Consider the following 142707-nt stretch of genomic DNA (forward strand, 5'->3'; position numbering starts at 1 on the left):
CTATAGCTCTTAGAGCCGTCACAGGTCAAGGGAGGAAACAGATTTCCAGCAAATTGAAGTAACTTTTCTTAAAGATACACTTTCAACCTGAATCCGTTGGCCTCCATATCCGAGTTCTTTCCAGTATATATGCTAGCACTTTTATTATGGCCTCATAAGCCAATAGTGTACTTCCTTCAAATTAAAAAAATGTCCCTCACAGGTGATTGGTGTTTTATCAGACACAACAAGAAGCCTTTACATGGCTATTGGATTCTAATGTCAATTTATAGAAGGGGGCTGGAGGCGTCAAATCAGAATAGACTCAGTGTCTCTCGGGCCAGACCTTTAGGTGTTGAGGATGTGGGTGGGCTAAGCATAACTTGGTGAAAGGAGAAAAGAACCCTTAGGTATCAATCGACCACGAAGAACCACTAAGTTCATTCACCTTAAGTTTGTAACTGGTCTGGCAGAAGTGAGGGTAATCTAAGGAGACACCTGTGTCTCTTCGTTTATCAGGCCAATGAAGCAACGGATCCCAAAGAGATGGGAATCTGCCCAGAAAGAGAAATAGTATGGATGAGACTAAAGATGGCTCAGTGCTAGGCAGGACCACATCTTGACCAGGACTGCTTAGATGTGTACATCCTTAGTCCTCTGTTTAGACTTTAATCTCACTTCAGGCCCCCAAGACAGACTTGAGGCGTTCACTGTATCTCTTTGTCCCTTTCCCAGTGTGGCTACATTAAATAATTCTCCTTTTTTTTTTTTCTTTTCTGTTTTAATTGTCTTGCTGAGGACCTGACTCGAGGCACAAGGTGCAACCCCCAAATTCAATACAAGTTCACGCACAGGTTTACAGTGTTGTCGGTGACATGAAATGTGTTGGTAAGACATGTGTACGCACAATGGTACCTCAGTGTCAGGCAGATCATATAGATCACAAGAGCACCATCACGAGCTTGGAAGCCAGAAAGAGCCTTGTGGTAGATAGTCACCGAACACGTACCAGGGAGACAGCAGATAAATTGTGCCCTTTGTACTCAAGGTGACAACCAAAGATCAGAGGCATCATCGGGCCTCACCTGAGGGCCCTGAGCAATGTGGAGTGCTGTCCCAGGCCTCCTGAGTGACAGCTTGCATTCCAACAAGCTCTCTGAGCCTGTTAAAAGACTTCCAAAGGCCAAGTGTGTGCATTTGTAAGCATCCTTAAAATATACTAACACTTTAATTTCATTTTAAATGTTCATTTTGGATTTTGTCTTGCTTTTGAAGGAGTTGTACCTGTGTGCTCTGGGCCCCTGAACCTCATAGACACTTTTTAAAAAAAGATTTATTTATTTATCATATATGCACGGTGTTTTGCCTGCATGTACACCAGAAGAGGGCGCCAAATCTCACTATAAATGGTTGTGAGCCACCATGTGGTTGCTAGGAATTGAACTCAGGGCCTTTGGAAGAGAGCAGCCAGTGCTCTTAACCTCTGAGCCATCCCTCCAGCCCCCTCATAGACACTTTTAATGGCTAAATTTTCTACGGGCTGGTAAATTATTAACTAGAAGGAAAGTTCTTACCCTGAAGTATTTTTGTAGACATTTATTTGAATTTGAATATTTATGTGAAAAAGTTTCAGGAAACTAGGGTTTGGAAAAAATACAAAAGATTAACTTTTTAATCACTAAAGAGACGTTTACATACTTATTTTAACTGTGGAATACTGTAATTCTTTGGAGATAAATGGTTTATATATGTTACATATATCAGGACTCCTCAGGCCACTCCCTAGTGCCTTACACTGTCCTCTTAATTCATTATCTGAATTCATGAAATTGAAACTTGGAGTCCATGTTTATTGTGATGGAGCAAGATCTCTTCAGGAATGAACACATTCAATGATCTAATGTCTTAGTGAAAAGTGGCACTGTCCTATGTCTCCCGTGTTTCATTCCTCCTTATCTACTCACGAACATCGTGGGAGCCCATTTGGGTAGACGGTGTGGTCTAAAATTTAAGACACCCTAAAAAATCTCTAAACAGAGGAACATGGTCCCTGAGCCAACAGGTCCTTGTGCGGTGTCACTTCTGTGAGATTCCGTTCCCTGTGTCTAAGTAGGTGGATTAGATGGTTGCTAAGGTCGCTTCCCAGGTCTAGTATTATATGCGCCTGGTTACTTAGGAGTAGGAGCAGGCAAATTGTTACTCATTAAGCCCAGAATATATGTTCCCAAGTAGAAATGGCCTACGCTATCCTCACTCCCAGATAGAAAGGTTGCGGCTGCTGGTTACCATAGCAACTCACCTTCCCGGAGTCTGTCAGAAATTCAGTTCTGTAAAGTGACAATATTATGTACCAGCACCTGCAAAGCTCCATAATACTTCCTTTCCTTCCCTTCTTGCCCTGGGCTATGGTGCCAAGAATTGTCATAATCTGGAGAAGCAATCAGATTCCTCCAACTGCCTTTTGGGGCTACCGAAACAGAAGGTGCCGGGGGTGGGAGTGAGGGAAGGCCTCAGTTTGGTTCACTAATTCTGTAGCCGCCCCTACACAAACTCCAGCAAATATTTGGTGATGCTGCAAGGTGTTACGAGGAGTGAAAAGCAAGCTGTGACTCAGCGGGGTTGAAGGCTTTGCAAACACGAAAGGCTGATGTGTTGCGAGGCAGGGTTGCTCTGAACGTGGGAAACAGAAGGCTTAAAGAACGGCTTCTGCCAGACACTGCCAACATCACCCTGGATCTTAGGCACAAGCCTGTTTGAAATCATTTGGTCTAGTAGGTCTCACCTTATGGACCCTGAGCCCTTGGGAGCCCTGGGGTTGCTGCACGGAATCTGTAGAGCCTGTGTGCCTGAGCCCTTGGGAGCCCTGGGGCTGCTGCACGGAATCTGTAGAGCCTGTGTGTATTCTTTTTTGCAGAGGGACCGAAAAATGTGTATGAGTATTAGGATGTCCAAGATGCGTAAATTAAACGTAATTAATCGGTGACGTTACTTACTATGGATTTTTAATCAACTGATCCTAAAAGCAAGGTCACTCTTGAGCGTGAGGAAAAGAGGTTGTTCTGGATGGAGTTGGTTGCTGAAACGGCCTCAATTTTCAGATCACATCTAGGTTCTGAGGGCTTACGGTTAGAAGGCGACCCCGTCCTCAGTTTATGTAGTACCTCGGCTTGCGGAACATCAGCACCTCTTGGGAGGCCCTTAGTGGACAGCTGAGCAGCATTTCTCCATGGGGGATGTCCTAAGCGGTGCAAGGGATGCAATCCTTAGTCCACACATCTTTACAGCTCGTATACCGGAGTGACTAGGAAGCAGACACACGCCCCGTGAGGCCGACAGAGGCAGAAGGGCCACGGCTAGGAGTCTAGTAGACTAGTAGTCTGGACTACTCTGAGTCTAGGGTAAAATAACAATTTTATTTTTCTTTTATGACTTCTTCCTCCTAACCTGATCTTACCTTAAAGCAAAGACAGTGGCCTTTTCTTCTGCCATCAAGCCGCCTGCTGCTGAGCTGGCTCAGGTTCAAGCACAGCTCAATCAGGACAAGTAATAGAACAGCTGTAGGCCAAGCAGCCATCATGTCGTTCTTCAAACTGACCACCTGAACTGGAGGAGGAAGACTCTTCAAAGACTTAAAAACAATAACAACAACAACAACAACAAACCAAAACCCTCAGGAAGAAGCTGGCTTGGGCTTCCAGGGTGTCGCCTCTGCTTTGTGGAGGCCTTTTTTCTGTGTGCACCTGGTATGTGTCTTCTCATTCCTAATAAAAGCTGATTTTGCCTGTTGTTGTTCGCTTGTTCAATAATTTCCTGGCTGCTACCTGCTGTGCTTGAGATTTCTCCTGCCTCTTAATTCTTTAGCTGTCAGAAAAACCTAATCAGGACCCCTAGCCAGTGTGGATCCCCGAAATTTGAGGAGAGCATGGACCCAAGTCATCATGGCCAAATGAATTAAAGCAAGCCCCCCCATATTCTCCCTCCCTCCCCCCTTTCTCCCTCTGTGTGTGTGTGTGTGTGTGTGTGTGTATTGTGTGTGTACATGGGCTATATAGAGCTGTATATCTCCTATGGCAGTATTTGAAAGGTCAGCATCGGATGTGATGAAGACAAGGTTTTTTGTTGTTGTTGTTGTTGTTGTTTTTTTTTTTAGCTCAGGAGTAGTTTCCAAATGGTGGATATGGTGGGGGGAAATGAGGGGTAGGACTTAACAAGGTGGTTATAACAAGGTAGTCATGAGAACAGGTGGCTATAATAACCTTTTGAAACAAAGTTAGGGTTGCAAGATGGCCATACAACTTTCTTTTCTTTCTTTCTTTTTAATATTTATTTATTTATTTAGTATACAGTGTTCTGTCTGCATGTAACACCTTCAGGCCAGAAGGGGGCACCAGATTTCATTGTAGATGCTTGTGAGCCATCATGTGGTTGCTGGGAATTGAACTCAGCACCTTTGGAACAGCAGGCCGTGCTCTTAACCTCTGAGCCATCTCCAACTTCCTAAAACAAAGACATGGTTGCTGCTTCCTGGAATCCGCAGTGCAGATCCATTTGTAGTTAAGGCCATGGGTGGGGCACAGCCCAGTCCTTGAGGAATACAGGTTTAGTCATAAACGGGAATGATCCTAGCTTGCCTTTACTATGGGAGGTGTCAAGCCTAAGGTGGAGGCAGACTGGTTCAGCGGCAGTAACATAACTACTTACCTTCACACCTCCGTAGCTTTGCATTGTCAAAACTGGAATTTCAAGCTGGGCATGGTGGCGCACTCCTTTAATACCAGTACTCGGGATGCAGAGGCAGGCAGATCGCTATGAGTTTGAGGCCAGCCTGGTCTACAAAGTGAGTCCGGGATAGCCAAGGCTAACCCAGAGAGACCCTGTCTCGAAAATTAAAACAAAACAAAAGGAATTTCAGTAAATGTATGGCTTTCAACTTTCCTTTTCCTTGGGCCCTGGCTAGAGGAAAGGCGGGGCTGAGATGTCAGGAGTTCAGTGAGTGAGGGTGGTGGGGACACAGGGCTTGGGGAGTGCCCTGACGTGTATCCCGCCATGCCATTATGAGACATTCGTCACCGTTTGCATGGCCTACTTAAAGTTCAGGGTGCCTTCCATTTCTCTGTCACTCTCTTGGGTCCCAGGATATGCTGCAGTTTCAATGAAAACCTGCATAGCTGCAAATGACAGAAAAAGATGGCGTGCCATGCGGCAGATAGTCGGAGCCCCTGGACTGGGATCCTGAAAGAAAGACTTCTGCAAAAATTTCTGTTGGGTATTGTACTGGGCACGGTTCTGTAAACTTGACACAGACTAGTCGCCTGGGAAGAGGGAAGCTCCAGGAATTGCCTCCAAGCGCTTGGCCTGTGGGCGTGTCTGTGGCAATTTCCTTGATTAATGATTGATGTGGGAGGGCCCAGTCTCCAGCAGGTGGCGCCACCTACAGGCAAGAGGGTTTTCAAAGAAAGCAAACTGAGCAAATCATGGGAGTAAGCCAGCAAGCAGTGTTTTCCTGCATGGCTCTGTGCCACTAGTTGTTTGTTTTGTTTTGTTTTGTTTTGTTTTTCCTATCTCAAGGGAGTTTCTGAAAACAAAAGCAAGGAAGACATTTTGTTGTTGTTTCTCTGTTTCTTGCTCTTCTGTCTTCTCTGGGCTCAGAGAACAATCTAGGCTACCTGTGGGAGGAGAAGAACCCGGGAGGAACATGGCCAACCACCATCTGTCATGTGGCCACATATACATTGGCAGAAATTTCCTGGATCCAGGGCTTGCAGGAGACCAAAGCACCTTCAGATGAAATCAGCTATTGAGCCAAAAGTGGTATTTTGGGGCGTAGTTAAAATAGGAGCCCTCTCCCACAACATCTGACATTTTTGATAAAGGGAGTAGGCATCCATAACTCGGTGCCTGGGCTTTTGGACACAACAGTAAAATATGAGTATTTTCTCAGGAGTGGTGAGCGACGGAAGTGTTGTTTATGGCAGCCCCTCATCTAAGTCTTGGCAGGAAATGGAAGAAGAAGCAACTCTTCACTGCCCCTTGAGACTTTGCTCTGTTCAAGAGCTACCCACCCACCCCTCTGGAAACTCCCTGACCCTCAGACTCTTGGAAACACAGCTGCCTCTGACTTAGGGGCCTTAACCAGAGCCAAAATATTGTTAGTCATTAATTTATTTGAAACTTCACCAAAAAACCACCAAATGATTTCCACAAGCTATGAATTGGGAACAGGAAGTCCAGTCTTAATCTCGGTGACTTTATTTACAGGGCTTGTTGAACAAATATATATATATATATGCATATATATATTTATATTTGGATATGTGAGTCTTATAGTTTAGTTGGGGAGATGGACGAGCTCATGTAAACGTAAGTGGAGTGACCTCAATATTCCAATGGGGGAAATGCAGGCTACAAGGCACAGAGACAGGGTGAGCAAGGCCTCTGGGAGTCAAAGAAGGCTTTCTGGGTGGGCTAAGAAGGAAGGAGATTTAAGAGAAAGCCCCAGGCTCTGAGTGCAGGGCAAGTTCCAACAGGCCAGCTGTAGGTAGACTGCCTCTTAAGGAAGAGAGGAGCAGCGAACAGCTGGTATGGCTCTGACTCAGCCCCAGATTTCTAGGAGCAGTGACAGGCTGTATGTTTCAAGGTTGGTGGCCACAAACACACTTTTTCTTCCACTCCAAAGAGCAAGCTGCGGCATGCCTGGGCAGGAGGGGTCCATCCCCTGCTTATCAGCACATGCTGAGGGAATCAGGAGCCTTGGAGGGGACTTCCAAATGCAAAAGCCACGGGCTCTCTACCCCTTTCCCCCTAGAGAGGAAGAAGCAATGTCTTACCAGGTCTATCTCCAGGCAAAGGAGTTTGTAAGCACATGTGAGGTGTTAGAGTGCTGGACAGACCTTTGGTGAGTGATGCATTTGTCCGGGCCCGTCGGACAATCAGCTGAGACCCTTGGACCCCTAGGGAGAGAATGGGGGACAAGAGATGCAAAGAGCGAACAGCAAGTCAAGGAGTCTGATCACCTGACAAAATTTTATTTTCTCAGGCTGCTTATATACTTTAAAAGCAGGATGTAGGGAGCGGGGTGAGGAGGTGAGAAGCGATTGATCTTGGCTGCAGCTGTGTAGGATATCAATTATATCAATTAGGGAGAAGGGGAGGGAGGTAGGGGGATTGAGCTCATAGCTAGCCACATTCTGAGAAACCACGTCAGGAACCTGGCTGACTGAGAGAGCCAGGCCAGGTGGGTGTCTAGGCGACCATGACCATAGATCCATATCTGGTTCATGAGAAGCCGAGAGCAATAAGGTTCCAGGGTGATTGTGGAGAAGTCTTTGTGAAGAGGGAGGAAGTGAAGGAAGAAGGCCTGAGAGGACCTAAGTTTGTGGAGCCAAAGCAGTTTGAGCTGAGCAGAAGTACAAAGCCGCCCCTGGCAGCATTTTTATCATTAAACCTGTGGGTAAAGCTTATTGTTTTCCAAATTGGCTGCCTCAGCTGAGTGTGCTTATCTGCATGTGGCGGGGAAAACTCCTTAAAGCACAGGCTGGTTTCGAATAATCCACAGAGAAACTGAGTTAGAGTCTATTTTATAAAACAAAGAGTGCCGGAGCTGCAGGAGGTTCTTTGGCCCACTGAGTCATGAGAAGGGATTATGTTTCTGCAGCTGTGAACAAGGAAGTGTCATCCTGTCTCGGGAACCCCAACCACATCACCCAAAGGCCAAGTTTATAGCATGGAAGCAAATCAGAGGGCTGACTTGGGAGAAAGTCCATAAATTAGCTAGATCACACAGGAAATAATTACATACTACTACTCCCACTGAGTGAATGTACAAAGAAATTACGATCCTTGAGCAAATAACCAGAAAAGCCTGAGTACACTTGTGCTAAGCTGCAAATAGTCATGTGGATCAAATTACTGATAGTTTACTTCATGAATGCATGATAATATGTGTTTTAACTCATGCCAGGAAGAAAATCTGTAGAGATGTCTGTGACTTCTGGCCCTAACGTTAATACACAAGCTCATTAAGGAATTAAAAAAAAAAAAAAAAAAAAAAAAAAAGAATAGTCTGGGAAAATGTCGAGTCCCTGCTAGGCAGCCATCAACTCAATTTCCCAAATACACTCATCATTTCTAACTAGGATAGGGGTCAGGGCAGCAAATGTATCTTAAGGAACAAGTAGGAAATAGTTTAGGCTCTGAAATTCTGTCCTCTTCCAGGAAAGCAGTCAGTGAGGGTCCTAGTGCCATGTCCACACTGGGAAATGTTGGTGACTATGTTTCCAACATGACTTGATCTGTCAAAACAGTGAACTTGTCCCTGGGCTTTAACAGCCTTAGGCCTGACCCTGGACAGCTGTATCAATGCAGAAAGATGATAAATTTTTTGAGAAAAATTAGCAGCTCGTTTTGGAGGCCCATAGCAGACTTCAGTGAAACTGTGTTTTGAGGGTGGATTAGTCACTGGCTAATAGATGGTGTCTTTTAATGTTTATAAATACGGCATGAAGGGGCTACCTGCCATTGTCAGAGACGGGATGCCTCAGGAGGAAGCAGCAGCAGTGCTGGCCTCGGGAAGAATTGTTACCTTGAGGTGGAAAACACTTAGAAGAAAGGAATAAATGGACTAAGCATACTCTCTTACACGCATTCAACTTTAACCACATTAACCTATCTCATCCCCCTTTGCTTTGTCCCTCCCATTTCTCCCATTAAAGGACTGATTTTGTGGGTCAAAATCTAATTATTGGGTTGCTGGCCTGGCTAAGCAGTAGAGAACTTGCCTAACACTTGCGAGGGCCTCAGTTCAATCCCTCATACCACAAACTAGATAGATAGATAGATGGACATACATACATACATACATACAGACAGACAGACAGACAGCTGTGAGTGTAAATGTCTGGTGAACATTAGGAAGATGATGAAACTATAAAAATATATGAAATTGAAGTGTCTAGGAAATGTTAACAAAACCTACCTAATTTGGGTCCTCAACTCTTTCCCCTCTGAAATTACATTACCAGTATTTTGAGGGGAAATGGCATGAACCCCAAATATAGTGAAAAGAAGGTATCAAAGGACCCAACTTTGAGTGGGTGGAAAGGACCAAATGGCGACAGACCTGACACACGTTCTTGGAAAGCCAAACTGCAAATGACAGTAAGTGACTATCAGAATAGGTTCAGCACACGTGCGTGCCGACAGGCTCAGGACTTACGATGCCTCTGGAAGTGAGAGTCATGTGAACTCCTGAACTCCAAGCCACAAGCGTTCTACTGGTGGAGGAGTATTGTCCTTCCCACACTATGCCCAAAATCTAGAGGTGCAGGCTCCAGGCTGGGGGGAGTGGATAGAGATTTTCACCATGCACAGCTGATGGTGGGCATGGGACCTGAAAACAGGAAGAGCCACTGACTGAACACTGTCTACTCAAGCTCTTTTTCCTCCTCTTCATCTCCAGACAAGAGAGATGAGAGGGCTATTTACTCTCTTCCCAGTCAAAAGCACCGTTTAATAATACTGTTGGGGAAGCTGGCCTCCCAATACGTTGGGAAAGCTGTCCTCTCAATGTGTCGAGGAAGCTGGACCCCCAATAGAAGCAGAGTTGTGGAACCACAGACTCTCCACTGTTGAATCTTCACAGACTCAAGTCACTAGAAAGGTGAAGGAGGTAGAAATGAGAAAAGCACCTTGAAAAGGGCAGAATCTGTAGGGGAAAAACTTTAAGAAACTGTGCCAGACAATCCAGGCACGGGGGTGCACACCTCATTCATTCCAGCATTTGGGAGGCTGAGGCAGAATCAAGAATTCTAGGCCAGCCTGGGCTACAAAATGATACCCCCAGACCCCCCCCCCCACACAAATAAACCCATACAGATATTCCTCCGCATATGCTAGCTTGACTTGGGACCTTCTCAACTTGGGGCGGCAAGGAAGCCTTCTGCATCCAGAGGCTGTACTTGGATTTGGAATGTTGGGCTTTCCCCAGGCTGGTGAGCGGTGGTGCGATGCTTCGTCAAGACGCTGGGTGGCAGCATGGAGCGGCGGGTCTTAGCTAGTCCCACCGTCATGGGGTGTGAGGTAGGGGGAGGGTAACAACTGACACTTAAATGTGCTGTAGACTGTGGTGTTCGATCACTGCATGCATTAAGTGCACTTATAACATTTGCAGCCTATGGGTTTACTGTGATGGGAATCTTATCAAACGTCTTAGTTCATCTGCAATGGACTTCAGCTTGTGGCCATGACAAACTACCGGGGTCATATTTACCTTCCTGTTCTAGTTAATTTTTTAAAACTGGCCAAAATTTGGAAGGCTGGTTTTGGATACTGGAGGCTAGGCAGCACAGGGCTGTGACTCCTGGGAGGGTGCTATACCAAAGCGGACTGAGGAAAGAGACTAAAGTTAAAGCAGTGTCGGGAGTTAAAAGGAACAGAGTTCTATAAAGGATGAACTCCTCAAAAAAGTTGCAGACACCCTCCGTAGGCATCCTCTGGTGTCCTTGTTAAGTAGGAGAGTGCACACATCCATTGTGTGAGCCCACAAGGCTGGGAGGAAAACAAGAGTGGGATGGGGGCTGAACAGTTCCCAGATTTCACACAGGACGCACGACTCTCCAAAATACTAGCATACAGGGAGCCAGATGTGGTGGTTTATGCTTGTAAACCAGGCTGATGCGAGAGTAAGCTCGGGAACAACCCGTGTTACCTAGACCTTATACAAATACGAAGTGTGTAGCGCGGAGGCGCCCTCACTGACAGCTAGGCTGTAGATGCCATCCTGGAAGGGCCATACCTTCACACTGGGACTAGCCTGTCCTTACAGTGAGAGGCCCCCTACATCCTTCCTAACAGACTCAAGAGATCAAAGCCTTGCACATCCCTTCCAAATGCACTTGACTTTTGTTGTGGGCCTCTTGCTACCTTAGTAGCTAAGGAATTTGTTTCTATTTTAATTTTATAACAGCTTCCATTATAATTGATGTTTTAAAATATTTCATTATTTAGTATCTATTTGTGTGTATATGTGTGTGGGTGTACTCATCTATTTGCTCACGCAGAGGCCAGAGAGGGCATCAGGTGCCCTCCTTCATCAGTTTTCCTTGTTCCTCTGAGGCAGGGTCTCTCTTTGAACCTGGGGCTTGAGTCTCTGCTAGGTTGGAAGAATGCAAGCTGCGCAAACTTCCTGTCTTTGCTCTTCTCAGTCCTACGGTTATAGGCATTTGCAGGGGAACACCTAATATTTCGTGAGGGCTGGAATCTGATACATTTATATATATATATGTATGTATATATATATATATATATACATACATATATACATATGTATGTATATATATATATATATTTATATATAATTTATATAAATTGTAAAGCAACTGTTATAAACCACTGGGCCATCCCTTCAACCCCAAGCATTCAACTTTAATCAAACGATTTTCTTTATACTTTGAGATTGTCATGCAGCTTTTACTTTTCTAATGTGGGTGGGTACCTTTACTAGGTTTTAAAAATGTCAGCCAACCTTAAATTCCTACACTGGTAAAAAACAAACAAACAAACAAACAAACAAAATACTACATTGATCCCAAAACATTATTGTCTTGTGTTGCTGGATTCGTTTTCTAATATTTTCCATCTTTCTTAAGATTGCCTGTTTAATAACATTTAAATATATTTTCCAGAATTGAAGATTGTGTGTGTGTGTGTGTGTGTGTGTGTGTGTGTGTGTGTGTGTGTGTGTGTGTGTGTAAGCCTGCATGTGTGTGCAGGAGGTAAGGCGACCAGAGGCAAGGCTTGTGAGCCACGATGTAGATGCTGGGAACCAAAACCAGGCGCTGGGAAAGAGCAGTATGCACTCTTAACCACAAACCCCTCCCCAACTTCTTTTCAAAAGATAGTCTCATGTAGCAGAGGAACATTGAATGCTATTAATTATATTAAATTATATAATTTAATTCCTAGTTATATATAGCTCATGGCCTTAAACTTGTTATGTAGTCACAGGTAACCTTTAGCCTCTAACCTGGCCTCACTTCCCCAGTGCTAGATCAGTACACCCAGTGTATACAGTCTGGGAATCAAACCCAGGGCTTCATGCACCCAAGCAAGTATGTTATCAACCGCCCTGATTTTCTACATTTTAAATGTTTTATGATAAACGTATCTGGCTTATTCACAATATTATTGGGGACTTAAGTCTCCATATTTGACCTTTGGGTTGCTTTAACTAGGGACATTTTAGCACAGTGGTTGCAAATTAAAACCAAGAAGAGCGTGGTTGCCATCTGGTGGCACGCTGAGAAAGGTCCACCATGAGGCCAGCCTTTCCACTCCGCTCAGTCAGCCCTGCCAGTCTCACACTGGGACCTTCCAACTTGTTTTCCATTTACTCACCACTACTTAGTGCAGCTTCCAACTTCCTGAGATATAAGCATCCTACAGTGTTGCAGGGTAAGGACCTGCTGTACAAGTACAGAGGCACACCCACAGACCTGTGCCCAGCTGGTCCTATGATGACTTAAGATTTTGGCTTAAAAATCTCAATGCTCAGCTGGGCATGGTGGCACACGCCTTTAATCCCAGCACTCGGGAGGCAGAGGCAGGCGGATTGCTGTGAGTTCGAGGCCAGCCTGGTCTACAAAGTGAGTCCAGGATGGCCAAGGCTACACAGAGAAACCCTGTCTCGAAAAACAAAAAACAAAACAAAACAAAAAAACAAAACAAAACAAAATCTCAATGCTCCAAGGACAGCCAAGACTATGTACAGACCCTGTGTAGCCCTGGCTGTTCTGGAACTCACTCTGTGGACCAGGCTGGCTTTGAACTCACAGAGATGCACTTGCCTCTGCCTCCCAAATGCTGGGTGGGATTAAAGGAAGCGCCATGGTGCCTAGATGAGAGTTACTATTTGAATTCTGCATTATTCTTGTAATCTTTCTGATAAACACAATAACAAAGCTTCTTAGAAAAACACTGAAAAACCCTGCAGACAAAATGAAATTAAGACGTATTCGTCACAGTAATTTTAAAGCAATAATCACTGTCCTTTTTTATTGTTTATAGTAGCTCCCATATTACATAGTGAAATGCATTTAAGATCCTACAGATGGAAACAGAGACTATACTTCTGGTCTCCTTATAGCTGAGGGTTTTAAAGGCAGAAGGCCCAACCCTAAGAAGGCAAGAGAAAAAACCCTCCTTTGACTCCTCAATATAGTCTCCTAGCAGTCTACAGCAACAGCATCTAGACCACAGAGAGCCAGGATGTTTGCTTTATTTATTTCTTGGGAGGGGGAAGGGGGCGGGGTGGAAAGATTAAGAAAAGTTTGTTTCCTGCTTCCAAGAACATGCCCAGACAGAAGAAATGTACTCTCATTGCATATGGACAAGCACTGCTCTCCCAGGACAATCTGAATATAAGATAATGCCGACAGAATGCATCTCTCTGAAACGCAGTGCTCTCATCTGGACGCATGGGCACTCCAAGGGCCCTTGTTCAAGGTGACAGCAACTGTCACTTTAGCTTCAACAACAAATTTAAAGTAACAAATGCAACTTGTCTTAGCCCTGTGGCAGGACTGGTCACTAAGAAAGCGCTCAGCAGTGACGGCCTCAGACTCTAGCTCATGACGATGCTGCACTTAGTTAAGGGGCTGCTGACGCTAAGACCTGTGACGCGTGTGAACAAGGAAGGAATTCGAAGTCAGGGTGCCAAGTTAGAGTAAAGGATCAGTAATCCACACTTGCAGTATCTATAAATAAAATGCATGGTACGAGTTAAATAGAAAGTGCATACAGAACTCAGGCATATTGTTTCCACTAGCGTCACTTACTCTATTCAGTAAACCGCTCACAAGGAAAATAACCACTTAAGGCAGAAGATTGGTTAGATTATTGGTGTTGAGAACGTGGTGAGAGCAAACAAATGAATACTGATCAACTTCCCTGTTTTAGACTCAATCATTCATCTTGAAACAGGTTATTTTGTACAATGGAACGTCCATGTAATGCCTTGAAAAGTCACAGCAGAAAGTACAATCACAGAAAGCCGGAAACTCCATCAGCACATCTACACAGAAGTCTGCTTGTAGTTTTTGGTATCCAAAACCTTTTTGCCGCACATCGCACAGATGCCTGAAACAAAAGAAAACACGTGAGCAACCAAGTAGAATCAACTGCTTGGTTATATATGTTAATCTAAAGCTTAAAACTTCACTTAGTGGAAATGGAGAGATGGCTCAGTGCTTCAGAGCACTTGCTCTGCAATCTTGTACCCTAGCGTTTAGAGTTCAGCATTCACCTGTGTTCACAAATGCCCATAACTCCAGATGCAAGTGGAGAAAGAGGATCCTTTGGGTTTGCTGGCTTCCAGCCTGACTGAGAAACAAGAGCCTCAGATTCAGGGGGGACCCTGCCTCAAAAAGGAGTAGGCAGAGAATGACAGAGGAAGACACAGGATGCTCTCTTTTGGTCTCTGGGCACATTTGCCTAGGTGTGCTGTACACACCTATACACATACACAGTCACACACACTTATAAATATAAGAATAAATAGTATCTTTAAGAACTTCAAAGCCAAGGATACACAGAGAAACTCTGTCTCAAAACAAAACAAAAACAAAAACAAAAAAAAAGAACTTAATCGTAAAAGTGAAAAAGAACATCTTTTTGTCTCCAAACTTATTTTACATTCTATTTTAGTAAATTTAAAAGAAGAGTGTTTGACTAACAGTTTATGAAAAGCTACTCCTGTTATTTCAATCAATAATAAATGAAGAAGATTTGATGTAAATAGAAAAAATAAGTTAAAGAAACTTACCTTTTTTGTATGCACAGCCTTGACAGTAATGAGACCCTGGCTGGTGTACAGAACTTTTACAAATTCTGCAAGTGGAGAATTTATTTTTTCCATATGGATCAAACCTAGAGAGAGAAAGAAAGAAAGAGGAAAGGAAGGAAGACAGATATTCACACTAAAGGAGAAACTCCTGGGCCCTGGTGAGCAACACCCATGATTAATGACTGCATCATTTCCCATCAGATTCCTCACCTGACAGGCAGCTCTCCCCGGCTCCCTACTGCGTAGTATGCCTGTGTTCCCTGTCCTTCCACATAAGCTGTATAGTCATGAAGAGTCAGTTGTATTTATTTTCAGACCTGTTCCTATCACTTGTATGCGTCATTCTATTGTGTGACAAATATGAAAATTGATGAAATGTGAGTGCAAGCAATGACTGATTCTACAAAAAGCAAAAACCAATGTAAGCTATTGCTTTGGGATGGCTAAACACGAACCGTTGTAACTGCTATTGCATGAGATACAAGCAAGCCACTGAAAATAGGACTCCGTGTGTGTGTGTGTGTGTGTGTGTGTGTGTGTGTGTTTATTTGTATATGTGTACATGTTTGTCACATGTGTGTGCAGGTAGCTATGGAGGTCAGAGAGTTCAGATCCTTTAGAGATGGGGATACAGGTTTTGAGCTTATCTATCTATCTATCTATCTATCTATCTATCTATCTATCCATCCATCCATCCATCCATCCATCCATCCATCCACCCCCCCAGGCTGGCTGACCTTGGATTCCTGATTGCACTGGGATCCCAGGCACAGCCACGAGGCACAGAAAATGTGTTTTGGTGGTGGATTATGTGAGGAAACTAATAGAAATTTCTCATCAGTAGACTCAGACTGTAAAGGCTTTATCTCAATACCCAACAGTAGATGGATACATCTACAGCTTAGGCTTTAATATAAAATAAGATACATGTATGTCTCCTGGTGACTACTCATGTTGATAAGCATTTTCAACTGACTGGCCTAATCTCTTTGGATAATGGGTTTTCTACTATATATATACTTAGAATCCTATAGGAAACACTAGGCAAATAACTTTAGAATAGTTCTTTTAGAACTGGCAACAATGCTCTAGCTAATTTCTATTTTCTCTGTAGAGTACCACAGTCCTGGCACCCTGTCTGGTGTACAGAACAGCAGAGTCTTTTCTTTTTACTTTTTTCTTTAACCTTTCTTTCTCTTTTAGGTGTACAGGTGTCTTGCGTGCATATATGTCTGTGTGCCATGTGTGTTGTGCCTGTGGGAGGCAGAAAAGGGTACTGGATCTCCAGGGACTGGAGTTATAGACAGCTGTGAGCCACCATACAGGCGCTGGAAACTGAACCCAGGTCCTCTGAAAGAGCAGCCAGTGCTCTTAATCATGAATCCATCTCTCCAGCCCCATTATTTTCTAGAATAAACAAAACATACCTTCTGCTTGCTTTTTTTTTTCTCTGTAAGACAGAATTTATCTACATAACACAGACTATCTTCTTGCTCAGCTTCCCACACACTGGGATTACCAGCATGCACCACCACGAGCAGGTTTACAGATCACTTTTATTTTTATTTATTTTTTTTATTTTTTTAAAGATTTATTTATTTATTACTATGTATATAGTCCTCTGACTGCATGTGGTTCTGGGAATTGAACTCAGGACCTCTGGAAGAGCAGTCTGTGCTCTTAACCTCTGAGCCATCTCTCCAGCCCCATAGATCACTTTTAAAGGCTAACTTTTCTAAACTCAAGAGAACCAGCCCCTTTCTCCTATAAGACTAAGCACAGTTCATTTAGATTTGGATGTCTGGAGTCCTTTTCTCAAACCATACTTTATTGTTCATCTCTGAACTCTTACAACTAATTGGCTGGCCTTTTCTTTTCTTTCTAAAGATTCTATGATTTTTTAAAATTATGTGTGTGTGTGTGTTTGTATGGCAGTGGGGAATGTGCTGCAGAGGCCAGAAGATTGCATTGGATCCCTTGAAATTGGAGTTCCAGGCAGTCTGTGAGCCGTTTGATGCCCACCTGAACTCAGGTCCTCTGGAAAGGCAGTGTGGGCTTAACAACTGAGCCATCTCTCCAGCCTCCCAGAGATTCTTGCTTCTTATAAATAATGGCATAGAAAAGTCAATGTAATATAGTAGTACACTTTCTAAAATAAGCTAGAGTACTCAAAAATAATAGCTACACCTCAGAAATCAGAAAAAATTATGAGCATAGAGGAATTGAAAGTATATGAAGTTGCACAATTCGTATAAATAACTTGTACAAACCGAACGGTCCTAGAAAACAGCAAGCCAATCAACAACAAATAGTATGATGCTATACTGACCTTTAAGTCTATTGTGCTGTTTTCTTCAATTTTTTTAATATGCTCCTATTATGTGCTAGCCACCTTATAAAGTAAAAGCCTTTCCTATTACTTCTTTTAATCCTTGGGATGATACCACACAATTTAGGAAACCCAAGTACTGTTCTAAATGCCAAAGGTGAACACTACAAAGTCCCTGCCCTCACCAACCTCATACGATGGACAGAGAGAAAAGATAAAGACACCCCGACCCCCGATAAAACCCACACGTTTTCCAGATAACTAGTAAGTGTTTCAGAGGAAAATCCCAGCTGAAGGCTGTAGTGGCGAGGAGACAAACACTGGTTAAGGACCCCCCTCTGAGGGGTCACATCTCAGCCAACTTTCAAGTGACAAGGACTCAGGAGGACCCTGGGAGCCCGAGCAGGAGCTGCTTTAGGGGCAGTGGGATTGGCCAGTCTATTGAGAAAGCCACATGCCAGATGAGGAGGAGTGTGGTACAACGCGAAGTCAGCAGAGAAGATGTCGCCTCACGGAGGGCCTTGTACAGACGCGGTAGAGAGCTTAGGTTCTATTCTACAGGAAAAGGCAAACCAATGGAAGGCTTTAAGCAAAGGAATCACATGACCTTTCCAGATGGTCATTCTGGCTGATAAAACCCTTCACTGTGGTAAAAGGAAGCAAGGAAACAGGACAGCAGTGGGGAGGGTTTGTGAAAAAATTTAAATTGGATATAATGAACTGAGTCAAAATACTGTTTTTAAGATGAGAGGCATTTTGTCCTCATTCTCAGATAAAAAAAAGGTACTGTTTAGAAAGGGTAGGGTCACGTGACTACAAAGAGACAGAGTCTAGATTCAAATTCAGGTCCAACTCCAAAGCTTATGACTTTCCCATATTTCCTTAGTGCCTTTGGTTTGTAGGCAAATTCCATGTCTTCTAGTAACATAGTAGAAAGTAACACTAGTATCTTCACCTGCTGGGACAGGGCAGAGGAATAGCTTATAGCAAACAGCCTGACTTGATACGCCAACACAATGGAACAGGCAAAAGTTCACTCCAGTAGGGCGGCTACCTCAAAAGGGCGCTTTATGACTGCCCTAGGGAAGCGCTCACCTACCTTGCTTTTTTTGAAGTCAAAGCTTTATTTTCATTCAGCTTCCTTCCACCACTTTCTATATATTAAAAAAAAAAAAAAAAAAAAAAAAGTGCACACATGTCAGTAATTTACTTTTATGCATTTAACATATAATGAGCAATACCCAGGAATGAGTTTAAAAGTTTACTCTCTGACTTCCTATCAATAAGTTAACCTTTATCTAATTTTTAAAAATACTTATATAATAGTTCAATTCTTAAAACACTTGCATAAAATATAATTGCTTTATTATTCAGTCTCAATGGTGTGCTTTGGCAATGGCCTACATTTTCTTTGTATCCGTAACATCTCTCTACTTTGGTATCATAGACTGAATACAGAAAAAAGTTGGGTTTCCCCGACCTTTGGAGATAAACTTTATTTTATGTGATGGTTTTTTGGTTGGGTTTAGGTTTTTTTTTTGGGGGGGGGGGGGGGGAGGAGACAGGGTTTCTCTGTGAAGCCCCCAGCTATCCTGGAACACAATCAGGCTGCCTCTGCCTCCCAAGTGCTGGGATTAAGGGCGTGCATCACCACACCTGGCCTTGCTGTGTGTGTTTAATAAAAAAAAAGTGAAAACAGTTTAAGTTTGTTCAAGAACATAAAACTTAGATGTTGGAAGTTAATTTAAATACAGACTTTATTCAGCTGAATCGAACACACATACACTGAAATAACTGAATGATTTACCACGTCCTGACTGTGCGAGGATGCTACACATGTGATCCAGATGATGGAAAAGAGGTACGAGATCACGGGGGACCCAGCACTCTTCAGTGGTTAATACATGAGGTAAACACATTTAACATGCACTTCGCAAACAGTAAAGGAGCAGAGCAGCACCCACAAGCAGGCGATCCAGTTCCCGGTTCCTGAGAGCACACAATACCTGTGGTGTTCCGTGCTCCGTCTTTCCATGTATCTGGCGTGATAACTGTGCCAAGTTTCTTTTCACCTGGTACGTAAGATGGCAAAAGAGAAGTAGAATTATCATTTTGCTCTGTGTACTGGGTGGAAATAAAGCAATGAAACCCATTTCTTTGCTAATTTTAAAATAATAACTATACTATATCATGCGTGAGGGTCATAATGATTTCGAAAGTGAGATTACAAAAGTCTACCCCACTAACACTAGGGTAGAAACCAGTGAATGAAGATTTAGCATAGTAACTGTGGACAATGGATAACTGGTTCTAAACGAAATATATAGAACAATAAGATGTCGTAATAATATGCTTTCATTGTTTCTACTTTAAACAGTTCTGACAAACGCATTCATCCCTTTAGCATTTTCTAATTACCTAGTATGTGCAAACCACTATATAAAAAACAAAAACAAGCCACTACACAAAGCACTGACAAAAATAAAATCACAAATCTAGGTTTAGGGGGCTTTACACCCAAGTTCACTAGCTTCTGAAGAGCTTGTGGGCACATCACACAAGATACATCAACCAGGGGGAATTGCACACAAACCTAATCCGTGTGTTTATATATTTTTTTCTTGTAAAGAGTTCATCAGATTTTCAAAGCAATTAGAGACATTTTAAAAAAGTAAAACTATAAGCTGCACAATCAGGTATAATAGTTGTGAATTAATAGAGACAGAGTTTAAACATCTGGCAATGTACATGTGAAAAGGATGAAGTCAAACTACATTTATATGCACATAACCACATATACGACACACCCTGAGGAAAGGCAACAGAAGGTCAGCGTGTGCATCAGTACAGTACGGAATCTGGTAACTCAAGTATGAAAGGGGTAAATGTTGGTGAAAGTGAGGCTGAAAAGCAAAGTCAGGCCCTTCTCTACAGAGGGACTCAAACATCAAGCTCTGTAATGGGTAAGAGTTATTTATTCCTTACTGTTTAAGTAGGGAAAAGGTCAGAGTGGAGAAGTGAACTTGATACTCAATGGTACGGATGTGCTTCTGGGGCCAAACATCCCCTAAAGATCTAACGGAGTTGGAGAAATAAAATAAAAGAGTAAATGAAAACGCCCTGGGACTTAGTAAATGGAAGGCTATAGAGTGGTAACTGAGAGTTCTTTCAGTAGCATGAAAAGCCAGTCTGTATTTGAAAATTCTAAGCAGGAACTTTAAAAATTTGAAGACAAGCTAGACGTGGTGGCACAAGCCTGTAATCCCAGCATTTGGGAGGCAGAAGCAGGCGGAGGCCACCTGGTCTACAAAGTGATTCCAGGACAGCCAAGGCTGTACAGAGAAACCCTGTGTTGAAAAAAAAAAAAAAAAAAAAAAAAAAAATGGAGACAAACAACTTTTTTTTTTTTTTTTTTTTTTTGAAAAATTTATTACACAAGGAAAGACTGAACTAAGGTGGCTGCCTGGCATTATGGCTTCTGTACGAGCAAGATTTCAGTTTACTTATAAGGTGAGTGTAATAAACAGACAGTCAGACTAGAAGGTTGAAAATAATAAAACATTAGATTTTTTTCTGAAGAGCAGAGAAGTAAATAGTAATAGGAGGAAACGACACGCATTAAAGTCCACTGTATGTGCATTTACTGTACCACAATGGATCTTGAGTTCTCAACATTTGTATGTTCCTTGGAGACATTAATTCACAATTTTCTGCTATCCTCAATTTCTGTTGGGACAAAGCACTTAAAGTATAAAGAGAATTACAAACAAGTCAAAGTAGACAGAATTTTTGTCACCTATTATTAAATGTACAGAACTGACAAAAATTACCAAGATGACATATGTAAGAATTCATATACATGTGTAAGAATAACACTTTTTGCATTTAAAAAACAAAACCAAATATTTTCCAAAAATTTCAAGGGTTTCATTATAAGTACAGAGTGGTAACTAAAAGGGTTAAAGCCAGTGTGACCACACAGATTGTTTTTGTGTATGCTAATGAGCCTCTCCTGATTCAATGATGTATTAATGAAAAAAAAATGGACAAGAAGATACAAAATATCCAATTAAACTTAATTTCAGATAACCACTGAATTGGTTTTAAAGTAAAATCTGTAGTAAATGTTGCGTGGTTTTTTTGAGTATAGAGGAAGAAAAATAAAAATTCAAATACTACAGGGAACATATTAATAGTACTAGAAATAATTCATTGTATATAATCTTAAAATGTAATCCAGAGCCTGGAATTTCTACTTAGTTACACCTGGCAAATTTCGATGCTACCAGAGAGATTTTTTTTAAAAGATCCATTTTAAGCCTCTGGGATCCAGTCAAGAAATCTGAATTGAAGGGATCCAGGAAGGGCAGGAGGCGGGCGACAGAAACAAACACACAGAGGTGCAGAACCGAGACCTTTCTAAACAGAAAGCGTAGAGCTATATGGATCCAGGGGCAGGCAAGAATGACCGGAAGACAAAGGTTACACCAACTTGTAGGAGAAAAAGTAAAGCCCGAGAGTCCAAGAGAATGACGTCAGGTTCCTCCAGCCTCCACCTCCCACAGAAGCAGCCCCTTAACTTACATTTTTCGCACACCATCCTTCTACTAACTGTGGACTCAATCGGCGAGGCAGGACCAGCCGCCAAAAACCATCAACAACACAGCCCGAGGAAGCTTCCGCTTCCGTCTACGTCAGCTCGCTTCCGTTCTCACAACCCGCCCTCCTGCTCCCGCCTAGTCTACACCTGGAAAGCCGGGGGGAGGGGGTGGGGGCCCAGGCGAGCTAATGGGCGGGGCTTCCTTTATTGGCCCGCCTCTCCTCTTCAATGATTGGCCGTGTGCTGTGTAGGTCTGCGCCTGCGCGAGGGCCATGGAAGCCTGTCGCACCTGAGGGTGGGAGGCGGTGGTGTCCCCTTCCCTTCGGCGGGCGGCAGAGTTAGGTAAGCCGGCGGGGTACCCCGCACGCTCGCCCCGGGCAGGTGCGGGCGGCTCTGCCCACTGCGGAGTTGGGTTCCAGGGCGCCACGCTTCCGGCGGGCCAGAGGATGCCCAGCGGGACGGACCCCCGCCCCCCAGATCCCGGCTTCCGTCCGCGGGACCGACCCTCTGTCACTGTCTCTCAGGTCACCGGGGTGGACGCCCCTCAGTTGTCCACGCGCGCCGTCCGATGTCGGGGCAGTCTCGAGCCACCCTGGGTGGGGTTGGGCTGAGGTCCGCACCTGGGCAGAGGCTGCTTTAGGAGGGCTCAGAAGCAGCCATGCCTTCCGACCGGGTTCGCGTCCGATCGCGGCTCCGGAAGGCGGCTTCGCAGGTCTGGAGTGCAGAGGTGGGGGGGACAACTCGGGGCCGCCAGTGTCTGAGGATGGGATCCTCCATTCTACAAGCCTTTGCCATTGGGTACCGCTCGCTGGTCGATCGGGGTTTGCAGGCGGCCCAGGCGCGCTCTCAGAGGATGCGTTCCTCATCCCCATTACCTGCCCGACTCCGGAAGCGGAGGGAAGAATCAGAGAAACTTTCCCCAAGTCTGTTCTTGCTTTACGCTCTTCTCCCGACCCTGAGGGAGATCTTCCTGTTGAACACGCGGTGCATGAAAGGGCTTTAGCGTGTGTAACCTTGGCCATATCTGCTAAGTTGTTCATCCAGTTTGCTTAATCACTATCGTATTTGCCTTTCAAAACGATTACCAGAATTAACCGAGGACTGATAGAATAATGCCCAGACTTGCACTTTTACCTTTTATACCTGCCTCTTCCTTGCTGTGTGGATGTTTGGGCGGGATTTTTACTACATTGTAACGCGTATTATTTTTAAGTTCTTCGTAATTTTAGTCATATAACATATAAACTGTCTGTTTCTCCTCCGGATCATGTTCTGCTTTGAACTAGAATCTAGCATCTGACAGTGTTACTTTGTTTCCCAAGGGGCTTTGGGAACCCTTAGTTTAGCATAATGACCATCTATCTTTCTCACCCCCTATCCAAGTATATACTTGATTGACATTTGGAAACTACAGTGATTGCATCTTGCCGATTTTGGCAAAAAAAAAAAAAAAAAAAAAAAAAAAAATTGCCTAATTGTTTCTGATGCATGTCCCCTTTGCAGAATCCAGTCATGAATATTTACATTTTTGCTGAATTTTTCTTTTTAGGGCTTTGAAAGATATTTGCATCGTATTAGAGAAATCTGAAGTAACAGAATAGAAAGTCTACACGCCCATCGTCTGTGTTTTGAAACAAATATATTGCCCATAGAAAATTACATGGAAAAAAAATCATTATTACATGTTTTTCTTTTCCCAAATTGTTTTCTACTAGAAAGCCACCCAAGAAAACACCATGAAAGATACTGACATCAAGAGACTTCTATATACCAATCTTTTGTGCATATTTGCAATTTTCCTAAGCATTTTTATTCCATCGTTCTTCCTGGACAACTTCTCAATATTGGAAGCTCACTTGACCTGGCTGTGCACTTGCTCAGCTTTTGTGACTGCTGTCAACCTCCTGTTATATTTAGTAGTGAAACCGAATGTATCCGCTAAAAGAAGTTCATTGTCACACAAGGTAAGGATTACTTTTTCATGGCCAAGTTTCTAGATGGAGGTAGTAGTGGGAGCGTGAAGTGTTGGTGTATCCTGACTGAGTTATTTTCAGTATATAAAGGGAAGTAATCCTTCCCCCTCCCTCCCCCTCCCCCCTCCCCCTCCCCCTCCCTGCAGCAGGAGTCTCTTACTTGCCCTCAGTGTTGATAGGTCCTTGTTGTGCATTAACTGTGGAATTGTGGCTCCTTCAATGCATCACAATATAGATATCATGAACCTGTAGAGGCACCGTTCTTTATCATCACTGAAGATAACTTACAAGACGCCACAGTTTATTTTCATTTATCTTTGTGTGTGTGTGTGTGTGTGTGTGTGTGTGTGTGTGTGTGTGTTGAGGGGTGTTACACGATGTGCAAAAGCATGTGGAGGCAGGAGGACAGCTTGAAGCGGTACCTTTAGGAACACTGTTCACATGCTCTGGGCAGGGTCTTTCACTGGCCTTGAAGCTCACCAACTAGGCTAGACAAGCCCCAGAGACCCTCTGTCTGTTCCCAGGGCTGGGACTCAAGCATGCTCCATGGGTCTAGGAAGCGCCTTAGGGCTTGTTGCTCACTGACTGTGTCATCTCCTACCCATGTGTGTTTTAAAATATATATATTTATTCCTTGACAATTTCATCCATGTACACAATGTGCTTTGAACACATTCATTCCCTACTCCTACCTCTGCCCAACTTCACACCCTTTTTGTCATCATTGTTGTTGTTGTAACTTCCAGAGTCCTGTATCCACCGGAGCATGGCCAACCTCCCAGGGACCACACTCCTGAAGAAAACTCACTTTCTTTGTCTATTGACTGCTCTCAACTGCCAGTAGCTCCCTCAGCGAGGGGTGGAGGCCCAGCCCATATTTTGCACTCCTTAAATAAGGAGTGAGTTTTCAAAAATTAACTGCAAATTAAGTCATAGCAACTGTTATTTCACATGTGGCCTTCCTTGACTAAACTGTTAAAAAATTTCAGATATTAGAATCAATTGTTTTTTTCTGGAATAGTGCTATGATACTTGACAATTATGCTAAGTTTAAATCCTCACTAAATACTCAAAACCATGTTTAACTCCCTGTTATAACATTTTAAACACCTTAACTGACGTACAGTTTAAAGTGGTAATATGTAGCCCAGCTGTGATATTTGTCTTTTAAATCCAAAAAATTATTTATTTAGTGTGTGTACATACAGCACAGCAGGTAGTTCTTTACTTCGCCATGTGTGTCCCCATGATTGAACTCAGGTTGTCGGGTGTGCAGACCAGCCTTACCCTGCTGAGCCACCTTGATGGCCCTGCCTTTTAAGTTCTTTACAGCCAGTGTGGAGGGCTGTGCATGGGATAGCATGTGGTGTGATTTGAGGCCATCATCTTACAAAGAGTGTTCAGCTGTTTCAGACACTATGGGAACAAGTTATATTTGCGTGTAAGTGGCAGAATTTATGGATTTTTAAGGTATTTTCTTGAGTCTTCAGATTATTCATTTCTCTTTTAGGTAACAAGAGTTTTGAAATGCTGTGTCTACTTTCTTATGTCTTGTTTTTTCCTTCATATCATTTTTGTTCTATATGGAGCACCACTAATAGAGTGAGTTTTGAATATTTACTTTAAAATTATGTTTTACTATGTTAACATCTAAATGATTGCTAACTTTTAGCAGCTAGAGTGGAACCAGAGTGGGGTTTGATTAGTGGGTCGAGATAGGAAACAGTTGCCGTTGTTCTGTTTCTAGAACTGTTATTTTAAAACAGGAACACAACTTAACTCCTCCCATATTTCTGTAATTTAGCTTTCTGGTACCCAGCTGGACATCGTGAGCAGGGCAGGGCAACACCATGACTATATACTACAGTTAAAACCTAGCTGTTAAAAGCCTCTGGGTGCCCAGCCTTTCGACATTACAACACAATGTGCTCAGCTACAGATTTGTACTTAACAACCCTGTGATTACATTGCCAAAGGGGGAAATCTGGCAGTGCTGTAAGTTTATGATTTGGGATGCGTCCATAGCTCTGTGTGGCCGAGGGCTGTGGGCTAGAAACGCCTTGATTTCGCAGGCGACCAGCCTTTGTGATATGTGTAAGTTGGTTATAAATAGCATGTCAATGATTCATGAATGCGATTCTAGAGTAGCTGAGTTTATTTTCTTAAGGGACACAATTCCTTTATCAAATACCAATGTTTGTATTAGAATTTAACCGTTTTTAAAACTGGACCTCAGACAGCCAAGGCTACACAGAGTAGTCTGTCTCGAAAAACTAAAACAAAACAAAACAAAAAAGGCAAAAAAACAAAACCAAAACAAAACTGGACCAATTTCAAATTAGTGGAAATTAAATTCACAAGTGTTTCTTATATGAGACATTTCAGTTTAGTGTGATTAATGATCATTTTGAAATGAGTGATTATATATACATACATACATATAGCTACAGATGCAGATATATACATGTGTATGTATATATACACATTAAATTAACAGATTATTCAATTTTAGGCAGGTCAGGGAAGTCTTTTGTCATGGAAAATGGTTTCTGTCTAATCCAAGGGAATCAACAAATGGACAATGTGTTCCATAGTTCAAGATTTTATCAAAATGCAAATTGTGAGACCTCAGTCATAAACTCTTGAGGTGAAACTTGCTGATCTTTAGTCTAGTCTCTTTATGTGGCTTTAAAAAAAAAGGCAGTTCACTATTAAGATCTCTGGAGACTGATAAGGAAGAAAGCTAATTATCTAAAATTGATATATTTTTCTTCTTCTTTTTTTTCCCCAAGAAGTCCTCAGTATGGATCTTCAGACTTTGTTTGTGAGACAGGGTTTCTCTGTGTAGCCTTGACTGTCCTGGCCTTGAACTCACAGAGATCCAGCTGCCTCTGCCTGTAGAGTGCTCGGTTTAAAGGAGGAGTAAGTTAGTCCTTATTTAGAGGGCTGTATGCACTGTGTACACATGGGCCTTTAATACTTTTGAAAGTTAACACTTCTTTTTTATCCTAGGTTGGTGCTGGAAACATTTTTATTTGCAGTTATTTTGTCTACGTTTACTACAGTTCCTTGTTTATGTCTGTTAGGACCAAACCTCAAAGCATGGCTGAGGGTTTTCAGTAGAAATGGGTAAGTTTAAAACTTACATTTTAGTGACATTAGTAATCGAAAAGAATTAGAGATGTGTATTCTATTCATGTGGATATACTCGTCCTGAGTGGTTCTAGGCATCGTCTGCCTCTTAGGGATGTCAGAAGAGCCAGTGCTGGTGGAGAACAGGGACAGCAGGTGACAGTTCATGGAGAACACAGACAGCAGCAGACAGTGTGTGAGAACAGAGACAGCAGACAGTGTGAGAACAGAGACAGCAGCAGACAGTGTGAGAACAGAGACAGCAGACAGTGTGAGAACAGAGACAGCAGACAGTGTGAGAACAGAGACAGCAGCAGACAGTGTGTGAACAGAGACAGCAGCAGTGTGTGAGAACAGAGACAGCAGACAGTGTGAGAACAGAGACAGCAGACAGTGTGTGAAAACAGAGACAGCAGACAGTGTGAGGACAGAGACAACAGACAGTGTGAGGACAGAGATAACAGACAGTGTGAGGACAGAGACAGCAGCAGACAGTGTGAGAACAGAGACAGCAGCAGACAGTGTGAGAACAGAGACAGCAGCAGACAGTGTGAGAACAGAGACAGCAGACAGTGTGAGAACAGAGACAGCAGACAGTGTGAGAACAGAGACAGCAGACAGTGTGTGAGAACAGAGACAGCAGACAGTGTGTGAGAACAGAGACAGCAGCAGTGTGTGAGAACAGAGACAGCAGACAGTGTGAGAACAGAGACAGCAGCAGACAGTGTGAGAACAGAGACAGCAGCAGACAGTGTGAGAACAGAGACAGCAGCAGACAGTGTGTGAACAGAGACGGCAGCAGTGTGTGAGAACAGAGACAGCAGACAGTGTGAGGACAGAGACAGCAGACAGTGTGAGGACAGAGACAGCAGACAGTGTGAGAACAGAGACAGCAGACAGTGTGAGAACAGAGACAGCAGACAGTGTGAGAACAGAGACAGCAGACAGTGTGAGAACAGAGACAGCAGACAGTGTGAGAACAGAGACAGCAGACAGTGTGAGAACAGAGACAGCAGCAGACAGCGTGAGAACAGAGACAGCAGCAGACAGTGTGAGAACAGAGACAGCGGACAGTGTGAGAACAGAGACAGCAGACAGTGTGAGAACAGAGACAGCAGACAGTGTGAGGACAGAGACAGCAGACAGCAGTGTGAGAACAGAGACAGCAGCAGACAGCGTGAGAACAGAGACAGCAGCAGACAGTGTGTGAACAGAGACAGCAGACAGTGTGAGAACAGAGACAGCAGCAGACAGTGTGAGAACAGAGACAGCAGACAGTGTGAGAACAGAGACAGCAGACAGCAGTGTGAGAACAGAGACAGCAGACAGTGTGAGAACAGAGACAGCAGCAGACAGTGTGAGAACAGAGACAGCAGACAGTGTGAGAACAGAGACAGCAGACAGTGTGAGAACAGAGACAGCAGCAGACAGTGTGAGAACAGAGACAGCAGACAGTGTGAGAACAGAGACAGCAGACAGTGTGAGAACAGAGACAGCAGCAGACAGTGTGTGAACAGAGACAGCAGCAGACAGTGTGTGAACAGAGACAGCAGCAGACAGTGTGAGAACAGAGACAGCAGACAGTGTGAGAACAGAGACAGCAGACAGTGTGAGAACAGAGACAGCAGCAGACAGTGTGAGAACAGAGACAGCAGACAGTGTGAGAACAGAGACAGCAGACAGTATGTGAGGACAGAGACAGCAGACAGTGTGAGAACAGAGACAGCAGCAGACAGTGTGTGAGAACAGAGACAGCAGACAGTGTGAGGACAGAGACAACAGACAGTGTGAGGACAGAGACAGCAGACAGTGTGAGGACAGAGACAACAGACAGTGTGAGGACAGAGACAGCAGCAGACAGTGTGTGAACAGAGACAGCAGACAGTGTGAGAACAGAGACAGCAGACAGTGTGAGAACAGAGACAGCAGACAGTGTGAGGACAGAGACAGCAGACAGCAGTGTGAGAACAGAGACAGCAGCAGACAGCGTGAGAACAGAGACAGCAGCAGACAGTGTGTGAACAGAGACAGCAGACAGTGTGAGAACAGAGACAGCAGCAGACAGTGTGGGAACAGAGACAGCAGACAGTGTGAGAACAGAGACAGCAGACAGCAGTGTGAGAACAGAGACAGCAGACAGTGTGAGAACAGAGACAGCAGACAGTGTGAGAACAGAGACAGCAGACAGTGTGAGAACAGAGACAGCAGACAGTGTGAGAACAGAGACAGCAGACAGTGTGAGAACAGAGACAGCAGCAGACAGTGTGAGAACAGAGACAGCAGACAGTGTGAGAACAGAGACAGCAGACAGTGTGAGAACAGAGACAGCAGCAGACAGTGTGTGAACAGAGACAGCAGCAGACAGTGTGTGAACAGAGACAGCAGCAGACAGTGTGAGAACAGAGACAGCAGACAGTGTGAGAACAGAGACAGCAGACAGTGTGAGAACAGAGACAGCAGCAGACAGTGTGAGAACAGAGACAGCAGACAGTGTGAGAACAGAGACAGCAGACAGTGTGAGAACAGAGACAGCAGCAGACAGTGTGTGAGAACAGAGACAGCAGCAGACAGTGTGTGAGAACAGAGACAACAGACAGTGTGAGGACAGAGACAGCAGACAGTGTGAGGACAGAGACAACAGACAGTGTGAGGACAGAGACAGCAGCAGACAGTGTGAGAACAGAGACAGCAGCAGTGTGAGGACAGAGACAGCAGACAGTGTGAGAACAGAGACAGCAGCAGACAGTGTGAGAACAGAGACAGCAGCAGACAGTGTGTGAACAGAGACAGCAGCAGACAGTGTGAGGACAGAGACAGCAGACAGTGTGAGAACAGAGACAGCAGCAGACAGTGTGTGAGAACAGAGACAGCAGACAGTGTGAGAACAGAGACAGCAGACAGTGTGAGAACAGAGACAGCAGACAGTGTGAGAACAGAGACAGCAGACAGTGTGAGAACAGAGACAGCAGCAGACAGTGTGTGAACAGAGACAGCAGCAGACAGTGTGTGAACAGAGACAGCAGCAGACAGTGTGAGAACAGAGACAGCAGACAGTGTGAGAACAGAGACAGCAGACAGTGTGTGAACAGAGACAGCAGCAGTGTGTGAGAACAGAGACAGCAGACAGTGTGAGAACAGAGACAGCAGCAGACAGTGTGAGAACAGAGACAGCAGACAGTGTGAGAACAGAGACAGCAGACAGTATGTGAGGACAGAGACAGCAGACAGTGTGAGAACAGAGACAGCAGCAGACAGTGTGTGAGAACAGAGACAGCAGACAGTGTGAGGACAGAGACAACAGACAGTGTGAGGACAGAGACAGCAGACAGTGTGAGGACAGAGACAACAGACAGTGTGAGGACAGAGACAGCAGCAGACAGTGTGTGAACAGAGACAGCAGCAGTGTGAGGACAGAGACAGCAGACAGCAGTGTGAGAACAGAGACAGCAGCAGACAGTGTGAGAACAGAGACAGCAGCAGACAGTGTGTGAACAGAGACAGCAGACAGTGTGAGAACAGAGACAGCAGCAGACAGTGTGAGGACAGAGACAGCAGCAGACAGTGTGTGAGAACAGAGACAGCAGACAGTGTGAGAACAGAGACAGCAGACAGTGTGAGAACAGAGACAGCAGACAGTGTGTGAGAATCCCAGACAGAGAAAGTTGGCCCCGTCCTCCACATTAGCAAGATAGAGCACTACAACTATAATTGCTTCTGTGCACTTCATAGTGTGGAAAAAAGCGACTTAACAATCTCTTTTTTGGTCTTTTTCATGGTAAGATACGGGAGGGCAAGCTCTGCCAGATTTCGTTTCTCTAGCTATCATACATATTTTCAGTGTAGCTTCCTTAAAGCCCTTGAAATGATGCACACTAAAAATGGTTAATTTTTAACTAAGAAAAGCAGGCAGGTTAGTTCTCACAGCTTTGTGCTATTTGTGACCCAACAACCAAACTTCTAGAGGATTCACCCTGTGTTCCCCACCATGCCAGCTCCATGTGGATTCCAGAATGCTCACGATTCCCCCCAGGAGCTTGTGTGTTCAGGGGCTGAGAGTGAGATGGGCAGGCAGGAAGTGACTAGAGTGAACCTGCCCACAAATAGTGCTATAGGGACGGGAGCATCACAGAACGGGGCTGGGGAGGGACTCATCTGTGGTGGGTTAGGTCAGAAATACAAGATCTGATGAAACCAAAAACGGGGAAGAGGGCTTCTGCAGGGTCTGACGGGAGCACAGAAACTGAGATAAGCTTGGTATTGTTGTGTGATGTGGAAGTCAACACACAAGGAGATGGCTTCTGGGTAGCCGTCTCTATAGATTTCAGTTTTCTTTGGGAATGAATATTTTATGTGTGTTCGTATAGCTTCGGTCTTGCTGTGTTCTATTTTATTTTATTTTTTTTCTGGAATTGCTGTCTAGTCATAAAGTTTCTAGGAACAAAAGCAGAACCACAGATTTCCACCCTCCCTACTTTATTACTGCAGTATCTCCAATGGAATTTTATTTATTTAATTTGAAATTTTTAAATAGGAAACTGGCTGAAACATTAAAGGTTTATTTAGATTGGTAATTTAGTCAGCTTTGAATTTTGTGTCTAAGTTATTTATTTGGGGACGTATTGTTATCTGATTTTATAGATAGTTCTGACACTGTGTGTTCTGAAACTTACTGTACTTTGCAAAACTTAGGTAATAAATACCACTGAGATTTTGTATGGGAAAGGATGGACTTAGAGACATGTGCTTGGAGACTTTACGATGACACAAAAAGAGAAGGTAGAAACTTAGTAAAAATGTTAGCAGTTAGCAGTTTTACACTGAATGGCTCAAACCCATGAATAATACATTAAATAATATTTTTCCTAGGAAAAGCCTTGAAATTTGTTCCTTGGCAGTTATTGTAAAGTAGTGAAAGGTGGTTATTGCAAATCTGACCAAGAACTTACACCAGATGTGGGTGAATATGGCTCATGATACATTAAGTAAATGGATATACTTGGGAGATATATTTATATGTATTTTATTAATTTTTTTGTATGTATGTGCACATGTGTGCATATATGTGTGGGTGCTGTCATGCCATAGGGCATGTGTGGGCGTCACAGAACAACTTTTGGAAGTTGGTTCTTTCCTTTCACTAGTTTGGTAGGCGTGGCAGCAAACGTCTTCCCTGCTGCTGCCTTACTTAGATTTCTGCTGCGATAAAACACCAAGGCCAAAAGCAGTTTGGGGAGGAGAGAGCTTAGCTTACATGTTCCAGTCACAGTTTATCACTGAGGGAATGGGAGAATGCTGCTTCCTGGCTTTCTCCTCATGGCTTCTTCAGCTTGTGTTCTTATACACCCCCTTGCCTAGGGATGGCACCCCTCCCAAAGCATCAATCAGGAAAATGCCCATGGGTTTTGCTAATGGACCAGTCGGGTGGAGGCATTTTCTCAATTGAGGTTCCTTCTTTACGATGTAAGCTTGTGGCAAGTTGACAAAAAACTAACCAACACACCCCCTTAGCTACCTTGCCATTTCATGGGAGACACCTTTTTTTTTTTAAACAATATTGAGATAAGATTCACATACCATAAATGTCTCCTATTGAAAATGTATGATATAATGGCTTTTAGTATAGTCACAGTATACATACCCATCACCAGAATCAATTTTAGGATATTGTTATTATTTTAAATATAAGTATATTTTTATTAATTAATTAATTTATTATTATGTATACAATGCTCTGTTTGCAGGTACACCTGCAGGCCAGAAGAGGGCATCAGATCACATGATAGATGGTTGTGAGCCATCATGTGGTTGCTGGGAATTGAACTCAGGACCTCTAGAGGAGCAGTCAGTGCCTTTAGCCTCTGAGCCATCTCTCCAGCCCTAATAGAAGTATATTCTTGCGTCCTTATTGCTATCTCATTTCTGCTTCTAAGCAACCATATATTTTCTTACCTCAGTAGAGTTGCGTGTACGAGGCATGTCATATAAATAAGCCATACAACTTGTGATCTTTTGTAACTGATTTCTTTTACTTAGCATAATGTTTCAAGGTTCATACATGTTATAGCATGTATTGATCCTTGATTTCTTTGTGTAGTAGTGTTAGAGATTAAACCCTGGGCCTCGCATGTGGGAGCAATCAGTCTACCAGCCAAGCTTTATTCCTAGCACTGCTCAGGTTAGGCAGAAAAGACACTCCAAGGTTAAAGCTTGTGTACAGGATGCAGCACTTATGCTGGAAGCGTGGAAGGCGCAGACGCGTGCATCTCTGAGGGGTGGAAGGCGCAGACGCGTGCATCTCTGAGGGGCGGAAGGCGCAGACGCGTGCATCTCTGAGGGGCGGAAGGCGCAGACGCGTGCATCTCTGAGGGGCGGAAGGCGCAGACGCGTGCATCTCTGAGGGGCGGAAGGCGCAGACGCGTGCATCTCTGAGGGGCGGAAGGCGCAGACGCGTGCATCTCTGAGGGGTGGAAGGCGCAGACGCGTGCATCTCTGAGGGGCGGAAGGCGCAGACGCGTGGGCTCTGAAGGGTGCAGAAGTTGCTGAAGTATTGGTATCTCTGAGGAAGGCATCTGAGAAGCTAGCGGACAAGCTAGAGACTTTTCACTGGAACTTCTTAGCTAGCTTGTGAAATCTGAGCCCTTATTCAGAATGAGAACATGAGTTAGATATTGAATTGACTTCTTGGTTACTGACAGTTAGGGCTGTAATAGGAGCTGCCGGGTTTCTCAGATGCCTCCTAACTGTCACTAGACTATAAGAGCTACCCTTCCGAAATTTCCAACATGCAGTTAGTTGAAGAACAGTAAGCCGCTCAGGACTGTCACTAAAAAGTGTATGGGACATGGCATGAAATAATAATGAAGTAAAATCAAATAAGGAGCTGTTTTAATAACTGAAAGCATGTTCATTAACATTGTGCTTTTCCTCAGAGACATTTCACATGTTCCTCACAGAGATACTGGGCATCTGCCAGGATGAGTGTTTTCCTCAAGGTTCATAGTCAGTAGGCAGTGGAGCTGGAACTTGAATTCAGAAATGAGAAGGTGCTAGGGGTAGAAGGTCAGCGAGTGCACCTGTGCCCATCGCTACAGCCACACAGTGCTCGCCTCAGACAAGCTGCCTAGCTCCATGAGTTCTCATGTGTAATGTGATCAAATGAAAACGAAGGCGTGCTCTTCAGGGCTATTGCCAGAGCGAGGAAGGCAGGAAGTAAAATTAAATGGCAAGTGTTTGTCAAGTGGACTACCACATATCAGGAGCATGTATTTATCATATTTCCAACTCCGGCTGTGGTTTGTCTCAGTAGTTCTGTCTGCTTCGAAGTAACCAGACCCAGTGCAGTATATGGATACCACAGAGAAGGGTAAGGCCTTGCCAGTCAATTCAGTGTGGAGTACACATGGACCTGGTGGTGACAATGGGACACAAGTCCTTATGTCTCCATATCAAGCAATGAGATGAGCCTAAGATGTGGAGGGTAAACAGGCCTCTTTTGAATTGCCATGACATCCCACCCAGCTTCACATCAGTATGAACAATTTATCCTGTTTTTAAGTGAAATGACTGTTTTACTTTATTATTTATGTATATGGGTATTGTGCCTTCATATATATCTGTGTATGTAGCGCATGCATCCCTGGTGCATGATGGCCAGAAGAGGTAGCTGAGTCTCCTGGGACTGGACCACAGACACTGTGAGGTGGCATATGGGTGCTGGGAGCCAAAGTTGGATCCTTGGGAAGAACATCAGGTGCTCTCAGCCGCCAAGTCCTCACCAGCCCCCAGGTTTAATGAGTTTATGTGCAGGTTCAGGCAAATTCAGTGCTGAGCAGATGATAATTGTGATTGAAAACACAAAAATTTTGAGCTTGAAGATTGAGAATTGTAGCCTAAGAATAAAGGGTCATTTCTGATACTTTTGAGATTTAGACACTTAATTTCATTATTGTAGTAGTTCTCCCTAAAGTTATTCCAGAAAAGTAAAGGAAACCAACCCTAAGAGATTTTTTTTGTAAAGAAACAAGACAAAAAGTAATTTAGTTTCTTCTTATTGGTATGCATAATATTGGATATGCTTGATTTATAAGAGTTTAATTCAGTTTGTTGCCTTGTAATTATCACAAAGTGTGCCACTTGTGAACTTTTTTCATTTCATTTATTTATTTATATATTCTTTTTTAATGTGAATGTTTTATCTACATATACACCTGCAGAAAAAAGGCATCAGATCCATTTATAGGTGGTCATGAGCCACCATATGGGTGCTGGGAATTGAACTCAGGACCCCTGGAAGAGCAGCCAGTGCTCTTAACTGCTGAGCCATCTTGCCAGCCTATGTACTTTATTAAAAAGGAAAGTTATAACCAATCATAGACCTGTGTTTTGCATTGAAGTTGGTTTTCTGGTTTGTCAGTTCACTTACGCTGTTTCTTTTTTTTTCTTTCTTTCTTTTCTTTTCTTTTTTTTTTTAACTTACGCTGTTTCTTAACTGTCTTGAGTTAGAGCTTGGTCACTTGAGCTAAGTGTATTCCTGGGTTGGAGCCTCCCGTCAGTGCTCTTGTCAAGGTGAAAGCTCTCAGCACCACCTCCTCAGTAGATGAAGCAGCAGGTCGCCTTTTGTCATTTTTATGTTGATGCAGAGTTTTAAATGAGAAAACCACCATGGACATTAGGGTGAAAGGGTAGCAAATAGCCAAAGACTTACTCATATAAAAATAGGTAACTTAGTCTGAATGTAGTAAAAAAAAAATTAGTAGTAAAGAGGCAATGGTTTTTTAAAAAAAGATTTATTTATTTAATTATTGTAAGTGAGTGCTCTATCTGCAAAAGAGGACATCAGATCACATTGTAGATGATTGTGAACCACCATGTGGTTGCTGAGAATTAAACTCAGGACCTCTGAAAGAATATGTGGTGCTCTTAACCACTGAGCCATCTCTCCAGCCCCTGAAGCAATGACTTTAATATGCGTTCAGTGGGGAAAGGTCATACTGAAAATTGTGTAAAATGATCTTAGCCACCAGGAGGAGTTGCACACTCCCACCCCATTTTCCTTAGACCAAATCCTCGCACCTATTTGCTAAGAGCCTATCTAAACTTCACGTGCTCTCTGCTAATGGCATTCAAGTGGCTGGTACATCGACACACAGAAGGCACTCAACGTGGCATATTTCAGTTGGCGTTTGACATAGTGAGTTTCCGTGAAGTCAAATAGTATGGATGGTACTTAGGCCTTATTGTCATGAAGAGTGATCTGTAATATTTCTTTAGTTCCCTTAAAAGTTAATTCAAGTGGAATGACAGACCATTTGGTCTGTTCTCAGCCCTGTGCAAATGCAAATGTTCTATACACACACTTTAGACAAGTTCATTGTGGAAACCTATGATATGAGAATTGGCCAGTGCCACAGTCCTGTAAAAAGTTAGTTAATAGGAAGTTGCCTGTTTCAATATTTTTCTCATTTCTTTGTTACAAAAGAATGTATGTATGTATGTATGTGTGTGTTATGTAATTTTTTACTCAAAGCAGTAAAATTTTTAGATTTTGTAGTAAAAATCATATAATTTTAAATAGAGTTGGAGTTAAAAATTCAAGTAATTAACATAGAAACTGCCTAATAATACCATCGATGGGGCAATAATTAACTTTATGTACTTTAATTTTGTTTCTTCATATAGTGTTCAATTTTGAAACAAAAGTGGTTGCTCTAATTGCTGCCTTATTTACTTTTTTCCACTGATGTTATGAACATTTCTATCTGTGCATATGTACTTTTTGCATAGCACGCTCAATTACCATATCTTTAAGTGTTGTTTTACCATGAAGGAACATGGTTATGCTGTAGTACTGATGTCGGCTGTTTTTGGATACAGATAGGGCATGACTGTGCTTCTTAGGGATTCTTCTGGTCCTTGTCCTTGGTGGAGGAGGGAGAAGACAGCAGGTTCTGTTCCTTGTGCCTTCCTATCTCGAATATTGAGACTAGGTCACGATGATCCAATTAGTTTAATTATCATACCATTAAAACTGTTCTGTGATTAATTTACTATTAAATGTTGCTACCACATTTCCACACCTGTGAGTAAGGTAATGTATGTCTCGGTTTCCTCAAACTTGAGCAAGCGTTTCTGTGAACAGTTGTAAGTGATGTGACGTACTTAGGCAAGGGTTTCTGTGAACTAAACTTCTAGGGATCAGAGGTGGTGAATTGACACTGTCAAATTAACATTCTAATACAGAGACTGTGTATACTGCTACATGGATTTCCTCACCAGCACAGCAGCCGTTCCCTGACTCATTGTCAGGCCTCCTGCTTTTTATGAATCTACAGGGCTGCTTTTTACTGGGCCTCTGCCAAGGGCACAGACAGTAACATAATAGCTTCACCTGGTTTCTAAAAAGATGTATAAGCCCTGGCCAGGATTTTTTAAAGTTGGTCATGGAGCCCCCACTGACTCATTTCAGCTGAGTGTCACTCTTGAGTCATAGGAATGGCACCTACTGTTCCTCTTCATTCTTCCCTCACCTCATGACACCAGGGAGAAAATAGCATCCACTGTTCAGAGTGCAGACCCACGACAGGAGAAACTGGAGCCAGTTAAGACAGGGAGACAGCACCAAAGAGAATTCACAGCTTTCATAGCTAGCCTCACCAGCTTGCCCATGAGAAGTGTGTGCAAGAGAAACAGAGGTACAGCAACTGTGAAGGAAAGGTGGGGTACAGAGGAGGGGACGAGACAACCCACAGGCAGACATAGTGGGAGCTGAGAGAAAATCAGCCAAAATGAGGAAGCCCAGGCTTCAGAATCAGTGCCATAAGTAGGACCTAAACCACATGTATAAAACATGGCGCACGCCTTATTCCCCACACTTGGGAGGCAGAGGCAGGCAGATCTCTGAGTTTAAGGCCAGCCTGGTCTACATAGTTAGTTCCAGAACAGCCAGGGTTACACAGAGAAACCTGTCTCAAAAACAAAAAACAAAAAAACAAAAAAACCAAACCAAAACAAAACAAAAAAAAACCGAGAAATATCTAACTTGCATACAGCAAGTTAGAAAATGAAATTTTAGTATAAAGGAAAAGTTTGAGCTAATGAAAATGAATGAGAGGTAGGGAGGAGTTGGGGAGCATACGGTGATTAGAGAACATAGAGACACAGAGAAGAGACACAGGAGACGCAGACGTAGGGCTAATGTGTGCTTCTTTAGTAGAGAAGAGACGGCTGACAGTTCTCCTGACTGAAAGGATTATTCTGCGCTGGCATGAGTGAGTCACATCAAGAAAATACTTGAATGAATTAGGGTTGTGGAGCAGAAGATACTAGAAAAGTAACACAAATAGTTGAACAGTGGAAGAAGAGGAATGAGGGAAAAAAGCCATACCCTTCCTAGCCTCAGCTGCTTCAGCTGCCCCTAGCGTCAGCTTCTTCAGGGGCTAAAGCTTCAGCGAACTTCTACACACCAGTCAGTCTGCTCTCGCCTAGGATGCCCCACCCTCTGCCCCAGGAAGCTAGGCTTACACCATCTAACCTCAAACAAAATCTAGAAGCAAGAAGGGAAACACAAAGTACAACAAAGACAACAGGCAGTCAGAAGAGAAACACCCCCCAAATCTGTAAAACGCAGACAGATAGGCAAAAGGAACACTCAGGTATCAGTAAAGCTCTTAGGAAATGAAATATGGTAGGAAAACAAAACAGAAGTAGAGATGAAGTTGAAAAAATTCTTATTCAAACAAAACGACAAAGATTTGTGTGTGTGAAAAGTTAGATGACCGGGGATAAAGAGATGATTAGAAGTCCTTGCAGAGTGAGACAAGCACACTGCCTGGACGGCCCCGAACCTCCCCGGGAGAACCAGAACCCAAAGAACAGTGCCTTTGACGAAGCCGAGGCAAAACATTTGCAGCAACCGTAACGAAGTCATTTGCAGATTTAACCTGTTTTTGAGAAAGAGGGAGAAGTGGTTGGGAGTGGAGGAGGGAGAAAGCGTAGGAGAAGGAATCAAGATGTGACCCAGCACCCAGGCAGGGATCCTAAAGCAGCAGAACAGACACAAAGGGATGGGTCAGGGTTCTTAAGCACAGCAGCCATTGGTCCACGTTGGAACAAGTGAGGCACCTCAAAAAGGGGGAGAGGAAAGAGTAGACAAGCATTTAGAGGCTTTGGGTTTGTGTTTTGTTTTAATATTTAAAGATGAGTTAGTGACAGGTAGGGTAGACAGGTAGGAAGGAGGAGAAAGACACAGCTCTTAGCCCCCAAGGAAAATTTAAAGTTGTATTTACTGAGAGAAAAGACATGTAACTGTGGCTGTCATGTCGTTGGTGGTTTCATAATTATGATGGTAAAAACACCTGTTATCCATTCAGCAGAAGGAGACAGTTTTGCTATTGAAGAGGTGACGAAAAGGGAAGCATGTCTCTGTTGATAAGGGAAGCTTGTGGGTAAAAGGAGAGATGTCTTCTCCAACAGTAAAATGCAGAAAGTAATGAAGTCTTGATGTATAATACATGAAATACATATATTTAGTTGGAATTTATTTTATTTATAAGATATAATTTAATTTATACTCTATAGGGTATTAAAATCAGAGGAGGAGACTTTTATTCTAGTTTTAAAGATATGTAAATTATTTTTGATAAGTATATTTACTTAAAAATACAGGCTATAGAATTTTTATAGTTTTATAGGTTCCTTTTTTTTTTTTTTTTTTTTTTTTGGCATTTATGATATATAGGTTCACAAACACTCATGGATATGCCAAACAATCAAAATAAAAAACAGCCTCTTGGATATTAGCACTTTTTATTTTAATAAGCAGAAACTGCTTACAAATGTGCCATAATAATGAAAAAAATTGAATCAAAAGAAAGTTGTTTCTGCCACCAGTGGCTCTGACCACATTGTCACCGTCAGTGGTTTCTATAGCATGACTTTAATGCAGTCTTAACCAGGAGTCTGCTGCATTGAGATACCATTTCACACCAGCTAGAATGACTGCAATCCACAGATAGTTAGGAAGATGTAGGAAAATTGGAACCTTTATATGTGACTTATGGGAAAATCCAGTGTTTTAGCTGCTTTGGGAAAACTCAGTCCCTCAAGTGATTCAGCAGCAGGTGACCCAGCTATTTCCCTCTAGGTATAACCTCAGGAAAGATGAGAGCATATGTCCATTTAGAGATTTGCACACAAAAGCTTCTACCAGCATTATATCTAATAGCCAAAGGGCAGGAACAACCCGGATGTTCCTCAGTTATTGCATGGAGAAGTAAGATCTGCAGTGTCTGTACAAGGGCTCATGTCTGCTGATGTGAACCAAGTGTTGATGCGTGCTACACCATAGGTGAAGCTTGAAGAGGGTGTTCTGGGGGAAAGGTTGGTAAAGAATTCATGGCGTAGGAACCCACGCACATGAAATATTTAGAGCAGGCAAATCCACAGACATTAAAGGCTCTGGGGAAGGAGAGGTGGAGGCTGACTACTTATGGGTGAGGAGTGTCCTTTTCTTTCTTTTTTTTTTAATAAATGAGTTTACTTATTTTTGACAGGTTTCCTATAAAAACCAATTTCCTTAAGATTTTTCTGAAATAGTAATATTAAAACATACAGTATAGAGAAAAAGTAATGCCACATTACTTGAACTTTAAATTTAGATATGCTTAATGAGAAATTTTTAGTGAGAAATTTTACTTGGAATTGACAAAATATAACTATAACATGACTTTCAAGGCACATAGCGTATCATTTAAATTTTTATTTTATCTTTTTCCTTTGACTATTTTATGTGTATACCTTAGGAATTTTAGGTTCTCTTTGTCCTTTATATTCCCAACCTAATTTTCTCTCCTTATTCTGAAACTCTTATTTTCCCCTCTCACATCTCCCTCTTACTTTCATGTCTTTTAATGTGTGGCAAACTACATTTAAAGAAGGTTGCCTAAAAAAGCATAGGTAGCAACTTGAAAGTGGGCAAGATATCAATGGTTACACCTTGCTGTGGGTACTTTATTGTATATATGTGTAATAATACAAATGTATATGTAAAAAATGAAAAAAAAAAAAAAAAGGCTCATCAGACCCCACTCCCTCCTTAGGACTGTGGATAGTTAAAGGTAGCTAGGGAAGCGATGTCACTTTCTTCAGTGGTGTAAACACTGATATCTTGCCCATTTTCAAGTTGCCACCTATGCTTTTGGAGTAGTGTCTTTTTACAGTGATTGAAATACTTCAAATATGGCTTGTGATGGTCACACACCAACTATCCTAAAAACACTGCATTATAAACTTTAGATGAGTAAGCTATGTGCTGAAAAAAGATTTCCTAGGGTTTTGTTTTTGTTTTTGCTATGCAGTAAAGCTATTTTTTTACTTTTTTATTTTTTATTTTTCTATATCCCAGGTTGGACTAGAACTTGCTATGTAGTCCAGGTTAGCCCTGAATTTGCAGTATTGCTCCTATCTCAGCCTCCTGAGGGATGGGATTGCATCTGGCTTGAAGTGTCTGCTTCTTTTGTAAAACAGACTAGAAAGGCCTCTCCAGGCACATTTCTTTCTGTGTTGCAATCTGGAAGAGTGATGTGTTATGTCGTTTGTCACCATAAGTCTAATCAAAACTTACCCTTGAGAATCTTTTAGGTTTCCTGGACAGGGCAAGTCTCTCTCTCTCTCTCTCTCTCTCTCTCTCTCTCTCTCTCTCTCTCTCTCTCTCTAATTCAGCCAGTAAAATAGGAATAGTTTTTCATTCTTGTGGGTGCTAGTTGAAACTGGCTAGCATTTCCAAATATTCCATAAAATACAAAGCAGTACGACCCAGCAAATAATACAGATATGAGTAGTTGGTGATTATCTACCACTTCCTCCAAGTTTCAAGAGAAACAAGCATCTCTTTGATGTGGGCATGTTGATGGACAGGGCTGGATGACCCGACTCACTTGGATGTCTGTAAGTCACTATACATTTTGTGTGCAATAATTGGAGAACTTCTAATGAAAAAATCATCTAATCAAATAAATAATTGTTCCCCGTGCTGTGCTAGAAGACGCTGCTTTTCATTAACGTTACATTGACTCCACCACACATTGTAAGCAGTCGGATCTTTGTTGTTGTTTTGTGTTTCTCTGTGTAGCCTTGGCTGTCCTGGACTCACTTTGTAGACCAGGCTGGCCTTGAACTCACAGCGATCCACCTGCCTCTGCCTCCCGAGTGCTGGGATTACAGGCATGCGCCATCAGTCCTGTATACGCAATCTAATCTGTAACCCACTCACTACACTGTTTTTGGGTTGTTAGTGTAACCACGTACGTGTTCCACATGACTTAAGTATTCACAGTGTGAGGCTGAAGTCAAGACCTGATCTGTGAGAGGAGTTCTGTCCTTCCCTTCACTCTAACATGGGAACGCTAGGAAAAATCACTGGGATTGCCTTTGTTTTTCTTTTCAAGGCAGCTGGCTTTGAAGTCAGTGGTTCGGCACCACCCTGCCCTGATGCTGTATTTATAGATGTGAGCCACGACGGCCACCGTCACGGGACCCTTTGAAGTCCTTGTCAAATAGAGGAAGTAAGTGTGGTGGGTGAAACTAGCATGGAGAGGAGTAGCTGAGAAAACCATTCCTGTCCATACAGTGAACTGTTAGAGCTGTCCCACACAAAACAGTGCTGACGTGGACTGACGGCATGGTGCATTTAAGTCTTATTTGGGACAATACATACATACGCACATTTAATTTATTGCAGATATGCGCACATACTTTAAGATAAAGTTGTGTGCATATCTGGACCTGCATAGAGTCTTTCTGGAGAGGCATGTAATAACTTGACCATGGATGGCAGTTCCCTGTGGGGAACAAACTCAGGAGTTGTGAAGCGAGGACCTGGTTGGTACTGCAGTGCTCTCTTGTATAGTTTGCCTCTCACAGTGCACACGCAGGACTTCACAGTGCACACGCAGGACTTCACAGTGGACATGTACTGGTATCTTCATAGGTCTATGTCAGTTCGAGTTGATTTTGTTAAATGGATGAAAAAAGATATGTGTAGCAACAATTTGGGCTCATGACTATGTGATTTTTTTCTAGCTCTTATGAGTTTGTCTTGTGTCTTGCAGAGTTACGTCCATCTGGGAGAACAGTCTTCAGATCACAACAGTCTCTAGTTTTATAGGAGCATGGCTTGGAGCATTTCCTATTCCACTGGATTGGGAAAGACCATGGCAGGTTGGTTCCAGAGACTTTAAACCATTGAAATGTATATTGGCACAGCAGTAGGAAAGCGGATGAAGAAAGCCTGCCTGTGATGCAAGGTGCTTCATTGTTCAGTAAAGTAGGGAATGCAGCACAATGTAGGTGGCTGCTTCCTGGGACCTGAGCCAGTCCCAGAGGCATCCATGTTGGCCTGGATCTACCATCCAGCTTCAGTTTTTCTATGTGCATAGATGAATGTTTCTTCTTAAACTGTGTGTGGGTGTTGTGCATAGACATGTGTGTACTTATGTGTGCAGATGTGTGTGCTTTTTAAAAATTATTCTTTATTGTGTGGAGATCAGAGGTTGACGTGCAGTTGTCTGTGTGGCTCTTCAGCTCATTTCCAAGGCGGGGTCTGTCACTGAGCCTGGAGGAAACTGATTAGCTGGGCTGGCTGGCCACTGGGTCCCTGGGCCCTCCTGTTTGCACCTTCTCGCATGGAGATTATCAATGTGGTGTGTTGCCACTGTGCCTGGCTTCGCACTTGGGCGCTGGACCTCATATTGCAGAGCAGTCCCTCCCAGTCCCTATGCTTGAACTTTTAAAAGCTTATTATACAGCACATACAGGAGGCTTTTCCTCCTCTTCCTCCTCTTCCTCCTCATCCTCATCCTCATCATCTTTGCCCTCCTCTTCCTCACCTTCCTTTTTTTTTTTTTAAGTTATTATACTTCTGACCTTAGATTATATTTTCTTAACTAGATTGATGGCCACGTTGAATACTCACCTTGAAATATATTAAAAAGCATATAGCAAAGTGATGTTAGAAAAAGCTGTTACTTTATTTTATGTGTGCACAAGTCTGTAGGTGCACTCATGCTAGAATGCAAAAGTGGAAGTTACAATAGGTTCTTGCCTTCCACCGGCTGGGTTCTGGGAATCCAACAGGTTGTCGGGTTTGGCAGCCTTTGCCACTGAGAGGAACGTGACAGTGCACTGGGGCCGAGGTATCCCCAACCCTTGCTGTTTGAGACAGGTCTCACCATGTAGCTCACGGTGACCTTGAGCTTGTTCTGACATCCACACTGACCTGAAACTTATGGTCCTCCTGCCCCTGCTCCATGCTTGGTGGATTACAGATGAGTCACCACACCCAGCATCCTTATCTTGATTTTTAAAATACGGTTGCTTAGACAGGATCTCATGCAGCTGAGGCTGGTCTTGAATTTCTTCTGTATTTGAGGCTGGCCTGAGTTCCAGATCCTCACGCTCTTCCTTCCTGGTATGGGAGTTACAGGTATGTGTCGCCATGTTCTAGTATTTCCTGTTGCTGTGGTAAAACACTGACCAGGTCATAGTCCGTCATTGAGGGGCTCAAGGTGTGTTCCCAGATTCAGGCTTAGCTAGCTTATGGGATGGTGCCACCCAGAGACACAGAGGATAGGCACTCCTGCACCAGTTAATAACCAAAGGAGCCTCCGCTGACATGCCCGCAGGCCAGTGGGCACGGTGGGTGAAGTGGGGGACGACCCTCAGCTGAGGCCTTTCTTCTCAGATGACTCCCGGCTGTGGCAGGCTGACAGCCAAGGCTAACAGGGCCCTGCATATGCCATCAGCCTGACGCACAAACACAACACAGATACCATGGCCTTTCTATTTGGTCCTCCAAATCTTCCTTCACTAACTTATAACTGTCTTAGACTGTGCTTCTCCATTAAAGTTATTTTATAATAAACTGATATCACTTAATTTATTGCCAATATTTTACTGTAATAAACACTATTTGATAAACATACTTGAATCTATAGCACCATGCATTTTTCCTAAGATAATTTCTCCAAAACGAACAATGCTATTAAAAATAAATACCATTTTTTCCAGCATGGAGAGAATGTTTTTTTTTTTCTCAATGAGAAAAATATATTAGCCTTTTAAATTTAGGCTGTATTAATAATTATTACACAATGGTAAAATTAACTTTTTTCATCCACTGGGAGAAACCACTATTTATATTGTGACAGTAACATTTTGCAGTCTACCCTCCATGTGTGCTGTCCAGAAAGCACATGTTTCTAATCTGCTTTTTTCCTTTTTTATGTTAGTGAAGAATTATATAACTAGAATATTCCATTTAGTTTTGCCAGTACTTACTAGAATAAAATATTGTTCTATCTTAGAATAATATATCACTTTTTAATGAATGGGCAGTTAGATTGTTTTTAGTTTTCACTGGTAGTAGCATCGCTGTTACTGTTGTCATACTTAAGCATATATCTCTTCATTTGCCAAATCTGTAGGATAAATTCTTAGGTAAAAAATAGTTGGAGTTAAATTTTTCATACATACCTCACTTATAGGACCTGAATTTCCTGTTGACCATAACTGCCTGGCTTTAGGTCCACTTAGATATTCTCTCTATCTTGTGTTTTCTTTCATATTCCATAACTCTAGTGACCGCCCTCCCCATTTTGATTGTTGTGTTGTGGAAGTCTCAGACAGTTTGGAGACTATGGTAGTCCTGATGTCCTTGTGGAAGTAGGAGGGTGCCCTGCTCCCTTGCCGTGCTGATGGAGCTGGCATCTCCTTGCAGCCATCCATACTTAGTTTCATTCACTTGAAGAGTGTCAGTGACTGCAGATGGAGGGCAAAGTTATTGAAAAGGGTACACGAATTGTGTCAAACCACTAGACTTTCTGGTCGTACAATGAAATCTAAATACAGAGTATTAATAAGTAAGCTTTAACGAGTTGGTAAAATGTCAGTTTGTATACACTTGGCCTTTTTTAGTGCATAAAAGTTTGATCTTAGCTATTTGGAACTTCCCTGCAAGACTGCAGAAGTAGAAGCTGAATTCTAGAAAGTAGATTAAAGCATGTATTTAGGTTTGCTTAGGAGACATTAATTATTCTCAGTTCAATTGTCCAGTTTTAGATTATTTAGGCTTTTTGCCATAAACTTTTTCTCCTTCAGTATTTATTTACAATAAAGAGTGAACTAAATCAAATTAACAGTTTTTTTTTTTTTTTTTTTTTTTTTTAAAGACAAGCTCTCACTTTGTAGCCCAGACTTGCTTGGAATTCTCTATGTAGTCAGGGCTGGTCTCCTTTCACCACATCCCATGTACTGGGATTGCAGGCATAGGCCAACATGCCTGACAGAATTGACTATTAAATCTCTCTCTGTGTGTGTGTGTGTGTGTGTGTGTGTGTGTGTGTGTGTGTGTAAGCACATGCGTGCTACAGCACATGTATGTGGAAGCCCAGTGATGAGGCCTCACTGCAACTACAACCACCAGGCCTGCTGGCTCTCCTAGCTTCCAGGGAGCTCCTGTCTCTGTCTCCCACCTGCTGGGATGACAGCTGCGTGGACAGCTGTGTGCAGCTTAGAGTTCTGGGAGTCAGGTCTCATGCTATCCCACTTCTGTGACAAGCATCTTACCCATGGAGCCACAATCTCCTGAATTATGGGCTTTTATAAAAAGACTTTCTAGTTAGCTAATTTTTTGTTATTTTATTTATTTTATTTTATTTTTTTTTTTTTGAGACAGGGTTTCTCTGTGTAGCCCTGGCTGTCCTGGACTGACTTTGTAGACCAGGCTGGCCTCGAACTCACAGAGACCCACCTGCCTCTGCCTCCCTGAGTGCTGGGGTTAAAGGTGCATACTACCATGTACAAATTGTTTAAATATTTCATTCTCTTCAGGAAGCAGTGGCACATGCTTAAAATATCTCAATCAGCTAGAATATACTGGCTGCTTAATATTATTTTTGGTTTTTTAGGGTATTACAAGTTAATGGCTAGCTAATTCATTTTGATCCTTTTAAAGTGTGATATGTACTGGTGGGGGAATAAAATTGACATTTTTCAAAACCTTTTATTCAGTTTCTTACCTGTCTCTTTAGTTGTTTTCTAATAAACTATAGAAATGATGAGGCTTCATTTTTTCTTTCACTTTTCATTTTCAGAAAGCAAGGTTTTTGGTTTTTTTTTTTGTTGTTGTTGTTTTTTGTTTGTTTGTTTTGGTACTATTATTGTGATTTCCCAATAATTCAAACTATACAGAACAAGACCTCATTGTGGCTCATAATATTGATAGAATGTGCCAGAAAAGCAGTAAATTAGGCTACACAGAGAGACCCTGTCTCGAAAAACAAATAAAACAGACAAGGGATAATGGCATTTCCTAAACATGGAGAATTTGCTAAAGCAAAACTTCATGACAGGACAGTACTATACGAACTCTACTGTGTAAATTCAGCGTGCTTTTAAAAAGAGAGTTCAGGTCTTTGTTTCTTGTAGCCCGATACACATTTGAGATGTTTAAATCTTGTTTAAACAAGCATCTCTGGGTTATGTTTGTTGTATTTAGAAACAAGAATATCTGGTTTCGTTAAAACACACGTGCACGAACACACAGGACCAACGTGTTTTAATGCCATTTTCTCTACTCTGAGCTCTGATTTTGAGTAATGGGAACATTACTCAGCCAGGCATTGGCTGAGAAACCTCAAGCATATCTATGGTTTTCAGACAGACAAGGCCTGTTGAAAATTAACGCCAGTGAAAATGTAGTTTCAGCTTGTATGAGCCTTCAGTGATTTTATAGTGATAGATGGTGGAAGATCTGCGCAGTTGAAGGGAGGCAGCAGGGGACGGTTGTCACAGAAAGCAGGGAGGAGGCTCCTACCATGTGCCTGTGCTGGGCTGACACTCCTTTCAGCACACACACACACGGAAGCCTCATTGTTCATACTGAGTTCTCATTGCACTCTTGTTTCTCTCTGCTAGCAGCCCTTATGTGCGCTCTTTCCCTTTTGTTTCTTTGGTAGTTTGTTAAGCCAGCTTATTGAGTTACTTGAATTTCGTATCATGTTCAATTCTGTCTGACAGTTCAGATAATAATAGAACACAGTAGCATCTGCAGGTCTCTGTGCACCAGGCCAAAGGTACTGTAATCGTGACAAGTGTAGTGCAAGGTAGATTTCACTCCTGTTACTGCCCACCACAAAGGGAAATGGTTGAGGGAGGGGCACGCACCGTGCTCACCATTATTTGACTGGGAGAGGAAGATGTGGGATTTAAACAAGAGCCCCACCTACACTATGATTCTCCTCACTGCTGGAGACGGGAACACGGTGTTTGCTTTTCCTTAAAGCCACAGCTTTGTTCTCTTTAGAACAGCTTAAGTATTAAATTGCTCCTCTCCCACATTGTTTCTTCTAAGCTTCCTGATGACTGGGATGTCTGTATTTTTAGACCAAAATTTAATAATTTGTAGGAGCATATTTAAAGCTAACTTATAGTGCCTTTGTGTCTGAAAATCTGGTGTTTTTTATTTGTGTGTGCACATGTGTGTAGCATGTGGCTACAGGAAGAGGATAGATGTCATGTTCTATCATTTTCCTTCGTATTCTACGTGTGTGTGTGCCCATAGAATTCAGAAGGGGTATTGGATCCCTTAGCGGGATTACAGGTGTGTGAGAGCCTCCAGATGTGGGTGCCATCCGCGTAAATAGGGGGAACCTGAGGAATCTGCAGAGGAGTGGTTACTGTCTCTCTTCAGATATGAAGGACGATAAGGTCAGGCAAGCCAGCTCTACATCACGCACGGGCTACTTTTTAGTGTGTGTGTCTATTGTGCGGAGCAAGTTCTCATCTGCATGAGTTTTGGAATCCTCTGACAAAGCTGCTGACTACTGCCTTCAGGTGGTCGCTTACGTTTCCTTGGAGTCCCGCCTTGAATGTTTTGCTAATACTCCCAGGGCAAATGCTGCAGCCTAGTGCAGGAGCACACGCACAAATGGCACCTGCTCTTCTGGCTCTCATTTGCTAGCTGTAAATGCACACTGACCTGCATTTACTCTGACTGCTCTCCTACTACAAAGAACACATAGTTAGGAGCCTGTTACAGTGGAGCGGTGAATTCCTAGTCAGGACTCCTGTCAAAAGTGACAGTAAGTACATCTGAACACATGCACACACAACTAAGTTGGCCTGTTAGTAAAGTCTGTTGTGATAGTCCTGCCACAGTGAACACATCTTTAATCCAAACCCAACCTCTGGTAAGAATTGCTTTTCCCAGTCTTACAACATGTAAACTGTACACTAGCACTTTAGTTTGATACAGTACAATTCCTTTGGTAAGGAAAATACCAAGTAACCTAACGTCACATTCAATCAAATCTGTGACCTATTTTATCTCTACTCTGGATTTGCAAGTAACCAATTCAATTATAATCCCATGACTTCTAGTTTCAAATTATGTAATAATTTGTGGCATCTGAGATTTTAGAAAATGTTTTATATATTTTTTTACCCTGGTAAAACTGAAGAAAAGGAATCATAGACTTTTTTTTACATTTATATTTATTATTGCCGTGTGTGTGTGTGTGTGTGAGAGAGTGTGTGTGTGTGTGTGTGCATGCGCGTGCCGGCACACCTGCAGGTACCAGAGTGTGTATCAAACACAAACTAAGCACAAAATGGCTAGATGGCTTACCCAGAACTGCATTAGTAAGCCAAGATTCAAACCCAGTCTGCCTAGTATGAACGTCGGTGTTTTTCATCACTGTCCTATGCTGGCTAAAGCATATTCGAGGACTGTTAAGCCCTCTGGGGTGTGCTGGAATGTCTTCTTTTCCAAGACATAGGCAGGCCTCTCCCTAAGCCAGAGTGGACACGCATACTTGTATCGTCTATGGTTAAAGTTCTTACTTTACATTTTTTACCTGCATGTATTTCTATGTACATATAATATGCAGCTGCATGTCCATGGAGGACAAAAGGGGGTGTTGGATCAGGACTGAAGTTGCATATGGTTGTGAGCTGTCACGTAGTGCTCAGAGTCACACTCAGGTCCTCTGGAAGAGCAGCTAGTGTCGTAACTGCTGAGCCATTTGCCCCAGGCCATAGGTTTCCTCTTAAACAACTTTTATTTGACATTAAAAAAAAACCACATTCACAGTTTATTTATATATTTAAAGTGCTTTTAGGTTTATGAAGATAGACTTATTTTATTTCCTTTTTTCCTCAAAAATACATAATTTATTTTAATGTGTATGAGTAATTTGTCTTCACACACACCTAGAAGAGGCCATCAGATCCCGTTACATATGGTTGTGAGCCACCATGTGGTTGCTGGGAATTGAACGCAGGACCTGTGGAATAGCAGCCAGTACCCTTAACCACCGAGTCATCCCTCCAGCCCGTTATTTTATTTCTTAAAAAACAAAAACAAAAAAATTTTTTTTATTACTTTGAGAAAACTGGCCTTTTTTGGTTCAAGTGGTAAAGAATAAATCCACAGCGACTTGATTTATAGGAAGGATCATGATGGTGCCCTAAAGTGGAGACATTTTCATTTATTTTGAGGGTTGTTTGAGTTGGGTTTCTGTCTTCTTTTTTGAGATGGTATCTTGCCCTATAGCCCAGGCTGGCCTCGAACTCATGGTGACCATCCTTTGCTGGCCACCCCACCAGCCTCTGAGGTACATGGCCATAGGCAAGCAGCCCCAGCCCAGGGTGCATTCTGTGAAATAAAGTCTTGCTTTGCAGCTGTGCTGATTTTATGTTAACATGACACAAGCTGGAGTCATCTGTGAGGGCAGGTCAGTTGAGAAAAGGCTTCCATTAGATTGTGCTGTAGGCAAGTCTATAGGGCATTTCATCATTAGTGATGGATGTGGGAGGGCCCAGCCCATTGTGGGCTGGTGGTCCTGGGCTCTATAAGAAAGCAGGCTGAGCAAGCCATGAGAAGCAAGCCAGTAAGCAGCACCCTCCATGGCCTCTGCATCAGCTCCTGCCTCCAGGTTCCGGCTCTGTTTGAGTTCCTGCCTGGAATTCCTTAGGGGATGAACTGTGATGGAAGTGTAAGCCAAATAAACCCTTTCCTCCCCAAGTTGCTTTTGGATACTGTGTTTCATTAAGCATAGTATCTGTAAGACAGCGCCCTAGGTTGGGTTCAAATAAGTCCTCCTCCTCTTCCTCGGCCTCCTGATGGCTGGGACGAGACGCGTGTGCATGCACCGTGCATGTCTAGGATGCTGGTTTTTCTTCAGCTGCTTCAGCCACTCATCTCTTAAGATAGGTTTTCCCTGTTGTAACTAACTAATTTTACCTACTTGCATTGCATTACAGTATTACGTAACACAAGATGTTTTCTTCCATTGAGTGGCTTTTAAGAAACATTTGAAGTTAAAAGACACTAGACTGTCCCTTTGGTGACAAAACCTGTGAATAGCTTTTTTTTTTTTTTTTTTTTTTTTTTTTTCCGAGGCAGGGTTTCTCTGTGTAGCCTTGGCTATCCTGAACTCACTTTGTAGACCAGGAAGATTGGCCTGATGTCTGCCTCCCCGAGTGCTGGGGTCACAGGTGCGCACCTGCCGCGAATGGCTTTCTTAACAGGAATGCCTTCCTTTTCAACTTCCTATTCTCCTTACATAAAACAAAACTATACATAGCCATTTCAGATCATCACAATTTGGATAATTATTTATATCTCTGCAGGGGAACTAGCTAACAGGACTACAGATTTTAGAAATACTACTGTGGCATAAGCAATGTTAGCATAGAAGTATCCTTGTGAAACGAGATAGTTTCAAGCAAAAAACTTAATATCTCATTATTAAAATATAATTAAGCTAGGCTGGCTCGACACATCAGGATGAATTCTGTGCTGTGGCGTGGCTTTAAACATCTTAGAGCAGTCATCAGAAAGCCTGTAAGCTGCTTAGGGAAGAAAAGACTGTGCAAAGTTAAGGCCTTGTGTACTGCAGGAGACTCCCCAGCACTCTGGTATGCAGAGGCTGAGACATTGCTAGGCAACCATCGGAAACGCAGGTACACTTTATTCCGCTGATGGCAGGGATGTCTTGACATAACAGTGAATTGCTGAGTGCTCCGATCCTTAACCCTTATAGGAGGAAACTGATGAACGCACCATTTGTTTCATTTTTCATGGTCTTTGGAAGTAAAGTCTGGCAACTGTTTGAAGAATGTGTGCAAATGTTTACATGTGTGTTTGAAAACAGTGAACCACCCTGAGGTCACAGTGATCAAAACAGAATGTGATACCCCGCATTGCAATGTGGCTGAGGCCCATAGGGATTGTTATTCCCCACACCTGACTAACAGGGCCTGCTAGGGGGGCAGGTGTGCACATGTTGGCAGGGTCGGGCAAGCAGTCTCACAGCAGAGGAAAGGGGATTAAATAAAAACCACTGAGGTAAGAAGTACAGTGCGTTACATAAATAGTAAACTATGCATTTCACTTTATTATGACCCCATACGTTAGGAAGGGACGCTGTTGAAGTAACAATCATTTAAAAAGCAACAACCAACAAACCAGTTATTTAACTTGGTATTTAAAACCAATAATTAAAAGTCAAACGGAAGCAATGTCTAAGTAAGATAATTCATAACAAATGGCATGAACTCAAGCTCTGCTTATTGGAAATATGGTAATTCACCGCGAATAAGCTACAAGGTGCCTGTAAGGACAGAGTAAGGGTTTACAGTAGCAAAGTGCTATTAGATCTCAAGGTCCCCTACACATTTTAAAGGACTTTAGGACAATTTTTCTCTGCAAACACTGATCAGTTCTCATTTCTCCTAAGTTCTTTCACACATGACCGTATCTGGAGCACAGCGCTCACTAGCATAGCTCATGCTAATAAGATATTGTTGACAGCATTTCCTTTCCCAGATAGCTCACCAGTCTGAAAGAGTTTTTCCAGAGATTAGTCTGAATCTCTGTAGCAACCTAAGCCTCTAATGAAGATATGCTTCTGAAAATAAGGCAATTTCTCTATAATCTGCTCATGAATAGAAAACAAATCTTTGGTTTTCTGGTTAAAGTGGCGGAGAGAAGATTTTGCAAAAAGAAATACTAAATAACCAACACAAAGAGCTCTTAACAAGCAATGGGAAACTCCAAACCCCATCAAGGTAAATAGAGTACCTAAGGCACCTCAGGTTCAGGGGATGCAATCGTCTGCGTAGAGTTCTACTATTCTATAGACATGACTCTTACCACCCAGAGAAGCTGACGCTGAAAAAGTGATGTCCAACTATGTCTGCTGCGAATCAAAAGAGGGTGATGAGAGCTCTGAATGGAAGGGGCCCTGGGGCCGTCCCCATGGTCATACATGAGGGTGCGGAGGTGACACCAGTGCGCATTTCCAGGTGCTTACTCCATCTCTCGTAGAGCAGGACAGTTCGTGACTTTAACTTCCGTTGCTAATACACTAAGTGTCAAGGGTTTCACAGATGTAGGAAAAACAAACAAAACCCATCAAATCTCCATAGGCAACTTGGAAAAGAATAATACTTTACTGTCTTGATTCCTTCATATCATAGGTTTGACAACTTAGCTAATATGTTAACTGACTATACAGTTTTCTTCAATTCTATCTAAATACAGATCAAAACTAAATGGGAAAGTTACAGAAATCCCATTGGAGCATATATAAGGCCATGATATACTTAATGTGAACCACCACTGCGGAGAAGAGACGTACTATGTCCACTTCCAAGAGAAAGAAAGCTCTTGCCCAGTAGACTGTCCACCACTGAGTGGGGGTGTGGTGCTTACATTTAAAAACTCCTACAAAGCTCACATGCAAGACAGTACATCTAGGTTTGTGACTGTATGAACATTTAAGGCTGTCATTTTCAAGTATAAATGTCTAGTGTTCCATTACCCAATCTGTGCAATCAACAAAGCTTTGAGCACACATCGTGGATGCTAACAGAAGCTTGCTAAAGACAGAGAAGTCGTAGTTAAAGCAACAGCAAATCTGAACCTAAGAAAGGCTGGTAAGAATGTGTATGCTCCCCAAAACTGCATGAGGTGGCTCCCAGGGAAGCTTCGCCTAACACTGCTACTGTCTGTTGCATGGCATTTAGAGTAAGGCAGATCCATAGCAGACCAAAGAAGGAAGCCAAACGAGGTACCAGCCACTTGGTTATAAAGATGGTTTGCCTCTGGTGCACTCTGATGGCCTATTCCCCAGAGAAGTGTTAGAAATGGCTCCAGCACATCAAAAACGCTTTATAGGGGGAACATGGAACTTTGTTTCCAAGACTTTAGACAGAACTTTTTACCTAGAGACCCACATACCCTGTCTATGGCATAAAATAATCACCAGTATTTATTTCTGGCTTAGTGAAATGTAGTATGGCTGGACAAATAGTCTTGGGAAGTCAGCAGCATTCTGCTTGCCTCATGCTGTAGGTGTATACATAAGCTGTGGGTTGTACCTTCTGCTGTAGATACAGTATCTGCAGCTCAAAGAGCACATCAGGTTTCCTATGGAAGCAGATACCCACAAATCCCACACAACATGCTTAGATTCTCTGTCTTCCCAATGGCACAACTGGAAGTCTCTAAGGTTTGGTCAGCCGACACACTTTGTTTCAAATGCAGGAATTAGTAAAATGGCCAACTAACTCAGAGAGCTAAACTGAGTTCAGGATCATGGTGAACTATGTCCCAGTTTTTCAATGTTACTTTAGCATGTATTTCATGCAATTTGGGGAACATCAAGCTAATGTACAACCGCGGAAGCCTTGTACTGTTTAATGCACATTAACTGAACTGTGTACATTGTTAGTGTTTATGATGGATGCAGTCATGGTCTGTTAAACCTGTTCTGGAAGAAAGCACACTAACCCTCACTACAGAAATGTTTATGTTACACTCAGTCTGTGCTCAAGTACTAATGAAAGTGGTTGGTTCCAACCTTGTGGTTCTTTCCTAGGTGTGGCCCATCTCCTGTACACTCGGAGCAACCTTTGGCTACGTGGCTGGCCTGGCTGTCTCACCACTCTGGATATACTGGAATAGAAAGCAACTTACATACAAGAACAATTAAGAGGAGAAAGGGGAGAGAAGTTATTTCATTGTGCAGATTCCATAAGGGCTGTGCAGAAATGTCTACGGTCAAAGCCAAGCAGTCCATTTACAGCACTGTTGTTCTCTTAATGTCGTTTCCACATGATGTCATTGTAGCTTTTTAACTATGAAACCCCTGAGAGATTGTACCTTCTAGTTGAAATAAAGTATTTATAGTAGATTGTGGCTTGAGATGCTGTTTGCTGCCGCTTAGACCTTTACGAAACTTTCTCAGTGAACTCTGTAGAATGCAGAGGACACATTCCCTCCCACCTCGAGTTAAACTGCTTCACTGTAAGAGGTCAGGACATTGCTGTAGCATTTCAAATGCTTTCTGGGGAAAATGGCCAGTTTCCTTGGCCACTAAAGATGCTTCTCACGTAATCAAACAGCAGTTTATACATCTTGATCCTATTCGTTTTTTAACTGTGTGTTTCTTTGGAGTTAAAATGGCTATGATAGCCTCATCAAACACAGTCTTCAAACCCTTCTGGGTTAAAGCTGAACATTCCACATAGCAGCATGCACCTATCTGGGAAGGAAAAAAAAAGCTACAGTTATATAAGACAGTTTTACACAACTCTGTAACAACACATTATAAGGGGAGTTATAAAATACAGCTGTGCAAGAAAGCCCCATCACACATATCCACAATACTCAGAGGGATACGGTTGCTAAAACACTAGTGTATGGCCTTCCAGACTTCTCTGGAAAATTCGCTCATCAAATATTACATACTCTATACATTAAGCAACTGCTTAGCTGCTAAGGACATGTCAATGACCAAGATGTCCTGCGGTGTGGCAAGAAAAGGAATACAGAGCAGACACTGATAAGTGTTAGGACAAAACAGAGGGAAGTGGGAAGATGGTGCTAGTCAGGGAGGCCTTCTCACAGCTCAAGGTTGAGCAGAGATCTGCCTGCCTCTGCTTCCTGCATGCTGAAATTGAACGCATGTGCCACCATGCCCAGCTAGAATGCACAATATCTATTCATTCTGGAGAGGAAGCTTCCTCAAACTTGGAGACTTTGGATGGTAGTTCTTTGCCCACTTTTCTGCTGGGGTATATACCCTCTTCTGATTAAGTCATTTTATGCAAGGGGTTCCTGTATACTAAACGTTAATGCCGATACACCGATCTGACTTGTTTCTGGCATCCAGTGTGATAGCACAAATTTATGAAGTCAGATCATCTGCACTTACACCTTTTGCCTTTATGCATTTAGAATTCTTTCTCTCCCCAAGATTATAAAATCAACACAAGGAATTTCAGAAGTGGTGTGCTGGTGAAATCATCTATCTTTGCTTTGGGAAAAAGCCATCCTCCAGAAAGTTCTCTTGCTTCTTTCTATCTCCTAGTAGTACATTTAAAAAGAATTTACTAGATTGCACTTGCACAAAAATCCCACTAAAGCCAAAAAGAGGAGGAGGAGGAGGAGAAGAAGAGGAGGAGCAGCAGCAGCTGGGTGTGGTAGCTCACATCTTTTATCCCAGCACTCAGGAGGAAGAGGCAGGTGGATTTTCGTGAGTTCCAGGATAGGCAAGGCTACACAAAGAAACCCTTTCTCAAAAAACCAAAAAGAAGAAGAAGAGCAAGGGGAGGAGGAGGAGGAAGAATTCATAACTTGTAGTCATATGGTGGGGAAAAAGAACCTAGCTTTAGGGTAAGGGAAAATATATGTCTCTAAATATTTTTTAGAAATCTATAATTATCTCTTAAAGATTTAAATTGTCACCTAATGTCACTTGAACTGCTCCTGCAGGAATATAAACTGAAAACAGAGCCTAATTTGGCACAGTGCAGATGTTTAAATAATTAAGAAGGGTGTGAAGTCTCGGCCTCTACTCCTGCTGTCTCCTACAGATGCCTTGAAAGCCAATTTAGTGTAAACACAGCATAGATGGACAAGCACGGGAGCTGGAAGCCCAGCTCTGCCATTTTTTTACTGGAAGATTTCAGGCTCCTGTTACTTAAAAGCTCACATTCTTTCGTGTCTGCAGCCAGGGAGACAGGTCTCCCTCATTGTGTCAGTGCAGAAATAAGGGGGACTAATGGGAGAGCAGCGGGGCGGGCCGAGGCACAGCGCAGCTGGTTCCTGCTGCTGTCTGCACATTGGTGTTAAAGCCAGCAGGGACTCTTTACCTCTTTCGCTAGTTTCTGTCCTTGTTCCACACAGACAGGTTTTTCTTTCATGTCATTCAGTCTTGCTAAAGTTTTGGGGTCATCTCGGAGATCAATCTAATTAGGAAAGATCAATAATGTCCTATAATATGTATTTTAAAAGAAACCAATGCATATAGTCCCATTTAATCTCTATATAGTAAAAACAAAACAAAAACAAAAACAAAAACAAAATAAGATTTTAGAGATACTAATATAATTTAGGGGGTTATTTTTATGTAGAAATAGAGGAATTACCCATTTGAAACATTTAACGCATCATTTGCTAATCATGGGGTCTTGTCTGAGAGCAATCCCCCAAGGCTAACTAATTGTAGAGCTTATTCTTAAATGAATAAAATCAAAGCAGACACACCTGGGTTCCTATTAGTAAGAAGGGGACATTTGGCGCATATTCCTTTAGCTCTGGGACCCATTCCTCTTTTACATTTTGAAATGAGGCTGGATTTACCACAGAGAAGCATATGAGGAAGACGTCGGTCATGGGGTAAGATAAAGGTCTCAGACGATCATAGTCTTCCTGTGGGAAAAAAGGAAAGTCATTCTTTACACTTAGCATGTCTACACATCAGTAGCAATAAATAAATTAGGTCATGTGGTCAAAAAGTACATCCAGGAATGCATCTCTCCATGAAATACGATGATTCCACTTGGTTTGGGCTTTCTCCTTCTAAGTAAAAAATTTAGGACAATGAACAAATCAAATAAAAACTAGGCATAGAAAGGGGTGTAGCACACACTCCTGTAACTCCAGCCTTCAGGAGGCTAAAGGAGATGGGGAATTCTAGGCAGCCCCGAGCTACACAGCAAGATCCTATCTCAAAACACACACACACACACACACACACACACACACACACACACACACACACACACACACACACGGTGGGGGAGAGGGGCACATTGTGATTCCAACAGCTCTCACTGCAAAGTTTGCACAAAGAAGCGAGCTCGATGCTTAAGTATTCTAACATAATAGTAAACTGAGTATGTACTGCCAGTATCATTACCATAGCACAGGGATTGGCCAACGTGGTCTTTCATGGACTTCATTCTTAAAACTGAGTGATTCACATACAGAGGCGCTGAAGGGAAAAACTCTGTAAGGATGGACAGGCTACAGAAGCTGCGCTTCCAACTGGGGTCCCGAGTGTGGGGCCGTGCTCTTAGTACCTACGGACCGTCACAGAGACTCTACTTTTGCTCTTCTTGTCCTCATTCCCCACTCTTCCTGTTTCTCTGTCTCTGTCTTTGTTTCTCGGTTTCTGTCTCTCCATCTGTCTTTCTGTCTCTGTGTCTCTGCCTCTCTCTCTCACACCCACACACACATACGTATATTTAAGGACAGAAATGTGTCCTGTTCCTTTTCTAAATGTTTTCTTGTGTATTCGCCAGTTGTTTTTTGTTTTGTTTTGTTTTGTTTTGCATGTATACACCCAGAACTGCACACATCCAAACAGCCACACACTGCATTCTGCTCTGTGACTGCCTCAACCAGTCTGTATACGCTGGGCTATTGTATGGGTTAAACTGTTGCTTCATGGCTCTCTTCCTGAGAGCCACTGCCACAAAATGCAGTGGCTTTCATATTTACATGGATTATTTTATGTGACACAAAATTCTACTTACATTCTAGCAAGCAGATGGGGGTGAGGATTCCACTTCTGCCATGGCTGGGCTTGTCTGGTTTCATGGAACCTGGTATGATGCAGACTACCTTCTTAAAACGACCCACGTCACTACTAGAATAGCTTAAACATGGACCTAAGAGAGTTCTCTCAGAAGATCCGCCATTCAGTTTCTTCAGCGTTATTTCTCTACTCATGAGTTGTCCTTCCATGTCACCTGAGAGTTTTCTACTATCACTCTGAATTCCAGCCTGCCTGTGAGTGATCAGCCCCACCCCTCCATTCCCCTATTCCCCCCTGCCCCCCCCACCCCCGGATACCAAGATCTGCAGATGCTCAGGGCCCTTCTATAAACCAGTGCTGTTCCTTACATGTAGCCTATACATCTTGTGTACATCCTAAATCACTGATCCCTTGCTTACTGTGCCTAATGCAACACGAAGTTATTTTGTATTTCTTAGTGTCCTGCATAGTTCCATGTCAGCCCCACACAGGCTAGAGTCTCTGGAGAGGAGGGAGGCTCAGTTGAGAAAATGCCTCCGTAAGATCTGGCCATAGGCAAGCCTGTAGGGCATTTTCCTAATTAGTGATTGATGAGGGAGGGCCCAGAGGGCCCAGCCCATTGTGGGTGGTGCCATGCCTGGGCTGGTGGCCCTGGGTTCTGTAAGAAAGCAGGCTGAGTAAGCCATGGGGAGCAAGTCAGTAAGCAGAACCCCTCCATGGCCTCTGCATCAGCTCCTGCCTCCAGGTTCCTGTCCTGTTTGAGCTCCTGCCCTGACCTCCTTCAGTGATGGACCACAATGTGGAAGCGTGAGGCGAATGAGCCATTTCCTCCCCAACCGGCTTGTCGGTCATAGTGTCTCATCGCAGCAATAGAGACTCTAAGTTAAACACTCAGAAGATAATGGCAGGAATAAATATCTGCACAGGGTACATACATGTCCATCGAATATTTCCAGTCCATAGTTGGCTAAAATTTCATAGTTGGATCTGAAATCTGTAGGCATGACGGGCTGACTGTATAGCATCTCAAGTTCTTGTCTGTGGGAGTTATCTTTTTTTTAAGCTTTTCAAATGACAATATACTCTACTTTATTTATTTATCTCAGTGGCTCATCAGCAGGCATATACTTGACAGCTATAGGCAGTGAAAACTCTTGATAGAACAGGACAGTGGAGAAATGCCATCCCCACCTCTACAATTTTTACGTTTCTTTTTTATATTTTGTATATTTATTTATTTAATGTGTCTGGGTGTTTTGCCTGTATAAATGTATATGAACCACAGGCATACCTGGTGCCCACACGGCCAGAAGAGGTGTCAGGTGCCCTGGGACTGGAGTTATAGATGGTTGTGAGCCACCACATGGGTGGTCCCCAAGAACAGCTAGTGCTCCCACCTGCTGAGCCACCTCTCCAGCCCCAAGCCTTTCCTTCCTTTCCCCCACCCCCTCAAGACAGGGTTTCTCTGTGTCCTCGACAAGGCTGGCCTCGAACTCACAGAGATCCTCCAGCCTCTGCCTCCCGAGTACTGGGCTTAAAGGTGTGTACCCCCATGCCTGGCCTCAAGTCTTTCCTTCCGATGTGGGAGTGTCTACTTGCTTTTAACTAAATCTTTGCTTTGGGCTTAGAAGTCAGGCCATAGGCAGGAGTTTAGTTACTGCCCAACTTGTGGCCTCTTGCAACGAACTTAACTGCTTTTTCTATTCTGGTCAAAAAAAGGTGAAAAGGAGAGGGTATCAGTGAGAAAATGAATAGAGCAGGTTTGAAGCATGCCATACCCTGGCCAGCTGAAAAAATGTTCCAAATTGTAACAGCAACAAAGACTCCAATCATACATTTATCTAAAAAGAAGCCAAACAGATGGCCAATAAATGCTTGGGAAAAAAAAAAAAAAAAAAAAAACAACTCAACATCTTCCACGGCCAAGGAAAGGGACATCAAAATTACACTAAGGTCCTGCCTCACCCCAGTGAGAGAGGCTATCTTCAAGAAAACAGAAAGGAGCCACCCTGTTAAGGATGTGGGAGAGACAGGACCTTTATTGTCCATGGGTGGGAATGTGAATTACTACAGCCACGGAGACAGGCAGTCCTAAATCACACACATAAACCCTCTAAGAATAGAACCAACGGAGCCAGCTCTACTGCGCCGGAGTCTACACTCCAAACAGTCAAAGTCAGCATGCAATGGAGATAGGCCCACCCATGTTTCCTGCAGCACTCTCCATGGTTACTGAGTTATACAACCAGCTCAGATGCCCATCAGAAGGCACATGGATAAAGGTATGGGCTTTCATCAACAAAGTCATGTCCTTTACAGGAAGATGGGCAGAACTGGAAAGTTGTCATATTAAGCAAAATAAGCCATACAGATAAAGACAACATGTTTTCTTTCATTTGTGGAAAGTAGGGAGGGTAGGAGACCCAGGGAGAGAGGAGGACAAAAAAGTGTAGTTGAGAGGACACACAACCGAAATATAAATACGAACATATGGAAATGTCACAGGAAAACATGATCTAGGCAATTAGTATACATTAATAGTTATGATTTTAAAATATAACATGTGTGGGCTGGAGGGTTGGATCAGGGGTTTTTAAAAAGCATTTGTTCTTGCAGAGGACCCAGGTTCAATTCCCAACACCCACACGGCAGCTCATAGCCATCTGCAACTCCAGTCCCAGGGACCTGGACATCCTCTTCTGACCTCAGAGGGTACCAGGCACACATGTAGTACACAAATATACACGCAGGTAAAACATCCATACACATAAAATAAATCTAAAACAAATTCCAAAAACCTATTTTCCGAAGACTAGGATGAGTGTGAAGGATGAGCAGTTGCCCTGCGCATGCGCTCCACACTCCGCAGCCTTGTCACACAGCCAGCGCACAGGGAGAGGAAAAGGAGGCCCATGCTTTCAGCATCCCACCCAGCAACTCGTAGCTTTCGGCCAGACCTCCACGAGGGTGGGGTGTAGTCATTAAAAATCACTCTTGGGGCTGGAGAGATGGCTCAGCAGTTAAGAGCACTGACTGCTCTTCCAGAGGTCCTGAGTTCAATTCCCAGCAACCACATGGTGGCTCACAACCATCTATAATGTGACCTGATGCATATTGTATACATAATAAATAAATCCTTAAAAAATCACTCTTCACCCCACATTTAGATTTTCAAGTTTCACAGGCACAAAAAAATATGGGAATTGCTCCCGGGGATGCAGAGGCATAGAGGTAAGACAAGGCCATCTAAGCGCTCAGTACTGCGTGTAGAGCCGGAGAGCACGCGCAGGCCGCGTTAACAGAAGTCCTGTCCCGGGCACGTCAACTTGCAAGGTCCCAAAAGCCACGTGTCCCTGACTATCTCCTGGCAGAAGCGTCTTTACTGAGAAATGAAATTCTCTACACTCTAGTCAAAACAGCTGGGGAATGGCTTGTTATCACTGTGCTGATCGGGTGCTTTGGGCCCCAACCAGCTTACGAAAATTGAAATCATCAAAGATACATGTGTAGTTTTTAAGAATGCCAGGTTAGACATTCATTTTTCAACCAAGGTTACCTCATCAGGGAAACAGAACTGGGTATTCTTTCTTTAGGGGGCTGTGAAAAGAGAGAGAAGTTGAATTCAAAATTCCCTAGAAATACATAGTCATGTTAATCCAGATACTGGACACTTTTGTGACCATAGTAAATCAGGCCTGATTTTTCCCAGTAACAGGCATGTCGACATATGGGAGGAAAGTTGAATCAATCCTTTCTAGGTATGTATGAAATTGCATTTTTTTTTTGTTAGAATAATTACACGCGGGGAGCTAGAGCTATAAAAACAATGAAAATAAAAGCTTGTACAGAATTTCTCAGTAGTAAAAGACGCTTCCTCAACCTAGACTCCTTAAAATGAAATGCTTCTGCCTGCCATCTTGGGCTAAATAATTGTCGGTTATTTTAAGAACAAGATCTCTCTTGCTTTCATCCAATCTGAGTAATTAGAAGGCTAATAATAGAGAACAAATTAAAAAAAACAAATTATCCCTTGTGCATACTGTACCCAGGATCACATAAAACTGCTCCTCCCACTGTCCCGTGTCTGCACACACGTAATGTGCAACAGTGGGTCTGAGGGTTAGGGCACCGAGCTGCCCAGTCTTCTCATCCCGTCATCTCGGGCCAGCCTCTGTAAACAGGAACTCCTTGAGCAAGTGTCCTTAACTTCTAAACAACCATTTATCCAAGTCAGAACTTCTCTCAACCAAGTCTCCTGTGTCCTCCTATTTAGCACACCAATTATACATTTTAGTTGTAAGTTTTAAAATAGGCATTTGGACACTTAACTAGAACATTCTCAGGAGCACAGCTAAGTGTATTAAAGGACAACTACCTGACACCAAAATACTGAATTTCGTCCACAGGACTTCTGGACTGCTAACAGATTTCTTCAGCTTCCTACTTAGTGGCTATATCACAGAGGCTTCGGTTTTTAAAAAACTTATGTTCTGACCACTTACTAAGTGGGTTTTGCATTATTAAAAACGAGAACTGATTTTAAAGAAATAGCATATACTTGACAGGTGACAAGAATAACAGTCAAGAGAAGAAATGCCCTCCGAGAGAAAAGCAAAGATGTTCAGGGGCCACGTGAGCTACAGCAGGTGCCCTGTGAGAGACTCCATGCAGCACACGGGGCCCAGGCAGCAAGGCCACAAACCTTCCCTCCTCACCTCAGGGGCCCTGTGAGAGACTCCATGCAGCACACGGGGCCCAGGCAGCACAGCCACAAACCTTCCCTCATAAGCTCTGTTCTTGATCAATCCTGAAGACCTGGGCACAACCCCCCCCCAGGTCTTCTGTGAATATCTGTTTACATTACATATCCAAAGTGCAAAGTTCTCATCAGACACCGGTACCCGACAAGCTGCCTCTGCTGTGAATCCACCAGGGAGCACCCCATCGCCCTGGCCACTGCAAAGCCATCAGCAAATACTTGCTGAGATTACAGTGTGTGAAGATGCCCTGAGGAAACACACATGCAAATAAGGGACTTAACTGTACCTTCTGGAGCTTATAATTTAGTTGACCATTCAAGACATAAACAGAGAAGGATGATCGCGTATGACAGTAGGACAGACAGAGGTGGAGGCCACATCAGGTGAATAGAGAAATGCTTAAGCCAAGAAACCCCATTAAACAGCTCCAAAGTGCTCAGAATGGTGACCAACAGAACACGAAGAAAGAGCAAGACTCAAAAACCCAACCTGTAAAATATGTTAAAAACATTTACAAAGTTCTCTCATGAAGATGTGCATTTACAAAATCAGGCAGTGAGGCCAGGCATGGTGGTGTGCACGCCTTTAATCCCAGCACTTAGGAGGCAGAGACCGTGAGTTCAATGCCAGCCTGGTCTACAAAGTGAGTCCAGGTCAGCCAGGACTATTACAGAGAGACCAGTCTCAAAAAAACAAAACAAACAAACAAACAAACAAAAAAACATACAAATCAGGCAGTGGTGTTATACGAACACGCACCCACGATGGACCTTGCAACTCACTCGGGCTTTGAAAAGCAGAAAGCCACAGCCACAGAAGGATGGAACTGCAGGCTGCTGCAGGAACACATATAAGCTTAGCCCCAAGCAGGAGGCTCAAATGTCAAACTGCCTTAGATCTTAGACAGGGCATGGCAAGGCTAACAAGTTGTGTGTGAACACGCCATCACAGGCCAGAATGCTGTGTATCCCAAAGTGGTGATTAGGAGATACCAAGAAGATCTCAGACGGTGCATGTGAGTCAGGCCTTACAGCTGGAGTGGGCTGAACACATGCAGCGGCTGTGGTCCTGCCTATTTCTTCTGGGCCCCTCAGCTTCTCTATAAAATGGGAGGCTGTCAGTGAAAAAAAGCCCCCACGGCCAGAAGAATGCTGTTGGGATAAAGGATGCTCCCCAGTGATCAGGCTACAGTTCAGGATCAAAGTGGTACAGATGTCTCTCTGTGACAGCCCGGAATGAGAAAGTGAGGCCACAGGAGATTTAATTCTTTCAGGCTAGCCCCAGCCTTCTAAGTCCAAAACAGCTGCCGATTATTCTTGGAGGCAGAAAAGCTGCCTAATGACCACGGATGCCTGACAACTGTGCCTCTGCTATACACAGAGCAGCAACTGTCCCTTCCAATGGGCATAGCAGTAGTCATCCTGTCTCAAACACCTGTTTCCAATGCGTAGCCCAAAATAGGCACCCTGCCCTCTGGAATCACCCCAGCCCTCAAAGGGTGCCATTGCGAGGCCAGGCAGGCTCGGGCTCTGTGGGAACAGCTTCTGAAACTATTTCCTTTGTGTAGTCAACTTGTCACTTTTGAGTTTGTTTCCTATTTAACTTTGTCAAATGAAAACAGCATTTTCCCCCCAGCCTTAAGTAGTGGTAGAGCACTGGCCTAGCATGAACAACATGGTACTGGGCTAGAGCCTCCAGCAGCATAAACAACAAATGACCTCAGAGTACTCTAGGGATGCTGGAGAGATGGCTCAGGACTTTAAAAAAAAAAAAAATGCACTGCTCTTCTGGAGGAGCTGAACTCAGGTCCCAGAAGCCTCGCAGGCAGCTTACAAAGGCTCCGGGGGGCGGGGGGTGGGGGGTGGATACGAGGCCTCTGTCGGTGCCTCTGTCATCCGTGGCCACCTGTATTCAAGTGCACATACTACTCCACTCCCCACTGCATACATATACTAAAAATTAAAATTATTCTTTAAAAAGTAACTCTAGGGCGGGTATGGAGTGCTCACGTAGCAGAGACGTGACCCCCAGCACTGTAAACAACAACTGGTTTGGTTTTGTTCACTCAAAAAAACTGGGGTGAGTCCCCTTGCCCCTTGGAGACTGTACTGATAAATATGGTTCAAAGGTCATCACCACTGGGTGTTTGGAGTTCACCTACTTAGTCTCTACTCCTTCCCGCTACCGCTAAGCGAGGAAAAACTTCAGGGAGAAGAAATGACTTTTAGGCTGATATAAATTCCTTAAGTGATGACTGTCTTTCAAAACCTTTTTGACTTTTCCGTCTTTTCTCTCCCTACTGTTTTCAGTCTTTATTTTAGTTATGAGATAGTATTTGTAAGTCACGGGCCTGGTTGGCTCTAGTCAAAGAATTATTGAACTTGAAGGTTTGCATTCTGACTTCTTCCCTCCCCCCCCCACCCCCCGCATTCTGACTTCTAAAGTGTGTGTGTGTGCTAACAAGTTAGTCTCTACCATTAATTTATCTACTATTTTGGAACTACAGACCCAAATTATAGGCTGTTCCATTGATATCTTCTTTGTTGCCACTTGATTACCTGTAAAACACCAGTTTCAGTTAGCCCAAGAGGACAGAAAATGTGCATAATCAGGTGGGAGGTGAGAGGACCTTCATGAGCCAGTGCTTCCTCTCTCTAAAAGGGACTGAACCAGAAGGTCCCGCATCTCTGCCTTTCACTCTGTGAACAGCCCTAGGAAAAGGCTTATGCTTCCCCATAAAGCTCACGTCTCAGGGGTCTGTTTTATCTCAGCTGACTACACGAGGCAAAGGGTGCAGACTTCAGCTAAATATGGCCCTCCATGCAGCAAGCTTCCTTTCCCCATCCGTGGAGGGACAGTAAATATAGCACACACATGTTGAGAGCAGAGAGCCGGCTAAGTGCTTTCCTTTCACAGACCAGCTAAGCCACAACCCCGCGGCCAGTGCTGCCTCTTTTGTGCAGAGTGAGGTGACCCCCCTGGGTGGAGAGGTTTTGGAGATGAAATTCTACACTGTCTGGAGCTATAATTACAAGTCGCTTTTTACTAAACCAGAGGTCAGCTGGCCTCCAGCACCAGGAAAGGAGTTAAATGCCAGCTCACTCTTGGGGGTATGTCTTGCCTGACTTTCCGACAGGAATTTCATGTTGGGATGTGCACGCACGCACGCATGCACCACTCACTCACTCACTCTGTAGATCAGTGTGGCCTAGAACACCTAGAGGTGCCTCTGCCTCTCTGCCTCTCTGCGCCTCTGCCTCTGCCTCCCAAGTGCAGGGATTAAAGGCGTGCGCCACCACCACACAGCCTTTAAATAAATTGTCTAGGAAGGTAATCTCAAGGCAAACTCAAGAAGAGAGACAATTTTGTTCCAAGCATTGAAACATCACTGGATGACTTGCCATTGCCCAAGGTCACAGGCTGCTTGCAATATTGCTCTAAGCATCTACATGGCCAATAAAAAAACATGATTACTGTGGTAATTCTACAGGTACCTGAATATAGAACTGTGATTCAGGAAAATTTGCACCCCGGGACTCTAGGAATTTAGTACTGAAATAACAGGGTCACGATCGATTCCTTTCCCTGCGTCCCTCCTTCATGCTCGTGATGTTAAACACTGACGTAAAATTATGAGGCTACAGAGGTTGTGTCACCAGCAGCTCTCGCTTGAGCATAAACAGAAGAGAAGCATTTGTTACATAATGGGGCGTGGGGAGGCTGAGTCTGATGAAGTTGAGGCACTGACTTGGGGAACGTTGTCCCAAGGACGATGACAAGCACAGATTGAGGTAGCAGCTGGGAAGGGACAGGCCCAGGAACTGGGAGAGGGTTTAACTGGAAAGATGGGTTCTGACAGGAAGAGCTCGGGGTCTGAGAACAGGTTTCGAGGTCAGCCCCAAGGCCTGATGGACGCTGATCCCCTGGCGAAGGCCATGGGGACAGAGAGCTGGACAGGAAGTCAAGCTTAAGCCATTGGAGTCATGACTATCACTGGAGGCACTTTTCCTAAAGCCTGGAGCTGAAGAGGGACACAGACAGGCGTTGTTTCTGGTGCCCTGGATCAAATGGGAAGCAACTGGCCCAGTGACTTGGTGGCTTCTCAATCCAGTCAGGAGGCAAGCTCCACTGGGTGTGAGAGGTTGAACATGGGGTTCTTGCTAGTACCTCCATCTGATAGGTTTTAGAGAGCAGAGGGAGACTGAGGTGGGCAAACAGTTTAGAGAGGAAACTGGAGGCCCGTATTGCCATGCTGAGTTTGGAACGTCTTATGGGTAGCTACAGACAGACCTCTGTACTCAACGGCACCTTCTGGCCAAACCAGAACCTCTCAAGTTGACACCTCTGAACTAAATTCACTTCTCAAATCTGCAACCCAGAGTTCGCCACCTCAATAAATTGCCACCCACTCAAGATGCCCATGCTAGAAACCCGGAAATCCTCCGTAGCGACTCAAATGCACACAGGAGGCCAACCTAGCTGGCTGCCCGCAGGAGGCTTACAGCCGTCCCCTCTCCACACTTCCTCACCAGGCAGCACCTTCTCACTCTCATCTGACGGATCTCAGCTGGATGCCCGATTCGGATCCATCACCCTGCACCCACCCCAGTGGGCTGCTTCTGGCTCTGCAACGGTAGTGCCTCCAGCCAGGTCCTGGGGAGCTTGCAGTATGCTAGCTGGAGCTAGATAAAGTATATTAACTGTCTGAGCTCGCAAGTGACATGCTAATTTGTTCGGTTGCTGTTGCCACTTTTAAGGAGGAGTGAAGTTGGCTCCTGAGACCGGAGCCACTTCTCTGCTGACTGATATTTGCTCTAAACTCACTCAGCAGTGACCTCGAGGCCCAGGGGCCTCACACGGAGATACTCCCAGCACTATAGTTCTTGCTGCTCCCACCAGAGCCTGGACATCATTTTCACATTCTGTGTCGAGGTGTGGAGGACACTGTCTACCCAGCATCCTGTCTTTTCCCTCTTTCCAGAACCCAATCAGGGTTCAGATCAAGGCCCATCCACTTCCGGTTAGACACACGGGTTAAACTAAGTGGTGAGTTCCACTCCCTGCTCCCTGCCCCTCGTTCTTGCAACGGCACGTGACCTAAACTGTCCAATCAGAATGAAGCAACACTTGACCAGTCCAAGATGCTCTTGCCTTTCCCGCTGCTTCCTGGACATCCCTTCTGGCACTCTCCCCAAAATGTAAGGACTTACCACTCACAGCTCTGATCTCTGCAGTGCATGGAGTCAGGCCAGGGTGTCTTAGCAATAGGTCAGTGGCAAAAGTCGAATTCTGTATATGTGATAGCTCAGTCACAGAACCTGTGTAGAGTAATTGCTTTCGCATTCAAGAAGCCCCGAGTTAGAGCACCAGTGCCACAGAAGCCATTGACCATGCACACGCCTGCGGTCCAGTACTAAGGAGACTGAGGTGCGGTGGTTAGAACGCCATGTGCACCTCCACGCTGTGGAGCATGGATGACCCTCTGGATACACGTAAGATATCACCCCACCTGTGTGAATCGCCTTCTTCAGCTCTGACCGACTGTACTGTAAGGGTTTCCATGGAGTCCTGCAGCCTCGGTCTGGGGAAGGCTACCCGGTTCTTGCTTTCACCTATGCTCCGACCATCCCACTGGACTTCACAATTAGCCCCAGTAATGGGGCTGCTCCCCGCTTAGTGATGAGGAAACAGAGGTTCAAGGAAGCTTATTGCTTGTCCAATGTTACATGGACAGCCGGGCTAAACTCTAGGCCGAACGGAGTTCTCTACACAGCGATTTTTTGGTGGCAATACATCAGAGGTTTGAGACACCGGCCCTGGGAGCCTGAGCTGGGCTTGTTAGCTCCGCAGTCTCCAGCAGGTCACCTTTCCTGGTCCCTTTATCCAGACTACTAAAGAGTCTCACAGCAAGTGGTGTGGGAGTGAGAGTAGAAGAGCCGGGGTGTGAAAGGCACTTAGCACACAGTGGCTGCTCGTCTATAGCAGCCCACCAGTGGAGTCTCTTCTCCATTCAGTGTTGGATTTGAGACAGAGGTATAAATTTGTATGTGTGTGTGTGTGTGTGTGTGTGTGTGTGTGTGTGTGTGTGTGTGTGTGAATTGTGAGCGAAACTGACTTTGAGAAAAACACAAATCAATAAACCTCAAAAAGTTCTCTGTGCAGCTGGGTGTGGTGGCCCACACGTTTAATCCCAACACTCGGGGAGGCAGAGGCAGGTGGATCTCTGATTTCGAGGCCAGCCTGGTCTAAAGAGTGAGTTCCAAGGCAGCCAAGGCTACCCAGAGAAACCCTGTCTTGAAAAACCAAAAACCAAACCAAAATCACTGCTTCTAGGGCTAGGGGCACAGCTCAGTCAGTGAAATCTTCACTGACAAGTACAGGAATCCCGTACAGAGTTCTAGCCCTAGAACCCACTTTAAAAAGCTAGCTGTGGTGTCGTTGCTTGTACTCTCAGCACAGGAGAGGCCGAGATGGACAGACCTCTCACTGGCTAGCCAGACCTGCCCACTTGGCAAACGGCAGTCCGGTGAGAGACCGTGTCTCAAAAAGTAAGGTCGACACTAGCTAAGGGCTGACACCCTCTGGCTTCCGTGTACACGTACACAATGTGGGCGGATGCTCACCCACGGATGTGAATGTTTAGCCAGTGCAGACTGGATTTCTCACAAAATAGAACCTATATAGGGAGATACATACATAACCCTGACTGAACACAAACTAAGAGCCAAAGTGACGCAGCACCTCAGTGGATGAGCAACCACCAACCATTAGAAAGTCGCAGATAGGCAGCTTCAAGGGGTGTGGTGGCTCCAAGTCTGCTCTTCCGGTACTGATTCCGGAGATGGTCTCTTGTAGCTGGATTATACTGACACTCCTCAAATGCACTATGTAGCTGAAGATGACCTTGAACCTCTGACCTTCTTGCCTCCATCCCTCCCAGGGCTTGTTAATGGAGCTGGTGAGGCCTGGTGGCAGAGAGTCTGTAAACTGTGGGCTGCAGATCTGGAGTGCGGAGTTTGGGCTGAGGGTGAGTGCTGACTCTCAGAAGCCACAGGTGTAACCATGAGTTCAGTGTTCTTCAGCCTCCCTCTTCATCATTAGTGTGCGTGCACGAGTGTGCACATGCATGTGCATGTGCTGCTGTGCACGTGTGCAGAGGCCAGAGGCCATCATTCCAGGTCTTCCCGGTGCTTCTTGCCTTATTTATTGAGACGCTGTCTGAATCTGGAGCTCACCACTTTGGCTAACCTGGTTAGGAATCACCAAGCCCCAGGAAGCCTCCAGTCCCAGATACAGATCTGCCCCATCCACTCGGCATTTTATGGACTGGTGCTCGGGATCCAAACTCAGGACCTGGTGCTGGTCCAGCAAGCATCTCACTGACTGAGCCATCTCACCAGACCACATCATCCACTGTTTTAGTTTGTTTGTTTATCTTTTAAAGCAAAGGGATAGATTCTTGTTGAACTTGGTAAGTTCTCTGTTGTGATTAAATAGTACTCAGGTCCACAAAAGCTCTTGAATCCTTGAGTGCAGGTACAGGCTGATGATAAGAGACAAGGTGCCATGTGCTATGGGACATCAGAAGGCAGAAAATCTGTCCCCTCTTGAGGACTTAGAAAGCACTGATCTCTGGGCACTACTTGCTCCTGATGGACCCTTTGGAAAGACCACGCTCTTGAGCAGAATGTTCCAGACCTGCCACAGCTGACCTCACGTTCCTCTGCCCGCCTAAGTTTCCAGAGCCCATTCTGACCAAAATGGACACAGGATGATCCCCCATGCCCTTCACTCACCCCTACTGCTCCCACACAAACCCTCTGCTTTTCTCTTAGCCTGGCACACTTCACCCACCTAGGGTGTCCCCTGTACACCCCAACCCACATGCTCATGCCATCTTCTCACCCAGGAAACTTGTTAAGGTCTGCGTGCTAACTACTTTTATGTCAACATGACACAAACTAGAGTCATTCATCTGTGAGGAGGGCACCTCAGCTGAGAAAACACCTCCATAAGATGGGGCGCAGGCAAGCCTGTAGGTCATTTTCTTAGTGACTGATGGGGGAGGGCCCGGCACATTGTGGGTGGGGCTACCCCTGGGCTGGTGGTCCTGGGTTCTATAAGAAAGCAGGCTGAGCAAGCCATGAAGAGCAAGTCAGTAAGCAGCACCCGTCCGTGGCCTCTGCACCAGCTCCTTCCTGCCTCCAGGCTCCTGCCTTGCTTGAGTTACTGTCCTGTCTGCCTTAGATGACGAACACTGCTGTGGAAGCATAATGCAAATAAACCCTTTCCTCCCCGAGTTGCTTTTGGTCATGGTGTTTCATCACAGCAACAGAAATCTTAACTAGGACAGAGAGTGGTACGAGTGCCGTGAGGTAGTGCTGTGACAGACCTGACCACGTTGTCTGGGGGAGGATTGGGGAAGGGCTTTGGAACTTTGGGCTACAAAAGCCGTTGGGTGTTGAGAGCCTGATGAGCCATTCTGTGGGAACTTGGAAGAAAAGTGTGTTGAGAGGAACCCTGACAATAAAGTGGGACTCGTGAAGTTTCCAGAGGGAAGTTTGAGAGTCACTTAAAAACTCCATCAGGGTCTTTGCACGTTGTGAAGTAAGAATCTGTGACTCTGGTCAGCTGGGGCTGAAGAATCCGCCATGATTAATAAGAGACCAGAAACACTAAAGTGGAATCTTTGCTTTGCTGGGATTATCAATTCAGGTCAGTGGAGCTGAGATTAGCGGCAATTAAAAAGAGATCAGCATTGCTGAGGCGAATGAAACCTTCTGGGAAGCATTTCCCAGCATACAGAAGCTGTGCTCCAGGGGTGGCCACAGTTGTGCCTCGTGCTGCTGCTGAACTTGGTAAGAGTCCCAGGCAGGACTGGTTTTGAAGGCAGGAAGGGGGGCGGGGCATGGAGAGCAGCTGATAAGGCCTGGCACTGTGAGAGGCCAAGAGAGGTATTGGTAAAAGAACAGCCTTGGTAGCAGTTGCAGGCCTAGGGTTGAGGGGCTCACGCAGAAAGTTTAGGCTTAGCACCAAAAACCTAGATAAGGCTATTGGTGGCAGTACAGCCTAGTTGCCGCTGATGACCCCACAGTTTTGGAGATGCCAGTTCCATGGAATGACCACCAAGAACAGCAGCAGCGGTGAGGAGGAGCCCCAAATCCTTCGGAGGAGCCCAGAATATTGCGAGCGAACCCCACACATCGGGCATTGAGTTGTTTACACAGGTGAAGTCTGGATTTACTTTATTCAGACTGTGACTGTGCCTGGCTCTTCCCTCTTGAAGTAAGGAAGTGTGTGTTATCATTAAGAATGAGATGCCATGCAACAAATATTTATAGAGAGATTTATATGGGAGAAAGGAAAGGCAGAGGAGTTAGGGACTGAATGGGCCATGAGGGACAAAGACAGAGAGATGGTGGGGGAGAAAGAAAGGGAAAGGGGGCACCCCTTAGAGAGAGTGCACACACCTGGTGGTGGGCGGCAGATGATGATGTCAGCATTTGCTAAGCAAGCTAGAGGCAGATCAGACTGGCTAGGAGGTAAGCAGACCAGCCTGTGAACCAACAGTATGTAACTTTTTTTTTCCAGGAATCCACAGTTGAATGACTGAGTTTCTAAAGAAAGTATGGATTTTTAAAGAGAACTGAATTTTAACTGAATCTTAATGTCTTTGAATTTGTAAATACTGTGGAGGCTTTTCAAGTTCCTAAAATGTTTTCTATTGCAATGTTAATATTACAGTGTGATCTTGGGGATAAAAAAGGAAGGGAAGGTTATGGCTTGACAGTGAGGTGTCTGTGTGTCAAACTGACAAGGGGTCGGTTGTGATGGCTAGTTTTTTGTCAGTGTGACACAAGCTAGAGTCATCTGTGAGGAGGGCACCTCAGTTGAGAAAACACCTCCATAAGATAGGATACAGGCCAACCTGTAGGGCATTTTCTTAATTAGTGATTGCTGTGGGAGGGTCCAGACCATTTTGGGCAGAACTATCCCTGGGCTGGTGGTCCTGGGTTCTATAAGAAAGCAGGCTGAGCCAGCCAGTAAGCAGCACTCCTCCATGACCTCTGCATCAGCTCCTGCCTCCAGGTTCCTCCCCTGCCTGAGTTCCTGTCCTGACTTCCTTTGATGGTGGACTATGGTGTGGCCATGTAAGCCAAATAAACCCTTTCCTCCCCAGGTTGCTTTTGGCCATAGTGTTTTGACCCAAAGTAAGAAGTGCTTTTTCCTGCCTTCCACTATCAACCACACTGCAGACAGTTAGTGTAGGGGGGGGGGGTCACAGCAAGTCATCTAACTACTGGCCAATAAGGCTACACTTTTGAGACTTGAATGAATGGAAAGCTGACTATGTTTATTAGTCATCAGTAGCACTGGTCACTAAGGTGACTGGGGGACATGAAAGCAATCACACCTAACCAAGGTGACTCAACTGCAACCAGAGAAAGCTGAAAGCTAAAAGACAGTCTTTGGGGCTGCCTGAAAAACATGCTCACTGGGGAGTCATGGTCTATACAGATCTTAGAGCCCAGTCTTAGCTGGTATACATCAGCATTCTAGTCCAAGAGAAGGATACTGGACTTGGTGGACACAGATTCTGGTCACTAAAAAGCCAAGTTCTCATGTGGAAGGAAAGGGCCAGGATGCGGCTCTAGGACTCAAAAACACAAAATCTCTGAGACACCCAATAACTTTTGCTCCAAAACCTGAATGCCAAGCAAGCTTCCTGCAAATTCACTTCCCAGTGTCTTGAGGCAGGCGCTGAAAAGGAGTCGCTGCAGGGACATATTTATGTTTCTAATTATAAAGGGGGACAGCTTCAGCTAGATCCCAGCTGACTGAACATACATTTATCTCCTATCTCTCCAGAGTCCTCTAAGACGTACTGTGATTTTTTTTTTTTAAGGCATAAAGTCACATTGGGGGGGGGAGCGGGGGGAAGACCAATAGGAAAGAAGACAGGAGCCATGAAATGTTAGAATCCAGAGGCAACAAGAAGAAAGTGAACCTGCTTAGCAGACCCAGGGCTGCAGCTCCTGGGCCAGCAGAGTGGGGCTTGGGGGCGGCTCTCTGCAGTACCACCACGCCCCAGGGAGCTGAAGATATGGGGGCTGGAGCAGTGTGTATGTCTAGATATAGGACAAAGGTGAAGACATGGTTTAATTTCTGGTCCCCTTCTCTACCATGATGCACTCTTTACCCTTGCAAAAGATAGAGAGTGTGTGCATAAAATCAAGCCCCCCCCCCCACAAGCTGCTTTTCCACCTGCTTTCAGGACACTGCACCTCCATATGAGCTCTTGATCTGGAGAATGGAGAATTCTTTTCTGGGGAGTATGGTCCTATCCCTAAAGGAAAAACAAAAACCTGCTGACTTTACAGAAATCCCAAATGGAAAGGCTTAGGCAGGTCACAGTATGATCATGGTTTTTTAACTGAAAATGGGGGGACATACTGGTGGTGTTGCCCAGGAGAACACAGAGCAGTGTCTGGACTGCCACAACTAAAGGTATTATTAGCATCTATGGAGGAGATACCAGGGATGGTTCTTTTGCACATCCTATGGTGCATGAGACAGCCTCCTTCCCAATAAAGAAAGTAGGTCAGCCCAGACCAATAGTATTTGTTAAGAAACCTGACCTACAACAGACCTCTCACACACCTGCCTCCCATGTGCTAAGTATGAGTGAGTGCCTGCAGAGGCCAAGTTAGGCTTCTTGAGTGGCAGGGGTGGAGACGAGAGCCTATGAAGACAAAAATTTCTAAAGCACAAAGGCGCAAGAAAGTGAGGTCCATTCAGAGGACCCGGATGAATCTACGGCAAGCCCCCGTAGAAACAAAGGAGGACTCAATGAAAGACTGTTCTTTGCTGGACTCCCTAATGTATAGCAGTTACTAGACCCTGTCACTCCCTAATGTATAGCACAGCCACTAGGTCCTGTCACTCCCTAATGTATACCATGGTTCCTAGACCCTGTCACCCCTGTATCACAGCTAGACCACCCTAATGTATAGTCACAGTCCCCTGTCACTCCCTAATGTATAGCACAGTTACTAGACCCTATTAGTCCCTAATGTATAGCACAGTCACTAGACCCTGTCACTCCCTAATGTATAGCAGAGCTACTAGACTCTGTCACTCCCTAATGTATAGCACAACCACAAGACTCTGTCACTCCCTAATGTATAGCAGAGCCACTAGACCTTGTCACTCCCTAATGTATAGCATAGGCCTCCCAAATCTACAGGACATAGTGTCTAAGACTCTCCAACACTGGGAACTGTGGAGGTATCCAAATTTAATATCCTGTATTTTCCCTATATACATACCTATGGTAAAGTTTAATTTATAAATTAGGCATAATGAAAAGTCAATAACAAATAATAAACTAGATCAGCATACTACAGTTAGTAAAACTTCAAAGGAATTATCGCTAACATCCTTTTTGTTGTTGTTGCTATTGTTGTTGTTTTTCAAAACAGGATTTCTCTGTCCTGCAACTCACTCTGTAGACCAGGCTGACCTGGAACTCACAGAGATTCATCTGCCTCTGCCTCCCAAGAGTATCCTTAAGAGATATCACAGAAGATATTTCATAAAAAAGAAAGAAAGAAAGAAAGAAAGAAAGAAAGAAAGAAAGAAAAAGAAATGCTGGGTGTGGCAGCACACGCCTTTAATCCCAGCACTTAGGTGGCAGAGACACGTTGGTCCCTGAGTTTGAGGCCAGCCAGGGCCACAGAATGAGACACTGTCTCAAAGAACAAAACCCCTGGAAGAGCAAAGAGGTGGGAAGGGTCATCCACAAAACAAGAAAGGCCCTTGAACATTAAAATAGAACTACACTTACCAAAATAGGGATGTACTAGGAAGTAATAAAATTGAGGAAACAACCCTAAAATAGAGCAAAACAACACAGAGAAAGTAAAATATAAGAAAACCAAGAAGACATTCCAGGAACTCAGGCATTTAAATCTAGGTAACAAGTAAAGTAACAGGAAGTGAAGAAATCAAAGAAATGAACTAAAAAGTTTGCCAGAAGCAAAATACAAATTTCCACTGCAGGGGTGGAGCTGCCAGCTGGATGGTCCCAACAGCTCAACACCTGCGGTATTGCAGGGGTGCAGCTGCCAGCTGGACAGGTCCCAACAGCTCACACCTGCGGCTTTGCAGGGGTGCAGCTGCCAGCTGTACGGTCCTGACAGCTCACGCCTGCGGCTTTGCAGGGGGGTGAAATCAATGGTTCCAATTGCTTCCAGACACAGGTTCCTGAAGACAGATCAAGAATCCAGCTAACATGAGACTCAAAGAGCTGAACAGAAACTATAAAGGAACAAAGCCATGCCTCTGCTTCCGAACCAACTCTGAAAGAAGCAACAACAAAAACCTATTAGGTCTGGCAGTGGTTCGAGGCCAGCCTGGTCTACAGAGTGAGTTCCAGGAGAGCCAGGGCTACACAGAGGAATCTTGTCTGCAGGTGGGGGTGGGGAGCAGAAAAAGACAACAAAAACCAAGGAAACAAACAAAACCTATTAGGTGTCAACAAAACCCCTGTGCCCCCCCCCAATGAGCCTCCACTCAGGAAACTGATTTAAAGGATGTCCCCCATCAGACTGAGGAACCAAAGCCAGGAAATCCTGAACACGAGGACTGAGCTAGGGGATAGTGCCAGGAAAATCACAAGTGTGCAGCACGTGCAAGGCACCAGGCCACCAGGAGCAGCTGGAAGGCTCAGGAGGGTGCCCCCAAGGAGAGGCTGACAGATGATGGACGTAGGTGACGCATGGACCGGCGGCGGCAGGCTGGAGATGAGATAAACTAAGCAAGGGAGAACGTCTGTCCCCATCTCTACATAAACACGGGATGGAGACAGGAGAACTGAGCATGGAGCCCTTGGCAACTCCACTGTGACCGCCTAGCCACAGGTTAAACACTCATCACTGTTTGGGCTGAGATTGTGAAACAGCCACTGGAAAGGGCACCTGGAACGTGGATACATCCTGAGAGAACATTCGTAGCGTGGGGTCCCACCATGACACCTGCTGTGGAGTCAGCAGTGGTTACCACAGGGAGGAGACATGCCCTTGCTGCAGGACAAGCGTGGCGAGACCTTCTGTTCCTCCTTAATGGGCCCTCTCAGGACTGCTGACTCCTAAACCATCCACATTAAAACTCTAATAAAAATAAAGTGACTCTTAAACACACACACACACACACACACACACGGAAACCAAATAAAGAAGATTTCTGAAACTATTCGGTATTACTTAGGGCCAATCACGCTGACATTCTGCTCCAATTTCCCCATTTATTATACACGTGTTTATCTTCAATGTAATCATTGCTGTTGACAGTTTCGACCCGTGCTTTTCACACTGCACACATCATTAGCTTTTACACGCCCTTACATTTTGTGAGAGCAGTTTTTAACGGCTGCTATTATCCTAGTATACTTTTTTCCCTCCATCCTAATATACTTTTGTCCTGTGCTCAATAATTGTCTTTTCACCACTCATCAATATGTTCACAGTTGGTCCTGCCTTAAGGCATGCCATGAAGAATACACGTTGGGTAAATCTCTACGCACTCAGATAGTTTTCTGGTTATCAACTCAGAGAAATGGATCGCTGCAAATTCAAGGGGCTTTGTCAAGTATCCTCAAGCTAGCTGGGACAGTTTTGACTCACGACATCATGGTGTGTCCACGCTTTTGATGCATCAACGCTATGCTGTCATCCACAAAGTTCACGCTCAAGAACTCTGTAATTGAGTTAAACAGAAATCTCAGATTCCAGAACGTTTTGAATATGTTTCTAGCTTTTTTCCAGGCCACATTTATAGTTATCTTGGGGTACGTGTAGCCCACATGCTGCCACTGGTTGGCCATGCCTGATAGGATATTAACTTTCCTGTCTCTTGGATATCACCTTTTCCTATTTTATCCAATCCAATAGATTAAAAATCTTTTTATTTACATAACTTGGCATGGTGAGTTCTGATTGGCTACTTGCTTTTCTTCTTCTGTGACCTATTGGTTTATGTCTTTGTCCTTTTCCTACTATGTGCCTGCTGGCAACCTCACTTAGACTCTCGCCTCTTACCAAACAGCACAGTGCAGAAGGACCCATGGACCAGAGCATCCGTGACTGGCTCCATAAGGTCGTTTCCACCCTAAGCGTGACCCCCGCAGTGCCTGCGGGAGAATGGCCAAGGAAGGAAGACTGAGAGAGAAAACCCAGCAAGAAGGGGATGAAATATCGACACTTTCCACAGTACAGATGAAGCTTGAAAGCGTTATGTCAAATAAAAAGACCAAATACTTATGCAAAATGCCCCAGAACAGGCAAATCTGTAGACAGAAGTGGACCAGTAGTTGCTAGGGGGCAGGAGGAAGGCAATACGGGAGGGGGGGCGGGGGTGACCAATGATGGGTGTGAAGTTTCTTTGGGTGCAGGAGGAATGATGAAAAATGGTCTGTGACATACAGCGTGTCAGCTTTCAGTATTAGAGCAAAAGTGCACGGCCAGTGTGATCCACCGTGAACGCCCCTGGCCTACGTTCCTGGTCACTGATACCTCTGCTACCCAAGTGGCCATGTGAAATGCACAGGTGTCCATGCTGGTCTAGGCCCACCTGAACAATACAGTCTTCCTGCCAGCTCCCTCTCATCTCCACAGGCCACTCTGGAGGCACGCCTGACGTCATGCATAGCTGCGTCAGTCCAGGCTCACAGGAGAACACATCTCCACAGCCCACCCACTGTACAGTTCAAACCCCCAGGCAGTGGTACATGCAGAAAGGCCTGGCAGTCTGTCTACACTGGGCTCGTCGGTGAGTGCCACAGTGCTTACTCAGGCAATGCACTGAAAACCACCACCTGCACGCTGATTCTAAAGCCTCCAATAACGTCTAGACAGGTCAGAATCTTCTTGCAAAGGGCAGAGTGTTTATGAAAGTCAGGTTTTCCTGTAAGTACTTTGACTAACAGACTCTCTGAAATCCAACAACTTGCCTAGTTCCTATGGCAAATTTCAAACCTTGTATAAAATGTTGTTCACATACAGCCCGCCTCAGGGGCTTCACCAATCTTCATGGGTGATAAAGATCCTACTCCAGGAACAAAGCCAAGTGTCAGATTGTAGCTCAGTCAGTTACTTAATTCAGATTCAAAAGGGGGGTGTATGTTAACCTCAAATGGGAGGGGGCTGCTGAGCGGGCCACCTCAGAATGACTTTCTGATCTCTGGACAAGGCCTGGGTGACTCCCCCCTTTTAGACAGAGTCCCCGGTGTGAGAAGCATAAATCGCTGTCCCACCTCTGCCCCTCCTTTGTCCTCTCCCCACATATAGCACCATCCCCAGGGTTTCAGGGCCAAGGAAGCTTCTAGAAACACCTTCAGGTAATAAGAGTGAGCGAGCCCTGACCCAGCTGCCCAGAGAGGACAGCCTTTTGCCATTAGCTACAGCAAATGGAGCTCTAATCGGACTGGAGAGTCAGAATTGAACAGGCTCAGTGGCAGCTCTCACAAGGAGCCCCCTCCAGCCAGCTTGCTCACACTCCTGGCCATGACACTCTTTGAAGAATGTCACTTGTAGGCTGGAACCAAAACATTTCTTAAGGGAAACAAAAAGGTAACATTTGAAAGGAAGAGGGAGCAGCCGGAAAGAGAAAGAGGAGGTCACGTCAAGGAATAGAGGTTAGCCACGGAGAATGATTCCTGTTGAGTGGGTACTGAGCAGCACAGCACTTCTACCTCTGGCCGTGGTGACCTGCCTGGGGCTTCGTGCCACAAAGACACCACAGCCCACCTGCTACTCTGGACCTAAGACGGCCCAAAGCCACGAGAGAACATAGCTTGGCATGTAGACCTCATCGAGGAATACCCAAGGAGTCTACTATTTGCACATCCCTAAGGCAGACATCACACTCACAGAGGCCTTCAGCCTTCTCCTGTGTCTACAGGCAAGTGGGAGGCGTCCTTTTATTGAGCAAATGTGGAGAGTCCCAACACACTCAAAATGAGGAAGGAGACCGGGCAAATGTTTAGGAGGGAAGAAGACCAAACGTGACACTTGTTCTGTTCCCCAGTCACTGGGACAGTGTGTACGGAGGTGACGAAGGCAGTGTGCTGAGAGGAGATGCCAGGACTCACAAACATTGTGCAGCTCTTGACCTTCTGGCCTAGAGCAGACTCACTCATCCAGCCTGGACCCATGGCGACTCCCCCAAGCTTGTGATTTAGGAGACGGGGTAGACCCTAAGATCCGAGGTGTCTAACCGGCTCCCAGGCAGGCCGCTGCGCAGAGGCCCACACCTGGAGACGTAGTACACGTAGGGATGCAGTCCAGTACTCTGCCCCTCAGGAAGGTCTGCTTTGACTTAGCTCTCACTAGGAATCAGAGGAGCAGACCCTGGCTTCCTTAGCACCGCCCACCCCCACCAGAAACAGACCTCACTATACTCCATTGCAGGCCCCAGGCCAGACTTGGTGCTCAGGGACTGTTTCCTGGCTAAAGGGATGCTCTCATCTAGACAGCCACGGTGGAAAGCCAGATGCTAGAAGCTCTAAAAGCCCAGGAACAAGTTGGCGAAATTGGATGGCACAAGCAGGTAAACTAAATAAGCAGTAGGAAGCACCTGCAGGGAGCTATGGGATGCATTTAGATGAGAGACTATTTCTTTTCAGTGTACACAATAGGCAAGCTCCTTGTCACTGTTGCTACATCCTTAGTCCCAGACATATGTTTGTGACATGGCGACTTCCCCTAAATAAGACAGCTCTGAAAGAGAGGCAAGAGGGTTCTGAGTAGCCATGGTAGGACAGATTCTAAGCAGCAGACCGGCAACAGGTCAAGTGGGCAGAACAGGGCACAGGAAATAGAAAGGGGCATGGGGAGGCGGGGGGACGTTGACCCCTAGGCTTGAGGGAAGTCCACTAAGGATATAAGCAAATGGCAGCCAGCTCCGTCCACTCACTCATCAGCAGGGTAACATCAGTCCCACCCAGGCAAGCCCCTTTTAAGGAAGTACAGAGATGTGTGGGCAAACAGACAAAAGTCTCGAGTTGATGGGAACAGCATCTGCTGGATCAATTCCCGCACCTGCCCCTGACAGTCCAGGTACAGGAACCACTCCATCAAGTCTTCTGTCTAGAAAAGTGATTACATTTATTTTTTCATCAAATAGTCACCAATGGAGCATGTATCGTGGAGCAAGGCATTTGCTTACTGGCAAGCTGCTTAGTGTCAGCTAACACAAAGATCCCAGGGCTTGCAATCCCAAGTCCTGCCCTGGAAACATGGCTTTTAACTTTCACCAACTACACAGCCTGGAGCAAACCACTTGACCTTCCAAACCCTGTGAAAGGGGGCAAACACCACTAGCCTCGGCCTCACAGAGGTCAGGAAAAAGAAAAGAGGCCCCACTCTTTGCACTGTGGGAAAACACCATTCAAGGCTGAGCACCCCCAAGTCTACCCCAAGGTTCCACATATCTGGGGATCAGGAGAGGAGGCTGGCTCACTTTGCTGGCCAGTTACCACAAAAGAAACAGCAACAATAAAAGCCTCCTCCTCCTCCGCTTACTTTTCTATTAAAACCAACAAGCAACAAGGCTGCAGATTAATATCTCTCTAATTACTAAGTTGTCAGTCAGAAGGGGAAAAGTCTGCAATTTAGTTATCAAACCTGCACCTCAAGCTGGCAGTGACAGCAGGGATCCCAGACCATAAAGACACAAGTGAGACTCCTCCTATGTCTGCCCTCTCCACCCTGCTTCCTCCCCGCTCCACCCCCTCCACCCCCAGGACATGAGCTTTCCCACCCCCTCTCTGCCATGTGGCTTCTCAGACGTGCACTTGGTGGCACAGAGAAAGGAGCTGCTGTGCCCAGCACATGCTGGGTGGGGACAAGAAGCAAGAAGTGTGACTGGCCCCAAGGGAGAGCTAAACACACAGTCGTCCCAAGCCCCACCTGGTCACCCTAAATGGGGAGGGAATGCCTCTGTTGGGATAGAAGGTACCATCATAAGCCCATTCTATGGACGAGCACTTCGGTTTGGGAGAGGTGAATCTTCTTGGTGGGAAGTGGCGGAGCCTGGCCAGGACTCCACAGCCCAGGGAGCCAGCCTACACTGGCTGGTGGTGTTCTCCTGCCCCCCCCCCACCTTTCTCTGTATCCCCTCGCCCTGCAGAGGATCTGGCAGCACAGCTCTTTTTCAGCCTCCTAGTTGGGCAACCCACTTTCCAGGGGCCCATCACCTTTCCTTGCGTCTCACAGAAGGCTGGAACATAGAGCAGGCACCAAATCGACATCGTCAGAGCCGAGGTGGTGTAGCACTCCTCAGACAGAGGCAATGGCATAGGTAACCGGAAGCCTCATGGTCAGCCTGCAGGGTAGAAACTGTCTCCCGACACATCAGAAGGAAAGAGGTCGTGGGAGGAGTTGGCTGGTGGACTCAGTCTAGCCACATAAAAACACAAACAAGATTTGGTGTTCACCTGAAGAATCTAAAACCCATTATCCCACTGCCAAGTTTTATAGTCAGGAGCCTGGGGAGCCAAAGGCCTTGAAGATGCAAAGGCCCGAGCCTGGTAACTGTCGACCCTAGGGAGCTAAGTCGGAGACAAATTGGTAGTTTGATGCACCATCTGCACGCGAGCGTCACTCCTCTTAGAGATGAAGTCAGCACGGAGGGAGCTCTTAGCCACTGGTTAGCCTTTAGCTGGGCCAATGGAGAGCAAATGCCAGCGAGCTCATGCAGTCAGCTTCATGAGGTACTGGGCTAGGCTTTGGGACACACAGTGTGCTCACCCAGGGCACAAAGCATCCATAGAGGCAATGGCAGGTCCCCACCACTCACTGGGGCGCATGAAGGGCCGGGGCAGCTGGCCACCTGCCACCTGCAGACTTTCCTGGGTGCAGAGCAGCTGCAAAAGGCATTGAAAGAGGAACAGCAAAGTGCTGAGGGCAAAGAAAGCCACTCCCTGACCAAAGCTGGCCAAATTAGGGCAAAATCAACCCCCTTGGGGTGAAAAAGGAAATCCAGCCTATCACAGTCATAAAACTGTTGGGGTTTTTTTTTTAAAGCTGCATTTATAGGTTTTTCTTTCTTTCTTTCTTTCTTTCTTTGCCTGGTTTCTCTGCCGCTGCCTTTTCCCTCTCTGCACAGCAGCACTGTGTCTGAAACCTCAGGGCTACCTGCTGCCCCCAACACATGTCCTTGCTAAAGACTGATCCCCGTGGAGAGCTGCTAGGCTTTGCCACTTGCTCTCAAGCCCTGGAACTCCAAACTCTACAACAAAACCACAAAAAGGCCAATTCTCCAACAGAGCCCCTTGACCTGGGCATGGGGTTGTAAGTTTAAACTCCGGTACAAGAAATAAGTTAGCTCTGTGGCCATATCATGGACACATAGCAACACACTTCCCTTCACCCTTCCCAGGCCCTCCACCTCACCAGCTCCCCGAGGTTGGCAGGGCAGCATCTCTGTCATGTCTGTAGCACTCATCCTTGGCATACCAGTCAGGAAGCACTAGTTTAAAGACTGGAAATGCCACAAGACCTCAGGAGAATCACATTGGAAGCCGATCAAAGGGCTCTGAAAGGCTGAGGCACAACACAAGGCTCAGTCGGGACTGCCCCCACCCTTAGATCCCTGCCTGTGGATCCAAGTCTCAGCTGCAAGTGACCAGCAGAGTCCCACGCAGGAAAACAGTGTGTTTTAAACAGCAACAGCTTATGAATGGACAGGCCACCCATCTTCTCAGTACAGTGGAGGAAACCAAGCGTGGCCTGTGCGGCACACTGCAGCCTGGGGTATAAATAGCTCCCACAAAGGTTAGCAAGATGCAGGCAAGACATCTACAGTGGGTTACCACGGGAAACCAGATGCTCGGCGCCACATCTTACCTGTGGCAGCTCATAGCTGAAAGAGCCTCAAGGCTCCTCTCACACTCTATTCCCCCAAGGATGGAGTGTGAGGCTAAGGAAACCTCATGGCTGAGGGATGTGTGTGGCCATTCCCTGTATCCTACTTCTGTGCCATGCTTGCCTACACTGAAGTAGGAAAACTTAACTTCAGACTCACTCGCCTGCTGTTTCCTCTCTGGGAAGTCTACCAGCCAAGGTGTTGTGAATAAACTCTACCAAAAGATAGAAGTACCCTCCCCCCCCACCTCTGCCCCCTCCCACTAGGTTCTTGGATGCTGTCCCATGAAAAGTAGAAGAGGGGAGGGCCCACTGCCTCCAGTTGGGGTTCCCTTTGTTGGAGGAAGTGCCTTCCTAGGTACCCAGAGAGCTTTGGGGGAGGGGGAAAGGGGGGAACTACAGCTGCTGGGTTATGGCAAGTGTAAAGCAAATCTCATTTGTCATTGAAAAGCTAGCTACCTCCAGGAGATACTGGAGCAAGGATATTTATAGCTCTCAGGCATGCAGCCCTGAACTTGGATGCTTAAATGGCCAGATATAGCAACAGAGTGCCTAAAGCATATGTGTGAACTTGGACGCAGAGATGACAGCTAAATCTAGAACTGTAGGGATCCCACACTCAGCCCCACCACACACCCTCCCGAGTGTCAGTAGTCTGCAACCTGGGTAAAGTGGACTTGGGTGCCTTCTGTCTTCAGAGTATCAAGTTCTGCCTTTGCCTGGAGGCGGTGGCAGCAAGACAGTGGCCTGCCAAGCAGATCCCTGGTGGCTTGTCTGGGCAGAGAGGAAGTTCCTCCCAGTCCCAAGAGTGGAGGCAGTGGGGACAATCCCACCTAATTCCCTTCCAGGGCAGGCAGAGGGCTAGTGCAGAGCTACACTGAAGGCCCAAGGCCAGGCACAGAAGGAGAAGTTCCACAGAGACCTAGGCAGAAAGCCAGACCTCCCTGCAAGGCCCCCAGGGTAGAGGAAGCGGCCTGTGTCGACTCCCACTCCAAAATGTATGCTTGACAGTTAAAATGGTACACTACTCCTGGACCACTCTGAGGTTCAGACAAGAACGGGCGGCGCGGCGGGGGGGGGGGGGGGGCGTCCTTTGGGCAGCAATGCTTGTGAGTGAGTGGGACACTGAGAGATGTCCCTGACGAGGACTGATGGCCAACATGCTCTTGTGCTCTCCTTCGCTTTCTCTAGTGATAGCAGCAGAGGCCAAGCAGACAGCAACCTGCTCAAGAAGGCCAAAGGTCATCTCCTAACCATCCCCATTTGACGGATAAGACTCCTAATATGTCAGCTGGGCAAAGGATGCTTGTGGCTTTGGACTTGACTGGTGTGGCTAAGACAGCCAAGAGTAAAATAAAAAAAAAAGTGGGCTAGAGGTGCCAACCCAAGGGAGGCATTGCCATGTGTACTTAAGTAGGTGTGCCAAGCACCCACACACATGAGCAAACAGTTTGGAGAGAAGACAAGAGCCTTCGAGATGCTGAGACCATCTCCTCATCCCACAGTCTCTGGAAAAAGAACCAGCCGAAAACTGCACACGCCCCTTGCTTCTCAGCCTCTACACAGAACCTGAAACTATTTCCCTGGCTCCACACCTCTGCTAACAGTTCTAAGATCTGGCCCTCTAGTGGAGTCTGTCAACTTGAGGCAGGATACACTGTCCTCTTCCACTTACTGCCACCCATCCCCCCCACAACAAATACCCCACCCACCTACCCATAGCAGAGCACAGCAATTTCTTGCAGTATCATTTGCACGCCTACTATATACAAAGAACTGTTGGTGCCAACTGTTTTTGCAAAGGTTAATGGATTTAAGGCAGCCTACATCTCTGCCGTGTAGATCCTAATTATCCGCATTTTACTATTACAGAGAAAGTAAATAACTCAGCCAGAATTACAAGCCTCATATAGCAAGGCGGAGAGATCTGACCCCAAGACTTTGAAGCTCATAGGCTTTGCTCTTTTGTTTATCTGGCTACAATCCTAGACATCTATCTATGTGTATGCATGTATGCCTGTATATTTGTTTACCACCATTATTATCATAAAATGAACCTAATACTACTCATAAAGAAATTGGGTCTTAACAAACAACACAGAACCCTACACAAGACACATGATCCAGACTCTTACATGCACTTGTACCAGCACTGGTGGGCCCATAATTTAGACGTCTTCTTTTGCACACCCCAGATGCTTAGCATGATACGAAAGCCCCACCACTTTTTCTGATAATGGCTAAGCTTGCTTATTACTAATGAAATGTACTATCAATGACTCTAACCTAAACTCAGAAGTTATTAGTGGGTGAGAAACCACTGGTGCCCACCATCAGGTGGCATGTGGCCCTATCACATCCTCCCTACCCCCATCCCCCCACCCCCCGACAACTACCACTGAGAGAATGGCTGGGAAACTTCAAGATACACACACACACACACACACACACACACACACACACACACACAATCTAACTAACGCCAGGGCGTCTCAGAACTTCCCAGGACTTCCGACTGGAGTGGTGCAGGGGTCTTTAATCTCAGGAGCAAGCTTTTGTAAGCTGTGTGACCTGAGTTGTACAAACATGTACATATGGTTGCTCCCCCTGCCCCTCCCCCCATTTCTGATATGTAGAAGGCAAATAATAACTGGGAGCTCTGTGTAAACAGAGCTGACATTCACATGTCCTGCTGGGTAAGGCACATGATTCACACACGATCACCGCAACAAGAAGTGAGATAGGAAGTATGAGAAATTAAAATTAGAGCTCCCTCCCACCACCACCACCACCCCCCCCCCGCAAACTATTTTCAACTAATACCAGTTTCTTATCTATCAACAGCTCTATTTAAGAATTGGTGGGTTTGGGTGAGTCCCACTCCTTGCCCTCCATAACTGATGAAAGTGGGGTTAAATAATAATCAAAACAGGCCCCAAGAGCTCAGGCTCAGCCATGGCTACTCTGCCCCGGGGCCAACGTCGATGGCCCTGGGAGCTGCCATCCTTCTCCATCCACAGATGATCTTCTAGCTCCGTGGGTCTCAGCCTTCCTAATGCCGCAGCCCTGTACAGTTCCTCATGGGTGGTGACCCCCCAGCTGTCACCTTATTTTATTGCTACTTCATAACTATAACTTTGCGGCTGTTATGAGCTATAATGCAAACATCTGATATGGGACCCCTTTTACCACAGGCTGAGAAATCAGGGCCACATCAAGCCCCTCACTCCCCCTACTCCTACCCACCCCACCCCCAAAAGCCCACAGGTTTTTCTAGACTTCAATATAGAATCTGAGAACATATAATTCTGAAAGGCAAATCTGGACACATATATTTGACATATAGTATCTGTGATGGTGTTTCTTTTCCTTCCTTCCTTCCTTTCTTCCTTTTTTTCTTTTTCTTTTAGCCCCTGTTCACAATTAAAGCCCTCAAGACTGGACTTCCTGCAGAGCCACTTTTGGCCCTTCAGCGGCTTATGCGTCCTCAGGGTGCTCAACTCTGTATAATACACAGAAACTTCTTCCAGAGACTTCAGGGCAAATTGCAGAGCTGAATTCCACAAAACTTCATCACCTTACCCCAGAGGAAAGAAAGTGGGTCTGGCAAGGCTGTAAAGCTGGGTCAGGGAGACAGAGAACGACTTTTGCCTACAGGAGGACCGCCCGGCCCTTCTGGTTTGCAAACACTAGCCAGAGGCTGCAGGGAGAAGCGTTCCTTTCCTTTCTGCACAATAACCTCTCCAAAGAAAACACAAAGTCACCTGGCCCTCTAGGGGGAAGAAAGCTCTTCCTCCAAGACCCAAGATGAACTCTTAACCCCGCACACCCCGAACCCCAGGGAGCAGCTGATGGTTGTTATTTCTTTCCGTTTTCCCTGTGGTCCTCTGGTATCACCACAAATTACGTTTTCAGGGACTGGAGCCTCAGAGCGCAATGATGTTGTAATAAACAGAGCCAGGACCAAAAGCCTTCCCATCCTCTTAGATGATGCCATTTCCCACCAATCAGGCTCCGCGGGCAGGCAGACCACTCACCAATGAGGGACCAGACAGAGGCTGTGAGGGGCAGACCTGGTCAGCAGCAACTAAAAATAAGAGCGCTTCACCATTGGCTGCCGCCACTTTGCAACAGGAGTTGGGACCTACACGCCAAGGCAACATACATAACGACCCACACAGTCAAAAACTTTCACATCCCGGGGGTTCACGCTGGCCTGCTTTTTTTCTTTTCTTTTTTCTTTTTTTTCTTTCTTTCTTTCTTTCTTTTTTTTTTTTTTTTTTTTTTTGGTTTGTTGTCTTATTTTGCTGACTTAAGGGAAAAAATATCTGATCCTGAGGGAGCCCCCTGGAAGACACACCCTCCCACTTAAGACACCTCAGTTTCCAAAGGCCCTTCACAGATACACAGAACTGGAGAAAGGTGGGGGATAAAGGAACCGGCCAGAGGCCAACACACTCACCTGTCCAGCGGTGTCATAGAGTCCCAAGAGGTACTGCTTGCCCCCCACGGTGACGCTGACTGCAAGGACAGAAGTGGGGGTGGGGAGAGAAGCTCACAATGACCTGATGTCTAGCAATTTCACTCCCACAGTACCCTCCTTTCCCAAATCACTTGGGAAGTGTGGGGTGCTCCCTGGGAGAGGACATCCCCTTTTGCTTTGAGTCCAGTTCACTGCCAAGTGACATGAAATATAGGTGTGATGTTCCCCCCGCCCTACCCCCCCCCCGCGCGCGCTGTCCACTCCATCTTCTCCCAAGTCCCGTAGCCACGTCAACCCTAGTGTTCCCAAATGTTTCGCGGCCAGGGGGTTTGGGGCAGTAAGGGAAGAGACCGTGGGAAGGTCAAGAACGGCACTCAGGGGACTGAGAAGTGTGCGAGAAGGGGCGGGGAGGGGGGAGATAGACAGAGCTGGGAGTTGCTGTGAGGGGTGACCAGAGGTACAGTCTCAGGGGGTGGGGCCGTCGGGCGGAGGGCACAGCGGGGGAGGGGAGCACGCTCAGGGGAGGCAGCCGGGGGGCTCAGCCAAAGTTGCTCCAAAGTTCCCGGCCAGGGATCAGCCCCTTAGTCAGCAGGACAGAGGCTTACCTGCGTAGTGGTCGAAGACAGTGGGCACGTACTCCTCAGGGAAGGCGTCGTTGGCATAGCTCATGAGCAAGCACGTCTTGCCCACCGCCCCGTCACCGACCACCACGCACTTGAGCATCAGCGCGCCCGGCCCGTGAGCCATGCTGCGCCCGGCCGGCCTCGGGGCATGGTCTCCCCGGAGCCCCCGCCCTGGCCCCGGGCTCAGCCCCAGCCCGCCTGGGGGGTCCGCCGTCGCCGCCGCTCGGCGTAGCAGGGCCGTCCCCCTGGCCCCATGCAGCGGTCCCCTGACCGGAGGGGGAAGGTGCGGCGGGCCCGGGGCGCAGCCGCCGCCGCTTCGATCGCTGCCCCGCTCCCCGCGCCCGCCTGCTGGCCCCGCCGCTCGGCGCCCGAACCCACTCCCCGGCCCGGCCTCCCCAGGAGGATCCGCCGGATCATAAGACCGTCCGGCCCCAGGGGGAGTCGGCAACTTTGGGGAGGGCGGCGGAGGGGAGGGGCCAGGAGGCTCTGCCCGCCCCGCGCCGCCCCGGCCCCCACCCGCCTGGGCCGGGAGGAGGGCGGTCCCGGCGGCTCCCGAGAGCCGCGGGCCCCGGCGTCCGCGCGCGCCTTGCGGTCCTGCCGTTCACCCTAGCTTGACTCCCCGGGAGGCGGGCGCGGAGGCCGAGGAGGAGGAGAAGGAGGAGGCGGCCGGGAGCCGGGAGGATGGGGCCTGGGGGGAGGGGCTCTCCGGCAGTCGGTCGGGAGGAGCCCAGGGCTCCTCGCGAAAGTGCCTCCAGAGCCCGGAAGCGTCCGCAGGCCCCGGTGCCGGGAGGAGACGTGGAGGCCTTTCGGGGAACCACGACGACTTCAGTGGTGACGCAATTGTGCAAAATTATACAGACGTATATATATTAAATTCTTGCCTGGAAGGCAGGAGCCATCCTATCGACCTGCAAGTGCTCCGCGCAACTAGAAATCAGGAACACCGGCCAAGAGGGTTATAAAAATAAAAATAATTAATAACAATAATTAGAAAGACGCGCGGAGGCTGCGAGGGTGGTGAGTCTCTAAGTTGGAAAGCTGGGACTCCTGGCTTACTGCTTGCTCTTCCGCATTGCCACCCCACGCCTTTCGCAGCACGAGCTTGAGTCATTTTCTGTGAAATTGGTGACTAAGAGAGATGCAGCATTTTGCACCCCCAGTCAGCCACAAAGGGGCGAGCCCTCCTCTGGAGACCGCAAATGTTATTTGTGCTGCCCCTGGAGGCGACATTGTCTGAGGCTTCCTTTCGTCCCAAATGTTGTGATCCTTGAGATGGCCAGTGATCCAGGGCCCACCCTGCTCCTCTTGTCTGGCAAGCCCGGAAACACTTGTCTGGCCAGGGCCAGTTCTGTGGCGAGTGCTGCTTTAAACTGAACGGTCCTGGGGCGAAGGCTCACTGCGCTGATCTCACACCACAACTCATCCCCAGCCTGACAGAGAATTGCTTCCTCTCACGCATTCATTTCATGTTCACGGTTCCCAGGTGCCGATTCTCAAATCCTAAACTTGGGTTTCATTCTACCGGGGAGATTTCGAGAATTATTTAGAGTTCCTTGTGAATGTAGGGGGGAATCATTGCATTTGAGTGGAGGTACTTACATTAATTGCATTAATAAATCTGAAAGTTACTTCATAAATTCTGAAAGCTTAAGAGGGCGCACACTGCCTTGAAGTCAGGTCTTGCCACTTTCCCTCAGAGGGGAAGAGAGGAAAGTTTGCCGCCTGCAGGACCGTTAGCTCAGGCCTGGTTTGCAGAGACTGGTATTCTGAAAGGAGGATCTGTGGAAAAGGTTAAGGAGCTGTGGGAGCCAGCTCTGCCAGAAAGCTGAATTTGGTCCAAGCACCGCAAGCTAGCAGAGTGGCTGCTTTTCTCTTGGCCTCAGTTTTCTGCTCTAAAAATGTGAGCTCGTCTCCCAGGGACCCCAGCCTCTGGGTGGCTGTGGCAAGCTCTCAGAGCATAACCCAAGTTGGGAAGCGGGATGAGCCGTCCAGGGATGATTTCACTGGCAACAGTGACCTCATTTCGTTGGCCAAGCCGACCGCCAAGAATATCAGAACTCTGGCAACAGTCACACATGGTATGGATGCCGGTTAAGGAGGGGGGGGGGTGTCATCCAGACGCTGCCTTGTCAGCCCCTGCGCTCTTTAACTGGAATACTTAGACCTCTGCAAGACCCTCGCTTTCCCATGGGCAAAAAAAAAAAAAAAAAAAAAAGAATGCCCAAGTGGCAAAACAGAACAAAACCAAACACAGCTCTCAAATGTCAAGGACTAGGGGACAGGAAACAACTTTGTTTCTGAGCATCCCATAGGCCTCTGCTTGTTTCCTTTTGTTTTGAACTGCGCACATCGAAACAGACACAGGTCTGTGTGAGAACAGTAACTTGGTCTAGGCAGACTTCTCTTTTTTTTCCTCTCCTCCTTCCTTCCTCCTCCTCATTGATTCATCCAGTATTTCCTTTAACAAGCATGAATTGATGCCCGACTAGAAGCCAGGCTTTCTTCCTGGGCAGGGGCCTTAGAGCTGGCAAGCCACAGTCACCAGGGGCTGCCAGGGAGAGGGGGGGGCTGCAAAAGAGGGAGGGGGGAGAAACGGAAAGAACCGATGGGAAAACAGATCACTGCTATATAATGTAATCAGTACAAGGAGAGGATAAAGAAGAAGCTGGTGGGAGAGCCGAGGAGGCAGTCGTGCGTGGCTGTGGGTGTGCTGAGGCAGGAGAGACGCAAGAGGTATCACAGGCCTGAGGCCTGAGGCCTGTGAGGCTAATAGGAGACAGAAAAGCAGCCGCAACGCACTGGCCAAGGAAGAACAACAGCACACAGCTCCCTGGGAATGGCGAGCCGAGGCCTATGGCTTATTTGTCAAACCTTATTCTCACAGGGGTGCATACAGTCAGCGAGGTAGCTCTTTACCTACATAGCAAGAGGCAAAGGAGCCATCCAGGGGGGCAGTGTCCCTAAGAGCGAGGATATGGCAGACATGAGGAAGAGATTGGCAGAGCGCTGCTGTGTCCAGTACCTGTGCTGTGCTGGGCACTTGGTGGTCAGCGATGTAGATAACTATTATTTTATCTCTGAAATGACAGTGCAAGATACGATTTGCAGACAGCAGCTTTTAGTTAGTCTGTCTAGGACAGCATCATTTGTTTCTGATAAATAGTCTTTGTAATTTCATGTGGTTTGACTGGAAACGTTCATCTTACACGTCCTGTGTGAAGCCCACCTGCCTCCCAGGACTAACCCTGCATGGGTACTGAATCCAAGGCAAGGCAAGCAAAGCTCTTTTGGTTTTGTTTTCTTTTGTTGTTTGTTTGTTTGTTTTGAGACAGTGTTTCTCTGTCTCTGTGTAGTCTTGGTTGGCCTGGACTCACTTTGTAGACCAGGCTGGCCTCGAACTCACAGAAATCCACCGTCCTCTTCCTCCCGAGTGCTGGGAATACAGGAGTGTGCCATCACACTCAGGCCTCCTATAATTTTTTAATTTGGGGTTCATGGCTGGCTAGTGTGGGTCCAAAACCTGTTGGCCACTCAGGAACTAGGCAAGAAAATGAACCGAGAGAGGAGAGAGAAGCAGCGAGGCGCTGCCCTCAAGATAGCTGTGCACACATTCATACGCATGCGCACACAGGCAAAGCACGTGTAGATAATTTAAGCTCATGGCTCTGTTGTTCCTGGGGCCTTTCTGGCTCTCCAGAATGTCAAATTGAGCTAACACAGCTATCTCAAGTTAGTTTTCAGCCACTGGTAACCAAAAGAACTGAACTCTTACAGCATTCTTATTACAGCCGAGGTAGGGAATAGGCAAAGACATTAAGAAACTTGTTCCATTACGCAGCCACACAGCAGGGCCAGGGGTTGAAATGCTGCCTTCCAAGCTCATGCATGCTACTTGCTATATGTCCCATGACAATGCATCAAAGACTGTAGACAAGGAAAACAAAAATTCAGGTCTATCGATTGAGAGCCCCCTCGGGGGCTAGAGGATGGATTTGGAGAATGGGAGACTAAGCCAGAGTGAGACCACCTAAGGTTGAACAAAGCATCCCCATGAACATGAAGAAGAGAGAGAGGGTCAAGGCAGGATCTATGGGGTTGGTAACAGCACAGGGAGGGGGGCGTGTCTTCCACTTACTCTGATCAGCACTTTTTCCTTTACTCACTAATTAAAAAAAAAAAAAGGCCTTAGACTTCCTCTGCTTCGATAAATTTAGTTCATCCTTAAGCCAGTCATGGTAGCCAGTGAGATGTTGGGTGGCTTTTGCCTAACACTTGGGCACACTTCGTCCACAAAACCATCACTGTGAGAGCCATTTGGGTGGCTTCTGTCAGCGCTTACTACCAGGCATGGGCTTCCTTCTGACGGGATTCTGTGCCTCCTAAGTGATAGGCCTATGAAGGAGAATCTTTGCATCCGTTACAGCTTGGTTTGCTCACCAGAGTTCCGAGGTCTCCCGAAGCAACAGTGGAAATGACAGTCTTGAAGACAGAAGTGAGGAGAAGTGAGGCGCGAATCAGGTCCAGGGCAGAGGAAGATGAGGCAGAGCCATCCCGAATCCACCCTTTGCTGCCGCCGATTCCACACAGCAGCCCGTGCTCCCGTGACGCCCCCCCCCCAAAAAAAAACTCCTTCTGGGAAATCATCAGCAAGGGAGTAAAGCGCTCATCATCCTTCCAGATGCTTCTTCCCTACACATTTATCTTCAGCATGAGCCACGGCACTGCTGAGGACTCCCTCCTGCCACCCATACCCCGCTGACTTCATGTCACCTGGCCACGAGTGACACCTGCTTTTCCTTCCTCTTCCTCCTCCCATCTGAGTCGCTTTCTTTGGTAACATACATTGCATTTTGAGCTGGGGGGGTGGGTACTAATGGCTTAAACACTGCATCGACTTCTTCAGCGTCATTGGACTTTAATGACCAAATCTAATAAAATTGCCTCATGTGGTTTTCCTTTCCAAGTGGATGTAACCAGATTCACCCCCTCCCTTTCAGCTCAGTACCTCCCAGAAATTCAGAGCCGTACCCCAGACACTGAGGTGTAGAGTTTAAGCTTAGTAATGTTTTGCCAGTGTCGGTCATTGTGCCCTGTGGGATCACCGCCCATTGCTAAACAGTAGGAGAGGACACCGCCTTAGACATTGCTGGAATGAAAATGTCCCTTTCCACCTGCCTTAAAGAAAGATGGCCCGCAGAGTTCTCTGGGAGTATCTTATCCCATGCTTCCATATGAAGAGTGGTATACTTGAGTTCCTGGTCCAGAAGTGGCAGATACGTGAGGCGCTTAGGTATATGTGGAGTCAGTGACATCTACCAGCCAAAATCATGGCTGGCTATTGTTTCATAGAGGTGTTTTGGTCACTGCTCATCAGAAGCACACTTTGAATGTGGACCAGCTTCTAGTTCAGCGGTTCTCAATCTGTGGGTCCTGACCCTTCCCCTCCCTGGGGTGGGGGTGGGGGCAAATATCAGATGTCCCGCACATCAGATATTTACATTATGATTTGTAACAGTAGCAAAGTTGTAGTTATCAAGTAGCAAATAAAATAACTTTATGGCTGGGGGGGCGGTCACCTCAACATGAGGGCTTGTGTTTCAGGGCTGTAGCATGAGGAAGGTTGAGGAGCAAGTACTCTAAGTTTGTGAGGTCTCAAAGGGAAGAGAAGTGCCCACCTTGAATAGAGCTAGACACTGCAGGCTTTCAGGCCTTGCCAAATTCATGAGTTAGTGGAGCTTGAGTGATACAAGCTCCACACAGTCTGGAGGCCCAGCCTCGGTGGTGGTCATGGAAGCCCGTGCCACAGGGGAAGTGGCACCTCAGGGCAGGCAGTGGCTGTAGATGTGGCGTGACTGAGTTCCTGGCTGAAGAGCAAGCAGCAGCTACATGCATGGGTTTGTTGAAAGGTGGGGACAGCAAGGGTGCTGGGCGTGGTTTTCCTACAGGGCAGCTCCTGAGCCGCATGCTGCACACCATTCCGGTCTTCCTCAGTTTCTCTGGCCTTCTACAACTCCCGTATGCGATCGGTGATTTTCTTAAGATTCCCCATGCCTTTTCTGTTTGACCAGCCATGGTTTCTGTTGCTTGCAGAACCCTCCAGAGAAGGATGTGGAGGAGAAGAGAATCACACTGAATGTTGTAAGCGATGTAAGCGGTATTCACTTCTACCACAGCAACAGTACTAGACTATTCTTCCTGGTGTAAGCCACGTGGGAATGGCCACCAACTGCATAAAACCACCATTTCCCCGATATCAGACCGTGGCTAGGACAGGGCTGAGTTCCTGAAGAAAGGGATGGTGTTGGGAAAGCCCTTAAGAAGATGCTAACTTTCTGCAGGAGCATCTTCTTAACGGTAGCACCAAGAGAAGAAAAGTGGCCATGCTCGCCTGAGATCTCTGGGGAGGCCATCCAAGGCCAGGTACCACAGAGGAGAACACAGGGAAGGAAAAAGGCTCCTAGGCCCCGGGTCGGTTGTTGGATACCAAGTCGCGTATGTGTAGAGTGAAATTCTGCCATGCTAAGCAAAGGACGGGAGTTCACAATGTCCCAGGAGATGTTTGGGCTTCAACTAGCCAGTATGAAGAGACTGCACTGAAAGTCCAGGGACTTCAATGGCAACTCCGGTAGAAGGGTTATGTATAGTTCTGGTGTCAAGATGACTTTAGACATTTTCCCCAAAAAGGGCTAGAGATGAGCCTCAGAGGGGACAACTTCATTAACAAACACAGCCAGGTAAAAAGAAAGCTCCGTTTTTAGCAGCAAAATATAGGTATCCAGCAAAAAAAAAAAAAAAAAAAAAAAAAAAAAAGAAGAAGAAGAAGAAGAATGTTAAAAAATTACTACACATAGAGCCGGGTGTGGTGGCACACACCTTTAATCCTAGCACTCGGGAGGCAGAGGCAAGTGGATTGCTGTGAGTTCGAGGCCAGCCAGGACAGCCACGGCTAACACAGAAAGACCTTGTCTCGAAAAACCAAAAATAAATAAATAAATAAATTCCTGCACATATAAATGGGAGGGATGCTGCAACAAAATCATAGAAAATTTGGTCAACAGAAACAAACCAGGTCGACAGAAACAAACCAGGAAACAATGCAATTAGCAGACAAGTACTTAAATATAAGTTTAAAATATGCAGAAAGGATTAAAGAAAAGTATGAACATAACAAGAGGCAAATAGAAGGCTTGGGTTTAGAACCATATAGAAGTTTTAGAGTTGAAATGTTCACTCCCTGAAGGGAGCAATTCACTGGACATTGAAAAGGAAACATTAATAGTTGACACTAAAGACCTAGCAATAGAAGCATGTAAACTAACACACACACACACACACACACACACACACACACGGCAACATTAAATGATTTTCTGTGCACACAAATCTGGATTCTAAGAAGGTCTGGGGAGTGATGATTTGAAGACATTACAGTTTCATGAAAATTAGTGATCAAGAATTTCCATACCTGCAAAGCAAGGAAACCACAAAGTAAACCATTTTAAAAAACAAACAAAAAACAAAACAAAACAAAAAACCCACACCATACTGGAATTACTAAAAATCAGTAATAAAAAGAAAAAAACTTGAGAGCAAAAAAGAAAAAGACTAGGTATCACGGAACAGAGGTAGGACAGCCAGCTCCTCATCTGAAATAAAGAGAAATAATGCAAATCATCTGAGTCTAATGTAAGAAAAATAATGCAAATCTGAGTCTAGTGTAAGAGAAAAATAATGCAAATCTGAGTCTAGTGTAAGAGAAATAATGCAAATCTGAGTCTAGTGTAAGAGAAATAATGCAAATCTGAGGAGTCTAGTGTAAGAGAGTCTTCATAGCATTGGGAAGAAGGAGGAGAAGTCGCCGTAGCTTAGACTCCACAGTCAGCCTTAAATATTTCTAATTAAATTATTATTTTATTTCTTTTTTATATGTATGAATGTTCTGCCAATATATATGTGTACCACATGTAAGTCTGGTACCCAAGGAGGCAAGGAGCAGCCATCAGATCCTCTGGGACCAAAGTTTCAGACAGTTCTGAGTGCTGGGAATTGAACCTAGGTCCTCTGGAAGAACAGCTAATGTCTAAACTCCTGAGCCATTTCTCTGGGTTCTTAAAGAAAATTTTAATCATAAGAGCCTTACTCCAAGAAATATCAAGCAAATCCTCCAGGCGTTGATACCAGATGAAAAGTCAGATCTATACAATGAAATTAAGAGCCCAGAAGTGGTAAAATATGTAGACAAATCTATGACATTTTTCTGTTGGCATTATTTTTAACTGTTTTATTTGGTTTCTTAATGCCTCTACCTCTCTTCCAACTCCCTGGCTCTAGGTAGGAGAGGAAGAAGATTAGAAGGACGTAGACCTCTTTGGACTTAGTTCCAGCTGGTTGGGGTCATTGGGTTCTTCGGGAAAGTACCAATCTCAATTATCAGGATATCTCGCAGTCCAGGAACGCAAAGAGCAGGGCAAACAAGCAGCCTCTTCCTCCTCCATCTGTCTCCTAGAAGCCCTTCCCTCTCTCTGGGCTCTGATATTCATACTCTCCCAGAGTCCTCAGAAATTCCACTAAATCCAGCAAGCAAAGACTGTGCCTCTCTCTGCCACGCAAGGTTGTTACCAGTTGGCATAGACCACACCCTGCATGAGGCGATTATCAGCTGTGGGCAAACTAAAGGCAGCTTCACATCCCACAATTGGGATTAAAACAAAGACCTGTTTACGTAACATAACAGTTTTTAAAGAAACAAAAACTTCTGCTATACTTTTCTTTGCCATTAAATTTTTTAAAGAAGATAATTGACCTCGAAAGCAAAAAACAGAAGATTTTGCATGGCTTACAACATCTATAGAAATAACATTATAGTAAGAATAACACACGAATAGAAAAACAGAAACAGAAGTATATCCTGGTATAATGTCCTATATCATGCATTAAATAGTACTATGGCACTTTGAATGAGAACAGCCCCTGTAGACGCCCCAGTTGGCAGAGCTTTTTGAGAAGAGCTGTTGGATGGGGTGTGCCACGTGCGTGGGCTTTGAGCCTCCAAGACCCTCTGCCTCACTCCTTGGACCCTGTTTCCTTCTCAGCTCATCTCTCAGCTTCTGCCCCCGCCCCCCCCCCCCACTCCGCCATTATGCATTCCAACTGTCTGGAACCAGAGGCCAAAATAAATTCCTCTATAAGCTGCCTTGGTCACCAAGTTTTATCACATCGGTAGAAAAGAAACTGAGACAGGCGCAATGCGATTTGTGTGTTGTCTCTATCCGTCTATTCCTCAGAAAACATGCTAGATCGGCTAATTTATAAATAGTTGACGTGTATTGCTCATGTAGTTATCTTGGGAAGTTCAGAGTCAAACCACTGGCGACTCTACTCTGTCTGGAAAGGGCTCAGCCTCCGCTATCAAGATGTGACTTTGTTATTGCATCTTCGCTGGGGGAGAAAAAGCAAAAGGAGAATGAAAAGATGGGGTCTGAACCCACAAGACCTTCTTGTAAGAGTCCCTTGGTGCAGCCTGTGTTCTTTGCTCTTCAGAATCATCAGGCGTAATGGCAGGTCACATCTAAGAACACCAAGGGATAGTTCAGTGCAACTAGACCTCCTATGCATGGAAAGAGCATGCACACAGGAGATCTTTGTGCTTCAGGACCTAAAAAAAGGCAAGCTGTTTGGGGGAAGGTGGATTCTGGGTCCCAAGATGAAAGTAACTGCCTAACAGGGAGCAGCCCTGCCACAACCGTGCAGAGCACCCCAAGCATGCCATCAGCTTCTGCTCAGTCCTGTCTGTTCCCTGCCACCATCCCGGTCTCTCACATGTCCAGGTTCTCTGGTCCCACAGGGATGAGAGGACTGGACATTGGTGGCAGCAGGCTGCATGGTATGAGTTAGGATTCAGGCTCAGGACTAGCTGCTGAGGTGCCTATTTAACATACCGAAGCAGACCTGGCCTCCAGGTTCTCCTGTCATCCCTCAGTCTCTATCTGAACTTTCCAGCCCAGGGGCTGTGTTCCCCCTCTCCCAGAGGCTCTTCACTATATAATCCAGACATTTTGGTGTCTCCCCCCGCCCCCGCTACTTGCCACTCTCTTTCTTTCTTCCTCCCCTCACCCCACCCCTCTGTCTTCCTGTCTGCACAGTGACTTTCCTGTCCCTGTCCCTTGGGACAGGTAAACCTACCTGAGAGCTGCCCTCAACAAACCCGCCTTTATACTTTAATTTGGCTCAAATCATCTCATTTCATCAGCAGAGAATACTTCTCAGTAAGGGAGGCAAAAATATCTTTGTCCTACACTATAGACCTTCCGCTAAGTGCAGGGACTTCCAGAAGGTTCCATAGATCCAGATCTATCTTATAGCTTACAACATCCCATGCTCCACGGCTAAACGGGCTGTAAAAGTACTGAAATAATTTTGCCTTGCTTGGGAAACACTCTCTGCCTTGAGCTCCCCCAGGGAAGTTATCCCAAGCCTTTCCGGGGCTCCCCCTAACCTCCTGATTTGGTATCTGGAGGGTTAATGTAGAGGCCTCAGGGACACAGTTCTAGGAGGCAGGACCACTCTGGTTGGCCTCTCCTTTTTCTTGAGTGTAGGTTAGAATCATGACAGCCTTATAGTCACGTAGTCTTTGACACTTCCAGACAAGTCCACACAAGTCCCGCATACTCTACAAACTCTTGTGGAGCCCTGTGTTCCAGCAATGAAGATGTATGAGAGGAAGTGACTGCAAGCAGGCCACTGTGTGCCCTCTCCTTGTCATCCACTCAGTCCTCTCTCATTCTGACATGAGGGCTGAAAACCTCCAAGATTGCTGGCAGTTTACAGGGGAAACTATGTCTTCCCCCATCTAGCCATTCACATGTGGGCCCATAGCTGTGATTGCAGCATCGTGCTGGCTTCCACAGGTAAAAAAAAAGGCGGGGGGGATAGCTCTCTTTCTAAAGAAGTCCCTGAAGAGACCCTGGACATGATGAGGGCCAATGTGAGATAGACATTTCCCCTCTCGTCCTTGTAAACCAGAACTTTCCCTGCGCCGGAGGTTGAGCTGTGTTTCTCTGAGGAGACACACGATGAGAGTGAGTTTGGTGTCAGAGCAGTGCTTGCTCAGAATATGTCACGTAAGGCTGAGGGCTCGTAGCCCACGTGGCTGCCGTGTGTCTCTGAGGTTGACGGACACTTGTATTCCTTCCTGGGCGATTCTCAGCTTGCAGGCTGGGGTCTTGGACAGACAGCTCCCTCAAAGGAGATATATCCCAGGGATACTCACCCACCTCACCCTTAGGCTTGGTCCCCTGGAGGCTTCCTGATGACCTAGGTCCACTTCCCTACCAGTGGTTAGAGGAGCTTGGTTCTGTGTGAGGTCAGGGGGCGGGGCCTTGGAGCTGAGGCAGGGAAGCTAAGCTCTGCAGTAACTTATTCAACCTTCACTGACAGGCCTTTTCAGTTCCATTGCGAGGGCAGCAGACTACTCACCAACATGTCTCTTTTTCAGATGCCATTTCTTGGTGTCAGAGTCACATCCTCTGACGTATGCTTGCTAATTTTTGTCAATTTGACATAAACTAGAGTCACCTAGGAGGAGGAAATCTCACTTAAGGAAATGTCCCTATCAGACTGGCCTATGGGCACATCTGTTAACTAACTTTCTCTCTCTCTCTCTCTCTCTCTCTCTCTCTCTCTCTCTCTCTCTCTCTCTCTCTCTCTTTCTCTCTCTCTCTGTCTCTCTCTCCCTCCCTTTTTCCTTTTCTTTCTTTCTTTTGTTGTTGTTTTCTGGGTTCTTTTTGTATGTGTGTGTGTGTTTTGTTTTTTTGAGACAGTTTCCCTGTCTAGCCCTGGTTATCCCAGAACTCACTCTGTAGATCAGGCTAACCTTAAACTCACAGATCTGCCTGCCTCTGCCTCCCAAGTGCTGGGACTAAAGGCATGCACCACCATTGCCTGGCTTTGTTGAGCCTTTTCTTCATTTATGATTAGTGTGGGAGGGCCCCAACCCACTGTGGGTGGTGTCATTCCTAGGCAGGTGGTCCAGGGTTGTATAAGAAGGGAGGCTGAGTGAGCAAGCCCGGGACAGCATTCCTCTCCATCATCTGTTTCAGCCCCTGCCTCCAGCTTCCTGCCTTGACTTCCCTTCATGGTGGACTGTAAGCTGTAAGGGGAAATAAACCTTGTCCTCCCTGAGTTGGTTTTGGTCAATGTTTTATCATAGAATAGGAAGCAAGCTAGGACAGGAGCTGGTATCAGAGAATGGATTGTCACTATGGCAGACCTGGCCATGCTGTTTAGGGGAGGATTCTGGAAACATTTTTAAGTTTTGTCTGCAAATGCTGTCAAGAGTTTGGGGTTTGCCTAAGCAGAAGGTAATGCTGAGAGCAATGCAGACGGTGGAAGCCTAGCTGGGACATTTCAGAGGGAATCCAAGACTATTAGCACTGTTGATATTTTTAATTGAGAATCTATGGGTCTTGGTCAGCTGAGACTGAAGAATTAGCTGTGATTAGTAGGAGACCAGCACCCATAAAGTGAAATCTTTGCTTTACTGGGACAATCAATGCTGGTTACATAGGGCTGAAAAAGCATCCACGATTAAGAAGAGACCAGCATAATCAGCACTTAGGAGGCAGAGGCAGGAGGCTTTCTGTGAGTTCGAGGTCAGCCTGGTCTACAAAGCCAGTGTCTAGGACAGCCAGGGCTACAGAGAGAAACCCTGTCTCAAAAAACCGAGAGGAGAGAGAAGGGGGGTGGGCATTGCTGAGGTGAAGCTGTAAAGTTTTTCCTCAGGGACAAGACGCAAAGCTGTGGTCCAGAGGGTCCAGGCCTGCATTTCGAGCTGACAAATGAACTTGGTAACTTGTAAAAGTATCCCACAGGAAAGCCTGGGACTGAAGGGGTTAAGGGAGATGAGGATCTGAGGCATGGTACATGAAGTGTCAGGGGAGGTTACCGGTGAAGGCCAGCTTCAGTTGCACTGAGAACCCCAGAGGGGGGAGAAATGAAGGCTTGGCACCGTGTGGCACAGTAGGAGTCCCCGAAGAAGCCAGGAGAGGCCATTGGTGAAGTTGCAGCCTCATCGTGGAGAACCCAGCATATTGGAGATGCCCTACTTTTTCAAGGTTGTTTGTGTCACCCAGAGGTGAGATAGAATTCAAGGGCTTTTCTTGTGGAGGACACTGTTCCTGGAAACCAAGCTATGCTAATTCGATGCAAACTGCTCTTGGGGAGAACCCGACTTTTCTGCTTCGAAATGCGTGTCTTGCAGATGTCTTGGATGAAGCTAAGTTGTAGATTCTTTTCTTTTCTTTTTTCTTTTCTTTTCTTTCTTTTTCTTTTTTCCTGGTTTTTTGAGACAGAGTTTCTCTCTTGCACAGAAGTTGTAGATTCTTAATGTAAATTATTTTTGAAGAAATGTTTCCTGGCCTTGTCTGACTCACTCTTCCCCTTTCTGCCTGGCCCCAACAAGCATTTTATGTTCTGCAGCCAGGACCAGAGCTTGCTTAGGCACCAGGCTGGAGTCTCTAAGACTGTATGTGGTCCACTGTCCCACAGCCTAGCTGAGGGCTGCATCCAAGGGGCATACCTGATAGCTTGCATCTCTCTCCTTCCCTTTGTTACTGACGGCTTGTCCCTCACCCCCGGCTTCATCTGTGCACAGTGCCTATCTGCTTTAGCCAGGTGGTCCCTTCTGCCTCTGTCACCACCTGGTGAGTCTTCCTAGACCAGAGTTTGGTCAAGTTACAACCCTATTTGGAACCACAGGATCTGTCACTCAGCTGAAACCTACAGCCATGTTCTCTGCGCCTCTCTTTTCCCTTTATCCTTTCTTACCTTGAGTGGTAGGTACTTGCCCACATATCTTAGCCAAAAGCCTTTCTGGGAAGCTCAAGTCACTATTAAGAATTGGGTCTACCAAGAGGGTGGTGAGGAACAGCCTGGTGTGAGTAGCCTGTGATGCCAGCTGAGGCCATAGTGATGCCCTAGCCCATGCTGGCACTAAGGGCCTGGTCTGGATCCATGGCCCTGCAGCAGCGAGGTGTGTGTGTGTGTGTGTGTGTGTGTGTGTGTGTGTGTGTGTGTGTGTGTGTGTGTTAATGTCCATGGCCCATACTACCACCAAAGGCAATGCGACATCCCTGGTCTGGGTTGCCACCCGGGCAGTATTAATGTCCTAGGGAACCCAGAGCTGGCCCCGCCCCTCACCTGGGCAGTGCAGGAGAGCTAACCCTGTATGGGAGAGCTGGTGAGCTGACCAACTCAGACTTCACCCAGGCCCAGATCTAGGGCTTTGAGTTGGCTCACCTCAACATCTAGCCCATGTATGGAGGCTTGAGGACGTGGAGGGACCCATTCTGCAGATCCAAAGCTGCATGGTCTCATTGACACGGCAAGAGGAGTCCCCATGAGGGTTTAGTGTTAAAAGTGTAGCAGAAGCCAGAGGCCTTGAACCTAACCAATGACTCATTGAGATGAACATTTGCAAGCAAAGCAAAGGAGTATATTGTGTGACATACCACAGCTTCCATGGAGAGATATGTTGTTGTTGTTGTTGTTGTTTTATTTTGTTTTCTTGGGGGTTGCTGCAAGGGCAGAGGGCAGATATGGAGGGATGGGGAGATGAGTGGGATTGGGGTGCATGATGTGGAATTCACAAAGAATAACAAGTTTTTAAAAAATAAAAAAAAAATTGGGTCTGCATGAAGTTTGGGCCATTCCTGTCAACTTGGATGCATCCCCAATTGTGAATTCAACCCATGTCCTGTCTTTTTCTAGTGACTTACTACAAACTAAGTACTGGGTCCCCCCCAAAACCTCGCTCTTTGTTGTCTGAGTGTCTCTAAATGTCTGCATATACCTTTCCATTTATCTCCATCCTCTTGCCCCTCCCCTTATATTGTCAACACCCAGACGTTTGAAACCTCCCTTCTGCAAGAGGGAGCTATCTGCAGAGCGATACACGATAGCAGAGCCTGCCATGGGCTCCAGAGGACGGGAGGCTAGATCCCTTCATCCCTGTAGCTTTATTGATGTTGCCCATGCCTAACCCTCTGGTCTGTGATTTCCAGCTTACAAATCATGTCTCCTATCCCACCAAGGGCTTGGGAGCTAGCGCTGGCTCCTGCCTTATTGTCCGTTCTGTTGCAGGTTCCCAAACAGCGCCTCACACCCTGCTTTAGCCAATATTTACTAAAGACAGAGGAGGGGATGCCCGCCTCCCATGTAGTTAATTCTGAAATCCCCCCAAAGGATTTCCTAAATCTCTTCACCTACTTACCAGCCCCTACACATTGCCCCGTGCTTCAAGGTCTGGAAAACCCCTTCTTCTTGTTAGTTACTTGGCAATCGCCAAGTGTCCAGATGGCCACATTTGCTGCTGCTTCCCCTTTGACAGGGTAGAGAAACCATGCCACACACAGCTGACCTCAAGCATGCCTCCACACACAGCTGGAATGGGGGAGCTGCGCAAGGTTTCTGGCTTCCTCTTGGGTGCAGGATTCCTCACTTTCCTAGGATGCACACAGCTTCACGTAGGTGAGGGACGGAAGAAACAGAAACTTCCAAGTGCATGCTTCCTCCTAGGCCCTTTCCCACACCCACAGATACAAAATCACAAGTTCTGAAAATTCCCTTCCACAGTCACACACAGTAGGAGCATCTGCAGTGCTATCAACATTTCTTTTTCTTTTTCTTTCTTTCTTTTTTTTTTTTTAAAACTTAACTAACGTCTTTTGTGTGGCAGTGTTGTTTGTGTATTGTTGTGAACATGCCATGGCACTTGTCTAGGGGTTGAGAGCATGGCTTGTGGGAGTCAGTCTCTCCATTCGTCATGTGGATCTCAGGGATGGGACTCAGGTCGTGAGGTGTGGTGACAAGCACCTTCTTCACCCACTGAGATGTGGGTGGCCAGTGGCCCTTGACGTTTCCTTTCTTGACCTGGGTGGTAGTTACCAAACATTTGCCTAGTAATAATTAAGATGCACATTTGCATTCTGTGCGCTTTTTGAATCTATGCTGTATTTTGCAATTTAAGAAGACAGGGGAGGGAGGGAGAGAGAAGAAGAAGAAGAAGAAGAAGAAGAAGAAGAAGAAGAAGAAGAAGAAGAAGAAGAAGAAGAAGAAGAAGAAGAAAAGACATTTTCCCTTCTTACTCCAAGCCCTTAGTTCAATCATTTGCACTGGATTAGCGTTCATCTGTGCCTGCCTCTGATGGAGTCCAGGCTTCTTGGGCCCAGCTCAGGATTGCTGTCACTCTAAGGAGGAGTCCAAAGGCCCAAGAAGCAATGTCATTCTCAAAGGAATCTGAAAGTGAAGGTGGGATTTAGCCAAGTGGACATTTTGCCAGAGGGAACAGAGTCAACACACACTGCTAGGTGAAGCTGGGCTCGTATTTCGGATTTGAAGCAGTGAAGGTGCCCCGTTGCTGTGCGTGGGGTAGGTGCTGGGAAGTGTCTGTCTGTCTTAGGGGCCCCAGCCCCTGCCCCAGCCCCAGATGTGAGCAGGGCCAATGCCATTTTAAGCCCTCTTGCCAAAGCAGACGAGATCTCTCAGTTTGGTTTGTCGTTTTGCTAAATCCCCAAGCCATCGTCGTGAGCTCATAATCTCTACCCCAGACAGGCTGACACATGACACATTCGCTCAGTGCACCCTGCAGCTGCTTCCAAGTCCAGCCTGAGTGAATGCTGTAGAAGTTGGTGCCCTGGGAGAGAGCCACAAGGCCTGTGGACTTGCTGCATCTGCCTGGCTGGGGGCTTGTGATGAGACATCCATGCCCCCAGCCTGAGCCCAGGGCCTTGGAATTCAGACCTTTACCCACCATCTCTGAGGGTGTGGCTGGATTCTGCATGAGGCCACCAGGCCTGCTAAGTTTAATAAAGCGGGCACGGCTAGTGAGTGAAGGTCACTTCTGATCTAGATCCTTTCCGCCAAAGAGGCATTGCTATGAGGAGTGCCACGCAAACCCAAGAGAGGTCATAGGAGCAGTGTGTTGATAGCGGTTACCATGTGCGCAGACTGGCTCTGCCCACCACTGGGATAAAGCTTCACTTTGATTTAAGCATTGGCCCCACGATATGGATGCCATCACATTCCCATCATGCTCCTGTGGAAACTGGCAATGAGGGGAGAATCCGAGCTGCTTCAGAAAATCTTGTGCATGATCAGTGAGGAGCTGGGCAGCAGTGGGCTGCCTTGCTGGGAAGCCTGCACGGCGGGGCGGCGGCGGGGAGGTGGCCCCATCTGCGCCCAGAGAGGTGCTACCAACGTGAAAGGGCACCCTGAAGCCCTGTGATAGAAGGAGTGACTTTCTTGAAGACCATCTGGCGAATGGTCATTGACGGCTTTCTTGTTAAACGGTCTTCAGATTTGTCTCCCCAGGCACCTCGCCTTCAAGAAAAGAAACTGTGACCCATGAGCACGGCAGCTGTAATTTTTCATTAGTAAATTAATAAACTGGAATCCTGGGTCTATAGACATGTCTGCTGAGGGAAGCCCACCTCAGGATGGGGCCAACAACTCTGTGCCAACTTAATTGAAATTCTGAGTGTGCAGGGATTAAGCCCCCGGCTACAGCCCAGGTGCCAAGGAGTCCTGTCTTGGACTCTTCTTGGCAGAACTGGCCAGCCCTCCTAAGGGGCGGCGGCCTGGCTCTGTGAAGTGGAGCTGCCTGGTCGGACAGCCAAAGTCATGTGTACAGAAGGATACGGCAGTGCCAGGTTCCAGTGTGTGTTCCAAGTTCCACATTCTGTGTCAGACTCCCGGCGCCAGACCAAAGGCGGCTCCTGGCAGGGAAGTGGTAAGAGCTGGCCTGGTGTGTTTGTTCCCCCCCCCCACATGCCTGGGGGTGTCCTATATCTCACACTCTTTGTCCTTTCATCAAGAGTGGCTCCAAAAGCCGAGGAGCAGCAGAGTCACTTTGGGAGCCTTTTATTACGGATTAAATCTATGTAGGGACAGGGAACCCTCGGCCGTTGATGAAAAACCTTGGCTTTCAAAAGGATATTTCCAATTAACATGAGTTCAATGATGTTCTTTTTGGATAAAAAAATTTATTTTATTTAGGAACTTGATCTCTAGCTTTGGCTGCTCTGGAACTTACTATGTAGACAAGGCTCGCCTCAGCTTCACAGAGCCCTACCTGCCTCTTCCCCCAAGGAGCTGGGAGGAGAGGCATGTGCCACCAGGTGTAGAGTCTGAAGGAAAACTTCCTGGAACTGGTTCTTTTCTACCACGTGGGTCTTAGGGATCAAACTCAGGGTTTCAGGCCTGGTGGCGAGTGTCATTATTGCCCACTGAGCCACATCTTAGTCAGGCCTCTAATGTCTTTTCAATTATTATTTTTTTTTTTTAGCTCTAAAATTTTATTTAGTTCTTTTTACATTTTCTTTTTTGAATATTCTCATTCAGACATTTTCCCGAGCTTGATGAGATTTCTTTTTGAGAGTTTTTAAAAATCAAATTATTCTTTGACAATTTCCTATCCTATCCTTTCTTATCCTCCTTCCTCTCCTCCCCTACCCTGCTTTCTTCCCTCTCACCATGCTTGCTTGTCTTTTAGTTGTTTTGTTTTGCTTTGTGACCCACTGGGTTTAACCAGGTCACTCACGTGAGTGGGTGTGGGGCGATCTACTGTCACAAGAGTCACTCACAGATGCCTATATTACTGAAGAAAAAGGCTTTCTCTCTCCTCTGGCAGCTACCATTAGCTTTCCTGGGGAGGCAGGGCAGGAAGCCCACCAACCCCTCATCTGTCTATGATGGAATGCTTAGTCTTATGTGGGCCCTATGAAGGCAACTACGGCTCTTATAAGGTCAGGAGTGTCATGGCCATTTCATGTCCAAAGGACAGCATTTTATGGCCCTGGTAGGAAAAGTCTTTTTTGCTCCTTGTTATTTGTTTGTTTTGTTTTGTTTCTGGTGTGTTAGGATGAAACCCAGGGTCATGTGCATGTTAGGCAAATGCTCTACCACTGAATCATATCTCAAATTTGAGGGTTCTCCTCCTCCTTCCCCCTCCATCCCCTCCCCCTCCTCTCCCTCCTCCTTCCCCCCTCCTTCCCCTCCCCCTTCTCCTTACTATTATTATTGGTTAGGATATGTTATGAGGAGGGTTTGTGAGTGTGGACGCACACATACCTTAGTGCATTCACGGAGGTCAGAGGACGGCTCCACAGAGGGGGTTCTGGGGACAAACACAGGTTGTCAGGGCTGTCTGGCAAGCACGCTTACTCTCTAGACTTTGAGGAAGTCTTTTTAAGATACAGAATCCCAGATGACACCGGCAGAGATTTGGATGGCAGTGGGTGAATGATGAGCAGCAAGTATGGAGCGAGACCTTCAAAGGTGGAGTTCTTCTTAAAGGTCCCCCAGGGGGTTCACATACATACACGAGCTTGGAAACCATCCTGGTGAAAAGATTGCCTTTGGCCTCCTCAACCCCACACCTCGCCCCAGAGGGCTTTTATCCGCTTAGCTATGCTCTCTTGGCACCTTTAGAGGTTATGTGAAGCCCTCTGCCTCCGAGCAGGCTTCCTGGATTGAATCCTGCATTAACAGGGTCTCATGATTCTCCTCAGTCCCTCCCATACTATAATGTGCTTATTTACTTTTTAATCTTTGTTTTTGTAAAGTTTGCCTGTTTGGGGGTTTGTGTACATATATATCTGCGCACCACATATGTGCAGTGACTGCAGAGGCCATCACAAGGTGTCAGATCCTCTTAGGACTAGAGTTACAGGTAGCTGTGAGCCGTAGCCGTGTTAATGCTGGGAATTGAACTCGGGCCTTAATGACTGAGCCATCTCTCCAGCCCCACGTTGAGAGATTCTTTGTGTTTATGTATTGATTTGGTATTTCTACTCCACTGGCTTGGATCTGAGTCTTGGTCATCACCACCTAGAGAATTCTGGCCTAGAATGGCCCTAACTTCCTAGTATTGGGCTACAATGAGTGAATGAGGGATGGAATAGAGGCGGAAGCTTCCGTTCCCAGGGAAGAGTTTCCTACAAATCACTTTCCGTCTTTAGGATACTTCCCTTGCGACTCCGATTTCCCCTTTCCTTCTCTGTGTACTCCACCGGGAGGGACTGGAACATTAGCAGCACTCCGGAAACTCAGCTCTAAATCGAAGGCACCAGAAGGTCCACCAAGTCCTCCCTCTGCCCGTTTCTGGGAGCAGCCATGGCCCTGACTGACATCGACGTGCAGAAGCAAATTAAGCACATGATGGCTTTCATCGAGCAGGAAGCCAACGAGAAGGCGGAGGAGATCGACGCCAAGGCGGAGGAGGAGTTCAACATTGAGAAAGGCCGCCTAGTGCAAACCCAGCGCCTGAAGATCATGGATTACTATGAGAAGAAGGAGAAACAGATAGAGCAGCAGAAAAAGATTCAGCTGTCCACCATGAGGAACCAGGCACGCATCGCGGTCCTGAGAGCCAGAGACAACCTCATCTTGGAATTGCTCAGGGACGCCAAGATGAGACTGAGCCGAATCGTGTCAGACGTGGATACCTACCAGGAGCTGCTGGATAAACTCGTGCTCCAAGCCTTGCTCCGGCTGCTGGAGCCTGTGATGATTGTCCGATGCAGGCCACAGGACCTGCACCTGGTGGAGGCTGCGGTGCAGAGAGCCGTCCCCGAGTTCGTGATGCTCTGCCGGAAACATTCGGATGTCCAGGTAGATCAGGTCGCGTACCTGGCTTCCGGCGCCGCGGGAGGCGTGGAGGTGTACAGCGGCGATCAGAGAATAAAGGTTTCCAATACCCTGGAAAGTCGGCTGAATCTCGCAGCCCTGGAAATGATGCCAGAGATACGAAGAGCTTTGTTTGGAGATAATGCCAATAGAAAGTTCTTTATATAAGTCTCTGGGAATCTTGCGCTGAACCGTCGAGTTGTGAAGGCCTATGTCATTTGGACAACGGGAGCTAGGGACCTTCATCTTCCTCTGTAGTTCTTTCCTAGCTTAGAATAGCTAAAAACATTACATGTTGTTAACTTTTGGAATAAAGTCCAAATTGTGCTTAGAAATCAAACTGTAGCTCATCTGTGTTTATGAAGGAAGTGAAGATGTCTGTCAGCTTCATCCCAGGTGAGATGCAAATTGTGCCTTTGACCTGTGTGTCCGTCCCAGGCTCTACGCATATTCAAATCTGAAGTGTGTTTTTCTTCTCCTGTTTCAGCTAGAGTAGTTTATGACAGTAGTAGCTAATGAGGGCCAATATCATGGATGTGTGTCTTGTGCATTTTCCCCAGGTTCATGCTCAGAGAAGCCTCAGGCAATCAGAAACTACACTTTGTGTTTAATGTTCCTGTAGCTACTGCCTTGAGATTCCTGATGGCATCTTTGGAGACACATCCTGTCGGAGAAGCGTCAGTGGGACCCTGGGGTATGCACGATGGGTTTGGAGCCTTGGCTGGGGTCCTGGGGTTTGCTCTTGGCCTGTCTCTCCCGTCTTTCTGCTGATCCAAGGCCCAGCCTTCTACCCGACCAGCTAACATTCTACCCCTGTGTGCGTGGTGGGTGAGAGGGGGCTGTCTATACTCTACGGAGCTCAGGGTCTGCATTGGTAGACATCCCTGATCTCAGTTCAGACACAGTGCAGAGCTCTGGAGGTTGATGGAAAAGAAAACCCACAAGTCGTCCCACGTTCTGGGCTCAAGGTTGAAGGTAGGCTCCTCCAGAGCCCCTGAGGGTATCCCTGTGGCCTGCAAAGAATCCCCAGACCCCTGGATAGTTGAATGTCTGTGGGATTACACTTTTCTCTCCCAGACAGCTTAAAGCACTTTCTGCAAGAAGCCAAGAAACACAAACTCTGCTCGTTTTTGTTTACATGAGGCCATTACATAGCATAAAATGAATAGTGGGGCTGGATATCTGTGTATAATCAGTGGTTAAGTAGCTTGTTGCTTTTTCAGAGGACCTGAGTTCAGTTCCCAACACCCACATGGTGGCTCATAACCATCCGCCTCTAACTCTAGTGTAGTGTAAATTCTGATCTCCTGTCTCAATGTTATGTAAACTTTGCTCCCCAATTGTCCCGCTGATATGTCAATAAAACAGCTTGTAGCCAAAGGATAAGCAGAGGAGAGAATAGGGCTGGACTTCCTGCCAGGGAGGAGGAGTTAGGAGAGGAAGCAGGGGATTCAGGCATGGGGAGAGGTCCGAGGAAGGTCAAGAGGTGGGAGCTGGAGTCTAGGAAAGCTTTGAAATGTGAGTATGGATGGGGCGTTTGCTGGGAGTAGGACAGGATAGCATAGAGAGTTAAGAACAGACTAAAGCTGCTCAAGATTGTGTTGTAAAGCTTTATACACATATATGAAAGTCTCAATTATTTGTGTGATAGACAGGTTAGGAAATAAGCCAAGAGAAGCAAACACAGTTGTATAAAAACAACCAATATGCTAGTTCCAGGAGACCCAATTTGTTATGGCCTTTACAGGCTCCGGGCACACATATGGTGTACACACATATGAGGCAAACATTCATAAATGAACAGTAAAATCTGTGTTAATTTTTCTTTATTTAGGAAGACATTAAAAAGTAAACAAGCATGAAAAGTGGAGAGACTGCAGAAGAAAGCACTTCCTACGTCATCACCACACTTCCCTCTGCTGTTTAAACAAAGGAGCCTTCGTTTTTACTTTACACTGGACCCCACTATTTCCGTGTTTTAGTTCTGTGTGGGTGTGTATGCTTTCAAGTTTAATCAGTGCTTGATTGAGAACATACCACTGATTAAAAGGTTTGGAACAGAAGAAACTCCAAGCAACTTTCTGGACCAAATGCTATGCCCTGTCTGGCTAGGACCATGTACTGAGTCAAACCCCCGGTGAGACCCAAACAGGTCTGGGGCCAGGTTACTAGGAAGCTGAGGTGTTCTACCAAGTCCAGGGGCAGAGTCTCTTAGGGCCCCAGGAAAGGGCTCGGATTCTGGATCAGAGAGGCCACTGAATCTTCTCTCTCCTAAGTCCCATCTCCATGTCTCCATGTTTTGCCAAATTCTCTTACTCACAGAGTTGACACGCCACACATTATTTACCCTTGCCCTCCTCCTCCTCTTTCTCTTCCTCCTCCTCCTACCCCCGCCACCCCCATGGCTCCAGTATAATCATCCAGTATGTCCCTTCAGCAGTACAAAAGGGGGTGTGCAATCAAGCCTTGACACTTGCCAGTTCCCGGCCACATGGACCATATCCCTTTGATGGCTCAGCATGCGAAGCCTTTATGTACTGTCATCACTTTCCCACCCGTCCCACTTCCCACACACTGCCTTCCAGGCAGGGGCCATCTTCGTTCTTTGTAGCCCTGCCGCATGTTGCTTTTTCATCTGGTGCTGGATGACACAAGAGGCTCTGGGTGAGCATTCGTGGACATTCCGGAAGGGAGTCTCTCCTCTTCTGGTTTGTAAGAAGGAAAGGGGCTATGACCCAAGGGTCTAAGAAACAATACCTCTGTGGTACTTTAGAATCAGAGTTTGACAAGAAAATCCATCTCTATTGCTCCTACAAGGAAGAGCTACAGCTGAACTTGAGGAAGACTATACCTCCTGCTTTGCTTCTTGCCTGAATGTCTCCGGGGCTTCTGCACCTCTGTCTTCCAGGAGCAGGGCCTTGCTTTGCATCTGTGTGGACAAACTGGGGTGCTCTGGAGGGCCTGTGCCAGAGGCCTCCACGGGTGCAGTGGGAATGCATATTCCAGCCTTCAAATCTGCGTGCCTCTGGTACTAACTTGCCGTGGGTGGTGGCCCGCCGTGGAGCTGACAGTTGCATGTGCCCTACCTGCAGAGCCTGTGCTTTAGAACTGCTTGTCCATTCTTTTTGTTAGCAGGTTGCACTCTTTATCAATCACATTCTCCCTCCCAAAGAAAGGGTGTTCTTGGAGCCACCTGTGAGAACCCACAAGCAGGCACAGCCCTTCCCCCCACGCTCTTCTCATTAGCGAGTCCTCCTGAGGAGTGAGGCAAACTGGTGGCTGCAAGGCAGAGAGGCTATGCTGACAGTGCCCTTGATACCGTGGAGACAACTGCCCCCTCCCAGGGAAGCTGGGGAATCTGAACCCACCGCTGCCACACGTATGTGTGCTTCATCAAGAGTTAGGTCTGTCAGCAAACAGAGGAAGAAACAACAACAGCAACAACAACAACATAGATTTAGCTCTGCTTCCTGAAGTGTAGCAGCTGGATGCTTTGGACCTGAGGCAAGTCCCAGAGAAAGCTGGGACACCAGACTTGCAACAATGCAAATGCAGCAGGGCTCTGGTACTGACCCTTAGAAATGGGCCTCCAGGTTACTCTGGGCCCAGCCGCAGCCCTACTCGCATCTCTGAAGAGCGATGGTGGCCCCTTGTTTGACCAACTGGGGACACTGTTCTTTTCTCCTTTCCATGCTAAACCCCATCCCTGAGCAAGCTCATAGGTCAGTGGGCCCTTCCCACGCAGTAGCCCTCTTTTACAGGGAGAGGGCACTATTGTCTGAAGACACAATAAAAGGGGTCTCCCCACCCCCACCCCCCATCTGGGCACTAAGATGCAGGCCTTGGGACTCTTGACCCACATCCTCGGTGGCATCTCCTGAGAGCGATGAAAGTGAACTCATCTCTGAGCCCATGGAGGGTGACATTGGCGTCATCCCGGAGGACCCCAAAGCACAGACGGCTCTTGTCCTGGATGCTACAGGAGGCCCAGGAGCCCAGGACACCCAGATTGCCAAATGCCTGCTTGACTCTAAAGTCCCGAGGGAGCAAGGAAGCAGTGCAGCTAATACAGCTCCTGGGATTGAAAACAAGTCTGAACAGCCTGAGGTTGTCACCATTCGTTTTTTACGGTCACAACAAGGACCCATGCAACAGCAGTTACAAGAGGAGTAACTGGAGGGGGCTGGGGAGATACTGAGCCCTCGTAGGAGAACCGTAGGAAGATGAGGCTAGGCCGTGGCACCTGTCCTGTCTGGGAGGTGGGGGTGGGGGGAGGGGGATGGGAAGGGGGGGCGCTGTCTCCCAGTGGGTACTGATGAATCTCTGAAAAAGCTGCCATCCCCACCCCGCCCCCACCCGGCCCCCATCTCCACCCTGCCCCCCACCCCCACCCCACCCTCAAGGTGTACTTTGTTGTCATTGTTGATTTGCTCTGTCACCACAAAACCTGGGAGATGGAACCCAGGCTTCTCCCAGAAAGTCTGCTTTTGGGTACAAAGGTGGCAATGATCCATGGGATTGGAGAAGGGCAGGAGAATACTTCAGGCCATAGATGTCCCCAGAGAGTATGGATAGGGCACTTCCTGCCTACCCACCACAGTAGGATCTTAGGAGCTTGAGGTCTTCATAACAGCAGCTTATATTCCTGCTTGTATTCCAGTGTTTTGAGGTCATAAGAATATAAGAATGGGAGGGGCAGGGGCACTGATGGGAAGATCACTAACAGGCTTTGTTTTGTTTTGTTTTGAGACAGGATTTCTCTGTGCAGCTTTGGCTGTCCTAGAACTCTCTCTGTTGACCAGGCTGGCCTCGAAATCAGAGGTCTGCCTGCTTCTGCCTCCCAAGTGCTGGGATTAAAGGTGTGCACCACCACTGCCCGGCTAAGATTATTTATGTATTTATGTATTTAGTTATTGTGTATGAGTGTTTTATCTGCATGTACACCTGAATGTTAGGAAAGGGCACCAGATCTCCTTATAGATGGTCTGAGCCACCATGTGGTTGCTGGGAATTGAACTCAAGACCTCTGGAAGAGCTGGTGGTGCTCTTAATCGCTGAGCCATTTCTCCAGCCCCGGGTTGAGGCCATTCACTGGAGTAATCTAGTAACTCACTCATTCTCTGCCCCAGCTTTCCTTTTAGTAAGGCAGGAAAGAAATGCCTATTTTCACTGGGGTGTTTTGACAATGAGCTGAGACAACATAGAGAGTGCTCTAAAAAAGCCAGAAAGTTCTATGTGTTCTGTGCTAATTTTGATACCCAGCCTTAACTTAATGGGATTATTTTTACTATACAAGAATTATACAAGAAATAAGAAAATATTTTGGAAGTTCAGAAAGTTTAAAAAGTCTTAAAACTTTTAAAGTTTAGTCTTTGATGTTTAAAATTTGACCAGCCTTTTAAAATTGCCATCTGCTCACTTTCCCTGCTGAATAAAAAATATCTTTAAATGATTGTGCACAATATACTTATTTTATTTACCATTTTATACCCAGGTTTTTCACATAATGGGATTATGGGTCTTTGTAACTTTTATTTCCTTTTTTGTTTTTGTTTTTTCAAGACAGGGTTTCTCTGTGTAGCCTTGGCTGTCCTGGAACTCACTCTGTAGACCAGACCTTGAACTCACAGAGATCTGTGTGCCTCTGCCTCCTGAGTGCTGGGATTAAAGGTGTGGCCATCATTGCTCAGCTATAATTTTCATTTTCAATGTCCATAGACTATTGGAAATAATATGTTTCATAATTTAGTGGATCCAGTAGTAGTTGACGGCTGAGCTACTTTCAAGGTTCCATTACAGTATATGACACTATAACACACTTTAAAAAGTAAAATAGGGGCTGGAGAGATGGCTCAGAGGTTAAGAGCACTGACTGCTCTTCCAAAGGTAATGAGTTCAATTCCCAGGGACCACATGTTGGCTCACAACCATCTATAACAAGATTTGTATACATAATAAATAAATAAATATTTTTTTAAAAAGTAAAATGAATCTGTATGTGACATTTAATCTAATTATGCTACTGAGGGATACCATAGTAAAAATATGGAGATCTGCAGAGAGAAAGAGAAAGAGAGAGAGAGAGAGAGAGAGAGAGAGAGAGAGAGAGAGAGAGAGATTGGTATCAAACTCACTGTGTCATCAAGGCTGAACAACTCCTAATGTTCCTGCCTCTACTTCCCAAGTGCTAGGAATGCAAGCATGGACCATACCAAGCTCCATTCTTTTTCTGTAAGTGTTTTGTGATGGGGCGCTTATGTTTGTACAGATATGTACACTGTTGGCCTAATGGTCCATATGCAGTGCTATTATATGATTTAAAATGGTCTCATTATTTACTTACTTGCTTTACTCACTGCTATTGTGATAAGCAATTAAGTGCGTGAGGGTTAGAAGGTTGGAGCCTAGACCAATATGAAACTTAAGTCAATCCTGGCTCTGCCACATCACCCTTCGAATAAACCCTAAGTCTCAGTATTCATACATTAGTAGGCTAGTTAACCCCAGTCAGCTTCCTTCTTCCAGGCACACTTTTAGAAGGGTAATTGTGGTACTTGCTTCTTCCAGTGTAAGAATTCGTCAGCAAGTGCTCCCTCCATACCAGCCATTCTGGCGTCTCATGCTTGCTCCCTGTCACAAAGCATTCTTGGAGATGAGTTTTTATTGCTTTTTTTTTTTTTTTTTTTTTTAAACTTTTGTCTTACTTGTTTGAGTTTTGCCTGTATGTATGTATATGGCCTGTGTGGGTGGTGTCTGGTACTCTCCAGGCCAGGAGAGAGTGTCAGATCCTCTGGAACTGGAGTTACAGACAGTGGTCAGCCACCATGTGGCTGCTGAGCATCCAATGGGCTGGTGTCCTTAACGGCTGAGCCGTTCTTAGTGACTTCCTGGTTCTGCATTGTTTTATATACTTTGATTTATCCAATGTCATTCTATATTTGATTTGGGGGTACCTAAAGTCCTGCCCCAGTTTGAATTGTTTCCACTTGTGTTTTTAAGAGACTGCTAAAGCATATGCTAAATTGCGTCAACAGAAAATATTTTTGAGATCAGGGCTCAAGCGTGGTTTTCAAACTGCAGCAGCAGGAACTGCAATCTTGGTGGTTTTCATCTCTTCTTAACCTCCTATTTTGAAATTGAAGTTGTCTTGGCTGGAAGGCTTACACTTCGGATTCCTGCACTTTTGAGACGATCCCTTGGTTATGAAAGGGGCCAGTGGAAGGAGGAGGAGAAGGAGGAGGAGGAGGAGGCAAGAGCAGGTTTGAATGTCATAATCGCCCTGACTGACTGTCTTAGTAATTGTATCACAGTTGACAGATGCAGCAGCGGTCACGTGGCATGAACATGACCTCATAGCTCCGGGCTTGTGCCAGGCCCAGCAGCTGTGGGAGGAGGGGCGGGAAGCTCCGCTGCTGCATCACTCCAAGTTGGCAAGTTACTTAAAGGAGACTCGCAGGTCTGGGAACTCTTCTTGGGCCCCCTGAGTGTAGAGGAGGGAGATGTTCCGACTTTTCTCATGGACTGGAAATGATATTTCGCTGCTTCATTAGCAACTGTTTGCTGCCTGCAGCTGGGTGCCCACCTCCGACTGCAGGCGGATCCCTGTGCCAGGCGATCTGCCCATTTCCTCTCCCTGCACTCTCATTATCCACATCTTATTGCCCAGGAAATAGGCTTGGAAACAGAATGAGAAAACTTTAGATTCCAGCCAGAAAGTGAGGGCAGGATATGCAGCCCCCACGCCCCCACGCCCCCACGCCCCCAGCCCCCCCACTTCTGTCCGCGCCAGACCTTTTGAGCTGGTGCGGGGGAACTTCCTAACAAAAAAGGGAAAGAGAGGAAAGATGCGGCAGTGCAGAACAGCAGACAGAACTTACTTGAATCTATAGGGCACAAGGGGCATTTTTGAGAGAAACTCTAATATTAACTAGCCCAAAGGACTGAAGAGCATTCACTCACAGAGTGAATGAGTGCTCCCTTCCCACCTGCCCAGAGCCTGTGGCAGTTCCACTTCCCTCTAGAATGCCTCCCCCCCTAGAAAGCCTGTGACATGCTGGCAAAGACCCAGGGAACTTTTACAGCCCTAGATTTTGCATGCATTCTAGACAGCTTCCTCTTGCATGCAAATGCCAGTTTCATCGCTGGCAAGCAAGCCTTCAAATGCACCCTACGACCTCCCCCAAGTGTGCATGCCGGTGTGTACACACACACACACACACACACACACACACACACACACACACACACAGTCCTAACGTTTTTCCTAGACTTCTTAAGAAAAAAAAAAAAAAACCCATGTAGCTTCATGTACATTTTTAGGTTGCAGCATTCAAATATTTTTCTTAAGTTTAAATAGTTACATGAAATACATGGTCTGGTATATTGCAAATATTGACATTTTAAAATAAAATGGTTACAGTACTCTGAAAGATGTTTCTAAATGCAATACCACAGTGGTTGGCTACCCACCACCATCCGTTTTAAAAATATATGAGCAAGCTGGAACCATTTCATCTTTCTTTCTTCTTCAACATATATTTTTATTCTACTTATTTTAGCCCACACTTTTATGAATGGAAGTCTTAGGCATCCCCTATCATAGCCTCGCTCACTGCAGCAAAGCTATTGTTGTATACCTGTGTGTGTTCTCATGTGAGTTTAAAACATTTCTTATGACTGTATACTTTTGTGTCATTTCAAAAGTTATTTTTGACAAGTTTATATTTGATCATACATACCCCTACCTACCTCTGTAATCCCACTGAGTCCCTTCTTACCAACAAGTTCCGCTTCTGTTTCTCTCTCTCTCTCTGTGTGTGTGTGTGTGTGTGTCCCCGAATTCAGGTTTCAAGCATGGATAGTTAGTTAGTCAGTGGCTACACTACTGATGAAAATGGCTTCCTCTTCCAACCATAAAGTCTTGTTACCATTTGGTCTCATTTGGTGTCACAACAACCCGCTCCCAATTAAAACAAGTGCGATTTCAAACTCATAGCTAGTAAGTGAATACAAGCATACGAGTCTAATTGGAAACGCCTGCATAAGTAGATGGAGCTTTCTCCCACTTCAGTTAGTTCATATATCCATAATTGGTTATTGCTTTTTAGAAGATGTGTGACTGTGGGTGTGTATGTGTATTGGGGTGTGTGTGTGTGCATGTAAGCCTACCTACTCACGGAAGTCCAAAGTGTCTGATCTTCTGGAGCTGGTGTTACAGGAAGTTGTAAGCTGCCTAACACTGGTGCTGGGAACTCAACTCCGGCTCTCTGGAAAAGTAGAGGCTTTTCTTAGCTGCTACCCACCGAGCTGCCTCTGCAGCCCTTTATTCGGTGTTAAACATGGCTGAGTCATTATCAACTGTATTACTGTGGATTGTAAAAAACTGACCACAAGTGAGTATATACCATTTGAGTCTTTCTGCTTCTGGGTTAACTCACTCATTATGATCATTTCTAGTTCAATACATTTGTCCACAAATTTCGGGAATTCCTCGTTTTTAATAGCTGAGTAGTATTCCATAGTGTAAATGTACCACAGTTTCTTTATCCATTCTTCTACTGAGGGACACTTAGGCTGTTTCCATGTTCTGGCTATTATGAATAAGGCTGCTATGAACATGGTTGAGCATATGTCCTTGTTGTGTGCTGGAGCATCTTCTGGGTATATTCCAAGGAGTGGAATAGCTGGGTCTTGAGGAAGCCCTATTCCCAGTTTTCTGTGATAGCACCAGATAAATTTCCAAAGTGGTTGTACTAGTTTGCATTCCCACCAGCAATGAAGGAGTGTTCCTGTTTCTCCACATTCTCGCCAGCACGTGGTGTTGCTTGAGTTTTTGATCTTAGCCATTCTGATGGGTGTAAGATGGAATCTCAGAGTTGTTTTGATTTGCATTTCTCTGATGACTAAAGACGTTGAGCACTTCTTTAAGTGTTTCTCAGCCATTCGATATTCCTCTGTTGAGAATTCTCTGTTTAGTTCTGAGCCCCATTTCTCAATTAGGTTATTTGGTTTGGTTGTGTTTAATTTCTTGAGTTCTTTATATATTTTGGATATTAGACCTTTGTCTGATGTAGGGTTGGTGAAGATCTTTCCCAGTCAAATGGTATGTACTCACTTATAACTAGACACTAGCCCAAGGGACATGCCCCATGAAAGTCTTCACCTACCAGGAAAGTGGGATAGATGTGAGGACATCTTATTGGGACTCTGGGTGAGAGAAGTATGGGAGAATGGGGAAATAGAAGGATCCAGAGGTCCTAGAAACCTACAAGTAGAACATTATGATGGGCAGATCTGGGACCAGAGAGAGCAACCAGGACACAACAAACTAGAAGCTCACAGAGCTCTGATGGAGAGACCACTGGCCTTCTTGGCTGGTTTGCTTCCCTTGTCTCTTGGTCAGCAGGGTAGACTTGAATATCCTTGTTCATGGCTATTTGGGGAATATTATGGGACCTTTCGGGGTCACAGCCACGATGGAAGAAACACTTCACTGGGGTAGGCTCTGAGAGTGTATCACATCACCCCACTTCCAGGTTACTCTGCTTCCCGTGTGTGGCGAAGCTATGATCTCTCAGCACCCCGCTCCTCCCTTCGTGTTCTCCGCACCAGTATGAACATCTGAACTTCTGGAGCCATAAACCAAAATGAACTCTCCCTAAGGTTGCTTTCAGTGATGGGGTTTTATCACAGCAACAGAGAAGTAACTAATATGCTGTCCTTGTCATAGCCAGGTATGCCATTCGAGGACACTTTGCTGGATTCTGTGGCACATTTTTCATCATTAAGGAAAAAAGTCCTCTTTAGGCCAATGCAGAGTCCAAAGACACCTTTGTGGAGGCGGGGGGGGGGGGGGGAGCTCTCAATCTCCATCATTTTGACTGATGACGTAACCTGTTCATCTAAAGAGACAGCACTGCAGTCGGCACTGTGTCTCCAGCTGGACACTCGTCTTCACACAGCTGTAGAGGCATGTGCAGTGTGCTGCTGGTCTGTGTCTCTTGGCCCTGGAGCATGGTGTCCATGCTGCTGTGCAGCTAAATCCGCCAGTTTTTCTCCATCCTTTGAGGACCAGTTAGAGTGGCTCCTCCCATGAAGCCGGGCTCACGAAGACTAGATAGATACAACAAACTAGACAACAGTGATTCTTATTGGGTTAGCATGGGTAGGTGTGAGGGTGGGCTAGCATGGGTAGGGGTGAGGGTGGGCTAGCATGGGTAGGGGTGAGGGTAGGTTAGTGTGGGTAGGGGTAAGGTTGGCCTCCAGGAGGCACTGGGCAGCATGTTGAGCCTTGTTCTTAGAGGTTTCCAGGGAGCTTCTGTCAGCTTGACTCTTCTTATATTTTAAAAAGGAAAAGTCAAGAAAGCCGGACAGACACGGGACCCCTTCGTTCAGCTCATAGGACCCCAGTCAGCCTGTGCCTCACATTCCCACATCTCTAGGCTCAGCTGAGACCTTGCTGAGAGAAATCATTAGACTTCAAGGTTGCAGGCAGCAGTGTGGCAGCTTTCTGTTTAGCCTGGAGCAAGGAATTTATGAACTGTGTTTTCAAAATCTGTAATCACAGCCTGGGAAACCTCACACCCTGAGTCACTAGAAAGACAGCTGGGCTAGATTCCTCTCTCTGATGTAGCACTTTTTAGGATCTCGGCGCCTGACATTTATAGACGCCCAGCAGCAGTTTACAAATGGAGTGCCACAAAAAACAGGAGTTTAAATACAATCCGGAAGTGGACAGACACATGGGCCAACGTTCTAGCCTCTTACCTCGGTGAATCACACTCCATGATGACCTGGAAGGTGCGGTTTAAATTTAGAATCTGCATATTCCTCCAGTGACTTCATGAGAGCACAGTAGCTGTGGGGCCAGCTGCCTCTAGCCGGGACTTGGTCCCCTCGTCCGGTGGCTCTTCTTCTTTCCACATCAGCTCTGCCTCAGGCTTTGAGAGCTTGCGACAGTCTGCCCAGATGAAGGATGAGCCCAGGGAAGCACCCAGAGACCCTAGAAACAGGTTCTAGGCCTTTGAGGTGGGGATTTCCGGGGATGAGAAAGCATGTGTGGTTGGGTATGTCACCTGAGTGAGGTAGATCCCATAAGAATGACCAAGTCTGGAGTGATTGGCTGGAGTACCAGCCTATAGCAAGGTCTTAGGAGCTCAGCCTACGGGCATGGCAGCTGCACTACGTGTCCTGACGCTTTCGGAGCCATTCCCTGCCCCAACCCACCACACACAGACTGAGAACCTCAACAGCCTTGCCTTTTTTTTTCCTTTTGGTAACAGCTCTACTAAGAAATTATTCACATAACATGCGTTTAACCCATTAACAACGTACGACTGAAATGCTTTTAGTATATTCAGAGAGATGTACAGCCAATTACCACCACAATCAGTTTCAGAACAGTTCAACACCCCAAGGGAAACCCTGTGGTCTTTAGCTGTCACCCCAGATTTTCCCTGTTTCTGTAATCTTAGGCAACTACAAATACATTTCCCATCTCCTACCCTAGGTATTTATTTCATACAAACAGAATTAGGCCAGATGTGGTCTTTGCAGCAGGGTTTGACTTGCCAAGAATGTTTTCAAGATCTGTCCGTGCTGTAGTAGGCTCAAGCACTTTATTTCTCTTCATTGTGGGATAATACATGGATGACCCACATGTCATTACCCATCTATCACATGATTGACATTTAAGTTGCACAGTGCCCTGTGTAGTGGCCAGCATCTGTTGTCAAGCCTGAGTTGAGCCGTGGACTTGCCTTCTCAACCAGGGCCCACTGTGATTCTCTCTTCTCTGTCTCCTGTTTCCTCTCCCTGGGCCCTTTTTATCTCCAGGTTTTGTTTTTTTTATTGGCTCCATGCTCCATTCTCAGATAGCTTTCCCAAGGTGAAAAAAGACACCTACCAGCACTTAGGCAGTCTCCCCACCCCCACCCCACCCCAGCTTAGCACTGCATTGAGAAGCTAATGCTGCAGCCCAGCAGCCCTCCTCAACCGCCTTTCTTTCTTTCTTTCTTACTCATTTATTTATTATATATACAGTATTCTGCCTGCATGTGTGCCAGCAGGCCAGAAGAGGGCACCAGATCTCACTATAGATGGTTGTGAGGCACCATGTGGTTGCTGGGAATTGAACTCAGGACCTTTGGAAGAGCAGGCAGTGCTCTTAAGCATTGAACCATCTCTCCAGCCCCTCAACCACCTCTTTTTTATTCAGTCTGGGACCCCAGCTCACTAATGGGATCACCTCCTTGCAGGGTGGGTCTTTCCTCCTGATTTAAGGTTCCTGTGTGGAAACTCCCTCAAAGACACACTCAGAGAGGTGTGTCCCCTGGGTAGTCCAAATCAATCATGTTCACAGTGATGCTTAGTCAATCTCTTTGAACCATTCCAGCCACCATCTTTTCTCTGCCCAGATGGACCTATCCCCTGAACTGTGAGCTGAAGTGAACGCATCATCTTCCCTTAAGTGGCTTCCGTCCCTTGGTCACAGACACAAGAAAGGCAATTAACCTAAGCTGGCTCACCTAAGCCTCAATGGAGGAAGAGGGAGTTGCCCAAAAGAAAGTCAGAGGGAGTAAACTTTGTATAAACATGCAGCGACTGTCACGAGTGCCATCCAATGTGCTATCTGGAGTCCCACCCACTAATGTATCAAACGCCTTCAGAACCCTGGTGTGGACACTCGCAGGCTGATGCTGCACACAATGACCACCGCCTTCCGGAAGCCTACGCATGGATCACCAAGACACCAACCCTTCTAAGGAAGATTTGTAATTGAGCACGGATGAAACCTTAGGAAACACCTCTCTAACAGTGGCCTTGTAGACTTCATGGCCAGGCAGAGCTGGAAACACTTTGAATCCCAGGGGTCTTTTGGACCAGAGATTCACCAAGTGCCTGCCCACTCCTCCATGCCTAGCATTGCTCTTGACGTAATTTCACAGTCACTGATTTGTGCTGGGATGGCTGTAATCAGAGGGGCCACAGTGTCTTAGGCAAAGGGAGGAGTCCTGTAGGATCAGCAAGCTGCAGCTTTTCCTCCATATGCCCCACCCACCCCTTCCCTTGTCCCTTCATTACCATGGCAACCAATGATGCTCCTTCCTCTCTTCCTTCTCTCTGGCTTTCTCCAGTCCCCAGACCCCACCTGTCTTTGTCTTTCCAACTTCAAAGAGCAGCTGCCAGCCTCTTCTACATCCCAGCCAGGGTCCCCAGCTTCCCTCACCCCATCCCTGTCCCCCCTTTCCCAACACCTCCCACCGCATCTCCCTTCTCCCATGCCTCTGAATTGAGCCTTCCTTAATCTTGATCTGGGATTTAGTTAAACTCCCATCTATAGGAAGTTATATGAAAATTAGGTTTTTGCCACGCTAACCTGATTTGAAATGCATTAAGAAATCTGCCTCTCCTCAGAACACCTCAAGGTGAGGCAGTTTGGGATGGGAAGAGGCCTCCCCTACTGCTGCTCGGAGCTTAAATACCATTAGGAGTGAATCACATTCTGTTTTTGTACTGGGAGTGTTTCTGTTTGAGAAGACCTCACTGCCCCCCACCCCCAGCGTGTCTCTGAGGGAAACAGAGACTACCCGAAAAGAAAGGGTTGCACGCAAGTTCAGAGGGTTACGAGCTGCTGGCCCTGCAGACTTCTGCCAGGGCCATGGAGTGACCAAAGAAAGCTGAACCAGCCTTTGAAAGCCAGCAGGTTCTCACATGAAAGCTGGATCTGGCTGCCCTGGACCAAAGCATAGTGTGTGCATCTCCACACAGGGAGGGTGTGGGTGGGAGATGGGAAGGGCTGCCTGCTTTACCGATGTTTTGTTTCACGCCAGCTACACCTAGTCAGCTCCCCGTTTATCTGATGCACCTGAGTTTCCTGGCATCAGGTGTCTGAATGCTTACCCTAGCTGTTCTGCTAGGTACAGCAGAACAGTATCTTGTAGTGTGTGTGTGTGTGTGTGTGTGTGTGTGTGTGTGTGTGTTTGTTGTATACGTGTGTGGTGTACGCTCTGTAAATGTCTTTGTATACTGTATGTGTGGCATATATGTGTAGTGTGCTTATGTGATGCGTGTGTAATGTGTGTGTGTGTGTGTGTGTTACTGTGGTGTGTGTATGTGTGGTGAGTGTGTACAGTGTGTAGCAGTGTATGGTGTGACATGTATGATATATTTGAGGTGCTCATGTGGTAACATAGGTGATGTGATCTGGTGTGTGTGTGTGAGCTGTGTATACAGGTGTCTGGGACCGTGATATGGATGATACGTGTGTGTGTGGTCTCCGTGGTATGATCTCCAGGTTGTGGCGTGTGCGATGTGATACATGTGTGTGGTATATGTGTGTTGTGGTGTTTTATGTACACATGGATGTTGGGATTCGGACCCAGGACGAACTGCGGAGAGGCCTATTTAAGCAAAGAGGACCTGGCCTCCAGGATCTCCTAGCACCCCCCAGTCCCGACCTGTTACAGCCCTCTACCCTGAACTTCCTGCCCAGGGGCGGGACTTCCTCTTCCCCACAGCCTCTTCACTATATAACCCAGACATTTTGGTTCCCTTCTTTCTCTGCATTTCCTCTCTCCTCTCTCTCTCTCTGTGCAAGTACATTCTCCATCCCCCCCTCCCTTCTGTCTCCCTCTGGGTGGGGACTTCCTGACCTCCTCCTGTGAGGGCAGTGAAGAGTGTGCCTACTTTGGCTTGAACTGGCTCATTTTATCAGCAGAAGAACATGCCTGTCAGTGTGTATAACACATGGGTGAGTAGCGTGTGGTACTGTGTGGTGTTTGTGTGCCACGTACTTGGGGTGTGTGTGTGGTAGTGTGTATGTGGTGTGTGTGTATATATTTGAGTAGTGTGTGATGTGTGTGGTCTGTCCGTGTGTGTGTATTCGTATGTAGTAGTGTGTGGTGTATGTACGGTGTGTCGGTGAGGTACTGTGTGGCATGCCACCATGTCTGGCTGTTTTGCTACTGGGCCCTGGGGACAGAACTCAAGCCCTGGCATTTGCAAGGCATGTATTTCATACTGGCCGGCAGTTTCTCCAGCCCCTAGAGTCAGGGCTTTTTAAAGAACTTGAGATGAGGCCTCAGACAACCTGACTAGTGTCCCCAGTGTAGTTCCCTCCAGACTGGACATGGCTGCCACCATTAAGGCACAGCACTTGTGAGGGCCCATCTGAGCCCTGCGTGAGACCAGGCCTGTCATCACATGCTGTGGGGGCAGGCAGGCGGCTCACAAGGCCTTCAGGAGGTCTCAGGAGGCCCTGCTCCTGCCTGGGATCATGTAAGACATGAACAACTGCTGGAGATGGGACTTCTTAGTGGTTTACCGGGGGACTTCTGAGGGGGCTGTGTAGCAGACTTTGGAGTCCCCGTGCTTCTGCAAGTAATCCTAATAAATTCATTAGTTTACCACGCCAAAGTTCAATGCAATTCTTTTTTGGCCTCCGGTACCCTATTTGGGCTGATCAGACATTTTCTTATGCCTTTCCAGGAAAAGCCATGTAACAAGGATATTCAGAGGGACACCTGGGATATGTCTGCAGAGAGAAAGGTCGTCTGTAAGCCCAGGGTCTTGTGCTTCCAGCCTCCAGAACTGGATAAAATACTCATTGTTTAAACTATCCGTGCCATTTGTATGGCACCCCAAGTAGCCTAAGATGAGGCTCAGGCCCCTCCAGACCCAGAGCTACAGCATACTTGCTGAGAGAGGAGCTGCCCATGGGGGGAGAGAGAGCCCAGCCCTTCTTGGTGGGGGTTAGCTCCGACCCTCCTCCCTACTTCTTCTGCCAGGTCTCCTTGCTCAGCATTTTCAGCAGAGCTTCCTGGTGGCTGTCATCCAAGGCCTTCCTTCTGTCCCACAACTGGACAAGGGCCCCTTTGATGAAAAGTCCGAGTCAAAGTGACCGTCATCTGATACAGGAGGCTCAAGAGGATAAAAAGTGGAGCTTTCTTCTATTTTGGGGTTTTCTAACTGGAGAAGGAGTCAGCTAAATAAGGTATGGGGCACAGGCAGGGGGGAGAGGTATGCCCCCAAGTTGGAGACCTTGAAGTCTCCGTGAGCCCTGCAATGGCGAGTGGCTGGGGGCCTGCAATGTGACACGCCCATTAAAAGATGCCTCCACACACCCAGGGCCTACTCCCAGAGCTGGGTCCGTGTAAGTGTGCCATGTGCCTGCAGGTGCTGGTGCCCATGGATGGAAGAGACCATGAGTGGGCATCATATTCTCTGGCACTGAAGTTACAGGAAGCTATGGACCTCAGGTGTGGGTGCAGGAGGCTGAATCCAGGTCCTGTGCCCCATCAAGGCACTCAAGCCACCAAGGACTGAAGCGGAGCCACTCCAGTGTGCGGAGCCCCGCCCCTCCCTGCTGCAGATGGACGCTAAGGACGACTGACCTTCGGATCCGAGAGACAGTATGAAATCCAGACCTGAGAGTGTTCTTCATTCACTGCCAGGGCTGGCTCTGTGGGTGCTCTGCAGGACAATAGCGAGAGCCCCTTCTTGCTTGGTCCTCTTCTGTCAGCACCAGGACTCCCCAGTTTTATTGTTGTTGTTGTTGTTAGTGGTAGTGGTGGTGGTGTGTGGACAACTTCTGGCATTATCTCTTAGGTGCTGTCCACTTTGTGGTTTTTTTCTCTTCCTTCCTCTTTTCTTTTCTTTTCTTTTCTTCTTCTTCTTCTTCTTCTTCTTCTTCTTCTTCTTCTTCTTCTTCTTCTTCTTCTTCAGGTTCTCTCACTAGCTAGATGGCCACAGACCTAGGAATCTGCTTCTCCCCCCTCTCCCCCAAGTGAGCCTGGCTTCTTCATGTGGGTTCTAAGGCGTGAACTCTCACTTTACCAACTGAACCGTCTCCTCAGCCCTTCGCACTGGTTTGAATAAGTGACCCTGTGCTGTCCTTTCACACTCAGCTCACAAATCCCGGAAATGTCTTCCCCATTGCCCTTGGGTCTTAAATTCAGACTAACACCTTTCACCTGCTCAGCCTGCTCCCCCCCACCTCAGGCTTTTACCTCATGATCACCTTCATCACAGGCCACTGAGGGCCTGACATCCCTGACGGGGCCATTGTGGGGACCTGCCCAGTGAGGCCTTTTGACGTCACCATTTTTCTTTCTGAGGGACAAAAACACCTTCCTCCCGACACCATCTCGCACAGTGTGAGAAACTTGTAAATCCAAGCCAATCCCCTGCTTTCCTCTTGGATCCCACAATGCTTAGGAAGTATTGATAATGAGCCTGCAGCTGTGCCCCTCTGGCTAATTAAATCTAAATAAGTCACAGACTTTAAATTATGTAACAGGGCTTGGTCCAAACAGCTTCAGAACGTGGGAGTCCTCGCTGTTTTGCTGTGCCCTGTGGAAAAATCCCATCTTTTAATCATGCTTAACCTTCCTGAAGGAACAGTGGCAAACTTTAAATAATGGATGAACGGATCTGAGCAAGAGTTCCCCCAAAGCCACACGCAGAGACATTAAAAAAAAAAAAAAAAAAAAAAAAAAAGGGAGAGGCAGACACAATCCTTGGGGGGATTCCCGAACTTTCTGATGGTTCCTGGGGTGCTGGTTGAAATCAATGGGGTCCTCGGAAGCCCACAGCAAGGGAGAGGCCCAGATGGCGGTGTCCCGTGGTCATCATACCTAGCCTTTGTCTAGGCCAGGTATAGATGGTGGCCCTCACAGCACCTTAAAGACCCACACTCAGTCTTCGCCTCATTTTCTCTTTGTCCTTTTATCCCTGTGGAAAGTCCTCTAGGCCAAGAACAGGGCCATACAATCAGAGAAAAGAACAGAGTCTCAGCCCTGACAGCAGGCACCTAGCTGGGTAGCACCTAGCACAATGCCCCTGACTACATGGCCTAGGGATGGGGCCCATGATGTCACATCTCTGTGGTGCTCCCCACGCTCCCCTGATACTGCTGGTTCACAGATCTTGCCTGCATGTTAGAATCAGCTGGGGCCACACTATAAGTCACCCCCAGACACAACCTCGGGTCAACTGGACCAGGTGCTTGCTGTAATTAGGCCTTTATTTTTCTCACTGAGTTTCTAGGTAATCTACAGGTCACTTCAATGGAGGTCAAGAAGCTTAAAGGACTTGTAGTCACCTGTTGAACAGGGGTGACAACAGAAAAGGTGGGTGACGGGGACTTTCGAACTGTGTGCCTGCTGCCCCCCGCCCCCTCGCCTCCCCAGTAAATGACAGTGGTCCCTTACTGCTATGCTATCTTGGACTTGGGGTTGGCAATCTGCGGCATTCTGTTTAGAGGCAGACAAACTTTGGTGTCTCTCCCCTCTCGTGGCCTTGGTAATGAGCTCCTTTCATAAGGCAATCTTTAGCCACTGGGAGTAGGAGCATGGAGCAAGTCTGCTGGCCGACAGCAGGCTGTGTTCTGTGGGATCTGAGATCAGGAAGGGGAGAGACTGCAGCCTTGAACATATCTCCTTTTGCAGTTTTGGAGGGGGTCTGACACTGACCTGTGTGCCCTTCTAAGTCCACAGGCAGGGCCACTCACTGTCCTGGCAGTGGTCGTCAGAGCAGTTCTTGGCGGGCATGCATCCAGGTGAAAGCATGAGTTTTCCTCTGTGGTGTGTGGTTGTGGCCTGGTGTGCTCTACCTCAGGTGGAGACAGCATGGGACCAGGCCAAGATTGGCTGCTGCCATGCTCCACCTACCTGTCTCAACTAACCAAAAACCTTGACTCAGCAACTCAGGCCTTCAGAGGAGGAACAGTGGGCAGCTGGGTTTTTTGTTTGTTTCAAGACAGGGTTTCTCTGTGTAGCCTTGGCTGTCCTGGACTCACTTTGGGCAGCTAGTTTCTTATTCAGTTACCAACCTTTGCTCTTGTCCTGTCGGAATCCTAATTTTGTTTGAGGTTGAAAAAAGTGCTCAGGTAAAAACTGTGACAGGGCAAGCCAGGGTCCTCCATTCTTGCTGAGGCCATTTTGGTTTAATACAGAATTTGAATCCCATGGAAAATTATCCAACTCTATTCTAGGAACCCGAGGTCAAGGTAGCCCTATTAAAACATCTGTTAAACTGCCTGCTTGTGCAAAACCTCCCTTTCCAGCTAGCTACTTAGCTTCTGTTAAACTGCCTGCTTGTGCAAACCTTCCCTCTGCAGCTGCTGGCTGAGACACCAGGATGTGGTTTTGGCCTTTACAAAGACCCTTGGTCTAAATGCTTGGGGCTACACTTGGGTCTCTGAATACCTGAGTGTAGTCCCAGCCAGCTGGAAGAAGGAATTTCTTCCAACTATAGACTGGTGGGGTGGTAATCTCTAGTGGGCTCCTGTAACAAAACCTAATTACTTCAGATGCCCTGGTAGCTAGAAGCAGCCACAAGACTGTGTTTCACCAATGAGATATAATCAGAAATCTCTGGTTTGGGTTTCTTGGAAAATTGTTGTTGTTGTTGGCTTTTAAAAAGGATTTTGAGCAGGGCACAGTGGCACAGGCATGCAATCCCAGCACTCAGGGAGGCAGAGGCAGGTGGATCTCTGTGAGTTTAAGGCCAGCCTGGTCTACAAAGTGAGTCCAGGACAGCCAAGGCAACACAGAGGAACCCTATCTCAGAAAAAACAAAGAACAAAACAAAAACAAACAAACAAAAGCAAAACAAACAAATAAACAGAAGATATTTGAGACAAGTTCTGTGTAGACTAGGCTGGCCTTGAACTCACAGAGCTCTGCTTGCCTTTGCTTCCTGAATGCTGGGATTAAAGGATGTGCCACCATTCCCAGTTTGGAAAGCATTTAAGAGGCAGCCCTTCCTTCCCACCTGCTCTTGACCTGTGGATCGGTGCCTGGGGCCATGGTAACACCTAATATCATCAGAGGATGTGGTTGAAGCCTTAAGGTACGAATGAAACCTGTTGCTATGGGGATAGTGGAGAAGCTAGGAGCCAGAGTTATCTCACATTTCTGTAGCACTTTGACCAGCCTCTAGCTGATGACCTGGAACTTCTCGGTTTGTACCTTTGTTAAGTTAAGCTGTTCTCTCTCTCTCTCTCTCTCTCTCTCTCTCTCTCTCTCTCTCTCTCTCTCTCTCTCCCTCTCTCTCTCTCTCTCCCTCTCTCTCTCTCTCCTCTCTCTCTCTCTCTCTCTCTCTCTCTCCCTCTTCTCCTCTCTCTCTCTCTCTCTCTCTCTCCCTCTCTCCCTCTCTCCCTCTCTTCCTCCCCCTCTAAGCTGATTATAATACTCCCATTCCGGACCCATAAAATGATGTTTCTAGACCAGAAATGGGAAGAGGTCAGATGAGCATGGCTTCCAGACTTTTAGGGGGTGAAGGGATGGGAGAGGAAGCCTTTCTTTGTCACTTTTGTGTCACTGGTCTTCTCTACAAACTTCTGGACTGCCCGTTTCCCAAACGCTTAAGTTCATATTCCCAGCATTTAGGACTTTAAAAGTAGGCTGGAGACAGTTGTCCAACCTGCTAGCCTTTATAGCATTCACCCCAGAAAGAGCATTCCATGATTTCTGCATAGAGGAACCACTTCCCTGCCGATCCTAACTGTGAGTCCTCCCTCCTGCCTTCCCAGGCTTACAAACCTCAGGGGCTGCTCTTACAAGAAGCCTTCACTTGCTCCAACCTCCTCGCCTTCATTCCTGGGGCCTCTAGGCTGGCTGTAAGCTGTCTTCAGTGTCCTTGTGTGTTAAATCTGCCTTACCCAGGCAGGATTGTGGAAACTTGGAGCGAGTCTGTGCTTCAGAGTAAGAGTCTCCGAATCCTGGAGTTTTCTGCAAGCTGGTTTCTGTACATGCCTCTGCCTCCCTGGGGTCTTGGCAAGCTGGCCTCCTAGAGCATTGAGCCGGGCACTTGGCACTGACAGCACTTTAAGAGTTGCTAATGTATTGACTTGGTTGCTAGGTTGGCTACCCTTTAGCTGTGCCTCTTTCCTGTCCTTTGTGTCTGTGGCTCCTGAGTTTCTGCTTTGCATCTCAACAAAGAGACTTGTCCTAAGTTGGAGGGTGATCTTGCAAGGCTGGGTCTTCCTAAGGTCAGGTCTTACAGACTCTTGGCATCCATTTTCAAACACTACATCCAGGGCAGGGGATAGAGACATCCCAGGGTGTGCCATGTTAATTTGATGACTTAAGAGAGTTAATGTCTCTATGAAAAAAACAAAAACAAAAACAAAAAACAAAACAAAACAAAAAAGCATTTAGATCCAGGGTTGCCAAGCAACAGGAGTGGCAAGATGGTCTTGACATTTAATTTTTACCCAGTGGCCACCTTTGCTTGCCACAGGTGAGTAGGTGGGCCTGCAACAATGTGCTCTCCTAACCTCCTTGCCTTCAGTCTCAGGCCAGAAACCTGAACCAAATAAGTGATCTTGAGAAATGACCCACAGCAAGCATTTGCATCACTGAAAGTTTAGTGAGAAATGCCAGTGTTCCCATTTGCAAGCCGTAAGTGCCCATCACACACAGCCCTAAGTGGGGATGGATGCGATGAACTGTCACTGTGGACATGAATGGCATGCTAATATGTCCTGACAGTGTGGTCCCAAAACAGGCTTCTCCGTTTCACTGAGCTTCACTCTCGGAACCCAACCAGCCGAAACTCATTTCCATCGCTCTTAAGGCAGAGCCCCATGACAGGGGAGCACCTGAGGGCACGGTTGCACCCAGGCTCCCGCTGTTTGCTGCTCTAATCCCTCAAGTGGTGCCTCTCAGTGCCAGACTGGCCATCTTGCTGCTTGGGCTGATGGGGACAGAGCAGTTGACAATATACAGAGATATGTCAGAGAAAAGGTGGGGCCACCAAGGGGGAGTGGAAGTCCTTTGTTGTGTATACCTCACAATTTTGCTTCCTGGCTAGGGCTGAGCCCTCCTTTGTTTACCTGCAGGCTGGTGAATATCTCTGCTACAGAAATTTATTTACTGCGATCTCTGAAACTAGTATGTTTGTATCTACTCCCCCGCCCACACCACCCCCACCTCCTGCCTCCCCAGAGACAGGGTTTCTTTGCCTAGCCCTGTCTGTCCTAGAACTAGCTCTGTTGACCACGCTGGCCTCGAACTCATAGAGATCCACTTGTTCTGCCTTCAGAGAGTGCTGGGATTAAAGGTGTGTGCCACCACTGCCCAGCTTGTATCTACATTTTAAAGAGTCTGAATGCTCAGTCTGTGTGTGTATATTTTTTTCTTCTTCCCGTTTTTCCCAATAAAGCAGCTGTGACGACTTCCTTCGGGCTCAGTCCCATTGCAGTCTCAGCCACAAGGAAGTCCCTCCTTTCTGGGTCTTGGGGGCATGGCTGTTTTCCTGCCTGTCCAGGCCAAGGGGAGCTCTGGCTGCTTTGAGGGAGGGGTACCTTTCCCACAGTTTTTGGAAACTTATCCCAAGTTCCCTGGTGCATGTGCGTGCGTGTGTGCATGTACGCGCACTTGTATGTGTGTGTGTGTGTGTGTGTGTGTGTGTGTTCAGTGTCTCCTTTTTAATCAGGTGTCTGAAGGCTCTGACCTGAGTGGACATTGTCAGCGGCTTGGCACTGCCACCCCGACTTGTTTGCACACCCGGAAGGGTCCGGGAGTCTTAGCTCCTATGAGATTTTCCTGTAGCAACTGTAACAAATTACCATGAGCTTGGTGGCTTAAAATAGCAGGGCTTTCTTCCCTTACAGTCCCGGAAGTTGGAAGTTTAAAATGGTTGGCAGGGCCGTTTTTCTCTGGAGGCGCTGAGGAGAATCCATATTGTGGATGTTATCAGCCTCTAGAGACTGCCCATGTCCCTTGACTTGTCTGGCCTTGCAGCCCTTGACCTTGGAGGATCGCTCCTCACACCTGTGGTGCTGCCGGGCCCACCTGCATGATCCAGGCTCTGTTCCCGCGTCAAGGTTCTGTGCGTGTCTCAGAGTTGTAGCTGTGTGGGCAGGAATGAAGATATTCTAAATGAAGAAGCCCCAGTGATCCTCCCTTTGGCTATCAGACAGATGAAACAACAAACCGGAAGAAATTGGAATTTCCCCAGGAGTCTCATGTTGGGAGAAGAAAGCTGAAGCCTGGGCCCACTACAGGCGAGCTTATCTCCTGGAAAGAGATTTCATACAATTATCAGACCTTGCAGGAGAGTCTGTCTAGGACAGTGGTGACGGGCAGGACCATACCTCGGCTGCTTGGTTACACATCCGCCTGGCTCTCTGTTTGAATCTAAACTCTGTATTAGGACTCCAAGTGAACCTCTTCATTTGTCCCTTGTTCCAATGTGGCCACATCGAAAGAATCTCCATTTTCTGCTTTCTGCTATGGTGTGCGAAACTAGTTTGTTAAGGTTTCCAGGACCCAGGTTCCGAACTAGCAACCTTAGTAACATTTTCTTTGTGACATAAAGTAACATTTTCAAGATTCTGGGCATCAAGACAAGGACATTTTGTTGGGGGAAGGGCTCACTTCAACCTTGTAATTAAAAAAAAGGAGGCTGGAGAGATGGCTCAATGGTTAAGAGCTCGCCTGCTCTTCCAAAGGTCCCGAGTTCAATCCCCAGCAAACACATGGTGGCTCACAACTATCTGTAATGTGATCTGATCCCCTCTTCTGGCCTACAGGTGTACATGCAAGCAGAACATTGTATACATAATAAAAATAAATAAATCTTTAAAAAAAAACTGTTGGAGCATGAGATATGGTAGGATCCAAGCCAGCTTGGTTACTAATGTGATTTTATGATTACATAAAGGTGTTTTGGGCCCTCCTTGAAGACTTACCCCCCCCCCCCACCAGCCTGCTAACTTCTCCAGTTGTCCCCTGGGGAAGAGGCATAGTCTCAGGGCAGGCTACGATGGAAGGGGAGGGGCATGCCGGTGCACGGAAGACATTGTCAGCAACGGAAGGAGGAGCAAAGGCACATGGGAATAGGACCACAAGGTTTTAATCAAGCACAGCAAGATGGCTGCGAGGCAGAACAGGTAATGCTTGGAGAAGAGAAAGAAGACCATCTCCTTGGCAACGTAGATGATGTGGATGAAGATGAAGCAGTACAGGAACATGGCGAATTGGTTCTGGGGGAGCAAGAGGTCCTGGAGGCCTCCTGAGAACTGTGGGGGGAAAGAAGAGAGTGTGGCTGGCCGTGCCAGAGCTAGATTCGGTCTGCCCTGACTGACAGTGATCTCAAGTAGGGGTCGCTGTGCAACGATACCTCTTTCCCAAGATCACGAGGAAGGAGAAAATAAAGAAAATAAAGAAAATAATAATAATAATCCCAGTGAGATTACTGCCGTGTAGAGGGATCGCATTCCTTTTATGTCTTGAGGTTGTGTTAGTTCTTCTAATCCAAGACACCAGGCCAACACTGTCCTTTCTCTGCCCTTCTTGCCCAGTGCAGCCACCCACGTGAGCACATTCTCCAGGACTCCAAGGTTCCCTCATCTTCACTCTAGTTCTTAGAAGTGGTCTTTGGATGTTTCCTCATAGCCAGTTTTCTGGACAGGGGCACTCTGGGGGGGGGGGGAGGGGCATCCCCTGTGTCCTGGAGGAGGTCACATGATTAGCATGTGGCCTTGTGTCCCAGGGTTTGCTGTTCCCTGGTGTGGGTGGCTAGAGTTATAGACCCTGACCCAAGAGGGCATTGGGTTTTGGGAGGAGTCTGATTGTGAGTTGCTTTTTTTTTTTTTTTTTTTTTTTTTAGGTCAGTAACTGGGCTCAGACTGACCCTATTTTAACTGTTATCAATGTGTGAAACAAAAGCCGATATAAACATTTTGGCCTGAGTTGAAATTTGTCATGGTTTCTGCTCTACAATATTTTTTAAGGTATATTTTTTAACAGCTAAATGACAAGGACTTGGATGCTTCAAACTAGTGAGAAATACTAATTTAGATGCATTCAGTATAATTAATTCCACACACCCGTTCATTCATCTTCCCTTTGTCTCCTTTCCTTCCAACAACTCAGAGAGGTATGGAAGGCTCCATCATCAAGTCAAGGCCCCTCCCTTCCTTTTTAGTAAGTGAACTGCACGTAAAACCCTTTTTGTAAACTATCCCCAAGGGCCCAGGCTCTGCTGAAAACAGCCACAGAAAATAAGAAGGCAAATCTATCAAGACACAATAATTCCAGCTATGCCACATCTAAAGCGACAGACGGTAAGGAAGGAGGAAGAAACGCAGTGTCCTCTAGACAGAGGGCTTTGTGCTATGACTTCCGCCACGCTCTGCAGCCTGCATGATCATAGCGTGAAACGAGGAAGGGAGGCAGTTGTGTGTGTGTTCATATAATATATACATTATTTACATAATATATACCATATATCATTCACATAATATATTATATATTATTTACATAATACATGTATGTGAATACACACACACACACACACACTTATCATGCCCTTTAGACTTTTTCAAAATGCTTCCCATGGTCTGTCTTTTAAGAAGGCAGAGGACTTCATGCTAAGGATTTTCATTTCATCCAGCAGGGAGAAACATTTTTCTAATTAAAAAGTGATTAATAAGTGTACTTAAGAGACATGGCCCTACAGTTTGCTAGCTGATTTTCCCTGTCCACTTGATAGGCCTTTGGATCACCTAGGAGACAAGCCTGTGACGTTATCTGGGTTAACTAAGAGGGGATGATCCACCTCACAGTGGGCGAGCACTGTCAGGTGGGTGGGAATCCTGGGATTGAATAAGAAGGTGATCTGGGTGCCTGTGAGCTGACCGCAGCAACGTGACCAGCTTGCCTGGAGCTCCTGCCGCCACAAGGACGGTCCCTAGAGGTCCTGATGCTATTGGTGGGCTGTCCCTGGAGCTGTGAGCTGACCCTCCCTTCAGCTGTGCTTGTCAGGGTGTCTTGTAAAAGAATTGGAAAACATCAGGGACTGTGTGGGAATTCTAGAGAAAGGCAAATGTTTTCTAGATATTAGAAAAGGGAAACTGTTTTTCAGATGTCCCAATTCAATAAGCTTGGGTTGGCTCAGTAATACCATTTAATGCACAATTAAGCAGGTACCCTGTGAATAAGAAAAAAAATGAGTAAGTCAGAATGTGTTCACTGAGAGCAAACCATGTAAAACAAATCTATTTTTCTCTTTAAAGAATTGACCAGTCCATTGGACAAGTGATTCAGGTAACACGATGCCTTTTTCTGGGAAGCCTCTGGACACAGCTCAGGGCAGGTTCCTTGGGCAAGCTGCAGAAATACGAGCTGGAGAAAATGCTGCAGCCCGGTGCTGATTGATAGCAATGGTGACAACCTGTAGTGACATGCTGCAGCGGCTTTAGGTCATCACATCCTTCTCAACCATCGCAGCCATAGCTCAGATAGAGACAGGCTTCTGAGAAGCGAGGATGACTCAGGCCTGGAAGCACAGCGAACACATCCCATCCCAATAAAACTGAGACGTGATGAATATAAGCTGCTGCATTCGGGTCAAGAAGTGAATTGTGTGAGTTCATAAAAATGGTAATAGCCGACAATTATCGAGCACTTACCTAATGTGCCGGTCCATTGCGAAGCGGCTGACATGTGTTCTCACGTATCCTCTACAATTACCCCATGAGTCAGGTTCTGCTTTAGGGATGAGCAAACCAAGGCTCAAGGGGGATCAGTAATGTGTTCAGGGTTAAGTAGTTTACAAAATTGGTAGAGTTGGTTTTTTTTTTTTTTTAAACCCAGAACCTATGACTTCAGAGACCAAGAGGCACCACTTCTAAGTGGTGACATCTTTCATCACGGAGTGTTTAGAATGGTCTGGTCAGAGCAATGAGTACATCACATGGCACTTCCTCTCAAGTTTGCTTTTGAAACAAGTCTCATGTAGCCCAGGCTAGCCTCAGACTTACCATGTCACCTTGAATTCCTGATCATTCTGTCTCTACTTCCTTGAGTACTAGGGTCTTGGAGGCACCACATGTGGCTTATTCGACACAAGGTTTCTCTGTGTAGCCCTGGCTGTCCTGGGCTTGCTTTGTAGACTAAGCTGGCCTCGAACTCACAGAGCTCTGCTTGCCTCTGCCTCTGGAGTGCTGGGATTACAGGTGTGCGCCACCGTGCCTGGCTCAGGTGAGCATTCCTGTCCCCATTAGTATGGTAGGGGTTGAGAATACATTTCTTGTGGAAAGAACATGGCTTTAGTTGGCTGTAAGCCAGTGTGTTCAACAGAGACACCTCAGCCCTGAAAGGAAGCTGATAGTTGTGTTGCCAATCAGTGGTCTCCTGGCAGGGACTGCTAAACATAGCCCAAGAGAAATAAAAGTGGCGGGAGACCAGTCGTGGTGTGGAGTATTGAACACTTAAACTATCAAAAGGGATTCTGGGTAAAGGACGCGGTTTCAGGCTATCTCCTACCTGTCACCTCTCTTTGGAGACTTGAATCTCAGCGAACACGGAAGCTCTAGGAGAGCTAATCCCACAGGACAGTGACTGACCTCAGACCATCCTGTACACTGACCCAAAACGCCAGGGGCCGGTGCTTGCCACCTCTCAGACAGACCTGGGACCTGCAGGGGTGGCCCTTAGCCTGGAGCCCCCCCACCTTCCCCCCTCACCCACCCCCCCAACACCCCCACCTCCCCCAACCCCCCCATCCCCTCTGCTACCTACCTGGCGAGGCAAAGCCTGATGCTGCTGTTGCTGCAGCTGCTCCATCACTTCCTCGTGCTGCCTCTGCCGCTCATTCTCCTGGTGCAGATACTTGAGGCGAGTCAGTTCAAACTCCATGCGCACCTTCTCCAGCTCCATTGAGTTGTAGGGCTCTGTCTCCAAGGTCAGGGGCAGCTCCATCGGTTCTAGTCCGGGCCCATCGCCAGCCTGACCCTTGGTGGTGGAGCCAGCCTTTGGGGTCAGTGACTTAGGGGGGCCTGAACAATCTTTGTCCTCACAGGTTCCAGTCTCTTCTAAGATAGGCAGTTCTATCTTTGGGGCCTCTGCATCCTGGGATGGGGAAGAAGAAGTGGGGTGATGGTGGGGCCAGTGTGGGGATCCCTAGAAGCAGTCCCTGTGCTCCAAGTTCAGTAGCCTGGAGGGGAGGGGTTGTTGCAAAGACTATCCAGATGGGACACATGCTTAGAAGTGTACTTAGGGACTCCAGGACAGGACAACACAAATTGCCACGAAGAAGTGGTACCCTGAAATCCTGAGGCATTGGGAGGTGAGGCCGGCATCTGCTCGGGTAGTGGCTCTTAGCACCATGGAGGTCAATTCCCCGGTCTCCGAATTTTACCTAATTTTTAGACAACAGGTCTTTCGGCAACTCCAGAGTGAGGAAGAGGCCTAGCTAGGGTCTGTGTTGAGAGGACACGCGCGCGCATGTGTGTGTGTGTGTGTGTCTGTGTGTTGTGTGTGTGTGTGTGTGTGTAGAACAGCCTCAAATACAGAGAGATGAACTTTCATGTAACCTTGCAATCCTGTGACAGTTTCTGGTCCTGGTGGCAGTGGGGTGTGTTATGGGGATGGGGGGATGGGACACAGTGCCGTTCTGCTTGGCAGCCGCACATGCCTGTGGACTCTAAGGCTTTGAGCACACTCCCACCCTTCCCCACCCCACCACCCACCCCACCAGCGGAATGGCTGGGACAATCAGAAGAGGACACCTCTTACCAAAGAAGCCTTCGGCCTCCCTTCAGGCATAGTGTCACCAGGTGCCACCTTGGGGAGGGTGGGGCAACTTTCTCCTGCCCCTCGGGCTTCCATCACCTCCCTGTCCTCTGCTGCCATTCAGATAACCACAGTGCTGCCAACCAGGGCCAGAGGACATCTTTTGAGACAGAAACATTTGGTTTCACCAGGTTCTAGCTGCCATCATAATCCCCTCCCCTCATAATAGCCACATTCTACCAGTTGCCAGGGCACTTTTGGCAGAGCCTGTGACACCCGCCCTTGTGGAGTCATGGGTAGGAACTGAATTTGGGAGGCCAGCAAGATAGTTTTAGCCAGTGTGGGTGCCTGCTGGCAAGCCCAATAACCTGATTTCATCCCTGAGATCTACATGGTCTAAAAAGAGAACTGACTCCCCACATGTATGCTGTGACAAATGTGTACACCACATACTCCCCAAGTAAATATATGTAATTAAAGAAATTAAAAACCAAACAAATCTCAGTGAAGGTTGGGCCTTTCTTACCCCTAAGCATGGCTTTGAAAACAGGAATGGTGCCTGTTGGTGCCAAATAGCCTATGGTATGGACCCCCTTTCCTTTGGAGGTCGTCTTTAAAGATAGGTTTTATTGAGAGCTGGTTTCCACCTCCCCCAATCCTAAGATGAAGTCCTGACCCCCAGTTGCTCAGGATGTGAACCCTGTTTGGAGATGGGATCTTCACAGAAACTGCCGCCTTGAAATGATGTCATTGCAGCAGGTCCTAATCCACTGTGACTAATGTCTTTAGCTGAGGACACCAAGAAATGCAGAGGGAAGATGGTGCAGACACAGAGCCTCATGTTGGGTTCCCCAGAGGAATGGAACCAACAGGTGACACAGGAGAAGAAATGAGAATTAGCTCATGAGATTATAGAGGTTGAAAGGGTCGTTGTGTCCTGACAGCAAGCTGAAAACCCACAAGAGCAGCGCTGTGGCTGCTAGTCAGCCCTGGGAACAAGGATGTAAGCCCTCACCCAAGGGCAGAACCGTGGAATCCACTAGCGGAATTGGCTCTATTCAACCTTCTGTTTTGTTTTAGTGAAGAGCCCGGTGGATTGGATGAGGCCTGCTCACACTGGGGCGGGCAGTTTGCTTTTCTTACTCCTGTTTCCTTAAAGGCTAATATCTTCTAAAAGAACCCTAGAAGGCACAAGCCTATAAATAATGCCCAACCAGATGGCTAGGCATCCTCAGGCCAGGCAAGTTGATGTGTAAAATGACCGATCACAGGCTTGGGTCACAACCTTCTGTCCGAAAATGGAGCCGGCGGATGCTCCCATCCTGGCGCCTCTCCTTCAGAACACTAAGTGTCATCTGAGTGAGTCACCCCATCAATCCATGGACCCTGTTGCAGAATCCCTAGTAAATAAATGTATTCTGCACTGTACACCCCAATGAGTAATAGATAGTGGGGGAAGGTGAAGATTCTGGAAAGCACCTGTAACCCCAGCACTCTGAGAGGCAGAGGCAGGTGCATCTCTGGGTTCGAGGCCAGCCTGGTCTACAGAGTGAGTTCCAGGACAGCCAAGGCTACAGACAGAGAAACCTTGTCTCAAAACCAAAACCAAAACCCAACCAACCAACGAAAACAAAAAACAAAAACAAAAACAAAAAAAAACCGAAAACACCCAAAACTTTAACAAAACGCTTTCAATAAAAGGAGTCAGGGCCACCTTATGGAAGGAGAAAGTGCCGCATACGAATTCTAGCTCTGTTATTGCCAGCTGTGTGTGGCCAAACGAGTTGTTTTGTGAGTCTGCTGTTCAGTGCCCTCACTTATAGGCAGGGGAAAGTGGCCTAGCCACCTTGCTACAGTACGGTACTAATAGGAAAACAAATTGGTGTATTCCATAAGGGACTAAGCAAATGACTGCTGCCGTGATTAGTATAATACTATTGCTATACTGGAGGTGGCTTTGCTATGGGGTGAAATGAGAGAATTAAGATTCACCCCTTTGGAGGTAGAGAGATGACCCCGTGGTTCAGACCTCTTGCTGCTCATGCCAAGGACCTGAGCTTCGTTCCCAGGACGCATGTTCCCAGGACGCATGTCAGGCAGCTCACAACTGCCTGCAGCCACAGCTGCAGAGGTTCGATGCCCTCTTCTGGCTTCCATGGACACCAGCACACCTGCAGACACATGTGGGTGCATACGTTCGCACCTTTAGAAGATTCACTCTTTGAGTACGTGTAAAGTGTGATGCGTGTGTTCACACGCATGTGGGGGTGCATGTGCGTGCAGCAGCCTGAGGTTGACAGCAGGAGTCTTCCTGGCTCACCCTGCCCCTTTTCTATGGAGGCAGGCTCTCTCACTGAACCAAGAGTTTGCCGTTTTGCCTTGTCTGACTAGCTAGATTGCCCCAGGGGTCCCCAGCTTCTGCCAGCCACACTGAGACTGCATACCAGCTGCCAAGGCCACCCCCCTCTCTTACCTGGGTGCTGGGGATGCCTGCAGGCCACTCTTTATTTGCTGATCTTTCTCCCTAGCCCCAAGGTTTATTCTTTGTCCTTGTAGTTTAATTGAACCATTGTGTTCCCTGACGCGGGAAACTATGTCAGTGCTACTATTGGGGGGGGGGGGTGTCTAACCTACTGTAAGTATAGGAATAGGACAGCCAGGTAGATAGATACAGGGTGCTCAGAGGAATTGAATTTTAGATGAAAACATTTTACTATAAATATGTTCTAAAAACTGCACAGGATGCTTTCATACTAAAGCCATTGCTTATCTGAAATTCAAATTTAACTGGGCATCCTGCATTCTTATCTGCCAACTCTGGAAGTTTTAAACAATCATATGGCCAAATAATCTTCAGAAACCACCACACACAGAGACATACTGTACGTGCTAGTGGTAGTTATCAGCCATATATTACATAACTATAAAAATCTCAGTGGCAAACAATACAGACATCTAGAGGCTGC

At 46.3% G+C, this 142707-nt stretch overlaps 4 protein-coding genes across 8 annotated transcripts; 2 read left to right on the top strand and 2 right to left on the bottom strand.

Annotated features, from left to right (window-relative positions):
• The first annotated feature begins 21944 nt into the window (after positions 1 to 21944).
• On the top strand, positions 21945 to 54944 carry Pigf (phosphatidylinositol glycan anchor biosynthesis class F). 3 transcript variants are annotated; one of them, XM_051159317.1, is made up of 6 exons: positions 21945 to 22089; positions 23463 to 23711; positions 25231 to 25322; positions 26733 to 26849; positions 42959 to 43067; positions 54794 to 54944. In XM_051159317.1, exons 2-6 carry the CDS (start codon positions 23484 to 23486, stop codon positions 54905 to 54907), a joined length of 660 nt encoding a protein of 219 aa, XP_051015274.1. In that variant the 5' UTR covers positions 21945 to 22089; positions 23463 to 23483; the 3' UTR covers positions 54908 to 54944. The 3 variants fall into 3 exon arrangements, with proteins under 3 accessions (XP_051015274.1, XP_051015300.1, XP_051015231.1); XM_051159343.1 differs by having other exon boundaries at positions 21964 to 22089; positions 23297 to 23711; positions 42959 to 43071; positions 54794 to 54879; XM_051159274.1 differs by having other exon boundaries at positions 21967 to 22089; positions 23297 to 23711.
• Positions 54945 to 55303: 359 nt separating this feature from the next.
• On the bottom strand, positions 55304 to 89746 carry Rhoq (ras homolog family member Q). 2 transcript variants are annotated; one of them, XM_051159495.1, is made up of 5 exons: positions 89514 to 89746; positions 88888 to 88946; positions 57562 to 57630; positions 57072 to 57167; positions 55304 to 55459 (listed from the first exon to the last, which is right to left on the bottom strand). In XM_051159495.1, exons 1-5 carry the CDS (start codon positions 89653 to 89655, stop codon positions 55304 to 55306), a joined length of 522 nt encoding a protein of 173 aa, XP_051015452.1. In that variant the 5' UTR covers positions 89656 to 89746. The 2 variants fall into 2 exon arrangements, with proteins under 2 accessions (XP_051015452.1, XP_051015389.1); XM_051159432.1 differs by having other exon boundaries at positions 57466 to 57630; positions 89514 to 89734.
• Positions 89747 to 109612: 19866 nt separating this feature from the next.
• Atp6v1e2 (ATPase H+ transporting V1 subunit E2) lies at positions 109613 to 110435 on the top strand. Of its 2 annotated transcripts, XM_051153125.1 has the most exons (2): positions 109613 to 109971; positions 110062 to 110435. In XM_051153125.1, exons 1-2 carry the CDS (start codon positions 109701 to 109703, stop codon positions 110379 to 110381), a joined length of 591 nt encoding a protein of 196 aa, XP_051009082.1. In that variant the 5' UTR covers positions 109613 to 109700; the 3' UTR covers positions 110382 to 110435. The 2 variants fall into 2 exon arrangements, with proteins under 2 accessions (XP_051009082.1, XP_051009074.1); XM_051153117.1 differs by having other exon boundaries at positions 109613 to 110435.
• Positions 110436 to 134982: 24547 nt separating this feature from the next.
• Tmem247 (transmembrane protein 247) lies at positions 134983 to 139880 on the bottom strand. Its single transcript, XM_051152945.1, has 4 exons — positions 139745 to 139880; positions 138749 to 139078; positions 137397 to 137399; positions 134983 to 135243 (listed from the first exon to the last, which is right to left on the bottom strand). The coding sequence occupies exons 1-4, from the start codon at positions 139859 to 139861 to the stop codon at positions 134983 to 134985; spliced, it is 711 nt and encodes a 236-aa protein (XP_051008902.1). The 5' UTR covers positions 139862 to 139880.
• Between the last annotated feature and the right edge of the window lie 2827 nt (positions 139881 to 142707).

This window comes from Acomys russatus, chromosome 1, assembly GCF_903995435.1.
Source record: "Acomys russatus chromosome 1, mAcoRus1.1, whole genome shotgun sequence".
Classification (NCBI taxonomy): Eukaryota; Metazoa; Chordata; class Mammalia; order Rodentia; family Muridae; genus Acomys; species Acomys russatus.

What these genes read in the sequence shown, in the direction of transcription:
- Pigf (XM_051159317.1), top strand. Translation starts at nt 23,484, where the DNA reads ATGAAAGATACTGACATCAAGAGACTTCTATATACCAATCTTTTGTGC. An exon ending in TATGGAGCACCACTAATAGA is followed by an intron (nt 25,323 to 26,732) that starts GTGAGTTTTGAA and finishes TTTTTATCCTAG; the next exon opens with GTTGGTGCTGGAAACATTTT. An exon ending in ATTGGGAAAGACCATGGCAG is followed by an intron (nt 43,068 to 54,793) that starts GTTGGTTCCAGA and finishes GTTCTTTCCTAG; the next exon opens with GTGTGGCCCATCTCCTGTAC.
- Rhoq (XM_051159432.1), bottom strand. Translation starts at nt 89,655, where the DNA reads ATGGCTCACGGGCCGGGCGCGCTGATGCTCAAGTGCGTGGTGGTCGGT. An exon ending in TCTATGACACCGCTGGACAG is followed by an intron (nt 57,631 to 88,887) that starts GTGAGTGTGTTG and finishes TTTTTCCCACAG; the next exon opens with GAAGACTATGATCGTCTGAG. An exon ending in GACAGAAACTAGCGAAAGAG is followed by an intron (nt 55,460 to 57,071) that starts GTAAAGAGTCCC and finishes TTTCCTTCCCAG; the next exon opens with ATAGGTGCATGCTGCTATGT.
- Atp6v1e2 (XM_051153117.1), top strand. Translation starts at nt 109,701, where the DNA reads ATGGCCCTGACTGACATCGACGTGCAGAAGCAAATTAAGCACATGATG.
- Tmem247 (XM_051152945.1), bottom strand. Translation starts at nt 139,861, where the DNA reads ATGGCAGCAGAGGACAGGGAGGTGATGGAAGCCCGAGGGGCAGGAGAA. An exon ending in GGAGGCCGAAGGCTTCTTTG is followed by an intron (nt 139,079 to 139,744) that starts GTAAGAGGTGTC and finishes TCCCCATCCCAG; the next exon opens with GATGCAGAGGCCCCAAAGAT.